Genomic DNA, 139,878 nt, shown 5'->3' with positions numbered 1-139,878 from the left:
CGATAAAGAGAGTGTGTGCGGGATCATAGTGCAGAGTGCTCAAGGATATCAACTCATGCTTTTTCACCAGTTCGCCTTGTTTTCCCCCCTTTTGAATATGACTCCTAAACATTACATGCAAAGCTCGCGCACTTCTCAGCGTTTCCTCGTTACGAACATTTCTAATGTCGAGGAGGTGGGACTTTTTAGAGAATCCTGCTTAGATTGTTAAGGCATTGTTTTGTTGCATAGCGAGCCCAAATGTTCATCTGAAGTTGAAATGACGTCCTACAAAGGCAGAAAAAAAAGGGGGAAAAAAGAGCAACAGCAGCACCACCGAGTAGTTGGTGACGTATGCATTCTGCAAACGTTGAATGCAAGTTTTCACGAGGGAGCAACGAGTAAACTTAATGGAGGAAAAGAAATAGTGGTTGCGAATTTCACATATAAAACGCCTGAAACACTGGCCCAGGGTCCCTGTTATTTCGCATCTATTTACCACGCAGATGCCTTCCAGGGAACACCAATCTTCCATGATTTATTTGTATGGCTGGCATCGCTTTTCGTTTATTTTGTTTCTTACGACGAATGGCTGGCGGCGGTTCTTGCGTACGAATGGCTCAACCGCGCCCAGATGCGCAAGTTGAGGGGGGAAAAAAGGCAAAACTCTTCGTTCTCTTCATTCGTTCCGCTTCGTGCATTATGCATTGCAGTTAAACCTCGCCAACCAGCTTAGAGCTTTATTTAGTTTACACAGTCGGTTCCTTGCTCGAGTCTCGTTTGGACCTCTAGATTGCTTAAACTGACAGTTAGATAGAAATAAATAGGTTGGCTCCATCACGAAGAGCCAGCTTCAGCAATGCAGGAGTTTTGTCATTGCTTATGTGAAGAGACATCTTCGCATGTATGAAATGAGAATGGACATGCATAAAGCTCTGTAATTTCGCATATTACACACCACACGTACATGCTATGTGTACACATATTTACACCGCGTATGCGGCACTCGACGTGCACATTATAACTGCATAGCGGGAACTCGCTCCAACTGGAATACTTCTGCCGTTTTCCGATGTACTTACAATGGGCAAATTGAACTTACGTCGATGCTTAAGCGTTGGCGATCTGTTGCTTCTTATGCCTGATAGACAAATACATTCATAGTGTAATGACATTCCTATTGCCGTTTGAAACACCATTGTATTTTTTGAGGCACCATCTAGGCGCCTTGAGAACCAGTTCAGCGTCAAATGTGTGTCTGGTAGAACAAATTCCTTCAATTCTTCAGGTTTTGCTACCAGCCATTGTACTTTGCAACGGCCTTCCAGAGAACATTTTTTTCAATGACTAATGGCGAACATTTCCATGAGGATTTATACGCATATTTCTTGTCTCAGAATTGCATAATGATGCTATTTTTGCTGCTAGCTATTTCATTTTGTTTTTGTTCCTGCCCCATTTTTCTGCTCCAGTGTTGGGTTGTTGGGCGGCATTTCATAAGAAACGCTCGTTAAGTTGTAGTTGGTGGACGACTTAACGCTTATAATCTGCACAAGAAGCATTGAGCCAGGCCGTATAGCATATAGGTACAGCATAATTTTTACCAATTCAAAGGCTTCTTTAATGAGCACTAGATTATCGGCAAACGAGCATTTCTTCATCTCACCGTGCGTCGGAGTGCTGCTACAGCAAGCGGCAATTGTTCCCGCGATTTTTGTGCTTAGCAGTATTTATTGAGCGCCACTGCCACTATAAGCCTTCACGGCGGATGGAATCTTTACCATTTACTGCTCATTTAGAGTGGTATACGTTGTTTCGCGAATGCAAAATAAATGTAATGTACTAATGACAGCTGAAACGCAAGAGACGATAGGACGGGTATACACAGGGTTTCGATCCCCTTGTTCCAGTGTGTGGTTAAAAAAGGGCGATTCAGGACCCGGGCGCGTACTCTGGGGGCAAGCCCATACATGGTGAACGACTGAGTAGCGAAGCAATAGTGAATCATCATGTGCGTATTACTCGTAACAGGTGTCCTCATTTCCATTTGGAAATGAGGACACCTGGTATTTCTGACCGACAAAGTAGTGGGAGTAAGTTCACCTCCGTTAGCGTTAAAAAAAAAAAAACTACATAAAACTTGCACAAATAAGGCTGACTCACAGTTATCTATAAGCACACCGACCTGTTAATAGAATGACGCATTCAACGGATTATTTGACTTACTTCATTGATTTAGCGATTCGGTATGTGACACTGGGTGTGTGTGCCCCTTCTTCGGCCAATCCTCCATAATGGATACGTGTCACTATGGCACGAGTGAAGCATCCGTAAATGTAGCTTATGTGTCGTACTAATCGGTGCATGTGCCTGTCATCACCATTCTTCCCTCAACCAGCGTCATACATCGCCTTCTTCATCGTGATATCGCTGTCTATACGCCTGTCGCTCTGTGCATCCGTCTGAATTGGGGGTTTTATATCCGCATGGCTTGCGAGCGATGCAGCGCATATACATGATAACTTTCATGACAATAAAGTTATGACCTTTGTGGTGCATAAACATAAACATCGAATGATGTTTCATGCTGCGTATGATTGACGTAAACACAATTGCGCGCACCGCCGTTAGTTGTGTGCAGGAGTTAAGTAACCGCGCTTCACTAAAGCTTCGCTTCGAATAGATTCCACAACGTGTTGGATATGCAGAATTTTTAATCGAAATAATTTTACACTTGAAAGACTGCTGTTGCGAAAGTGTGTGCCCACCGGACTGGTATCCTCGGTTGACGAGTTATGTTTGTTTGCCCTACGTTTTAGGGAACTGCTTGCGTTATTAATGGCTCTTAGTGATGTCTGGTGCACGTAGACGCGGTTATGGCAATTTTTGACGCTGTATGTACGCCCCACGCACGTTTTTTTTCTTTTTTTCGTAATAACTAAACTACGAAAGGGAAAAATAAGCACCTGCGGCCTATATTAATTGAAGAGGACGGCAACGAGGCGGCCTGCAGGAGCCCACCTACATGCCGCAAAATGCCCGGTATGAGTCAAAGAATGCTTCGCATTAAAAGTGACCACGTAATGTTTTCACCTACAGCTGTGTGCTAGCCTTGCTTACCGTCTGACGCCATGCTGCGTTTATACTAGCGGTCACGGTGTGCAAGTGGACGTCTGTTTTTGAGCCAAAGCGCAGGTGTTAGGTAGCATGTGCGCAGCATCGGATGACACTGGCATCCGGCGGAGAGCACGTGGTGTGGCGCTTCTCGGGTGATCGGCATTTTTCCATCGCAGCGCAGTTGCGTGATGCGTCATAGTTTGTGGACCCTTGAGGGCTCCTCGTAAAACATTACGGTTGGAGGGTGGGGAGGAAGGACCGAAAATCTAGTGAACAAAGAAGTAGTAAATACACAGAGACTGTATAGAACATTGCATTTGTTATGAAAGCACGACAAACAGGAAACAATGGGCACCACATAAGGATCGTGGCTAATATAAGGAAAGGAGAAAAACGCGAGAAAATGAAATAAAATTCGGAAGCGTGCGCACTGCATACGCAGACAAAAAACAAGTACACCACTGTTTTGTGTTAGCTGTAGGGCTGAGGGCTGCAGAATAATTCGTTAGCAGGTTCCATTCACCGGCCATGTTTGAAAGGAGGTAGTTGTCGCATCTATAGATGGCACCCGTTTGCCCACACATGACCGGGGATACAGCCGTGCACTAGTTTTTAAAGCCAATTACAGCGAAGCTGTTACGGGCTACTTTCCCAACTATCGCGTCCACGTGTAGAAAAAAAAAAAATCCCGAAGATAGTGCAATGCCGGGCCGACCCGCGGCGGATACACAGCTTCACTGGTGATCCTTCTTCACATAGTGGGAAGGCAGTGCTCTTTTTTTTTTTCTGCCGTCCCCAGTTTGGCGTGGCTGCTGGATCGGCCGCTACCCGGCCGATATATTTGTGAATACTAAAGTTATGTGTGCGCAGAATGTTATACCATACTGAACGACGTGGTGTCAGTAAACGCACCACTTTTCTACGTAGCAGAAAAGCAATATTCTATTGTAAAGGCGTTTATTAGTCACCGGCGTTCGTGACCGACCGTTAGTGCAGGGCACGGACTTTCAGCACGAGCAGCATTCACGAGCAAAAGCGCTGGAGAGGACGACCCACTATAACGTTCCAATCCGTCCCTACACTACTCTAAAGTGTCGACTCGCCGGATCATTAAATCATGCTGATATCTTAATAGAATAGCGCATTATATTCAACGGATTTCTTGATTTACTTAATTTTCTTTGGTTTAGGCATCTGGTATGTGCCATAGTGTGTGTGCCCATTATTGGCCAATCCTCCAGAACGGGTATGTGCCACTGTGATGTACAGAATTCTTAACTGTAAGTAGATATGTGTGCATCCACGTATCCTCGCCGTTCGATTCCCACGTCAAGCGCCATACATACATACCTTGTGAGAGGTGTAGTGCGCAAACATAAATATAGCATGAAATTAAAGTAGTGATCTTTGCGGTGAATAAACATAAGTATAGCATGACGTTGCACGTTGCATATAAAATGAAAGTAAAGACAATTTTACGCACCGCCGCTAGTTGTATAATGCGTAATTAACCGCTTCGCTAAAACTTCGCTTCACGTAGATTTCAGCCTGTGCGTTGGATCTGTAGATTTTCTTTTCACTCATTTAGAACTGGCAAAAGTGTTACTGGCACCTTCTAGAATGCTTACTTTATGAGTAAGCTCCCCGATCAAAAATTATATGAGCATCTTCGCTAAGCTTACCATGTAAAGGTTTCGATAATTTCTACCCTTCGAAGGCACAGAAAGAGCCTGTGAACCACCGCCTGCATGCGCGATCCCCTGCAAACGAAATGTTTATGTATGTATGTATGTATGTATGTATGTATGTATGTATGTATGTATGTATGTATGTATGTATGTATGTATGTATGTATGTATGTATGTATGTATGTATGTATGTATGTATGTATGTATGTATGTATGTATGTGAGAAACTTTTGTAAGATCGCTGTGTCAGCGATCTCAATTTGCTCGCGTACATCACGAAATGGCAATACAAAACTTGGAGGACGCTTAAGCTTCGCCTTCAAGAGTGGAACGCGATAGCGTTATCGCACTCCGTTCGCACCGACCACTCATTCGCTCGGCATGCTCTTGAGTCACACAAAGATGAAACGCGCGCCTGAGCAAGCGAAACGAACCAAAGAACTCGGTGTCTCGGAGGGAGAAATGATCTACGCGAGCCAAACGTCGTGATCGGCACGGACAGCCGGGCCGTGACGCGCCATGAAGGCGGACGCGATCATGGGGATGACGCCTCGATGGGATCGTCTTCTATCTCGCTTGGGAGCACCACGCAGACGCATGGCTCCTCGCCAGCAGCACGGCACACATCGCAGGGGACGCTTTCCCACCAGACGTGCTGCAGCGCAGCGATCACGTCAGAGGCGTCCCGCATCGGACGCCGCACCTAGGAATCGCGCTGTGAGCGGAAAGAGGAGCCGCGTCGCTTAAACACGAGGGTTCGAGTGACGCACGCTGGAAGTTGGAAGGGGAGAGAGCGAGAAAACTTATTAAACGCAAAGGTATTGGGACATCCTCGCACCGGTCCCCGCACGGCCCCAATGCGCTCAAACGAGACGAAGGGGAGAAGCGGGCGAGTGGCGCGCCACCTGTCGGGGCAGCGCCGTACATAGCGAGGAGGGGGGTCTTCTGTTTTTGCCGCAAGATGGCTCTGCGTGTGTGCCAAGCGCAGAAGAAATGATGCGGAAACGCACTTCGCTACGCGTTTAACTGTGACTTCTGTAATTTACATGCTCATAATTACCGATATACACCGCAGTATAACTTTCTACGGCACGTTTCTAAGGCAACACCGCATTCATTAGAGGCGCTTTTGTCCCGTTGAACCATCGAACTCATGGCTGAGTGGTAACGTCTCCGTCTCACACTCCGGAGACCCTGGTTCGATTCCAACCCAGCCCATCTTGCAAGTTGTTTTTATTTATGATTGGCCTTCCGCAATTTTTCGCTCACAGCCAACGCCACCGACGCCGACGACACACCGGCTTTCCTGCGACGAGCTCTTAACGCTGTCGCGTTAATATGTATAAGGGAATGCTCGCTGCAAGAACGGCTCCGCACGGTATGGAGGCAAACTCTCGTCGGCAACGTATGCATTGACCCGCAGCGCCGTCTTGCTGTGCAACCTGGCGTGTTCGGAGAACGCGCACTCCGCCTCATCTACATTTTCATGCGCTTGTCCCATTTCCTCTTGTGCAGTGCAACATAATGAATAAAGGGAAAATAAGACATCCACCCGTTCGTAGCAATTGCTACAAAGGAAACCCATACGGGTTCCTCGAAAGAATAGGCCTCATAGTTGAAGAAAAATTCGTCCTGGTCCGGGACTCGAACCCGGGACCACCGCCTTTCCGGGGCAGCCGCTCTACCATCTGAGCTAACCAGGCGGCTAACAGATGGCAGGGCGAAGCCGAATTTGTTGACAACACGAAGCAAAGACAAGTGTTTGACAACATAGGACAACATAGAAATCGTGTGCCTTTACTTGACCTCCTTGTCTTTTGTTGCTTCTCCATGGCTCTCTCTTTCCTGTGCCAAATCTCACTAGGCTAAAAACACTCACGTCGTCTCTTCTCGTCTTCGAGTGAGAATCTAGTCAAACTTGTGTATTCTTTCACGGTCTCCGCATACTATGTAAAGTTGCCTTGTCACATTATGGAGAGTTGCGCGTCCGCATAGGTATTGCTGTTCACGGAATACGGGGACATCAGAGATGTGTGCGGCAACAGCATTGCAACAGAGCTGGTAGCAACCTCCTGGTGCAGTTTATTATTGCGATAGCAATTAATTATATGGACACTCCAGGCGCATTTTTGCCGTCGGCATCGCCGTTGCCGTGATGTTCTGTATAAAGTCCAAGGGCAATAACAGCGTCGCCGCGCGTCGTATGTTGTACGTGCGAGTGAAAGCACGCAAGGGAAGCGGATGATCGCGGCTCAATCTGGCGCGCGCGAAGGAGAAAGGGGAAAGCAAACGTGCCGTCTTCCGTCGCGCGAAACGCCGTGGGGGTATGGGCGGCGTTGTGCTCCGGCAGCAACTGCGCATTTCGCAACCGCACGCAAGGGAAATTGACGATCCCGGCTCAATCTCGCGCGCCATACATAGAGGAAAGCGGAGAGGCAGCGTTAAAAGGGATCTGCAGACGGCTCATACTTTTGTGCGCGCTGTTTCCACGCTGCTCTTGCGCTGAAGCGATAGACGGCACGAAGGTCACTTCGCTCGCTGCTGCTGCCGCGCTTGCTCACACTGGCCAACTCCTAGCGTTTTGCAGCGAGTGTGCGCGCTCGTCGAGTGCGATGTGTTCATGTTTGCTTATGCGCGCTGGCACCACGCTCGTTAATCCTATTATTAAGCGAATGTTTACAAGTTTATAAAGCCGATAAAACTACTATCCCGGCTTAGTATAGCTGTCTACTAATTTGCTATCGCAATCGATGCTTCGCCTTTCGCGCAAAACTGCTACTTTTTGTTGCCGTGAGAATGTTTAAGTAGCGTTTGTTGTTTAATTGTGCAATTCTTCGGTGAACAGAGCCGTTGTAACCAGTGCGTTATAACCAGTGCTACAGTGCACCTGTACCGGTATCATAGGCGGATTTGTCGTTCGTGTGTTGTCTCCAGCGGCGTGGGCCTCGGGGTAGGATTACGTAGACCGCGACTGCCGTCCTCCTCTTCAGCTGCCGCCACAGGGAGCGAGGGTGGGACTTTTGAGCGAGGGACTTGCCGGCTGTAGAAGAGGAGGGCAGTCCTTCCCGAGCGCTCCACCACAGCACGTAAACCTTCTGATGTTCCGAAGTCGCGCGGGAGAACGTGCGGTGTACGGCGAAGAACGAGCCACACAAATCGGTTGCGCGAGAATACGCGCACTTTGCATAGGCGCCTTCGTATCAGCGGTGAAAGTCCGACCACCAACCACCTAAATGGGCGAACAAGCCAAAGGAAGCTGTTCGCTTTAAAACAAACTTTGCCCACCACTTCCGCGAGGGGTCGCACTAATGTTCATGCAGCAACGTGCAGTCCGGCGGCTGCTGTTGTATGGTGCGGCCGCGCGAGCCCAATATTGAAAGCGATCTGCGATGGAGACAGAGTCTAGGCGACTAAGCACACCAAGGGCCGATAGCCTCGTGTGCGCTGTGTTCTCGTCGCTTAGTTCGCGTTTATGCGGGAGGCAGCACGAAGGTCTATTCGCTCCCTCCTGCTGCCGCGCTTCCTCACTCAAGCGTTTTGACAGCGAGTTTCCGCGGTCATCCAGTGAGACGTTTTCGTGTTTGCTCGTGCACGCGTGACACCATGCTTGTTAATTTAGTTAGTAAGCGAACATTTACCTGTTTACACGGCTGACAAAATTACTGTCCTTACTTCGTATAGCTGTCTACTAATTTGCTATCGCAATCGATGCTTCGCCTTTCGGGCGAAACTGCGACTTTTAAGGCGAAAACCTTAGATGGCTCAGGTGTCGAAAAATTGACCGTCCGGTGTTATAGCACCAAAGTTCAAGCGCATGCGCCAGTATTTCATCAATAATAATAATAAAAAAGAGCTCGATTATTTCTGTTCGCGTCAAAAGCACACTCTTCTAAATAATCAGTGTGGCCACAAAAGTGTGCGTGCGGTTTTCTCGGTTTTGCTCTTTGCCGATCAATGTACACGTGTCTTATGACGTTTTGAGGAGTATAAGTACGCCCTCGAGAATTGAAAATAAATCTATTGTTGAAAGTTAGCGCTTTGTGTTTGTATGATTTGCCTTTCTGTGTCCCTCTCATTCTGACTGCGCTACAAGAAAGCAGAAGACACCATATATACAAGCCCATGCAGCTACCCTCGTCGATGAAAGTGTTCTTATTTGTCTTAATGGTGTTCATAGACTTGCCACGGTGGTTCTAACGGGCCATTAACCATGCAGAACTAGTGGCAATGTCTAGCGACCGAAAAAGAGAACAAGAAAAGAAAAACAAGTAACAAGAAGTAACAACGCATACGAATGAGAATGTCAAAGTAATTTAATGAATGCTTCATGAGCGCGCAGGCTTTCACCTTTATCCTGTTTAGCTTATGCTAAAGTGGCTGTTTTATTACACGGTAGTATAAAGCAATAGAAGGAAGCACACATTCGTGCAAAAATAGAAGGTATTTCTGTAAGGACATGTACTCAAAAGTAAGACAGGCAAATGCAAGTGTCAAGTAAGAACATCCAGTCCGGCCGAGATTCTTTACTCTGCATGGACAGCGCAGAACGTAAATTCCCGAAAGAACGACCGAGCTCTCGCGGTGTTTCATCGTGCCTGTCACGCATTCTATACTGTCGGCAAAGGCTGTGCAGGTCAAGTAACATAAACATGTCGTGTGGTGAGTAGTATATACACATTTTTAAAAGGCCTCGAAAACAAATTGTGTACGGTGTGATACCTAAGTCTTTCTTAAGCGTTATCCGAAGAATGTCTCGGAGGAGCACGGCATCCCTGCAGTCTACATAACAGTGAGTTATCGCGCATCATCGGCGCTTCGAAATTTCTGCGGTGCCTTGTGCGGCACGCAGACTATGTGACGCCAGTGCCTGTGTTTAGGCTGCCACGGCAGGCAGCGCTGTAGCGCACGAAGACGGCGTTGCGCGCATTGCAACGAAATTTTTTTAGATCTGTTAGTGATTACCGTTTACCTCAAATCGCTACTGAAGCATTATATGGCTCATGAAACAGAAAATCCGGCGGCGTGGGCGGAGATGGTACGAAAAGTCACGTGGTCACAGAGATGTGCTTGTGCCACTGCTCGCGCGTTCGTCGTCGTCTTCCACAGCTGGCTCCGATGCCGCTCATGCCAGCGTTCCCATATTGCCTCTCCCTCTGTGAAGGCGCTGACGGTACTGACCCCACTGCCAGTCGGTGCGGTGATTTCGGTGAGTTCTGTCGCGCGCTCCGATGAACGCACCTTCGACTTCGACGTCTCAGTCAGTGTAGCGGCGCCCGGTTGCTTTGCACGTCCACTGTGGTACGCGAACGACGTCGAGGCACGTGATGCAACAAATGATACAAGGCAACGTGAAAACAATACCGTTACGTTTGGTAAAACGAGTCGTCATCGGGAAGACGTCGCAATGCTTTCGCATTCATCCATAAAGGGATACCTAAGTGCTCTTCCCTTTTTTGTTTGGCGTATAACATATATAAGTTTCTTTTGTATATATATATATATATATATATATATATATATATATATATATATATATATATATATATATATATATATATATATATATATATATATATATATATATATATATATATATATATATATATATATATATATTGGTTGTCTTAATAACCACACGGTTCCTGGCCTGACTAGGTTTGTGTCATGGTTGAAGAAATCCTCATCATCGTCGTCATCACAATTACCAAATTTTTTGTGAGAAGATAGCACCATCATTACGGATGTAAGCGAGCAAGCTAGCGAGCAAGATGACGGCGTCTTCGCGAGAGCCTGTTGGTGTCGCCGTACATTTCAGAGCTGACGGAATCGCCTGAACTCCCCCCCCCCCTCCCCCCACCTCCCTCCTTTCTTTTAAAAAAGAAATATTTACGAGGAAGGACTTTGGTCGCTGCATTGTAGCTATTGGCAGAGAATTGATAAAATAGACATGTAAAATAAGAAGTCTTACCTGTTAAAATGAGCATAGTTCGACGAAATAAAATACGCGCTACTATTCGTTACAGTGTTTTAGTTCGTTCAATTCATTGGCGATCAACTACTATGATGTATGCCGTGCCGCATGCCCGTATACCGACTTGTGGGGCGAACGGATGCCCGCGTATAGGATTTAAAGGCGAAGGTGCCCTTCAACAATTTCTCCTCAACTGTGCGCCACGACCGCCGCCCCGAGAACCAGCCTCGTTGGGAACAGCGGCACGCTTCAAAATTCAAATTTAGTGCGCGGCAGCTTGCAGACTGAGTGGTTTGTTCTCCAGATGATTGTGCCGAGCACAATGTTCGCGTGAGCGCCATACACAACTGCACAAGGACACAGTGCCGCCGCCTGCTGGCGAATGTAATTAGGCAAATGGGAGTTCACAGCGCTTAATCGCCGCTACATGTACAAAGTCCCAGCATGTGAATAGAACGAGCCGTGTTGGGCAGCGCGTGTATGCAGGCACCGTACAGCTAGCTCTCTTATAGGGCGAACGCGTAGCGAAGATTTCCAGCGAGGCAGATTCTCGAGTCAAAGTGTTCGTTTTAACGGCACCATTTCCAGGGTTCTCAAAGTATAACTAGTGTACTTTGGTGGTGCAGTACTGAACGATGCACACTCAAAGGAAATTTGGATGGCACCTCGGATACACTATAAGCGTATACTTCCACTAGATACGCTCTCGTTATCTTTTGTTTGTCTAAATATAATGGGTCAATGTTTTCCACACATGGCGCAGAGAAGCTTCTCGAGAGATCCAACGGGGCGTCACGAAATAGCCCTCGGGAACTTGCGTAAACAAATTAGTAACCAGCAAACGAGTTTAGCATCGATAAGCCTGAACTAAAGTTGGTGCAGATTAACATACGGTTGCAGCTATAAGTGTCGCAGCACCCAAACGGTGTACTCGAATAGAGAAACTATGAGGTCTTATAAACGAGCTCATTTAGCCCATTAGGAGCAGCAATCGTTATGTTTCATTTTCCCCCCTTTCACGTCGTTTGGTATACCACTTGGTTCATAAATAAAGAGCGTCAATTACATTTCGCAGTGATGACACAGGTATCCGACTTTATCCTTCTAGCTTGGGCTCACATGGTGAAGGTGGATACACTGATAAGTTTGGGGTAAAAGGCACTGAAAGATTTCGTCGAAGCGAAGCCGTGGTGCGATGATTAACGAAAGGTAATTAATGAGACCACGTTCAGAGACTCGTGCCACACACTCGAGGGTCCAGCTGGCGTTTGGCACACATGTCGCTCGGTGGCGGTGTTTTTCCGTACGTACCGCATACAAGTCTGGCATAGCCTAACAATATATGTCTTCGGTCAGACCGGGAGGAGGCCACATGAAAGGCTATACTGCTTATAGAGCGCGTGTCAGAGACGTGCTACCTCAAATAGAGTTTCCTGCTTAGAAAGGTTCGGGTAAGGAAAAGCGGCGAGAAGGCATCGACAATGGCCGACACCTGCGGGCGTGTCGAGCCGAAGGGTTAAACTCAGGTCGACGCGGTATTCGGACGCCAAGTGGACAAGCTACAAATCTACTTGGCGCGGGCTTCAGGAAACGCTATGGGCGCGCGTCCGCACGTATAAAACCGCGAGATATTGTATACGGCCGGACGCCTCCGAGTGCTCGGGCGTCCTTCTTTTTTTCCCCGCACGCTCGGGAATATAGTTTTCATCGTTGCACCGGCGGGTCGTTATCCCGCAGGTCTACAGACGGCGCGCCGCGGCGCCGATGAGATTTAGTCACGGCTCGACGTATGTACGGCGGCCCATCGACGACGCATCCTCTCCGGGCTGGCACGCGCGAACAAGCAAAAGCGAAACTCGTGGCCCCCGGCGGCCGCTCGGGGACGTCGTCTCACGCATCCGGCAGGTGCTTCGACCCCCTTCGTACGTAACGCACGTACGTACATATACACCGCTCTGCTGGCAGAGCCCGCACGGGAGTGCGGAAACGGCTTCGTGCTCCGAACCCAGAGATGCGCGGGAGAGCCGACTCGTGTTCCCGCGCGTGCGCACGCTCATGGCACAGTACACGTTGTGAGGCAAGAGTGTAGATATACAGCCCCGTCCGCGTCCGAGCAAGAGACGAAGACGCAGGCGTCTCGATAATATAGCACGCTCTGCCTCGAACGCCACCTCCCCTTCTCCGGTCTTCCTTCCTCCCTTCCTTGTTCGAGCTGCTGCTTCTTACCTAAGATCGGCGGGGGGAAGCTGCTATGTATGGGTGCTGGTTGCGGAGGGCGCCGCTGTGCGATTTTGCTTTTTTTCGGAGAAAAAAGAAAACCAGTTTCCTTATCTTCACGGCAGGTTTGTTTGTGGGTCAACGGTATACATCTGGGAGGCTTCTCTGTGTCGTATTTCGGAGGTCCGTGCGGGAGCACCGGGACACCATTAATTCACACGTGTGTTTCTTTTTTTAAGTGTCGCGCAATAGAAGCGTCGCGCGTTGAGACAAGCGTGTAGACGCTGGTTTTGACAAAGAAAGAAAGAAAGAAAGAAAGAAAGAAAGAAAGAAAGAAAGAAAGAAAGAAAGAAAGAAAGAAAGAAAGAAAGGAAGAAATGAGAGAAATAAAGGGTTAGATTATTGAGATGTGTTGCGAGCGGTACGAAATACGGGCAGGCTGAAATGCGACCGAGCCTGTCTAAGTTGTTCGAAGTTTGGCAGCCTTCGTTGTCGGAAGTGCTAATGCGTGGTAACATGTCTGACGTTTACAGGAGTCATAAACAAAATTCGGGCTGATAACCCACCGTGGCCGTATGTTTAATTTGTCTGCACAGAAGATTGTGGGATTTATAGCTGATGCTTTTCGTGTTATATTTTTGTTTCTTATCTGTTATTTGTGTAGCTGAAGCTTGTCCCGTGTAAGGTTAGCGAGTCCCGATTTCTCCTTCATCTGTTTTTTTTTATTTATTGAGCCAGTAGGCATAGATAGGAGGTAGTTTAAAATTAACGAAATTTATTTATTTCCTGCCAACTGAAGATATCTTAACAGAAATATTTTTAAGGTTGCTTGTAATTTATACTTGTCACATGACGAAAGCAACGCCAACATTCAGTGCGACACAACCACTCTATTACAACATTCGCACTCTTACGATACCGTATTTCTCCAAGTCTTACACCTACCAAGTAAGGGAGGGCGCGTCTAGTCGAAATGTATTTGCATTAAGTGATTAACTCGATCCTTCTTTAATTACGAACGACAAAAAAGAAAAGGCTGCTAAGAAACGCAGTGTTCTTAATTTGACGTTAAGAGGAAGCTTTAGCTCGGGCCCAACTCCGACACTGCTTATTCAAATGCACGTAAAACGCAGAAACACTTTTTTGAGATACCCCTTGGACTGATTTTGATGAAATTTGTTACATTTGAGAGAGAAAGTTATATTCTGGTGACTGCTGGAAGCGGAATTTCGATTTATGGCCTGAATTTTGTTAAAAGACTTTTGAAAGATTCGAAACTTTGAAAAAAGAAAATAGAAGAACGATGTTTACAGCTCAATAGTTCTGCATCAAGAACAGATATCGTGGTTCTGTAAGCGGAATCCATTAGATCATTGAAAGCGGACAAATTTCATGTGTCAATTTATATCTTACGTGAATTCGTTACGCTGTGTACGAGGGTTCTGCAAAATCTGTATTTTCATATTACTAAAGATTTTGAGATTCTCGTGTAACATTTCAATTTTGTCTGCTTTAGATGTATTATTAGATGCAATTAACAGAATTAACATAATTAACAGATTGCGGAGTTACAGAGTTGTAAACTTGGTAGTTTCGTTTTCAGAACATTTCATTTCTTTTTTGTCAATTTTTAATAAAAGATTAAAGGCCTAAATTAAAGATTTGAAACTAACAGTCGCTAGATTTTAGGTTTTCTTTTAAATACAACAAACTTCGTCAAATTTGGTGCAGCGGTTGCCGAGAAATACGAATTCTTCTTTTACATGTATTTAGATAGGAGTACCCGAGCTAAAGGTTTCTCTTACGAGGGCATTATGAAACACGTAACCAATAAAACACGACGACGTACATGTTGACGACAATGCATGCGGCTAAGCGTGGAATGAGAAAACTGTACACGGCGAAACTAGGCACGTACAGAAAAGCAGCTGTACATAGACTAGGGGCCAGACAATGAAATCTTCCTTACCTCAGTAAGGAAGCCTTCATTGCAGTGAGGCTACCTTATGTCACTCTGAAAGGTTCCTTACTGAGGCGCCCTCGGTGAAGGCTTCCTTGGTGCTTCCTTGGTACTTCCTCAGCATAAGAAGCCAAACAATGAAATCTTCCTTACCTCACTAAGGAAGCCTTCATTGGGGTGAGGCTACCTTATGTCACTCTGAAAGCTTCCTTACTGAGGGGCCCTCGGTGAAGGCTTCCTTGGTGCTTCCTCGGCATAAGGTAGCTCCAAAGCTACCTTCATGCGTCCTTACGCCGCTCCTGGCCCTGAACGAGCGCTTCACCTCACTGCTTAACCACGTGGCATTCGCTTGCGCATGCGCACTGTCGTCCACCTGCGGAGAAGCGCGAGCACGGTACGTCTTGCCAGGCATGTTCGTTTCAGTCACGCGTGCGGCATGCAAGCATTGCTAGGCGTTGCTAGGCGTTGCAAGACGCCGGCGTGCCAGCGTTGCTGGAGCACATCAAGTTTTGCACTGTAATGCGCAACTTTTTTTTAACTTTAGTAAACGAAACTAGAAGAAAGCGTCCACGCTTCTCTATATTAGCTATTCAATTTAAAGATTGTGCGACGATACAACATTTTTAATGGAATAATGGTGTTCGCGGAAAGATTTGAAGAGATAATCTCGAACCCAGGCACGCGGCAACCGCTCCTTAGGTGAGGACGGGTGAAGGGAGCTTTCAGAGTACGCTTGCTTCCTCCATCGGTCCTTCGCTGTAAGGAGGCCTCACGTAAGGTTAGGAAGCGCTCGAAGGAAAGGAACGTTTCATTGTTTGGGCCTAGGAATCCGGTAGGGTCAGTACGCATTAATAACTATATGCACAGCGCCAAGCGCACGAAGACACGACAGAGCTTGTGTCGCACAGAGCACGTGACAACGATAAGAGCATATATGCTTGCTGCTGGGTTGTATTGTGCTGCTTGCACCTCGCTTTGTCGTCGCGCCATTAATTCATGGACGGGGCCCACTCGGCTGACGCTTGCCGTTATCGTAGACACCCGCCCACCTAGCAACATATTCACACAGTCCCTTCACGCGTTGGCGATTTCCTTTTCGTCGCAGGTACAGTTGTCCACTTCGGTGCCCTCGTTAATTTATGCGGCGACGGCGCATTGCCTGGAAACATGGCGTTGCTGTTGTCCCAGTGGGAAGCGGAACGCGCGCAAAATATAAATAAAAGGTTTTTTAAAAATCGGAAGAAAAAGAAATGGGAAGAACACGAAAAGTTGAGGACGGCCCTTAAAAGAAGAAGTGACTAACGGGTGATAATTTGTCGTTGCCATTGGCAACTACAAATTATCACTTGCTTAACGTCAAGCAATACACAGGACACAAATAGGAAACAATTGAAGCCGCACAGAAAGAAGACTTGATCGAGCTAACCGCCTTGGATCAAAAAAGGAAATTTAACAGCAGCGCGGGCATCCCCGTGACAGTGCCTAGGTGCATAGACTCCGACAGAAAGGATACAACGGGCACAGTCAAATATAGGCAAGGACAGTGAAGTGTACAGCGTTTATGAAGAAAGGAGAAGAAAATAAACTTTAATGAAAAGAATGGTCCGGCAGTTTTGGTTGTGGTGGCCTCAGGTGGCGGCTCGAAGTCCTTGGACTCGGGTGGCATCTTCCGCTTGCCAGACGGCCCAGAGCTTTTCTGAAAGCTTAATTTTTTATTAAGAAAGAGAAACGGCTGCTAAAGGCCAAAAAAGAAATTATTAATATAGTTTTCGTTTATTCACAAAATTAGCCTTGACGTCTTAATTTTCGAAGTCTCGCTGCCTTTTCTCTCTCCTCTTTGTGTAGCTGAGCACATCTGATTCCCAGTTCCCACAACAAGTGAGTACCGACACATGACGATTAACGCAGATCACTGCACTGGCACAAACGCCCGCACACGCATGTATACATACACATTCACGTGCGCGTAGGCGCGTGCGTGCGCGTTAAGGTCGCATTAAGTTTCATTATGACCGTTAGTTTCACTTATATTGACACCAAAGCGGAAAGGCGGTTCCACACTTCACATGTTTGCGGAGCCAAGAAAAAATGGCTGTGGCTTAGCTAAGGTTAAGCCCAGGATGCGAAGCACACTAGCCTTTATTTTAACGCGACAGCGTTAAGGAGCTCGTGTCGCAGAAAAGCCGGTGTCGTCGGCGTCGGCTCAGGCGTGCGGCGTTTGCTCAGGCGCACATTTCGTTGTCGCGCCGAACGCTGCGTTGCTCGACGCTCACCGCGTCCGATGCGGGGCGCGTAGTCGCTGCGCCGTAGCAAAGCCACCTAGAAACAGTCTCTGTAGCACGCCGCAACCTTCGCTTCTCATTCCAACGAGCAGCTCTGTCTCCAGGAGGCATCTCACCTCGTGAGTGTCTAGCAGAGGCAAGCGCAGCTAAAACGCCGCGAGCGACGGCGCGAGTTGGAGCCCCGTTTCTCCTCTGTCGTGACGTCACGGTGTCACGTGGTATTGAAGGCGACACAAGGAGGATATAGCCTTTGAGGCGACACCGCCGCGCCTGAGGAGCTGGGTTGAGCTCTAGTAATATGCCTCGCATAAAACGCAAGAACGTGATGGACCTACGTGACGGAATGCTAAAATTGTGTTGTTGAAATGCGAATGAGGCGCTGTGTGCGTGTGTACGGTGAGGTATATACGACACGCGTACATGTGAACGTTGCCACGTTGTGCTCACGTTGCCAAAATGTGCTTGTGCTGTTGTTGTTGACGAGGACGAATGAAACGCGAACAGTATGTCCCTCGCATTAATTTGACAATCTAGTTGTTTTCTGGTTCGCGCAAGTCCACATCGAAATCGACCGTCACGATTTGAGGCAGCCCCTCTCGTCTTTGTAACTATCGTGGCCGGCGATAGTAGTACCCGGAGAGTACTCGGGAAAGCGAAACGCGAGCAATGATTTTACTTTCTCTTTGGGGGTGTTGGGCCCAATTAATGTAAACTGTGGCAACGGCGAAGTCTTCGGAATACTACTACACCGTCGCCGCATGAGGCGTGTCCCACGCTGCTTGTGAGTCGGGACATCACGGCACTGGGTGCGGCAAGGTGAACTCGTGTGGACCGGCCGAAAGTCTCGTTGCCTGTCGTTTCTGTAGAATGGAACTTCCGCGCGTCTTTGCGATTCCTGCTTCGCGTGGCAGACCATCTCGAGGCCTTGCGTTTCGGAGAGCGCGATGATGTCGGATTTGAGGACGACTATATCGGCTTCGATGTCTGCAAGCGTGTGCGACCAGGCTCTGCAAGGTAAACTCCCCAGTCTTTATCCGAAGTGGTCCCCGCATCGAGAGCTTCGTTGAGGCGAGTGCTCAATTTTGGCTTTCGGAGTCTAGCCTTGTAAACTGCGATCGCCGACCTCGTTGAGCCCGTTCTTGTGTTTGAATGTTCGCCGTTAGTTAGGTAAACTTTCTGCAACTTGGTGGCGCGTGAGAATCCTACGTTGACGAGGCGCCGAGGGTGCTTCTTGTCGCAGTCGTATACGTCTTACGCGTCCGTAGCAGTTATGACTTACGTACGACTTACGCGTACGACACTTGTGCATGGCCATTGCGCTTGCTTGGACAAGCGGGAAGTTCGTTCTCGTGTAGGTAATGTTTTCTCGTTCGTGGATGGTCTCAGTAATGAACTTATCCTCTGTGGGTACCCCAATACATTGCATCTCCCGGTTGTGCGGGCGCTAGGGGCTTGGCTTTCGTCCTAGTTGGAAATGTTTTCGAACTGTAAAATCAAGCGGCACACGTCGTCTTAATGCTCCTTATTGATGTGCCTGAGCATTCAGACGTCCCAGTTCACGAGCCCGTCTGCCACATCTACGTTTGTATTTGTCATGTCCGGCTTGTCGATGGCCAATTGTGGATGATGAGTGGCAGAACGGCAAGGGCGATTGATTTCATTTTGCTGGACATCCTATGTTCGACGTTCGTGCTCACGGCATTCGTATTTGTGCCTATTAGCTTTTCGGGTGCATTTGCATTGATCACCGCCTCTGCGCGTTTCACACAGGAAACGTTGTCCAGCGCAGCGTCGGAGTTGGTGTAGAAGAGCCGCACTCCCTTGGGGCAGGGGTCTAATATGTCTTGACGAACCTACTCTAGGAGAGCTGTACGTCGTCTTCCGAGAGCTTATCGTCGTTATGCAGGTGAGTAGCGAGGAGAACATTTGGCCCTATTGTCGCACAGCCTGCACGCGCGGATGGAAGTTTTATGCTGATCGAGAGGTTCAAGGTTCTCAACGTGATCTGGATTTTGCTGCGCCTGTAGATTTAGGCGCTTCGCTTTGATTTACGCTTCGCTTTGCAACCGTGGATATATCCTGTGATTTTGTATAAACGAAATCTGCTCACATGTAGCGGACGCTTGACCGAATTTTGGGCCGGGACAAATAGAGCTTCTTACACATACAGTACTCATTTTCACGGGAACGCCATGATAATATCTCCGACAGGTGCCTCAAAAGCTGGATAATTAAGGGGCAGCGTCTCCACATATTTCGGAAAGAGAGGGTATAGCGACGAGGTGTGACACTGCGTTCGCTCAGATGGCGATATTCATATCATAAGCTAATAGACGGGGCAAACACTGTACGTTCGTATTGAAAGCGCGAGAATGTCTGCCGCCTGTGTCGGGAGGAAGATAAGTCTCAGAATATAGGCTGGTAAAATAATGACTGTGCTGTGCTTGACGGTACTGAATAATTATTGAGGTCAACTACCACTAAGAACACACACAAAGCCAAACGAACGAACAAGACCTGCTAAGTGTTCCTTGTGGTCAGGGTGACCGGATATGGGGTCAGTTCTTTCGCAATGTTGTTTCCTGAAGTTACTGTAAGAAATGAAACTTGAAGTACAGGAAGTAGAATAAAAATAAATAAAATAAAGATAAGATACTTTCGCCTTGGATAGAAGGAGGAGTCAGAGGAAGACTGGTGGGGTCAAAACAACCCTTAAGACAAAACAAAACACGATCAGCGCTCTATTTAGAGCGGTAGTGTAAGGAAAGAGGTGATACCAGCTATCTCCTACCGAGCTCGTCGTGCCTGCCACGCGCGTGTAGAGCTAGCCACCGCTTCTCCGATCTCCTTAGCCGCACTTACGTATTTATTTTTTTTTCAGACTTCCTTCTGTCTTTTTCAAGCACGAACAGGCTTGTTGTAGAACGAAAAAAAATAAGACAGACAGGAAGTGCAGTCTGTCTTTTGCTAAAGCGGAGTGATTTTGAGATCGGACACAGCTTTGATATAGTCAGCGGGGCCACTTCCGCTCGACAAGGCATGCGCAGCGCATCTGTTCCTCCGTGCAACGACGACGTGAAATCGCGGCTTCCTATGCAGAAACGTTCTTACGTTAACATCATGAAGACGGAGAGGCCAAACGCTTCCTATACCGAAACCAGGGCGAGGAAAAGTGGCTCTGTGTGCTCATCAGGACGTTCAGACTCGGCCGTTCACCAGACTATATACAGGGTGTTTCAGCGAACACTTTCAAACGGTTTTAAAAATTGTCTGTGGCAGATAGCGCAATTCTAGTCCGTGAGCTGGTCTACTTGAAGATGCAGACATTACTTCCACAGAGGAATCGAAATGCATAATCGACTAATTAACAAACATCTGGTTACCTTATGGCACATATTGCGATTTGCAAATTCTAGCGGGTGAGACTGCAAGGCACGTCCACTTGAAAATAATTGTGTGGATGACGCCATTTAGGAGACATGCGCCGTCAAACTTACGGTAAAAAATGCGCTGTCGTTCCACTTACTTTCTTAACAAGACGTCGTTTTATGCAGTGAAGCACAAAAGTAACTGGAACGCCAATGCATTTCTTTCCACAAAGTTCGGGAATTAATATCTCGAAACTGGTGCCATTCCGAGAGTTCGCTCCAAGTGGATCCGTGTTGCGAGCTCCACGGCTAGAATTTGTAAATTGCAATACGTGCCCAAAGGCAATAAGTTAAAATCCTAATTAGTATTTTGTGTTAATTATTCGATTATGTATTTCAATTCTTGTGCAAGTATTGTCCGCCTCTTCGAGTAGATTAACTCGAGGGCTGGAATTGTGCTATCGGCCAAAGGCAATTAAAAAAAAAATGTGAAAGCGTTTGCTTAAACCCGGTACATAGCGTTGGGAAACGCTTACCTGTGCATAAGGGCGTATGGGCATGACATTCCCACACCAGAACAGGAATTGGCCTCCCTGGTGCAGTATTCGGCCACAACCTCTCTAATGATATCTACAATTAACTCATGGCCCTCATTCCCCAGCAGCCGCGGAGCACCTGACCAACACGGCGGTCAGACCTGTGACGCAGCAGAGGGTGCTAAGAATCTCTGGGTCGCGACAGGCCGCCAATGGAACCTGACCCTGTCAACCTTTAGCATCCGAATTCTTTCGAGTGAGGCTAGCTTAGCAGGATTCTTTGAAGAAATATAAGACGTGTTTGGGATATTATCGGCCTTAGTGAGATTAGAAGAACTAGTGGGGCTTATACATTGCTAAATAACGGCCATGTCCTCTGCTATACAGGTCTCCCTGATAAGAAGCAATACGGGGTAGGATTCCTAATCCATAAGGACATAGCGGGCAACATTGACGAATTCTACATCATTAATGAGAGGGCAGCAGTAGCCGTAATCAAACTTAATAAGAGGTATAAATTAAAGGTAGCACAAGCCTATATGGTCCAACAAATCACGACGACGAAGAAGTAGATCAGTTTTATGAAGACATTGAATTAGCCATGAGAAAAGTGCAAACTCGGCATACAGTAGTAATGGGTGATTTCAGTGCAAAAATGGTGAAACAGCAGGCGGGTTAACAGGCAGTTCGAAACTACGGCGTCGATTCTAGAAATGCTAGAGGAGAGATGGTAGAATTAGCAGAAAGGAATAAACACCTTTTTCAGGAAAAGTAGCAACAGAAAGTGGATTCGGAAAGCCCTGATGGTGAAATAAGAAATGAAATTGACTTTGCACTTTCTGCTGATCTAAGCATAGTGCAGGATGTAGAAGTGATAGGTAGGGTAAAGTGCAGTAATCATAGGTTAGTGAGGGCTAGGATTCACCTCAATTTGAACAGAAAACGAGTAAAATTGCTCAAGAAGAAACAGGTCAACCAAGAGGCAGTAAGGGTAAAAGCAGACAAATTTAGGCTATTTTGCGAAAAAATATGCAGCCTTAGAACAGAGAGCTGATGGTGATGACATAGAGGTATAATGAATGAAACCGTAACGAGGATGGCTTCAGAGGCAGCAATTAAAGTGGGGGGCAAGGCACCAAGGCAACCAGTAGGCAAGCTCTCCCAAGTAACAAAGGGCCTAATAAAGAAACGACAAAGAATGAAAGTGTCCTACTCAAGAAATAAGGTAGAATTCGTGGCACTGTCAAAACTGATAAACAAAACGAAAATAAGTGATATTCGAAATTATAACGTGAGAAAGACTGAAGAAGCCGTAAAAAATGAACGCAGCCTGAACTCAGTGAGAACGAAACTTGGCATAGGACAAACCAAGATGTATGCACTGAAAGATAAGCAGGGTAATATCATCAGCGCTCTCGAATGTATAATAAAAGCAGCGGAAGGATTCTATACTGAACTGTATAGTACCCCGATGGCTCAAGAGTACTCCATTCGAAACAATAATGAACAGGGTACAGAAACTCCTCCTATAACTAGAGATGAGGTCAGAAGGCCCTTGCAAGACATGAAACGGGAAAAAGCGGCAAGCGAAGATGGAATAACAGTCGATTTAATCAAAGACGGAGGAGACATATTGCTAGAAAAACTGGCGGCTCTCTATACGAAGTGTCTATCTACTGCAATGGTCCCAAAAAACTGGAAGAATGCAAACATTATACTAATCCACAAGAAGGGAGACGTTAAAGAACTGAAAACTAATAGGCCCATTAGCTTACTTCGAGTATTATATAAAATATGTACCAAAGTAATATCCAATTTAATAAGGGCAACATTGGACTTTAGTCAACCAAGGAAACAGGCTGGCTTCAGGAAGGGATACTCTACAATGGATCACATCCATGTCATTAATTAGGTAATCGAGAAATCCGCAGACTGGAATTAGCCTCTCTATATGGCTTTCATAGATTACGAAAAAACATTTGATTCAGTAGAGATACCAGCAGTCATAGAGGCACTGCGTAATCAAGGAGTACAGACCGCTTACGTAAATACCCGGGAAAATATCTACAAAGATTCCACAGCCACCTTAATTCTACACAAAAAGAGTAGGGAGATATCTATAAAAAAAGGGGTCAGACAAGGAGACACAATCTCTCCAATGCTATTCACTGCGTGCTTGGAAGTATCCAAGCTGTTAAACTGGGAAGGTTTAGGAGTAAGGATCGACGGCAAATAATTCAGCATCCTTCGCTGTGCCGATGACACTGTTCTATTCAGCAACAATGCAGACGAGTTAAAACAAATGATTGAGGACCTTAACAGGGAGAGTGTAAGAGTGGGGTTGAAGATTAATATGAAGAAGACAAAAATAAGGATGAATAACCGGGCAAGGGAACAAGAGTTCAGGATCGGAAGTCAGCCTCTGGAGTCTGTGAAGTAGTACGTTTACAAAGGTCAACAAATCACGGGGGACCCTGACCATGAGATGGAAATCTACAGAAGAATAAAAAATTGGAGGACGCTTAAGCTTCGCCTTCAAGAGTGGGACGCGACAGCGTTCCCGTCGACCCGCCAAGGGGTATAAGACAATGCGCTACGGCACAGCAATCACTTACGATGCGCCCCGCATCGGACTTAGCGCCCACCTATCACGCGGTGAGCGTCGAGCAACGCAGCGTTCGGCGCGGCAACGAAACGTGCGCCTGAGCGAACGAAACGAACCAAAGAACTCGGTGTCTCGGAGGGGAAACGATCTACGCCAGCCAAACGTCGTGATCGGCACGGGCAGAGAGATAGATAGTAATCTAAACCGGGAGCACGGCGAAGCGTCGTCAGGGGAGAGGGAGTCCCGCGACGCGCCTGGCAGCGGTCCCAATGCTACCAATGCGCGCGCGGCGCGCCTCCTGTCGGGGCAGCGCCGTACATTGAGAGGAGGGGGTATTCTGTGTTTGCCGCAAGATGGCTCTGCGTGTGCGGAAAGCGCAGAAGAAATGCAGCGGAAACGCACTTCGCAACTCGTGTAATTGTGACTTCTGTACGTTACATGTTCATAATTACCGATATACACCGCAGTATAACTTTCCACGGCTCGTTTCGAAGGCAACACCGCATTCACTAGAGGCGCGTTTGCACCGCTTGGAAGCATCGAACTCGTGGCTGAGTGGTAGCGTCTCCGTCTCACACTCCGGAGACCCTGGTTCGATTCCCACCGGGCCAATCTTGGAAGTTGCTTTTTATTTATGGAGCGCCTGCCGTGATTTATCGCTCACGGTCAACGCCGCAAACGCCGACGCCGACACCCGACACCGACGCCGACGACACCGGCTTTTCTGCGACACGAGCTCCTTAACGCTATCGCGTTAAAATGGGTTAGATCACATACGGCAGGCATCGTGAGCTCCTGACTGGGAGATCACCGTTATCATTGAAATGGAAGGCACACAATCAGTGCATTTTACCGGTGCTGACATATGCGGCAGAGACTTGGAGTCTGACAAAGAAGCCTGAGAACAAGTTAAGGATCGCGCAAAGAGAGATGGAATGAAGAATGCTAGGCATAAATTTAAGAGACAGGAAGAGAGCGGTTTGGATCAGAGAGCAAAGGGGTATAGACGATATTCTAATTGATATTAGGAGAAAAAAAATGGTGGTGGGCAGGTCATGTAATGCGCTGATTAGATAACCGTTGGACCATTAGGGTGACAGAATGGGTACCAAGAGAAGGGAAGCGCAGTAGAGGACTGCAGAAGACTAGGTGATGCGACGAAATGAGGAAATTTGCGTGTGCTAGTTGGAATCAGTTGACGCAGGACAGGGGTAATTGGAGATCGCAGGGAGATACCTTCGTCCTGCAGTGGACATAATATAGGCTGATGACGATGATGAAGGGCCTGAAACTGCTGCGCCCCATTCTGTACCCGTTTCTTTTCACCTTAAATGAAAATAAAATAAAGATCTTCCGTTACTTTACAATGCTGACGACTACTCGAGCTTTTTACGTAATAAGCGAAGAACAATATAAAATACAGAACAGCGTCACATTTTCGGAAAATCAAGAACGTAGAAGGCAGTGAACGCCTGATAACAGTAAAGAGTAATCGAAAACAGTAAACCAAGTCTCAATATAGTCTGAGGCACACTAGAGCATGCAAATACCGAAAGCGAGGACTAGTTGCGCCACTCACTTTACTGTGTTCCGAACGGACCCACGAGGCCGCGATGTGGTCCGTGATCAGCAGGCTCTCAGCTTAGCATTTTGACGCTGTTGAGTCTTGGAGTTCCAGATATGTGACATGGTGATGGATATTTCGTGGCTCGCGCTGACTGCGGCCATTTCTCAAAATGCATTCGTCATTAGTAGTAACTTTCTTCAGCTCCACAAAGGGGACACTTGTCTAGATGTATGTTTAGCCGCGGCAGCAGTTAGAGGCATGAAACTGTGTTTGCTGTACACGTCCATTCTTTCCTTTACGCGTCACTGACGGCCGTCGTCATCATCTCCCCGTCGTCATCGTTATCGTGTCGTCGTCGTCTTCAAGCCACCTTCCCATCCCGAGGACAACCAGCGCTCAACCTTAGCGTGCCAACTGCAGCACCTTGACACACAGCCTAGCGGGCGGAGAAAAAAATTAGAGGACGCTTAAGCTTCGCCTTTAAAGAGTGGAACGCGACAGCATTCGAAGATCCCTGACTGCTTCTCGCACTTCCCGGCAACTACAGCTTATGCAACCGTAATATTTACCAGAAAACTCTTGCGGCGAATGCTATGCACGAAGGCAAGCTTTCTGGTAGAAACGCGGCCTCTTGCGTGGTCCCGTCGCGGAGGCAGTGCACCGCCAAGTCAATAAAATTACATAATTTTCAGGTTTCTGTTATTGTTTCGCACCTTAAATATATAAGTCTGAGAAAATTAAGATAAAAGGCATGCGCTGTCGGTGTTTTGTTTCATGGCAGTTGTTTGTGGGCATTCAGTCTCATAATTCTGAAGAACCACTTTGTCAACAATGTAAGACCAGGTATGAGTAACTTTAGCGAAAGACTGGTGTGGCAGTATAACCCGCATATACCGCTTGTCATATAGCAAGGCATGGCATACACATACATATAAAATATATACCGCAATTTTCGCTCACGGAGAACTCCGCCGACGCCGACGCCGATACCGGATTTCCTGCGACACGGGGCCCTTAACGCTATCGCGTTAAAACAGTGTTTAGTATTCGATTTCGCGTCAGGAAATTCACCACTAATCTTCAGGCGCATGTGTCCGGCGTCTGACATGACTGGCCACCACCTTTCTCGAACGTATAGAAGCGCATGCGGTCCCCGGAGCCCACATTGCTACGGACAAAGCTTGTCCAGCCACGTCGGGGTTTATCAAGCCTTGATGCAGGCGCGCATCTGCCATCGATCAAGATATCGTACCGTTTTCGTGGGGCCCTATCGGTCGGCGTCAGCGTATATTAGTAGGACCCTCAAACTGTCCAGCGCTGGTTCCTTCCTCAGAGGGCAGGAAAGAAAAGGTTCACCGACCACCGCCACTCAGGATCGAACTGATGCGCCAGCAATTTCAAAGCGAAGCTTTATATGTCTCACTTATTCGTACGTGAGCGCCGAAAACGCACCGCCGGAAAGCCAACTTACACATCTGCTTAGAACACTACAGTTTACATTCGCAGTACCGCGCCAGCGTCGACTGGCCGGCCGGCTAGTGCGTGATAACGGCGCGAAGCGACGAGCTGAGCAAGAGTAGCGCATGCGCACTAAGTTCGCTGGAAGTGCAAGTTGCGTTTGCTAGGCATGACGCCACCCCTGTCGCGATTAACTTAGCTTCTCTGCTTATCGGAGACAGCAAGTGCGCGTGAACACGGGCTCGTCTTAGGATCTGAAAAAAACAAAAAAAAAACAGACGAATTGTATAAATCTGCATTGCATTACGTGCGTCACGCAATGCATTCCTGGCCGTCACCATGGGTAGGCCGCGGGTGTAGCGCACGGCAGAAGAGGCTGCCGTACGCGAACGCAAGCGCGAGCGCGATCGTGCCCGTGAGGCCGATCCCGTGTATAGGCAACGGCATGAAGAAACCATGTGGGAGACGCTTGTGCATTAGAGATGCCTACATGTCTTGTGATAGTCAGCGTGTGCATCAGACCGAACACGTCTGGTCGTGACGCGGAAACGTTCCTGGCAGAAACGATGAAGACCTTAAAGTCACATAGTACGTCTATCCTCGTGTGCGGTAACTTTAACATCTATGTGGCGAAAGAGCACGGCAAATGGATCGAGAGTTTCATGCTAAGTTACTACTCGTTGAAACTGAAGACGCTACAGAGGCCCACGACGCAACACCGTTCCTGCATTGGTCTCACGTTTGCAAGCATGCAGGCTGCGTCACGTTACGATGGCAGAGCCTCTGACCGTATACAACAGTGATCACAAGGCAATACTGTGCAAGTGTACCGCTTTCCTTGAAAGTGTGAGTGTGTGAGCGTAATCAACGGCTACATGATCTAAAATAAAGGCTATGCAACTTAACGAAATGTGTCTTCGTTCAACTTCAACGTTCAAAAAATACAATCCTGAGCAAGCAGTCAGATCACATATGCATAGCATCAGGTCACTCAGAATATCTTGGGTTCGTTGCGTGGTCGTTTTCTTTGGACTTTGACTTTGATTAAGTTTGCATTGGGGGAAAGCTTCGCTTTCAACCATCTTTCTTTAAGAAAGGGGCTTTCATTTCTTGACGCCATTTACAGAGAGAGAGAGAGAGAGAGAGAGAGAGAGAGAGAGAGAGAGAGTCACTCACAAGAACAAACAGAAAACAAAAACAAAAACAGACAGACTGAACTTCAGCTGACATCTACGTAAAGCGATGCATTGTTGGTGTGATTGGCTAAAGAACTAGTTGTGTGTGTATGCACGGTGTCCCAGCTAAACGTAACGCAGGCTTTGAAAACGACTGAGTGTGCTAGTGGGCTAATACGAACTGAGGGGTGTTGAGAATTGTGCGGGCTAGTCTGCGGTATTTTTTTGTTGTTTTGCAAAGTCAATTAATTAGTATAAACTAATTTCCTAACTTTTTAAATATTGACTTCAGCAAGAAACTCCCAATATGAAAGTTGTAGATCAGATTTAAAAATAGCCGACTTAGGTGTTTGCAACTAATTATCATTGATGGAGCTTCTTGTACTTGCCCTTAAATAAAACCCGCGAAATACAAAAGCAACGTCATGATAGCGCCACTATTTCAGCGCTCCTAGACGACCGATCAGGAAACGGCGTTCGTTTGTCTCTGCAGCGCTGTCCAGGACAGGCTTGGTGTTTGCGCCTCTGACCTCATTCTTGGCGCTGTGCCAACCTTTATCGCCGAGCTTCATACACCCGCATCGTGAATCTTCAACGTGGGGTTACATACGCTCACGCGTAAAACTGCGCAAATGCTTGGCGGTGTGTGCTGATTGGGTGCCAGGCGGGCGCTACGTTCTCCGTAGTATACGATCGCACGGTTTGCGCTGGTCTCAGTAATTATTACCCGAGAGTAAATTTTTATGCATGAGCGTATATGGGGACACAAACAAACAAACAAGCAAACAAACAAACAAACAAACAAACAAACAAACAAACAAACAAACAAACAAACAAACAAACAAACAAACAAACAAACAAACAAACAAACAAACAAACAAATGGCGCTAGTCCTAGTAAGTGGCCTCCGCGATTTTTCAGCGCTTCGCGGCCAGCGGCTGGTGTCGTCCTATCTCGGAGGTCATGCTGACCAGCCGCACATTTTTGGAGTCGTGCGTCGCTTTCGGCGAGCGCTAATGGCGGCGTTGCGTTTCTTTTTTTTTTCAGTTTCCATATCAAAACAGTCTACTTTTGCAAGCCTTTGTGATGCATCCACTCGTATGTCAAAACGTAGAACTTTGCACAGAGGCTGCTCGATATCTGTAATTATCTGAAACAAGACTTCTCCGGCGCCCCAAAATTCCGTTGCATTTGGCCTTTAAGGTGTATTTTAGCAAATTGCGCTTCTTACAAAACTATTACTCTTACAGTGAGAGGAGGCTTCGGTAAGCCAGAGAAGTCGCAAGAGCGAAAGGCGAGTTGGCGACGACCCCCTGCAGTTCTTGTACCAGTTTGCCGGCACCTCACGGATTTTGACAGCGTTTACTCACGGTTAGGAATAACTGTTTATAGATAAGGAAAGACTATATGTACGCACTACATTTTAAAGGACCAAAATATCAACCACGATGGGGGCGAAATGCGAAAACACCCGTGTACTTAGATTTAGGTGCACGTTAAGGAACCCCAGGTGGTCGAAACTTCCGGAGTCCTCCACTACGGCGTGCCTCATAATTAGGAAAGTGGTTTTGGCACGTAAAACCCCATAATTAAAAAAAATATATCAACCCTAGTAAGTTTTGAGCAGCTTTCCTGAGGCAAAGGGGCGCAAATACGAGACAATTCGTTGAAGTTCGTGGCTCGAACTGACGCACCGGCGCTGATTTTTCGGCGGGAAATCCGAGAACGGGCGAATTTTCGGCTTTGATTTTCTCCATTAGCAATCATCGGCACAGCTGGCGCCGTGCGGAGCGGATGGCTTAAGCGCACGGCATAACTCGGCGCTCGGATGCTGTTGATGTGGTGATGTAGACAGTGCAACGCCTGCTTTCTCTCTGGCACATCATCGAAGAGAAACATGGCTTTTCCACATATGCAAAAAAAAAAAAGGTGCTCACGGTATGGTTGCAGGACCAGACAAAATTGAGCAGTACATCTTGCGGATAGTAATCAGCCCTTATCTGCAAGGGGAAGTAAAATTTCTAGAGAACACGTTTCCAGGCTAAAACTGATTATTGTTGCTCGTTAGTGCCGTCGGAATTAGTAGGAAATTCTCACACTTTATTCGAAGTTCTTAGGCATCTTCTCAAGGAAGCGTTACGCCCCAAGTATCCATACGTGCACGATATTGACACGTGTACTTATCTTTATCGGGCGACCACGTTTAGCCGCCTAACAAATGTTATCGCACAGCGCGGGACGCACCTGCATGTATCCGAACTTTCTGGAAAGTTATCGATGCTTCTATCCGCTGTCTGTTGTCGCCGAAACTTGTGTTATGTGATTTCATCGCTTGACGCGAATGGTGTAGAACATTTTAGAAGGCATGCGGGTCCCAACCATTAGTCTGGAACATTCGATTACTGTTGTATAAAAGCCGACGCGCTTGACCCGCTGATCAGATTTTCGACGATCGCCGACTGTGTTCGCCGCTATCGTTGTGCTATAAGTGTAGCCTGTTTTGTGGGCACAGGTTCGCCCAATAAAAGCTAGTTTTGTCTTTCACAGTACTGCTACTGTGTTCTTTCTTCATCGTCACTACCACGTGACAATATTTTGCTGCAAGTGCCTTGCCTCTCTTAGCAGCTACATGCTTGGACCTAAAGTATTTCCAGGAGCTCCGTTTACATTTGTAATGCAAAGTCCTTCTTCTAGATCAGCGTGTTATTCATTTCGCGCAGATAAGGTACTAGTCCGCGCCGTGTAGTCCTGCGTCCTTCATATATGCATCTCAGTTCCCAATGAAACGGACAGCACTCGCTGTAGTTTTCTTTTCGTGATGCAGAAAATTACTGGCCTTATGCACAACGAAAAATTGAAGCTGACAGTTATTGCGTTCTCATATGGGACGTTACCCTTGGAACCGCAATTCAAAACGTGGCGCGCTTTTCACTTGCACTTCCCCGTGTAGGCGCTAGATGGGGAGAGCTGCTTGCCCGTATGGGAACGCATGCGCCAAGGGAATACGTGGCCTTTGAGACTATCAAACGATGTGGAAACCCAGCTTTCGTAAAGGTCTCAGAGGCCACAAAAAAAAAGGCTATGATGGCCTTTTTTCTTTCTGCAACAGATGGCGACACACACTAAGGTCTTTCTCTGTGCTTTGCTTCTTCACAAAACGTGAATGGCAGGGCATTGATTGATCGCCAGTGCAGACATCTGAGGACCAATGGGGTTTACATAGTTTGTAATCAATCGGGAAGTGAGGGCTGCATTGGGTAAAAAGCGCAAGACTCGGCACTCTCGAGTAGATGCGTGCACCAAACACCTCCAATTATAAAGTAACCTTCCCTGTGATCGAGGGACCCAAGCGATGACCGGCCGAATGTGTGTGTGTATGTGTGTGCGCGTGTGTGATATATATATATATATATATATATATATATATATATATATATATATATATATATATATATATATATATATATATATATGTATATATATATATATATAGAGAGAGAGAGAGAGAGGATGGAGAGCCAGACCAAGTTCAGCAGAACATCTTGCGGGCTTAGTGGGTTCATTACTTAAATACTTATTCCGCGAGATGGGAAACAGACACCACAACGAGAAGAAATATAAAAAAAGCTTGGGCGCAATGCTTTCTTGCTTGCGCTCAAGCTTTCTTCATGTTCCTTCTCTTTGTGTTCTCCGTTTCCCATCTGCATTATTATTACGCACAGCGCTCGCGTTTCGTGTCTCTTCCGTGTCCGTGCTTTTAGTGCGCGCTGTAAGTAATAATAATGCAGATGTACCGACTCGCCCAGCTAGCTGCCGTACCACAGTTGTTTCCCATCTCGCGCAATACTTGTCAGTTCTTTGTCAGACAAAGCATGCGCAGAACGTCCCAAGCAGTCTGATAAGCAACTTGAGAAACCTCGAGGCCGTTGGAGTGCACCGAGCTGATGGTAGAGTACAGTGATTCGAATGTGCGTACGTGGTCTTCTGGTTTAATTACACATATCAACATGCAGTTGGTGGAAAACCTAGCCACCAAACAGTTCTGCATTATGAAAGGATAACTAGTGACCAACACCTCCTTCACTAATTCAATATATACGTTAAACTAAGCGTGCTCTCACTGGGCAGACTCTGAAACTGTTGCAACGAACATTGTTCAAAAGCCAAATTTACGGCTCAATGACGACGTTAGCAAGACGTGTATCACAGTATTTGAAGCGGTCACTTGATAGAACATTTAACAGGAATAACATTTCACTTATTACTCGATCATTTCAAGCGGGGGGACTTGGCGTCCCTTCGTCGACCTCAGCGTTCATGAGAGTGATTGCACACGCACACTGTGCTGTAGAACATTAGAGCCCGTATTCACAAAAAGCTCTTACGCTTGAATTCTTCGTAAGGGAAAATTCCTGTCAATCCTGACGCTGGATAGCGCAATCGGCCACAAGCTAGTCTCTGCAAAGAGCGTATCGGCGGGAATGCGCTGTGTCTTAATATTATTTATTTATAACGACTCTTACCCTTCGCGTTGCGACATTATCTGTTGTACTCGGGTTTTGGATATAACTGGATATCGTTACGTTATACAACGATATATCAGAAGCAGCGAAGCGCGCTTCTCCGCGCAGGCGCTGTTACGGCGGGAAACCTATTCTTGGAAGTATGTATCATATACGTGCAGACACTTGTGAAACGATGCCAGTATTTGCATTTAGAGGCTCTTGTCTGTCAAAACGAGTTGGTTTAACGACAGGCGAAGCCTTCGTCAAAAGAGCCGACGCCAGGGACCACACTGTTCAAAAGCTATGGACAGAGAGGGAAATAGGGAAACTGTCACGCTTTCAATGTCTAACTCTGGAATTTCTGCGGCGAGGCCTCAAGTGTCTCAGTTTGCAGGGTCTTTGCAATGTCTTGTAAGGGCGACAAATCTTTATCGCAATGTCTTTCCCCCGCCCCCTCTCCCTCGGAAATGCGTCATATTTAAAGAAAACTGTACTGACCATATATCAATCGGCTTTACACAAACCCATAATCTTGGTTTTGTATTCCTGATTTGTGCGGGGCGTATTATAGCGAATATTTATTTGCCTACCCTCCCGGGTATGGCGCGGGTGCTGCTGGGGCGGCCAGTATCTCGGCGGTCATGTTTGTATGTGTATATATACATATATACATATATATATATATATATATAGTTGAAGAAGAGGTTTATTCTGACGAAGGCCGGGCCACGGCCGAAACGTTAAGCCATTAATTTTCGTAAGTGTGCTCCTTCGTTTCTTCAACTACTTATTCACCGGACCTACAGAACTATTCCTTGTGTTATATATATATATATATATATATATATATATATATATATACAGTGAAAGCTCGTTAATTCGAACTTCAATAATTCGAATTTATGGATAATTCGAACTGTACGATTTGGTCCGGCCAAGCTCCACAGAAGTCTATGTATAAAAAAGTCCGTTAATTCGAACGCGAAAAGGTTCCCTCACGGATAATTCGAACTACGCTCGCCTGGCACACGGCCAGAGAAACGCGCTTACTGCCTACACACAAGACTGTATTGCCTCCGAAACGGAGAGAATGGCGAGAAAAGGCAAAATCGGAAAAAAATCTAACCGACGCGGGGTCAGCCAGAAAGCAGCGGCGGCTGCCGCCTCTCCTACGTAACCTCCGAGACTTGTTGCCCGTGGCGAATCTCGGAGGCTTTGCAAATCTTGTACAGCTGCTAATGTTGTGTGGAGATGGCACGGCAAGCGCCAAAACACAGCTAATCAAGTACGTCGCAGCTGCGCTTGCAATCAAGAACCAACGAATCAGGGCCTTCGCCACCTTCACATGTTCAGCGTCTTTGTCTCGGCAGTCTTCATCGGTTGTGCACCTCCGTTTTCAGCTTAGGAGGTATCGGCCGTCGTGATTCATTGTGCTAACGTTCGTTTCGGTGGACATCGGTGGTGTGGCACAGTCGGAACCAGAGCTTCGACTTGAAGGTGGCGTGTGCCCGCGGCACACGCCATCACTTTTTGACACGCCAAATTTCTGACATGCCCTACTGCTTCCAAATCGCAGTGTACTGTTGCTCTCCTTCACTTTCGTTAGTTCGAACTTTCGTTAATTCGAACTGAAGCGGCTTCACCTTGCGGTTCGAATTAACGAGCTTTTACTGTATATATATATATATATATATATATATATATATATATATATATATATATATATATATATATATATATATATATATATATATATATATATATATATATATATATACGAAGGTTATATGTGGGCGGAATGCAATCATCAGCGAATATAGTAAGCTTATATGATCCAACGAATCTATGGGTTTACATAATCCTTGTATTGTGACCGACAAATCAGTGCCATTACTCCGCACCTTTATTCAGCGTAACAACAAAATATTCCTACATAAAACTGAACATACAATGTCGACTCACAGGTATCTTAAAGCAAACCGGCCTGTTAATTGAATAGCGCATTATATTGAACGAATTAATTGATTTGTCGATTTTCCTTGACTTAGCCATTAGGTACGCACCGGTGGGTGTGTTCCCTTACTTGGCCAACCCTCTCCAGAATGGATACGTGCCAATGTGGCATAAGAGATACATAATTCCTAAATTTAGCTACATATGTGACGCACTTCTCCGTTCCCATACCTGCCATCGCCATTCTTCCCTCGACAGGCATCACATATCGCTCTCGTCCTCGTCACATCGCTGCGTACACATCTGACAGCAAACACCTGAATTGGTGTTTGCATTTCGGCATACCTTGTGAGCGGTGTAGTGCAGAAACATAAAAAAATTGCGTGAGATTTAACATTGTGACCTTTGTGGTGGATAAAAATAAACAGTGCATGAGATTCCACGTTCCATTGGTTAAAAAAAAGTTTCACGCATCGCCGTTATATTGTAAAGTATTTAATTAACCGCTTCACTAGACCTTCGCTACCCATACGTTCCAACACGTGCATTGTATCTGCATAGTTTCTTGCAAGAATATTTTTTTCCGTACTTGTCAGAAAACTCAGCGCACTTGTGAGCACATTTTTGGGCTTTCCCATTAAACACCTTTACTATAAGGAATGCAGCGGGACGTATGGCTTATAGCCGGCCATGAAAGTAAGCTAAGCGCCCCGAGAGCCTCTTTTCCCTCCGCCTCGTGCCCCGCCGTATCTAGTGTAAATTACCTCTCCACACACAGGAGAGGGTCCGGTGTCGGCGATGGCACGCAATTTCCCAGTTGGGCTCTGGTGCGAGCTCTGCAGCAGTTCGCTAATTGGCTCCCTCCCAGCCCTCTCCTCTGTTCGGGCCTGGCTTCGCTTTGCCTTTGGCCTTGCCCCGTTGTTTGCGAGCTGATTACGGCAGGTTGGTAAACGGCCCGCTGTATGCATAGCGGATGTCTGTGTGCGCACATGCTACGACCTCTGTTTATTATATTTCTTGTTCTTCCTCAGCCATGTTTCTTTCCGTCGCTGCTGTCTGTGCCCGGTGTTTGGCGGGCGCAAACTTGAAACTGGTGTTAAGTTTGCGGAAGCTGCGAAGGATCTTTAGTTATTGGCATCAACCATTCTTTGATTTTTTTCATTACTCCGCATTTGCTATTTTTCTTTTGATTATCTCTGTTGCGGAATTCTTACCACAAAATATTTGCAATCAATCAATCAATCAATCAATCAATCAATCAATCAATCAATCAATCAATCAATCAATCAATCAATCAATCAATCAATCAATCAATCAATCAATCAATCAATCAATCAATCAATCAATCGATTGATCGATCGATCGATCGACCTTCAGTTTATGCACCCAGGAACAATCGCGGGTCTAAGCACTGACGCACAGAGGAATTAAAAAAGGTAAACCTAGGACCAAAGGCTATGGGATGCGAAACATAATGAAAAGGGGGAACAGGGATCAACAGGTACATAATGAGCCATAATTCAGCAATAACAGAAACTTGAGAGACCGAGTACAGGCATGGAGAATTAATGACACAATGAGTAACTGTTCTTGAACACCACGATGGCTAGGAGTGTACGTTCGATGAGGGTACATATACGGAAGAGGAGAGAAACTATGAGAAGACAGGAGGGGAGTGCAACTAGAAAGAAGGTTCGTGCGATAAGTGCGAAGCTCGTAATATAAAGAAGACAACACGTTTTGAAAGAGATCAAGACGAAGAAAATGACGGTTGTAGACGCCTGAGAAATTCGCTGATAAGATTCTCGTCAACGAGTACCGTCCTAGAAGTTCTGGCAAAAGAGCGTGGCGGATGGACAGTGCTGCCAGCCGATGGTTTATACAGAGAGAAGAAATGGAAAGCAAAAAATATCAGCGACTGCTTGAACTTCTCCAGCACAGGAGCCCAGCACGTTCTCCACGTTTGCTGGAGCGCATACAAAAGCATCTCCATAAGTCCGCCGGCCGATAAGAGGCGCTCTTCACCAGTGACTCACTGTGAGACTTGTGATCCCGCTTACGCATAGAGGGACCTCATGAGGCAGGATGCTCTTGTTCGTTTATTAGGCTCGGCTCTCTTGGTTTTTCTTTGGGCACGCTCTTTCCGATTTCGAGCAGTTCTACGTTCCGCTGAGAACCAATGGGGAAATTTAGATCGTTTAGACTTGTACTGGGGGACATTGCCATGCATACCATTCAGGACGATCTCAGTGAACCGACTGCTCGTCGACATCTAAAACACTAGTCACGAATGACCAATCGACTGTAGAGAAGAGCTTGACTAGACCAATATATTCATAAGATTTGAAAGCAAAGCGGGGAAGTTTGGTGGAACCATGTGAAACGTTATCGCGTAAGTCTGACAAGGACGTGGGTATGTTAAGCGGACATGCCTAAAACATTCTCGCGACAGTACTAGGTTAAGTTATGCAGCTCAAGGTAGTTAACAGTTAGCATGTCTAACAATGAGCAGCATTTGTCCACTATGAAATTATCGTAGCGGGAATAGGTACAGGGTGTTTTACTTAACTTGAACCAAAGTTTAAAATGTGATCATGCCACGTAGCTGGGCAGAACCAGGATAATTATTTTTGCCTTCGCTTGGGTATACTCAGATTATTTTTTCAATTTCGCCTAATTAGATAGTTAGTCTTAATTAATGAATCGACTTCTCAATTATTACAATTAAACGAAAAGAGTAAATGCGAAAATTGTAGAGCAACGTGAGAAACTCCCAGTACTATTTTCTGTCACTCAGTACGTGCTATATATAAAAGTGTTTTTTCCGAGCGTGAAAGAAGCCCGCGAAGACACGCAAAGTGCCTCGAGCGGCCAGTCGCGCGGCAATTTTGCGCGTATTCGCGAGCTTCTTTCACGCTCGAAAAAACACGTTTATATAACAAAAACTCTGTTGGGAGTTTCTCACGTGGCTCTACATTTTTCTTTTAGACGATTTCCATCTGATTGTAGTAATTGAGAAATTAATGAATTATTTAAGACTAATTATCTCAATAGGCGGAATGCAAAAGAATAATCGGCGTATATCCAAGCGATGACAAACAACATTACCTCGATTTGTCCACCTACGTGGCATTTGCGTATCTTTAATGTTTTGCTCATGTTACGTGGGACACCCTGTGTAGTTGCTCCATATTGGATACCAGTTGTGTTAAAGTCACCAATAATAACTTGTTGCTGCTCTAAAGGCATGGTCAGAACATGTTCACTAGATGTTAGGACCTCATAAAGCATGACAGGAGTGAAGTTAGGTGTCACACAAGAAAGCTCCAAGGAATAATTTTTGCCAACGTGCCAGATGTATTCTAGCCATACCGATTCCTGTACAGTTTTTACTTCGAGGCGTCTAACAAACTTAAAGGAGCCGTCCACAGCAATAAGATTCCGTCCACACTTCCAATCAATCAATCAATCAATCAATCAATCAATCAATCAATCAATCAATCAATCAATCAATCAATCAATCAATCAATCAATCAATCAATCAATCAATCAATCAATCAATCAATCAATCAATCAATCAATCAATCAATCAATCAATCAATCAATCAATCAATCAATCAATCAAAAAGTGAGCTTTATACTCCTGTCTAAACTTTGAATATGGGGGGAGAGAGAGAGAGAAGGGAAGAAGGAAAGGCAGGGAGGTTAGCATATGTGGAGCACCATTGGAGCTCCAATGAAACGTTACTTGACCGACCGGTATCAATTTGTTTCATTTAATCAGTTCAGCTCGTCACTTCTCAAAGACCGACTTTCCGCAGGTGACATACTTGGTCCCTTAATATTTAACCTCGACATAAACAACCTGCCAAGCATTAATTTCTCATCTAACGTAGCCACGTACGCCGACAATACAAATGGTGTTTTATGCGCGAACGCTTTCCTGCAATTGCACCATTGGAGCACCATTGGAGCTCCAATGAAACGTTACTTGACCGACCGGTATCAATTTGCTTCATTTAATCAGTTCAGCTCGTCACTTCTCAAAGACCGACTTTCCGCAGGTGACATACTTGGTCCCTTAATATTTAACCTCGACATAAACAACCTGCCAAGCATTAATTTCTCATCTAACGTAGCCACGTACGCCGACAATACAAATGGTGTTTTATGCGCGAACGCTTTCCTGCAATACCTCGAGAAAAAATTTAATGAGTATTTAAATTTATTATCCAAGTGGCTCTATACATAAGCAAGCTACAATTAAATGTTGCTAAAACGAAGTACATAATACTCACACCGGCAAACAAGCAATTGCGTAGTAAAAGCTTTATTTCAAGAAGAATGCCCACGACACACACACACACACACACACACACACACACACACACACACACACACACACACACACACACACACACACACACACACACACACACACACACACACACACACACACACACACACACACACACGCACACACACACACACAAACACACACACACACACACACACACACACACACGCACACACGCACACACACACGCACGCAAACACACACACAAACACACACACAAACACACACACAAACACACACACAAACACACACACACATACACACACACAATTCGTGGAGGTCTGGTTCCAAGGAAACTTAGAGTAAGAGGTTGTATTTATAGGCTGAGTGATCTTGTCCCATTATGGCTAGAGAAAGCAATGTACTACCTCTGTGATCCAAGTTTTTTGCTGTGTTTACTTGAGGAACAACAACTGCAAGAAATGATGAAAATTGGTACTCTTACACAAACGCGTAATACAAATATTCCAAAGCTACCATGTTAAGTGGCGAGATCCCACGACATGCAACCTGTCGGACAAGCACCCATTGCTCCTAGCCAGACAGATATATCATCATAGATTACTTTTACATAAATATTACATGTGAAGCAATAGGCTTCACATCGTTAGCACACCCACTTCTCCATTACGTCACCCATTGCCCAAACAAACGAGAACACCACCATTCACCCGAACAAATCAAGGACGCCAGGACATACACTATCAATGGCCCCGACTATTAAATATTGTTGAGTATGAAATTAATTTTTATGCATCTCAATTTAAACATTATATAAACATCTTTTTTTAAAGTCATGACCTTTCCAACAAGTAAATATGCTCCCTGCACTGCAATTCTGGCAGAAAAGGAAGTGGTTTATGTATATGTATCGTTTTGCGCGAATTTAAATCATGTGAATGATTATTTTATCTGCAACGTGCATTAACAAACTATGTCACGAAATGTGCATACGATATACCTATACCTATATCAACCCGTACTTATATACCTACGCCTACATTATAATATTTACAAACGTACCTACATCAAAGTTAAAATGCATCTGTATGCCGAACGCCAACAGGAGCCAGAGCCCCTGTCAGACCACATGGCCTTGAGCTCTTACTCTTCCTTTTTTGTACAAGAAAGAAAAAAAAAAGGAATGAAAAAAAGATTGATCGTTGAAACTCCCAAAGCAGGACCTATCGAGGAGATAGCCGCGCGGCAGAGCTGCAAGAGCAGCTTCAACACAAGCTTCTCAAGCAGTCGGGGATGACGGACTACGTCAAGGACCTTGCTGAGGTCGCATTGCACCGCATCAACTTGCCTCCTTTGCGTGACGGGCGTGTAAACTTGCTTCTATCATAAAGCTGACAAGGCTGGTGGTCGTTGAGCGCCCAGATATAAATCCGTGCTGAGTAGAAACGCCATTTTTTTTACACTGAGCAGGATATACTGTGTGAATAACTAACTGGGAAATACTGGGAAATGGCAGAAAGAAGATAAATCGGCCGATAGTTCGCGACATCCGTTTTAGCGCCGGATTTAAAGACGAAAAAAAAGATGAGCGGTTTTCCAAGCGCGTGGAAAAGCGGAATTATTCATACAGTTAATAAATATAGATTATATGATTATATATGAATATATGATTATAGATTATATAGATTACACAGTAACAAAGATACCACTGTAGCTTTGATAATGGTGGATGGATAGCCCCATATAGATAATAATAATAATAATAATAATAATAATAATAATAATAATAATAATAATAATAATAATAATAATAATAATAATAATAATGCTGACGAAGTTCTTGTTCGTGTTCGTAATAGTCGGCATTAAAATGGGGAGTTTAGACATATTGACACGTGTACTTTTCTATCGGGTGACCGCGTTCTGTCGTCTAACAGATGTTATCGATCAGCGCAGGACGCACCTGCATGTATCGGAAGCTTCTCGAATGTTATCGATACTTCCACCCGCTGTCTGATTTCACCAAACCTTGTGTAATCTGGTTGCATGTATGCGCGACGCGAATTGTGTAGAACTTTCTGGAAGACACGCGGCCACCAGCGATTACTCTGGAACATTCGATGGCTCGTGTATAAAAGACGGCGCGCTTGACCGGCAGATAAGATTTTCTACGATCGCCGACCGCATTCGCGGCTACTGCTGTGCTTTGAATGTAACTTGCCTTGAGGGCACAAGTTCGGCCAATAAAAAGTTAGTTCCGTCATTCGCAGTTTTACCACTGTATTATTAACCATCACTACTACGTAACAATGTAAAAGGGAAAAAATATTGATTGCTTCCCAGGTAGCTTTCACGCTACATTGCGCTTTTATGATAGGGAAGTAGTATGGTTCGCCCCGTTTCTTAGCTACTTCTTAAATTCCTTTAAGAAGCAGGATGCCGTGGGTGTGAGCCGATAGCTTGGCCCTCTTCACCAGGCGATGCTGGTCCTCAGCGCTCGCACGATTACACCGTCGGCTCACTTCTATAAGTAAACTTTATTAAATTATGGGGTTTTACGTGCCAAAACCACTTTCTAATTATGAGGCACGCCGTAGTGGAGGACTCCGGAAATTTAGACCACCTGGGGTTCCTTAACGTGCACGTAAATCTAAGTACACGGGTGTTTTCGCATTTCGCCCCCATCGAAATGCGGCCGCCGTGGCCGGGATTCGATCCCGCGACCTCGTGCTCAGCAGCCCAACACCATAGCCACTGAGCAACCACGGCGGGTAAGTAAACTTTATTCCTCCTTCTTTTAAGAAGCAAGTGACATACTGTGCAAGCGAAAGTGTGCCCATTTACAGCATCGTTGCATGGTGGCTGCCTAAAAAAACGGAAAATTAGGGAAGCCGCGGCTAACGAGCACCATCTCGGTGTTCTCTGGCCTAAACTTGTGCCTTCTGTTGCTAAATACCAGCTTATATCCAAGAAACGCGCACTCAACGTCCACAGAAGTAAGCGGTGCATACATGTACAGCGGAACGTTAAGCGGCACTGAAAACTTCTGACGTACCCTTGAACAATAAGGTCCTGGTGCTCGTTTCCCAAACTGACTGAACGTTTCGGGAAACTCATTTGGCGACCAGTTCCTTTGATACGGCGGCGAGCCTCTTTTGCACTGCCGCAAGAGACAAACGTTTCGGGTCAGAGAGAGAGATAGGGATATAAGGAAGGCAGGGATGTTAACCAGTCCATAGTGTGGCTGGCTACACTACGCTGGGAGAAGGGAGAAGGGAAAGAGAGAGAGAAGCGAGAGAGAGAGGATATAGAGACATGCACAGACAGTCATTGAGTCAAAGCCGCTCGTGCAAACCAGACGTTCTCAGAAAGCACATAAGTGCCTTCACTGCCTTCTGAGCCTATGATCGGTGGGGACGGTGCTATAGTAGTGTCTGTTCACGCAGAGGACCATCATCTAGTTTCCTCATGTGTTGGGCAAAGATTGTCTTTGTGCATGAAACTGAGGACAGTGGCACAATAAGTGGTCAGCGTTCTCCTCGCATCCGGAAACATCACATGCGGGGCTATCATCCATTCCAATTAGTGCTGAGTAAGCTTTCGTGAAGGCCACTCCCAGGCACAACCGACACAGAAGGGACGCTTCGCGTCGCTGCAGTCCGGATGGAGGTCTGAGTTTCAGTGGATGGTTTAGTCTGTGCTGTCTGATGCGCCTTGTATGTGCGGTGTTCCACTCTGCTAAGGGGAGCATGCGTGCCAGAATGCAAAGTTGTCTCGCAGTGTCGCTCCTCGAGGGAGGAATGGGGACACAGCGGTCTTATTTGTTTGACGTCCGAGCTGCCTTGTCTGCGTCATCATTTCCAATGACACCGCAATGAGTTCGAGCCAGGGTTCTTTTCGAGCCAGGGTTTCCCTAGGACCTTCGAGCTTTTCATTCGCATCAGCCAAAAATGTTGAGTGGCCTCACAGATTTGCCAAGTTGCCTCCTCACCCAGTGCATTTTGAGCATTTCTCGCCGCCGTGGCCTCGTCTGTTGCAGTACCATTGGTCACTCTTCACGCCCGCCAAATCCCGCGGTAATATTAGATTACTCTTGACCCCGAGCGTGTGACTTCAGGCTCAGGGGGACGAAGCACTTCCAGCAACTGTTCCTTGTAAGCACGAACGAGAGAATGCGACTTTAGCAGCATAGTTACTCCCGCAGCGATGAGATTGTTTGCGTCATTGTACGCATTTCGGACTTCCTTGCAAACACGATGCAGCTCATGAGCCAGGCACGTGGCGTGTGGCATTTGTGGGTAGAAAACTTTCAGCAGTGAGACCGCCTTGTGCATATAAGGGGGCTGAATCGGTGTACAGCAGAAAAGCCTTGATGCCATCAATTCCATACGGCTTAAGCGACGTCAACGAAGAGATGACAAAGTATGCCATCGTCTCGCTTTTTGTTTTCTCGAAAGCCTAAATCAAGAGATTTCGTTTTCTCGCCTTCACCTAACTTCGCAACTATCAAATGTGCAAGCAATCATCTGGTGACGTCCGTGGCTTCATCCATAGCGTAGTGGTCCACAGAAAAGGAAAAGTATGAGTTCCCCCATTTCTTCGTTGATGTTTTTCTTTGTGTCTTCATACAAGGGCCGAGGGTTGTTCTTATGCGGAGTTCACTATGATGGCTCGTTTCGCTTGCATTACTTCGAGAATATTTTTTTTTGATGGTTTGCATTCGACATTAGCCAAAAGATGCTAGCAGAAACAGGTTCTGCGCACAAATCTGCACAGAAGGCGTTTTCTTTCTCGGCCACGAAGCTTTCGGACAAGATTGCTTAGATGTCGATGGCGGAGCGCGGCGAGTATTTCATTGGTGCCACACCATTTTCTCATGCTGCGCCACATCGCTCTTCTTTTTGCACGGTACCTGTACAAAGAACATTTATGCCACTATGATCTTGCATTTTGCTCATGGATTGTGGTTACACTCTTAAATATTGTACCCTTGGTTCAGAAGTCCTACATCTCTGACGGGCTTGCATTGACTCATCCTTCAGTCAACAAGTACACGTTTCAGCACGTTATTCAAGAAGGACGCTACTTGATGCGCTGACCAACAGAAGAGCGTATGTGTTTGAGAATCGACCCTCTTTCCTTGTTCACTGCGGTAGTCCAATTCTGCACATGTCAATTCCCAACACTATCAGAGTCCCGTGTTGACGACATACATATTCAAAGTTACCTTCCCCAAAGTGCATGAAAATGGCTTTCGGGTAGCAGCTCACTTGGACGTTAGCCCTCTGCGCGACGGATTACTTCAAGCGCAAAAAGAAGCGCAATATTTATCGAAGCTAGAAACATAGTATGAGACGTGAAACATGCTTGAATTGAATTATGGGGTTTTATGTATCGAAATGACGATTTGACTCTGGGGCACGCCGTAGTGAGGGACCATATATATATATATATATATATATATATATATATATGCAGACATGACGGCATAGTGGAGGCATTATTGCAAACGAAAGCGTAAAATTTGTTATACTAACAGTTTCGAGAGGGAAACTCTATTCGTCAGGCCAGTTTCAAAGTTTCTGTGCTATTTCGTCGCGGTAGCACGGTGTCTCCGCGGTGCCACGACTCTCGTCACCATCGAGCCCATTCGTAGGAGAGGGCAGCTCGCCCGCCCGGCCACTTTTTGTTCGCTTTTACACCGGAGGCCGTTGCGCAAATTTGAACACCGTTCACCTTGAACAAGATCTTGGGACCATGGCCTCCCATATCGCAGCTACAAAAGGCCACAAAAGCTCTGCTGCGATATTTGAAAGCTACTGGATTGAGTCAGCGTCTGTGACCCGGACTGAGTGACCGAACGATATCCCCAGTAGACCTACTCTTCTTCTTTTAATCTTTCCGTCCCCTTTTCCCTTTCCCCAGTATAGGGTAGCCAACCGGCCTCAGTCCTGGTTAACCTCCCTACCTTTCCTTTATCATTTGCTCTCTCTCTTTTTGAACATGTAAGTGTTTCGGCGCAATGTTTGCGTCTACATGAGCGTGTGCGGTGGGTGGCCGTAGCTGATGCAGATCCACATACATACATACATACATACATACATACATACATACATACATACATACATACATACATACATACATACATACATACATACATACATACATACATACATACATACATACATACATACATACATACATACATACATACGCACGCGTACATACATAAACGGGACAAGCCCTTGGTAGATTGTGAGAAAATAATTTAGCATGCATGCACTTCAACTACATCGCTCAATTTCAGCGCACAAAGAGCCGAGTACTGCAGTGGCTCCTCCCCTGCTTCCCGCATGGCTGAGAGGGCACGGTTGGCCATGCGGTCGGAATGATGAGGCTTTTTCAGGCCTGAGGGCAATTAGCTTAGAAAGCGATGGAGCTGCAGTAGCGTGGCCTGCTTGCCGCATAACAATTAAACATTAAAGGAAGCTAATAACCAAGCAACGAGTGATGAAAAGGAACGTGGCAGTCGTAACGTTGATATAGAAAGCACGGATTGCAGATAAAATACATGCTTAGGGATAAATACATTAGCGGGAAATTCATGCAAACGAGCTACGATTAGAGGTAAAACTAGAGAAAGCATGGATTAGTGTGCAAATAGACAGCGTGGATTAGAAGTAAAATGCGCCTACGTGATACAACAAGTTACTGATTTGGGCGAATGGAAATTGCAATTCCATGGCTGGCTTTCAGAGCATAATTTCACTGAAAACACTAAAAAAATAATAAAAAAGGACTGTGCTCTGTCCCCTTCTGCTATGACATGGTATCCAGCCTTGGTGCACCGACTAGAGCAAGCCGATCCTGGAGATAGTGCAACAGTAAACTGAACTTTACTTGGCCAAAGATTGACCAGGCAGATGCGCCAAACCCCAGGCCGTAGTTAAATAGGCATATAAAGGGTTCCTTTATTAAAGGAATTATGCTTTTGGTGACGTAGATTTGTTGCAGTGAGGCTATTTAGGTAAATTTCGCAGTGGGCTAGTTGGTTGGACATACTCAACACTGTTGCGCAGAGCGACGAAGGGAGAGGACTTGAGTGAGAAAACAACACACGACACCTGAGCGCAAACTATCAACTGGTTTATTTTTCCGAGAACGAAGCGTACATATAGCCTACGCGCATGCGCAGGGGTGCTCTTCCAGGTCTACCTACGCCCTCTGTTGTCAGTGATTATGCTAACCTCTTTATTGCGAAGTGAACTCGACGGCGTGCTGTCACATGAGCCCTGTGGGTCCATCTTGATGTATGCTTCCATGACTTGTCTTTTTCTTTTTGTTCCTAAATTTCAGCAGAATCGCCGTCTTGTGGAAGATAGCCTTGCTCTTGCATGAAGGGCAATGAGTGGCTAGGTGCCCTAGTGCGTGTATCAGGCTGGGGTTGCAGCGATGTTCGCGCAGGCTGTCAATTACGCACCTGCCTCTTTGGCCCACGTAATCAGCCTCACATGACAAAGGCATTCTGTAGACCACTCCTGTCGCGCAATATTTTGTCGTGGTTTTTAGTGCATGCATTCTGGCTGTTCCCTTCTCTGCTGGTCTCTTCGCTGCTCTGCGCAACAGTGTTAAGTAGGCTATTTAGGCATTATTTGTTTTATCACTTAGGGATTCTTTTGAAAACGACGCCAGCAGTCAGGATACCTCTAAGGGTAGTAGTGATGGCAGTGCTATCCTGCACGGCGGGACAGCAGCAACCAGCCACGGTCCGCGAGGGTACATGATTGTGACTCAGTGTTCGTATCGTCTCTTGTTGAAATAAACTTTTTCTAAGCACGCAGAAGCACGCAGAAAAGCTTCGCTTGAAGAACGTCTTTTCTTTAAATTCCTGATATTCTTTACCTTGTGTCGCATTTGACGTGTAATAGGTTAATCGTTGTGTGTGCACATTTCTTCCTATTTACTTTTTTTCTTCTTGTTCTTAAAATGAAACAAATATATTGGTTCTGTATTTATGTTCTGTCCACTGAAGGCACTACAAGCCTCGTCGAGCCGTTTCGTGGCTTTTACTGCGGGGAGCTCGACGTCGGCACACTTTGGATTGTGATGTCCAAATAAAGTGATTTGATTTCATTGATGGTTGCTGGAAAAACTAGGCGAGGGGGGAGGAAGGTGTCATGGAGAGAAGAATCGAAATAATGAGCCGAAAGAGAGGGAGAGAGATAGAAGTTGAATAGAAGTTCTACAGTAAAGAAGTTAACCAGAGGTATATTTCTCGTCGGCTACCCCGCATGGAGAGAAGGGCCAAGGGGATACAGAGGGAGAGACAAGCACGAAGGGCAGTGAACAGTGAAGCAAGTGCAGAGGAACCAACGAGCTATCAAATTACACTGCAGCAACAATGCAGGATTGTTTATTAAATTACTGTTTCGTTCTTGTGGAAACGACACGGAGCAAGCCACACAACAGACGTGTTTCGGTGCCCGCGCCCTTCGTGTACACGAAGTGCGCCAGCACCGAGACACATCCGTCATGACCATTAATCTTTCTCGAACCGACGTCGCGAGCGCGCTGCCGACAAAAGCGGGGCGTTTTAATTGAAGCCGGCGTGCGCGGAGGCGACCGGCGCCAGGCGTCGAGCTGGCCTTCGTTTTGGCTCACTGGCCTACGCGATGTTTTGCGAGAGCAACGATACACGCGCCATCAGCAAGGAGGGAAAGGCCTGATCGGCTCGCATAAGTTGTTCGTTAGCTCTACTGTAGCAAACAGGGGCACACGGCGGTGGTGAGCGTTGCCAGGCTCTGCGGCGACCTCGATACACTCGACGGATCACTGCTTTCGTAGTTTGGCTACAAAGGCTGGGTCTATTGATGGGCAGATACATATCGACGCGGGTCTTGTATGCGAACTGCTTCCGCGTGTTTCTGATCCGGCTGGGGCTGACATTTATTTGCTGTTACGTGACATTCGGCCCCGGTTGTGTGCACAGAGAGAAAGATTTGCCTGCGCGAGATTTAGTTGAGGCGAACGGGATGACGTGAAACGAGCGGGACGAATTTATCATCGGAGGTCATTCGCATAGCGACGTGCTGGATCGGAGAAGCTCATGCAAGAAAAAATAATAATAATAAAAAAACAGAAAAGTCAAAGAAAAAAAACAGCGCGTTGGTTTTGTTGGGGGATTTCTGAACGCAGTCCAAAAACATATTTAGAACCGACATAAAAGGGAGACCGGTATAAATAGGAGAGTCTGAGCGTTGTGCAGTAGGAACCATAACTTTGTACCGCCGAGGCTAAACACTATAAATCAAGCTTGAACTGCATTTGTGCAAGAGCTGATATGAATTCGTACGCCCTTCATAAGTACGTTGAATTGAACCGAATTCTATGGTTTTACGAGCCAAAACCGCGATTTGATTATGAAGCATGCCGTAGTGGGTGACTACGGATTAATTTTTACCACCAGGGTGATCTTTAACGTGCCCCCAATGCACCGCGACGGTTCGAGTCGGAGGAGGAGCGGCGGTACAGTGATGGTGAATGCCTGAGCCACCGGCACGAGAACGAGGCCGGTACTCGAAACAACACCCAGATGTCGGTCCGGATCCAGATAAAGATCCAGGTCCAGATCCAGATCCATAACAAGGGTCCAGGTCAAGGAAGACAAGAAACATACTGTACCTCAGTCGAGGCCCATTTCCCAGGCCCAAGCAAAATCCAGGGCCGACACTGCTCATCTACGGGCAGGAGAACAAGTAAGCTGGACACAATTCGTATCCCCCGCTTCCACGCCTGTAACGCCTAGCACAGAATATTTAGATATCATAGACGAAAACAGACTACTTAAGGCCAGTTTGGCCGAAACAGAACGAGGGTTGGCCCCCCTCGAACAGCCCCGAACGCACGCAGAAAAACAAGCCCCCGTAGAGACAATACTGAAAACGCAAGCGAGCAAGAAAACGGGTATGGCAACACAGCGGTCCAACATCACACAGCACATGCAACTAATACACATTAGTTGCTACCGCCTTCGTCCGTCAAATCGAATGACGCAGCTATCATGCTTTCATCGTGCGTTCCAGATCACCTCAGGATAACTGCTCAAGTTCTAGAGCGTGTCACTGTAATCACTTCTCACTTGTAAATTGTATGCTCTCCGATAGGAGGAGGCTGTCTTTCCTCGAGTACCTGTGCAAAATTCTAAATGCACGAGCACCCAGATTATACCCAAATTGCAAAGCTATCTAAAGCATACAAACAGTTCTGGCTAAGCATACAAAAGTTTCCGCCAACGACGTCCAACACTAAATAATCACCGTATGGCAACATAAACGAGGCAAATTAAAGACTATCATCGCTAACGTATACAGCCCACTGTAAGAACGGGCTGCTGATTTCATAGAAATCATCACAAACAAACACTAAGTTAATAGCAGGATTAAGGGAAAAAATAATAATTTTACGAGATTTCAATGCGCCCACCCCCCTTCCCAGACTGACTCAATTCCATTGACTTCCCCACAGTAGGAAACCTCTTGAGGGCAACGGAGAAGCAGAACTGAGAATTAATAACGCTTTTCCACCAGCTAACGCGGCTATGTAATAGCGTGGCAAGAGACACGTCCCCAGACCTCGCCTTTGCAAATGACCCCGATCACATTACATGGACAAATGTTGAAGAAAGTCTGGGAAGCGATCACTATATCATAGGCATATCCACCGATTCACCAAAAACCAGAAGGGTAACTGGCACAGCCACATTAACGGATTGGACAGCTACCGAGCTGAAGAAAAACGCATGCACCATATAGAAGTCGCCATGGAATGGGCACGAACTCGGCGGTATATGCACGAGAAAAGTACACGCACATTAAACACTAAACAGAAAAGCCAGCGGTTGACCGACATCTTCTACACTTATGGGAAGAGAGACGTTGCCTAACTAGGAGAAGGAAGAAACAGAGGCACAATGGGAAACTCAAAATCCGAATAGCAGAACTAACACAGCAGGCAAACGTGTATGAGAAAACATTAGACAATAAGAATCGGCTTCAATTCTTTGACTCGCTACAAGGCACCCCCCCGCAGAAAAAAAAAAGCTATCTTGAGAAGCATGATGGACCCCACAAACACCAGAATGATAGTGAGCACCATCCTGCAAAAAATAAGCAATAAGTTCTAGGGAACAGACGCGGATCTCATAGAACATCTCAGGAAGACTTATCTTGACATAGAACAGACATAACATACGGACGCTGCGTCTCGGATGTACAGGGGCACCAAAAACGACAAACTCGACAGCCTTATAACGGTGGCAGAGGTTTATGCAGCGGTAGTCATTCAATAAAAACACCGCCCTAGGTAGTGATCGAATCGCGAACGAGATGATTCACAACTTAAATTACTACACATTTGCTAAACTAAACTAACGGACTTCTTTAACGACAACGTATGGAACCTTGGTACAGTGCCACGGGAATGAAAGGAAGCTAGCACAATGCTTGTGCCTAAACTAGGAAAACTCAAAAATATTCTAAATAAACGACCTATGTCACCCACGTCGTGTATAGGAAAGCGTTTCGAGAAGGTATTCTAAACTCCGCTTAGTATAGTCATGTCGAAGATTCGGGATTCCTTCCACATTCCATGTTCTCTTTCGACCAGACATTTCAGCGCAAGACTTCTTCCTAGTCTAAATAGAGAAGGCAGTCAACCCAACAGACGGAGGCGAGGATAGTATAATCCTAACACTAGACATAAAAAAAAGCTTTTGATAACGTCTCCCATCTCACTATCCTAGAGGAACTTGGCTAAACTGGATGTGAAAAACGAACATACAGTTACAAAATATCTTTGTTGTCGTACAGAACGGCAGTGATAGGTATGAGGTTAACGAGATCCGCACGCACACCGCAAACCATCAAAAGAGCCCAACAAGGCGCCATCCTATCTCCACTTCTCTTGAGTATAAGAATGCAGAAATTAGCACTAGCTCTCGGGGAGGACCAAGACCTGGGACTCGCCATATACGCCGACGGCATCACGCTATAGGCACAAAGATGCTCATACGGGGAAAGACAGGACGCACTGCAGAGGGCGATTGAGAAAGTGGAACACTTTTCTCGAGAGGCAGGCATGAATTGCGCACCGGAAAAATAAGAATATATACGAGTGAAAGCCAAACGCTCGAGGAGAACGGAGCACTAGGATATAAACTTAATATTGTACGCGCAGCCGATGAGAGAGGTGCAAGAACTCAGAATACTAGGCATGTTGATAGAAGACAACGGCAGGTATATGGCACGCGCTGGACACATTAAGACAAACAACAACGAATATGACCCGAATGATTCACAGAGTCACAAAACAACGAACAGGCTTCAAACAAGCAGGGACGGTCAGACTCGTGCAAGTATTTGTCATAAGCAGGGTGACATATAGCCTCTGCTTTCAGAAACTAAATAAGAGCGAATCGACAAAAGTGAACTCCATCATCACGGCAGCCTATAAGGCTGCCCTGGGGCTGCCAAAAAACACGAGAACCGAGAGATTAGAGGCTTTTGTTATTTATAGCACATGTGAAGAACATGCCACGGCGGCGGTCGTGGCACAAAGAGAACGTCTGAATTCAACAGAACAAGGAAGGTCCCTGTTGCAAAAGTTGGGATATCCCCTGAGAGCGCAGTGCGGCGGGGAAAAGATAGGTTTGCTATGCAGACAAGCAATAGAGAAAATTCTAGTTTCACCAGTCCAGAAGTATATGAGTGCGGAACGCCACCAAAGCTGAAAAAAAAAAGCGCTATCAAAGGCTTTACGAAACAAATATGGAAGAAACCCAGACATATGCTACATGGACGCGTGTAGAGCGGCAACAGACAAATTCACAATAGTGGCCCTCAATCAGTACACAGCGATAAGGGCCTCCATTCGGATCCCTTGGACCTGCACGGAGGAGGCGGCAGCCATTGCGCTGATCCTTCGAGAAGCAGAGGGAAAAGAACAATCTGCATTGGTCATGACGGACTCCCACGCAGCGTGCTGTTCGTTCATGACGAGCACCTTCCCACGCACAATTCACAGAATGCTAGGCGCCCCCCTAGAAGGGCACCACGCGATAATGTGGCGTCTGGCGCACTCTGGACTCAAGGGAAACGAGAGGGCGAACCAGCTGCTTGACGAAAAAAAAAAAAAACATTCAAGCACCGGTTGGGCCTTTCGAGGAACTCCCGAACCACCCGCTCGACATCCGAGAGAACCAAAGAAAAGAGAGACAAAAATGTAGCCGGCCACACGCTGACCTTACGGGATGACACGCCAGGGACTGGCGCCGCATGCAGACAAACACATATCCACATCTCCAAATACTTAGTAAGATACACCATGCATTCTATGGGAGGTGCCTTTCCTTGGTGCGTGGAGCGGCCAACTCTTGCCCACGTAACGTGGACGTGTAAACTACGGCCCTCAAATTCCAATTCGCCTCTTACGCAAATGTCGAGTAACAGGCAGTGGGAGGTTTGGCTTTTCCGCGAAGATCTAGAGAGCAAGAGAGCTCTTCTCGGTCAAGCCCAGCGAACCGCAGAGACCAGTGGAGCCCTGGACCGAGGTATCCACCCTCCGCCCAACACTCCTAACATAACTAAAGTTTATGCTATTACTACTACTACTACTCGGCCCGTACTCACAAAAAGCTCATACGCATTAATTGTTAGTAAAAACAAAATTCAGCCACTCCTGGCACTGGGTGAATGGTCACATTTACGAATGCGACTGACCAATGGTAAAGGGAGCTTACAAATAAGAAGCTTTGTGAATTCGGCCCCTGACCTTGCGTCCTTTGCTTTCGACGTTGCGAAACCGATGAGCTAAAAGCCTAAGCTCATGTAGATGTATCAGCAGAGCGATGAAAACGACGTTGTTGTTGTATAAACACGTTCAGTAATTCAGAAAATAACTGTATGTCCCTCGCAATATGTCCCTGCATACGCAATGTTGCTGGGGAAGCTGACAAAGTGGGATGTGTTTACCAGTGGAGAATAATAAGGTATAATATAGGCAGGACGGGGACTTAGAAACAAAATGTAGACAATATTTTCCGTAGAAGATGCTCGTGGCTCCGTTCAACATGTCATATTCTAATTATCTGCGCTATCATCACTATTTTTTCACAGGAGCAGCTGCGGTCGAAGTCTTGCTTTGAACGCCTGACGCACGTGATGCGTATTATCTACACGCATTGCATCATAGAGTTTCATACAATAATTACCAGAGAAAACTCTGGCACTGCGATCGTTGAGCAACCATGGGAATGACGGGAAGTACATGGATTTGTCTGATCTTCGTACTTGTGCAGTCAGACGTTGTGCAGTCAGAAGTATAGGCCATCAGGGTGTGTTGCCGTGTACCTCTTGAAGTAGGCAACTCGCTGGCGCCGCCTCTCCTTGCCTCGTTCTGGATTCACGTGGCGTAGCTGTGGAGCTATGGTTAGCAGTTCGCGTTGTTTCAGGGGTAGTGGGCGTGTGTTCACAAGGGGCACAGCTTCTGGATGATGACCGATGCTATGGAGGGTGTGCGTACTTTGACATGTGCGCTGCAAACGCAGTTCTTTTGACGACGATGAATACTGACTAGTTTCGCCACCGTGTTATGACAACCAATGTCAAGGAGGAGCTTAGTGCTGGCACTAAACGGGATGCCGATGGCCAGCTTTGTCGCCTTCCGGATGAGCGCATCAAGGCGATTGATATTGTTACGTAGGAAGACGCAGACAAGCTATGTACAAATATATTTACAAGGAAAATACGCTGCGCTTGGCCAAGAGGCGACAGCCCGCGCAAGCTTCTAACCGTCGTCGTCGTCTTCACACTGCTGGCCTTTCGTGATCGCACATATTGTGCCGTAGCACTACCCCCGGCTGCAAAAGCGCCGTCCCGGAGCGACTAAAGATCGGACTCGGAAGCAGTGTAGTAGGCCTTGAGCCTACTGACGTGTACGACATCACTAGATGCCACAGGAGAGGACGAGGTTGAGCCCACAGGAGCAATTTCGTAAGTCACAGGCGTCACCTGGCGCAGCACGCGGTAGGGCCCTGTGTATCGCGAAAGAAGCTTCTCTGAAAGTCCGACGTGACGAGAGGGCGACCACAGGAGCACGAGCGCACCAGGTGAAAACTGCACGTCACGATGGCGGGCGTTGTACTGACACTGCTGAGTGGTCTGTGAGGCCGTAAGTCGAGCACGGGCAAGCTGGCGTGCATGGTCGGCGAGGGCGATGGCGGCGCGCGCATACTCGCTTGTTGAGACCGCAGCAGGAGGAAGTGCCGTGTCTAGGGGCAAGGTAGGTTCGCGACCGTACAGTAGATAAAAGGGAGAAAATCCGGCGGTGTCGTGCCGGGAAGAATTGTACGCAAATGTTACGTAAGGAAGGGCAATGTCCCAGTCGTGGTGGTCCTTGGAAACGTACTTGGCCAGCATATCGGTAAGAGTACGGTTTAACCGCTCTGTCAGGCCATTGGTTTGAGGATGGTATGAAGTAGTCAGTTTGTGTTGAATGGAACAGGAACGCACAATGTCAGCGACAACTTTCGAGAGGAAGTTTCGACCACGGTCAGTAAGCAGCTGTCGCGGGGCGCCATGAAGCAAGATAATGTCACGCAAGAGAAAGTCCGCGACGTCAGTGGCGCAGCTGGTAGGGAGAGCCCGAGTGATAGCGTATCGGGTGGCGTAATCAGTCGCGACGGTTACCCATTTGTTCCCAGAGGATGACGTGGGAAAGGGACCGAGCAGGTCTAATCCAACACGAAAGAACGGTTCCACAGGGACGGTGATCGGCTGGAGATGACCGGCAGGTAGCACCTGAGGTGTCTTCCGACGCTGGCAGGGATCACAGGCAGCAACATAGCGTCGAACGGAGCGAGCGAGACCAGGCCAATAGAAGCGGCGGCGGACGCGGTCGTACGTGCGGGTTACCCCAAGATGTCCTGCAGTGGGTGCGTCATGCATCTCAAAGAGCACAGTCTGTCGTAGATGTGGCACGACAAGAAGAAGATCAGGGCCATCAGGGAGGAAGCTCCTTCGGTACAGAATGCCGCCCTGGAGGACATATCGGCGAACGGATGCGTCGGTAGGTGTAGAGCGCAGACGCTCGATGAGTACTCGCAGCGATAGGTCTCGGTACTGCTCATCGGCGATGTTAGCAAAGGCAGACACAGAGAAAATGCCGTCGGCGGTACTACTGTCGGCGTCGTCAGGCTCGTCTACCGGGTAGCGAGACAGGCAGTCAGCGTCCTTGTGTAGTCGGCCAGATTTGTAGGTGACAGAGAACGAATATTCTTGGAGGCGTAAGGCCCAGCGACCAAGTCTTCCTGAAGGGTCTTTCAATGAGCATAACCAACAAAGCGCGTGATGGTCTGTGACAACGGAAAAGGAGCGGCCATATAAGTATGGGCGGAATTTCGCAACCGCCCAAACTAGGGCCAGACACTCACGCTCAGTGATGGAATAGTTGCGCTCCGCGGCTGAGAGGAGCCTGCTGGCGTAAGCGATAACACGGTCGTGGCCACGCTGGCGTTGTGCCAGTACAGCTCCAATTCCGTGACCGCTGGCGTCAGTACGGACTTCGGTAGGCGCAGAAGGATCGAAATGGGCCAGAACTGGAGGCGTTGTGAGAATGTCGATTAGATGAGAGAATGCAGAAGCCTCGTTATCGCCCCACTGGAAAGGAGCGTCGTTTTCAAAAGGTCGGTTAGTGGTCGTGCTATGGCGGCGAAATTCCTCACGAAACGGCGGAAGTACGAACAAAGGCCGATGAAGCTGCGCACATCCTTGACACACTTCGGAACAGGGAAGTGCGCAACAGCATGGATCTTGCCTGGGTCCGGTTGCACTCCGTTCGCGTCAACGAGATGTCCAAGGACGGTAATCTGGCGACGGCCGAATTGGCACTTCGATGCGTTGAGTTGCAGACGGGCTCGCCGAAAAACGTCCAGGACTGCTGAGAGGCGCTCGAGGTGCGTAGCGAACGTTGGGGAGAATACGATAACGTCGTCCAAGTAGCACAAGCACGTGGACCATTTGAAACCGTGAAGAAGGGAGTCCATCATGCGTTCAAAAGTGGCAGGGGCGTTACATAGGCCGAACGGCATCACCTTGAATTGATAAAGACCGTCGGGTGTTACAAAGGCAGTCTTCTCGCGGTCGAGATCGTCCACGGCAATCTGCCAATAGCCGGAGCGAAGGTCAATAGAGGAGAAATAGCGAGCACCGTGGAGGCAGTCAAGGGCGTCATCAATCCGAGGTAGGGGATACACGTCCTTTTTGGTAACCCTGTTAAGGTGCCGATAATCCACGCAAAAGCGCCATGAGCCATCCTTCTTTTTCACCAGCACAACCGGTGACGCCCAAGGACTACATGACGGTTCAATAATGTTCTTGGCAAGCATTTTGCGAACTTCTGCGTGAATAACTTGACGCTCAGCTGGGGACACTCGATGCGGGCGGCGATGAATAGGAGGGGCATCGCCGGCATTAATGCGATGTTTGACAGCTGTAGTTTGGGCCAAAGGACGATCGTTAAAGTCAAAAATATCGTGGTAGGAAAACAGAACGCGGTAGAGTTCACGAGCGTGCTCTGAGGGCAAGTCGGGGGCAATCATTTTCCGTAAGTCAGCGATGGTACAATTTGTCGACTGCGATGGTAGAGGAGTATCGGATGAAGTGTCGTCTACTGCAATGGATGCTACTGAATGATCCTCGAATGAACAAAGCTGGGCCAAAGACATCCCACGTGGCAGCACTTGTGTCGTCAAGCCAAAGTTGACCACTGGCAGGCAGACGCAATTCGCCGTAATAGATAAAACTGTATGGGGTACTGTGATCCCGTGTGTAAGGAGGACGTCTTGCATAGGAGCCGCGATGTAGTGACCGTCGGGGACTGGTGGGGATGACACTAGGTCAACGTAGGTCAATGCCGAAGGTGGCAAGCGAACGAAGTCGGCGGAACTTAGGCGACTGGGGTGGGGTTCAGCAGGATCCAGAACAGGCAGGTCAAGGCGGAGAGTACTGGCGGAACAGTCGATGAGAGCAGAATGTGCGGAGAGGAAGTCTAAGCCGAGGATGATGTCGTGGGGACAGTGGGCGATGACTGTGAATAGCACGATTGTTGAGCGATCGGCGAAGGAGACGCGGGCGGTACACATACCAATTACGGGGGCTGATCCGCCATCGGCGACACGGACAACAGGCGTCGTGGCGGGCGTGATAATTTTCTTGAGCCGGTTACGAAGGTCAGCGCTCATTACGGACAAATGCGCTCCAGTGTCTATGAGAGCAGACACAGAAACACCGTCGACTTGCACGTCAAGAAGGTTCAGATGAGTGGGCAAAGTCAGTAGAGGATTTGGCGGCGTAGGGAGCAATGCAGCGTCACCTCGAGGCGCTGCATCGTCTAGTTTTCCGGCTGGGAGCGGCGTCCGAAGGGAGTCGGCGAGTAGGAGCGACGGGGCTGGGGAGAGCGAGATTGTCGTCGTTGGGGCGAAGGCGAACGAGAATAGGGGCGGTTCGTTGCAGGAGAATCAGTGGCGGCATTATCGGAGCGTGCGGCAGAGGGACGAGAAGGGCCACCTGAGGGGCGAGAGTAGGCAGTATAAGTAGACCGGATCGGGGAACTCCAGCGACTACGACAGTACCGAGAAATGTGCCCGATTCGATGGCAGTGGAAACAAATAGGCTTGTCGTCAGCAGTGCGCCATTCAGATGGGTTGCGGAAACGTGGTGGGTAAGAAGATGCGGGACGGGGCGAAATCGAAGAAGCCGGGCGGGTATCAGGGCGATGGGCCGAGCAGATGGTGTGAAGACCCATGTTTTCAAACTCCTGGCGGACAACTGCCTGGATCAGTGAGACCATGACTGAAGAAGTGTTGGTGGGACTGGAGTCGAAGGCAGCCGGATAGGCGGCCTCGATCTCACGCCGGACGATCCTGGTAACATCGGCAGTGTTGTTGGGACGAGGAGCGTCGGCACAGGAAGATGTCGCTGGGGTGTTGGGCAGACGGGCAAACTTCGGGTCAATACGTCGGCTTTTGGCGAGTTCCAGGCGGCGGCACTCCTTTATAACAGCATCCACCGTGGCTACGTTGTTGCAAACGAGCAAGTTGAAGGCGTCATCGGCAATGCCTTTGAGGATGTGGGAAACCTTGTCTGACTCAGTCATGTGGGTGTCAACTTTGCGGCACAGAGCCAAGACGTCCTGAATGTACGTGACATAGGGCTCTGTGGACGTCTGCACACGGCCGGAAAGCGCCTTCTGCGCGGCAAGTTGTTGACCGTAGGGGTTGCCGAACAAGTCTCGAAGCTGTGTCTCAAGGGAATCCCAACTGGTGAGCTCATCTTCGTGCGTACGATACCAAACTCGAGGTGTGCCACCGAGGTAAAAGACTACGTTGGCGAGCATAATAGTAGGGTCCCACCGGTTATTGCGGCTGACGTGTTCATACAGGCTGATCCAGTCATCGACGTCTTCCCCATCGTGGCCCGAGAATACGCCAGGATCACGGGGAGCGGGGAGAGTGATGTAGGTCGGCGAAGTGGCAGCAGGTGTCGGAGCCGGCGGAGTCGGGTTGTCGTCACCGGGAGCCATGAAGGAAGGCTCGACGTACCGTCCACTGCGAAGCTCCGTGACGAGGTACAGGGAACGTCCACCTCCACCAGATATGTTACGTAGGAAGACGCAGACGAAAAGCTATGTACAAATATATTTACAAGGAAAATACGCTGCGCTTGGCCAAGAGGCGACAGCCCGCGCAAGCTTCTAACCGTCGTCGTCGTCTTCACACTGCTGGCCTTTCGTGATCGCACATATTGTGCCGTAGCAATATCTTGCTGACGGAGACTGGTATATGAAAGGTGATAGCGCAGGCGCGACATGATTACTGAGTTTCTTAGTTGAAGCATATCGGCCTCCTTCACTCCATTGGCTCGCTTGGAGACCTTACGCATCATGTGCAGCACCTGTTCTCCTTGCCTGAGGAGGTGCTGCATCGTTGCAGCGGGACCTCCATCTTTCTGGATATGGAGACCGAGTATGTTAATACATTTTGGTTGGGAAATTGGCACGCCTTCGTTTACAATTTGTATCGTGGGCGGTCTCCATCTTTTGTGATGGATCAGTGGCAACACAGATTTTTCCGGCGCACATCTAAGGCCAATAGTTTGAGCAGCCTCATGCACCCTGTTCATAGCCACTTGGAGAGTTTCTTGGATATGCCCTGGCGAACCCGTGTTGATCCAGATGGTGATATCATCTGCGTAGATAGCATATTTGATGTCGGGAATGTCTCGTAGCGCTCTATGGACTACGCATATGGCCAGATTAAAGAGTGTGGGCGAGATCACGGAACCCTGCAGGATACCTCTCTGCGGATGGCGATACTGTTGTGAGGTGATGTCGCCTACTGGTAGCGTGTACGTGCGACTCCGTAAGAAGTCCCTGATATAGTTATAAAGCTTGGTTCCGCAGCCAGTAGCTTCGAGCTCTTGCAGCATAGCACCGTGTTTAACATAGTCAAAAGCTTTCCTGAGGTCGAAGTGACGTAGAGGGTAGCTGTTGTAAGCATTGCGTTTGCTCGACTTTATTCCCTTTCTTATCATCCATCGTTCACGACCGACGGATCTCCGGTGATAACGTAGGGCGAAACGCCGCGGAGACATCTGAAGACGCGCTGAAAAGAATAGCAATAGGAATAACAATATCCGCACACTTCGGATGTTGAAATAAGGTGATTATTATTAGTATGGAATCGTTCTATTGTGGAATTACTTTGTGTTTTCTTATAGAGTGCTGCAGCGACACTGTCTATATCATTTTCGATTGAAAGCATCGAAGCTTCTATTGATGTATTTATCAAATTACCAGTTTTTCTTCTTTTCTTCAATTGCCTTCTAACTTAATGTATCCAAGCGCTTCAGTTACCCGTTTTCATTTAATTTCGCCATCTCAATTATAGCTTTCGTTGTTTTTTTCCACTCGTTGTATATACATCCGGATTTCGCCGTAGTTTTATAATGGCTCATCTGACAGCGCCAGTCGCTTGATAGCTGCGCAAATAATCTGCGCGCAACGCCTGCGCGCGTATATATACGCGCAAGAGGCGGGATGTGTGAAGAGTCTTCTGAGTCAGCGAATCGATTATACGCACCCGTTTATGACTGTAGTCGCTACGTGTAATCGGCTGCAATATAGCGGTCCCCATTCCCTCTGCATGCCGCATACGAATCGAATAAGCGCGCTCGTTATCTCGTTTCGTACGCGCCAGGGATCGTGATTGTTTTTAAACGTCGTAAAGACACGCAGGCCCAGCACTGGCCTTTTGCCGAAGCCAAACTCTCGTTCCTTCCGGGAACCGCCCCTGCCTCTCCCGTGCGCTTGCGCGCTCACATTTGTGACCTATAACGTTCTCTCCGCGGGGCCGCCCCCTGCTGGGGGAGGAGAAGGGGGGGGGGGGGGTCCAACGCGCACTGCTATTTGCAATATACAGGAGACGTGCGTCATTGCTCTGCGAGTATCTTTCAGGCCGTTCGATACGTTCGTCTGTGCACTTCTCCGTGGCCCTTTCTGCGTTGTTTGCTTTCTGGCGCGTCGTAGATCTTCCTTAAGTGCTCTTAATTTGTTATCGCTATACACGCAACGATAAAGCCCCGACTCTCTCTCTTTCTCTCAAACTTCCCTCTCCACCCGCGCGCACACACACAGCCACTGTTCCTTTCTGTCCAGTAGCGTTTCCCTATTGCCCTGCAGTTTTCCCGCGTACGATTGATGACCATAACTGATGACCGAAGCATCTATAAGCTTCTCTTACTCTGCTGCGGGAGAAAGGAAACGGCCTTCATTGTTCACATTTTTTTGCGTGCGCTTTGTTTCGGTTTCTTTCTTTCTGGTCCCGAATGTGGCTTTGAGCGAAGAAGAAGCCACGGGTGCGGTGGCCACGTTTCGCGTGCGGTATACTTTCGTGACTCGGTCCCCGTGGCCTTCTTACTTGTTCCTGGTCGCAACCGAAGGAAGAAAGATGGCGAAAGCACGTTGCGCCTCGCTTGACTCGCCCGCCCTGCCATGCGCGCTCACGATAGCTCCCTTTTGTCAACCTCAGGGATTACTCTTCTCCCACGGACGTCGTTGCGCCGCGCCAGATTAATAGGACGGCGGAAAATTAAATCCGCTCTCCCTTCTGGAGCTCTTCGGAAACCTTCTGGACGATCTCCCGCGCCGTCTGTTTACCGCAATGCATCAAGGGTGGCGCAACCTGCAGTTAGGGATGCGGTCCCCGCGACATTGCGTCATGCCGAGACGGGTGTAAGTGGTTCCGCGCGGACAGGCCGCGGTTGGGTTTGAAAGAGAAGCCAACGTATTCAATAGAAGCCCTCCTGATGACGAAAGTTCGCCCTTCCATGGAGAAACCTCTCAGCTGCTCGCGGTGAAGTGCAGAGGCTCAGTCACCATGCAGGCAGCCAACGTTGTCTGACAATGTCTACAGATGCATATGGCGATGCACGCACATGCAGGTTAACTTGGAATAATCGCGCGCAACTAAGAGAAGACAATGGAAATGACGGTAACTCATTCAGCACGCATGGCAAGTATATGTATACACTCGAACACTTCAGTGCAGCTTGCGAGGAGACAGTGCGTGAAATAACTCTAAATTGATTCGCACTGTGTTCAGTTGCAGCGCTCTGCGCTCGTGGTTTACGTCTGGCGGAAATCGATTTTCGACCGGCGCATCTACGGATGCTGTCTGCAGAAATACTGTGTGAGGGCAACATCCGCAGAGCAAACTATACGGTTCACAGATGCATTGATAGTTTAGCTGATTGGTAAGTGGGACGAAAACGGCAGCTTATGCGAACTACTACAGTTTTAGGGTCTTGTGAGCTTCGCTTTGTGTCTATTCTCCGCTGTCTACTCTGTTTTATCGCATGCCATGTTTTATCGTGCGTAGGTTTGCATTTCACCTGCCTCAATATGTGGCGGCCGCGGTCGGGATATGATCCCGCGCCCTCGCACTTAGCAATGCAACACCAAACCCACTACGCCACCACGGCGGGACGGCCCTGATGTGAGGCAACACTGGGTGTAGAACCGTGTCAAGAGACCGTGTGAGCGCGTACGTGAGACGCAAGTCACGAGAACGGCGCTTTTGTCTGCTGCGTTTCAGCTTTTGTTTCACCCACTTCTGTCCCCAGGGTCACGTTGAAGCGCTGTGTACACGTGCAACTTCTATGAACAGAGTGGCCCACTGCAGTTCCTTGCGAAGAAAAGTGACAAGAGAGTACGCAGTATGTGCGTGCTGCTCATGAATTTTTTTTCCCGTGCTTTAGTAATGCGTAACGTTTCCAGCCGGAGCAATCCTGGGCTAAACCTTTGCCAATGCTTTTCTTTATAGCGTGCAAACGCTCTGTTCACAATACCGACTCGGTCTTTCCTCAAACTGTTACCGAGGCCAAGCCCACGTACTTCCATGGGTTTGCGATATCCGCGAACAAGGTCTCTCTCTCTCTCTCTCTCTCTGCATTCGCTGACAGGTGAATATATTACGGGAATGTTTAGCGCGGAAATGATCTGATGCCGGTGCAGTGAAATGTACGTTCTGACGTTCTCCTCTGGCATAGTGGCCATGGGGCGTGGTCCAGAAATGCGGCCTTCGATGCTGGCCACTGGCTGGCCTCGTTTTACTCGTCCTTCGCTGCAAGTGGATTCGATGTGTAATGTCCGTCTAATTATTTGTGAATATAGATTAGCTTTCAACGTCGTATATCTTCCAAGGACGTCATGGAGGAGAGATCTATGTTGAGATTTAGGTCGACTTGGCCCAGGCAGCACAGCGTACGATTTCTTGTTCAGTGTCCGCGTTGAATTTTCTACGCTGCCCCAAGATATGACGTCCTGAGTGGCCTCAGGGCGTCATATGCTGGAGCTTTTAACCGCTGTTCCGGAGGAACTGTTCATCGCTGCGAGAAAGAACAACCGCACACATTGCTCTGTGCCCAAGGGCGTGATGGTGATGCGCCCGAATGTTTATTGAACCCGCGGGCAATACAGGTTGCCAAGAGTCATGCGCTTGAACTTGTTGAAGAGGTCTAAAAATTGGGACTAGGGCGCTTAACCGTAGTGCTTGCCGGCGTAGCCATATCCGAGACCGAGTCCGTAGCCGAGTCCGTAGCCGTGGCCGTAACCGTAGCCAAGACCGAGTCCGTAGCCACCGTAGCCTCCGTAGCCACCATAGCCGTGTCCGTAGCCGACGGCGACAGCGGGGGCGGCGACAGCGACGGGAGCAGCGACAGCGACGGGAGCAGCGGCAGCGACCTGCGAGACAATGTAGACAAGAACGTTTCAAATGTACGCTCACGTTGAATGAGCTCCCAAGAGAAGCATGAGTCCTGTAAGGGTGCAGCGTGTCGAATTAGACATATATGCTTAAGCTCTCCAGACTGTATGTTCCAGAACGACGCAAAAGTCGTCTGCTTGGAGTGACAGCTGTCATTGCTTTTTTGCCCCAACGCTATATGAGCAACTTTCTCCTCGTTTCATGACGTTTTCCGTGCGTGGAAGGTTCAGCGATTTGCAGGACGCTTTAATGACAAGCGTTGTTATAAGAAACTGTTTCAGTCTTTCCTTTTTTCTTATTGACGTGTGCAAGACGGTCTAAGTCTGAAAGTCTCACCTTAGCGAGACGTGGGGCGTAGACGTCGCTCCTGTAGGTCACAGCGCTGGTCACCTGGGCGGGCACGACAGCCTTGGCGTAAGCGGGGGCAGCGACAGCGACGGGAGCAGCGGCAACAGCCACAGGGGCGACGGCGTGGCCGTAGCCGTATCCGCCATAGCCGAGGCCGTATCCGCCATAGCCGCCGTGGCCGTAGCCACCATAGCCGAGGCCGTAGCCACCATAGCCGAGGCCGTAGCCACCGGCGTTGGCGGTGTAGGCGACAGCGAGGACGAGGACGGCGGTGAGCTACGAGAGAAAAGAGAATCCTTGCATCATTCGTTCATCGCCATCCACAAGACGGATCCTCGTTTGAACCGGAGAGGTGGTGTTTTGCCACTTATCGGGTCTTTCTAAGAAGAACTCGATATCGTCTGTTTCGCGACTGACACAGTCGCCAAACAGACGATATCGCGAGAGCGAAATGAGGCTGCGAATGATACTTAACGTTGGGATAGTGGTGTACCCTAAAGCCGGCCATGCACTTCGAAGCGGGACTGTTGTTACGTTAGGTTCTGGGTACGCTTATTCGTACGAGGATACATTTCCAGATTTATTTACCTCCTGTCGAATCTAGTCATCGTCGTTCCGCGTCATCGATTGCTGCGGCGCGCATTCTTTCTCCCCACGTGCCAGAAGAAAGGGGTCGCACTGCGCGTAACGGCTGCACCGTAGACGTCGCAAAAAAAATAAGGAAGAACTAAACCGAAACAAATGCGTTCTCGGAGGCGCCAAGCGAGAGCCGCGGCGGGAGTCAGTCGGCCCGCCCCGCGCAAAACGACCGATGCGTCCTGATTTCGAGGCTAATCTTGTTTCTCCACACAACGAACGCGTACACGGAGCGCAAACGAGTGCCCGGAATGGAAGAAAGAAGCGCAAACGAGACGAGGCGAAAGCGACTCCACAAACGGAAGCGTGGGCGTGCTCTCAAACAGGGAAGGCTGCAAGGCGGTAATTATATGACAACAACGGTGACGGCAGGCGTGCCACTTAGCGTCATCGAGGGCGTACGACAGCGGAAGCAGGGATGCGGAAAAGCTGATCTTCCAACGCAACGAGAGGAAGTAACAAAACTAAAGAGCGCGGGAAAAATAACGGGCCACTTCGCGGCGCGCCTGCTTAACGCCTTCGCTCTTTTTTTTTTGCCTCGTACAAATGACGTTCCCGCGGCGCATATCCTGCCGGCTCGATGTCCCGTCTCTCATCTGGCTTTCCGATTCCGAGAGGACCGTTCTTTACTCCTTCGAGGCGACTTTGCATTCGTGCTCAAGCGCGGTTCTTCACGAACAAGCGCGTCCGCAATATGCGGAGACAAAAGAACTACGGGGCTCTTCAGCGGCCGCTTGGAAGACGAACGGTCCACTGCGCGGTATAGAACCTCCAAGGGGGCTTGACGCTGGAGCGCGGCAGGAAACCGTCAGGCCGATACGTCGCTCCCACAGTTCCTCCTTATGGAGTATGGGTGCGCGGCCCGCTTTCACGGCGTAGACCCTCGAGAGAGCGGGTGCGCTGAGGCGCGATCGTTCGCGGCTTTACTTACGGCGTTCATGATGATGCTGCTGCTGATTGTCAGAAGACTGCGACTTCCCCAGTGACCGCCGGCCGCTTATATAGTGGCCCGAACAATGACGTCGAAGGCGAGAGAAAGGCAAGGGCGAGTTCCCGCTGGCCGGCAGCAGCAGGTGGAGAGGCCGGCGTGCCGCGCTGCGACCTAGGAGGCCTGCCCGCCGCTGTCCACGCTCCGCAGTGGCGCGGAAGCCCTCGCCGCTTGACCGCGGAATGCGTGCGAGAGCTGGGCGTGTGCTTGCCGCTCGCTCCCGTTGGGTTCCCGTTCATCAGATAGTGCGACGGCGCCGCTCGCTTTCGATGGCGCGACGGTGCGCACGGGCAGCGCCGGGCGGCTGTAGCCTACCCGCCAGCGTCGGATATATTGCCCGATTAGGTAACGCTTGTTCTTGACATGCTTGCCCGGCGCGTCGCGCGAGCGGCGGCCCTTGGGAAGGCCGCGGTGCCTTCCGCGGCGATACTTGTTTTTTTTTTCCAGGCCCGAAATGCAGTGCATATCACGGCTGTAGTATACTCGACACCCTTCGAGCTCCGCATTCGTTTCCTGGTGCAAGCTAGCTGGATTCTTTCCAAGTCCGACTGGACGGATGGCGTAGTAGCATAGTGTAGCACGACGACCTCCGCAGTGGTCGGGCGTTACCGCTGGCGAGACCTTGTGGAGGACGCGTCTGGATGCGCGAACTCGTGGCGACGATGGCGACGTGCACCAGCTCGACGTATACCTTGATGTATTCGGCTGAGTTTGTAAATGGGTACGAGCCACTGGGATTGATTGGTTGAACAAGTGCACTGGAGGCCGCAGCATGAAGCGGTGGTTGACGCAAGGCTCATCAAAGCTTTCGTCAGCTAGAAGAGAAGATCGCCTTTTATATAGAGTAGAGACTGCTTATATGGAACTCGATTGTTTTTAAACTATGGCCTGCTTGAAGCACTGTAAACTTGCCGATGAAAGTACGGAGTGCCCAAATTATTGCAGTGCGCATTCTACTCACACCCCTGAACTCGGGCACAGCGTCCGTACAACGCCTGACCCTTCCTGTTTTATCTTTCCTATCCATGGCAATCTCTTTCTACCAGCAGGTAATGCGTTCGGTGTTAAGAGTAAATTTAATTTTAAAAAAATTACCCCAGAAGTGTGGAACACAAGTCTGTGGAAACGAGAATAATAGAGTAGATCAGAAAGCAAACATAACAGTTTGCTATCAACTGTAGAGTTCGGACCTACGGTCGGTTGTTTCTCACATAAAGAGCTGATCGCCGACCAGCCGTTATGCATAGGCATTCACGCCTTGAACAGAGACAACCATCAATATTTTTTATATTTTTCCCCTGTAAAGCGTGTAGTACTATGCCTCCGTAAACTGCACTTCTTTGTACTTCCGTCACCACTCAAACTTTCAAGCGACACCTCGACCTCTTCTAGAACACGAGCACTCTTTCCGTAGGCACGCTATTAAATGATAAATTTATCTTGACAGTGTATATTTTTTGATGAGCTATCAGACAACGTCTCACAATTGCAGTTAGACTATGGGATACGCAGCTGTATAGGGCGGCGGATTAGTATTAAGCCACTGACGTTGTTAACATGTACCGAAATTTTTGCACAAGGGCGCTACCGCACGTCCCTCCAACGCTAATCGGAACACCGAGGCTGAGTATCAAACAGGGGACCTGGTGCTGAGCAGGCGAATGTCATATATCCACTGAGCGACCGCGAACGTGTTCAGGCTGAATCATGGATCCCATGACGAAATGAAGAATAGGTAGATCAGAAAAGGGAAAGAAAGAAAGAATAAAGACAGGAAGTAAAGAAAGCTATTTAGTATCGTCACCGGCTACAGGTCAGCAGAGATGCCCCGACGTTACATTAATGGGTGCGCATTTTACGTGAGCGCACATCCCTATCCCATTCGTGAGAAAACCTGAGGGCACATAAACACCTATTATGAGTTGCGAATGCGAAAGCATTAATGCTTCGTGCTGTCTAGCGCGGCGCTTTCCTTCGGCTTCGCGTGTTAGGGGGGCTTCGTCCCCTTGCCGCTTAAGACGCTTTGCTTGGCGATCCGCTTCCGCCTCACGCCTTCGAACGGCTTCGTGTTGCCTCCTAGTGCGTTGCGCCGCAGTTAGTTCCACACGCAGTGTATTGGGGAAGTTGACGAGGACGGTGGATTTCGCTGCATGCCTCTTCGCTCGTTTTGCTGCGTTCTTCCGCTCCCTTACTTCGTTAACGGCGCACTGGCTTGGATGGCCACGTTTCGCTACTGCCGAAGTTGCCTTCGCCGAAGATGTATATGCTTCAGACTTCATAGCGGTACGTGCTGCCCAAGCCAGCAAGCAGCAGCAGCCTGCGGTGCTGGCTCGGGCACCGTCCGTCGGCTTCCGAGAGCGAGAATGAAGATGACGAGGCGTTGCGGCGATACCTTCTCCCCTCACGCGACATATTTGGATTGGAAAAACTTTAATAAAAGTCCTGCAGGGCGCACGTCAGCGCGCAGTGGGCGTCTCCCACGCAGGGACCGACAGGGAGTTATCTGGCGGCCGCTGCGCGAGCCTGCTGGACGGCCCATTGCTGGTCTTGTAGGAGCGGGCTTCGTATGGTCTTCTCCCACTTGTCGGAGGTAGTGTCGGGCGGAGCGTTTCTGCACTCCCAGAGCACGTGTGCTAGTGTCGCCGGGACCCCGCACGAGGGGCACGCATCGTCTGGGTAGACGTCCGGGTAGATGATGTGTTAGGTGGCGGGGTTTGAATAGGTATCTGTCTGTAATAAGCGTAGCGTTAGCGCCTGCGGCCTGTTTAGTTTGGGGTGCGGGGGCGGAAAGAGACGTCGTCCCTAGTAAATGTGTTTGGTTATTTCACTGTAGGTTACTGGGGCGTCCCTGTTCGCCTCCAACTCATCGAGACGTGGTTGTCCGGGGGTGACGGCGCGGTCGGTGAGCGCGCGCGCAGCGTCGTGGGCTGTCTCGTTGAGGTTGGGCGGGGCGCCCGGGATCCGACCCAGGTGGGCGGGAAACCAGATGACGGTGTGGTGTTTGAGGGTGCTTGGATCAGCGCCGCGGAGGATGCGTAACGCCTTGACGGAGACGACTCCTCTCTCGAGCGCTTTGATGGCCGGTCTCGAGTCGCTGAATATTGTCGTTTGCTTATCGTCGAGCGTTGCCAGGGCTATGGCCACATGCTCCGCCACCTCGGGATCACGTGTGCCTACCGTCACGCGTACCGTCACGTGACATATCTGGCGTACTAATTCGGCAGCAGATGTAGCCTTTCGCCCGCTCTGCTCGGTCGAGGCGTGCTCGTGCTGTGGCGTCGCAGCTAATGGGAATATGTCAAGGCGTGGCGTCGAGGTGGGGCATCGGGACGTGGCGTCGCAACCATTGGGACTTTAGGTGTTGTTTCGCTGCTACAGATTACAGACGCCGACTTTTTCGCTCAATGGGCCAGTTGACGCCTTCGCAGCAATATACGTGGTACATGAAAAAAAAAAAAAGGAGTTTAGCAGCGGTCATGTTTCTCAACACTAGACTAATCTCGCCCAGTCCCGTCGTCGTCGTAACCATGACCATTATCTGTCTGTCAGCGCAGCAGAACTTTACTGGCTTTCTGCGTAAATGATGGTCGAGTCCAGGGTTCCATTTTAGGTGTTGTGAGCGCTATGTCGTCCAGTTTGCTTAGTTTAGTACGCAGAGGCTGTCTTTGCTTGTCGAAAGAAGGGGAAGTTGTAGAGGATGCGTTCTACCATCTTGTTGCGACCACAAAAGCTGCGCGAGGCACTGTCCATCATGCCATCACGAAGATAGTGTAGAACATTTGTGGACGCCACGTTCACCCGCAAGCTACACAGTAAAGTCGCCTCACAACGATATAAACCAGTCTGATGTCTCAGACCCAACGAAGGCTGAAAATAAACGGTAAGTGACAAATTGTGTTGTATTCCATGGTTCCAATACAAACAAGGATGAAGTTTGCAGTTCGCAGGAAGGCGATGCAAGTAGGCGATGCAAGGCAAGTAGGTGATGTTGGCGCTGTGCATCAGGCCTTGACAATGAGACGGGCAGATGCTGGACTTGTTGGTAGGCGGAGCGCGGCTGCTTCGTCGGCATTTTCGTTACCGACTGCTCCACGATGCTGCGGGAATCACTGAAATTTGACGATGTGCACATTTGCACTTTTACAACAGCACGATGGTAAGGTTCTCTTTCTTTCTCTTTTTTTTCGTAAAATAACTGCGACAGTGACTTCGATATTAGAGTTGTACTGAACACTTTCTTTCTTTAGGAGGGAGGAGAGAGTGGGAGGGGAGGGGCGTCTCCTTTACAGGCTGCCAGTATTGACGAACACATCTAGGTCTAATCACCCCGTAACACAGATCACACAAGCCCTAGCACTTCGTGCTTCTCTCAGCCTTCCTCAATATGGACCTACCGTCGCAAGAATCACGATTGCCCTGGACCATTCGGTGTCAACAGGCAGAACCTCCGTCGAAGCGCACAGAATTCAGATAGAATTCACATGTGGCACTTGTCCCGCGTTCAAGGCCACCACCGAGATTCTCTGTCAGCGCGACGACCGCGCGCTGCACTTGCCGGTATTGTGGCTAATTATTGTGCCTCAAGTATATCAGGCTTCACTCCCGTAACGCCACGACCTTTGTGGCGCCTGTGCCGAGCCTCCGTAATATCTTCGTGGTCCTGGCATTCGAAAGAAACTCAACTTGTTGTATGTAGCTTTCAAGCAAGTCATTTAGCCGGACCGGAATTATAGGCTCACAGAGCATACATCAGCAGCCAACTAGCTTGCGAGTCGTATTTTGCGATTCTAAGGCGGTCCTCCAAAGTTTGCAACGAGCCCTGCAACATGGCTGTCATGATTTTATTACATTTGTACGAATGCACGCTCGGTCACGTGATCTATCTGAACTTCCGTCTCTTCCCTTGTTTATTTCGCTACCCTATTTCCTTGACCGCCTGTAGGACAACCAACAGCACGGAATCTAATTAAAGGAACAATGGTATGACGTTATGGACTTTTCTTTCCTTTCCTTTTTTTATTTGAGAGGAAGTTTTATCTCTGGGCCTCTTGTCTAAATAGGTGAAAAAGGAGAAATTGTTTTTCTCGGCATCCTATGCACCAAATTTGATCAGGTTCGCTGCATGTAAAAGAAAAAGTTAAGATCAAGTGAGTGTTGGTTGCGAATTTTTGGTTTATATGTCGTGCATTTTTAAAAATAAAGATTGGTAACAATTATACATTTTCAGAGAACTAAACGATGGAGTTGACAGCTCTATAACTCGGCAATGAAAAATTATATCAGAGTTCTGTAAATGACACCTGATTGTACATTTAAAGCGGTCAAAATTGGTATATTATACATGCTTTCAAAAAGACCACCGAGTTGCGACTAGAACTTTTGCGAAACCCTTGTAAACAATTTAGCAGACTCACGTGAAATATAAATTGAGATATAAAATTTGTCTGCTTTTGATCCTCTACTGGGTGTAGTTCACAGAACTGTGATATCTGTTCTAGGTGCAGAGCTACGAGTTTGTATACTTCGTGCTTCTATTTTTTTTCAAACCTACCAATTTTTGAAACTTACATTAGAACAATTCAGGCTCTAAATCGAAATTTTGCTTCCAACAGTCGTTTGAACCTAACTTTCTTACTCAAATACAACAAAATTCAATAAATTCGGCCCAGAGGTTATCCCAGAATAGCGTTTCTACGACACTCATGTATTTGAATAGGCGGAATCAGAGTTGGTCCCGAGCAAAAGTTTCCTCTTAAGTTATTATTTTTGTTATTATTAACCGAGGGTCCCGTTAGAGTCTTTGACTTTGGGACCCTCATCCGTATATTGTTTTTTTACCAATTCATTGTTTTCAAAGAATAATAAACTGAAACTGAAAAAAGAAAAGAGTGACGGTCCTGATTCTCGAAACCATAGAAAAGAAATAATGGCAAGCTCTAAATGATTTACTATGATAGCTTTCTACGAATCAGTTTAGGTTTCGTTTCCCAGGAGTTGTACGCGTCTTGACGCCATTAAACAGAACGTGGTTCGGACATTCCGACCTTTTGGCACTCGCTCCTGCTCACACGGTGAACTGTTGTGCTATCACATGCAACGGGCGGCTCAGAGTCTGTGTGGAGCGGGTACTTCCTTGCGATGCAAACCCTCTTCCGCTACAGTATTGACTCTTGTGGCCCTCGATATGCATATACAGACGCCACCATTGTCATTGGCTTGTGAGGCGTGAAACTGCACACAAATTGTCTGCGCCGACGGCTGTCCACCCATCAATTTTCTTGAATGTACATCTAGATGTATACGCAACCTAGCAGATGGCGTGTTACATAGCGCCACTCGAGCCTTGACGGTGGATCTGAAACATCCATTAAAACCGATTGACTCGCGCAGTACGTGCTTTAAGCATGTGTTTGTGCTTCCTTGTGTGATTGTGTTTCCTACAGCTTTATGCGTGGCAAATTCTATGGCGAACAAGACAATAAATCTAAACTCCACGCCATTGAAGACAAGGAGCTAAACAAATAAAATAGATGGCGACTGACATTCGAGCAAGATCTTTTATGCGCAGATTCGGGACCTTTCAGCCGGCAAGTGATCTACGGGAGCGCAGTTCTGCAAGCGACCCCTGCAGGTAATCATTAAAAAGAAAAAAAAATAAGAAAGAAAGAGAGAGAGAGAGAGAGAGAGAGAGAGAGAGAGAGAGAGAGAGAGAGAGAGAGAGAGAGAGATACAAGAACTTCGTGCTTGAGCTGTACGTGTTAATCCTAGAATGGAATTTATTCAGTGAAGTCATGGCCTTATACATTCCCAAGTTGAGGCTATCGACATTGGCAGCGCAAGAAAACAAAATAAAATAATAGAAATAATGAAACGCAATATCAGCGCAGGAGATCTTTGCCGAGATGGACTGCTCGAAGAAGGTAGAGGGTGAACGGGCGGAAGGTAAAAAAAAAATTGAGTATGCACGAGAGTTTAAGAGAATACATGTATGGGTGCAAAATGGATGGCTAAGAGGACACGGCCATCGAAATTTTCGTTATTTCTGAGAAGCAGTTGTCCCAACTCGCCATAGTTCTTCATTTAGTTTTTTCGCTTTGACCCGAATTCTTACTTAAACACCGGTCGTCCATTTTTCACGCTATTCATGCCGATGAAGAGGTCGGGTGCCGAGCGAGGCCATACACTTACATAAACACCGATCTGCGAGGTCGGCAAAGAGACGGGCCGAATGAAATTAACAGACCGGGTCCCTCTAGCGAGGCACGTTCGTGTCAGCTTTTTTACCGTGTTACTTTTTCCTCCCAGCCCGTCCGGAGCTCCCCCATGCCCACTCAAAGATACATGTCGTCTCCTTAGCGCCCAAAAAGGCTGCGAGCGAGATTGGTCCGTCGCCGCCGATATCAAAAGCGCATACATGTTTTAGTGCGGCAAGATGTGGACAGTAGCTGCGTTCGAATTATTCGTACCCGTACGGTAACGTACAAGCCGCGTACTTCGCTCTAAACAGTCTTCTGTGTAAAAGCCGATGACACAAAAGTTCCGCGCGAATCGCTGGCCGAGGTCTTTCCTGCGTGATGACACGTAAATGCATTGCGCGTTAGAAGGATTGGCTTGCTGTTAAGCGGCAGTATCGTTGATATTATTCCCGTGCTCGTTTCTTCTGCGCTGTGGCGTCCGCTGTCTGACGAAAAGAGGTAGATTACACAAGAAAGAAAGAAAGAAAGAGATAGAGACAGAGATACAATAACAACGCTAAGTCGGTGTGAACGGAAGAGAGAAAAGGAAGCACACGAAAACAGAAACGAAAACAAAAGTAATTCAAAGGAATATATGAAAAAAAAGAACAGAATAAAAAAAAGGAAGAGACAGGGTGAGCGGAAAAGGCGACGCACTTAGAGAGAAGCAGAGCACGTTCTGTCACGGCGCGCGAAAGATGATAAGCGTTGAATGATTGATTCTCGAGTGTTTTATAAAAGAGCCCCAAGTCGTGCGGGCATTAGTCTTCTGTTCCGGCGTCGTTATGCTGCAGCCTTACGACTTCGTAATCGGGACCAAACTGAGCACGCAGTTGGGAGTTAGCAGTTATGCTTATATATATATATATATATATATATATATATATATATATATATATATATATATATATATATATATATATATATATATATATATATATATATATATATAATCACTGTATTTATCGGGAGTCGAAACTTACGACCTCTTTTCCCTTCGGAGAGTCGACTGCCCTTTTGAAATTGGGAGAAGTTACGAAAGTCGACGTTGGCCAGACCGTCTAACCTTTACTTCTGACATTGCCACCTCCTACAACCCTCCCCCTCCCCCTGCCCCCGATTTCCTCCCGCCCCTTTCCCACTCTTTCCTTTTATTTTTTATTTTTTACTTGAGCGTCATCCATAATTTATTTTTTATTCTTTGCAAGGGAAAGGAAACTGTTCGTGTCGTGTTGATTAGTTCGAACCGCGTCGTTGCAGAATAAATGGCCGAGAGCCTTCTTATAATTCCGCCTCTCGAGGGAACCATTTGTCTACAGTACGCAGCGAGGAAACAAATTGGATTGGATTGGAAAAACTTTTATTAAAGTCCTGCAGGACGCACGTCAGCGCGCAGTGGGCGTCTCCCACGCAGGGACCGACAGGGAATACCTGGCGGCCGCTGCGCGAGCCTGCTGGACGGCCCATTGCTGGTCTTGTAGGAGCGGGCTTCTTAGGGTCTTCTCCCACTTGTCGGAGGTAGAGTCGGGCGGAGCGTTTCTACACTCCCAGAGCACGTGTGCGAGTGTCGCCGTGACCCCGCACGAGGGGCACGCATCGTCTGGGTAGACGTCCGGGTAGATTATGTGTAAGGTGGCCGGGTTTGGATAGGTATCCGTCTGTAATAAGCGTAGCGTTAGCGCCTGCGGCCTGTTTAGTTTGGGGTGCGGGGGCGGAAAGAGTCGTCGTCCCAAGGAAAAGTGTTTGGTTATTTCATTGTATGTTATTGGGGCATCCCTGTTCGCCTCCAACTCATCGAGACGTAGTTGCCCGGGGGTGACGGCGCGGTCGGTAAGCGCGCGCGCAGCGTCGTGGGCTGTCTCGTTGAGGTTGGGCGGGGCGCCCGGTATCCGACCCAGGTGGGCGGGAAACCAGATGACGGTGTGGTGTTTGAGGGTGCTTGGATCAGCGCCGCGGAGGATGCGTAATGCCTTGACGGAGACGACTCCTCTCTCGAACGCTTTGATGGCTGGTCTCGAGTCGCTAAATATTGTGGTTCGCTTATCGTCGAGCATTGCCAGGGCTATGGCCACTTGCTCCGCCACCTCGGGATCACGTGTGCGTACCGTGGCGGCGTTTAAAGTTCGTTGCGAAGACGAGACCGCTACCGCGGCGAAGGCTCGGTTGCATCGGTAGGCGGCGGCGTCCACGAAAGCGACGTCATCCGCTTTCTTGTTTACTCGTTTGAGGAACGCGGTGGCCCGGGCTTGGCGCCTGCCTCGATTGTGTTCCGGATGGACGTTTCGCGGAATGGGCGCGATCGTGATCAGGTCGCGGAGCTCGCGGGGAACCGGCGTAAGCTCCGGTGGATCCTGGGTGTTCAGTGGGAAGTACCCGAGCTCGCGCAAGATGTGACGGCCGGTCTTCGTCATCGTCAGTCGTATCATCTGCGCTCTCTCCTGAGCCTCAGCGATCTCTTCGAGGGTATTGTGCACCCCGAGCTCGAGGAGTCGATACGTCGGCGTCGTGATCGGGAGCCCAAGGGCCCGCTTCACTACCTTTCGGATTAGTGTATTGAGCTTCTCACGCTCCGATTGTTTCCACTTATGCATTGCTGCGACGTAGGTGAAGTGACATAGGACGAACGCATGTACGAGACGCAGCAGATTGTCTTCTTTGAGGCCGTGGTGACGGTTGGCCACCCTGCGTACAAGTCGTATTGCGTTCTCCGTCTTTGTCGTCAGCTTGTGGACCGTTTGGATGTTGGATCCGCCTGCCTCGATAATCATTCCCAGTACTCGGATGGAGTCAACCCTGGGGATTGGGCGACCGTCTCTGGTGCGGACAGTGATGTTGCGCTCGGTGGGTGGTTTCCATCCGTTAGGCCTTTTGCCTCGTCGTTTTGGGCTGTACAACAACAACTCCGATTTGGCGGAGGAGCACTTGAGGCCCGTGTGGTCGAGGTAGGATTCGGCAGTTTCGACTGCCTCCTGCAGAGCGGATTCGATAAAGCCATCCGACCCCGCGGAGCACCAAATGGTGATGTCGTCCGCGTATACCGTATGGTTGAGGCCTTGTATCTTCGACAGGCGTTCGGAGAGCCCAATCATCACCAGGTTGAACAGCGTCGGCGAGAGGACGGAGCCCTGGGGGGTGCCACGCTGTCCGAGCTCGACTTCTTCCGACGTGAGGTCTCCGACACGGAGCACGGCCTTGCGACGGGTTAGGAAGGAGCGGACGAACTCGTAGAACCGGCGCCCGAGCCCTAAGGCCGTGATCGCCTTTAGTATTGCCGAGTGCTGGATGTTATCGAAAGCCTTCTCCAGGTCAAGGCCAAGTATGGCGCGGGTGCCCCAAGTAGCCCCGGCGTCTAGGATTTGGTGTTTCAGGAGAAGCATCGTATCCTGAGTCGAGAGCCCGGGTCTGAAGCCGATCATGTGGTGTGTGTAACAGTCCTGGTCTTCGAGATACCGGCCGACTCTGTTGAGTACGACATGCTCGGCCACCTTACCCACGCACGACGTTAGCGAGATGGGGCGAAGGTTATCGACGCCAGGCGCCTTGCCCGGTTTCGGAATGAGGATCGTCTGGGCTAGTTTCCAGGCATCAGGTAACTCGCCCCGCCCCCACACGTCATTGATGGCGTCCGTGAGGTACACGACCGAGGGGTCGTCTAAGTTCCGCAGGAGCTTGTTGGTTATGCCATCGGGGCCTGGGGCGGAACGGCCGTTTAGTTCATGGAGAGCCCGGCGTATCTCTTCGACGGAAAAATCGGCGTCTAGGAGACTGTTGTCGGTACCGGTGTAATCGGGATATAGGGTCGGCGGGCCTTTGGGTATCGGCAGGTACTTATGCACAAGCGTCTTGACGATGTCATCCGGCGAAGCGGTGCCTTTGGCCTGGTGAAGGACTTTGGTGAGCGAGTGGCGCTGGTTTGTGCGGGTGTTGGTGTCGTCGAGCAGGTGTTTGAGGAGGTTCCACGTCTTCCCGTTGCGGACCTGTCCGTCGACGGAGTTACACACCTCGTCCCATTGCTGTTTGGATAGGGTGCTGCAGTGTTCCATTATGGTCTGGTTCAGTTGTGCAATGCGTTTGCGGAGCCTGCGGTTGAGACGCTGGCTCTTCCATCGTGTCATTAGAGACTGTTTGGCTTCGAGCAAGTGGGCGAGGCGGCTGTCCATCTGCTCGATTGGCATATTCGTGCTAAATGTTTTCGTGGCCTTAACGACGTCGGCCTTGAGCTGAGCCGTCCACGTCGCGAGGTTCGGGGCAGTGTCTGGAGGGAGTCGTGAGGCGCGAGTCTTGCGAAAGAAGTCCCAGTCGACCCACGTGTACGACTTGGGCTTCCTGACGATGCTGGGTAAGTGCACGGCCAGTATGAGATGGTCGCTGCCAAGATCCTCCGCAAGATTGGACCAGCGGGCATCGGCTGTGTTCTTCACGAAGCAGAGATCTGGAGTGGTGTCTCTGTGCGTGGATGTGCCGATACGGGTAGGGAACGCCTTGTCTGTCACTAGGGTGAGATCGAGCTCGTTCGCATGCTGCCACAGCGCGGTGCCCTTGGGGGTGTCATATACGTAACCCCAGGTGCGATGCGCAGCGTTGAAGTCGCCAGCAATGACGAGCGGGTTTGAGCCAGCAAGACGTATGGCTCTCTGGAAGAGGCGTCGGAAACGGTGACTCGTTTGTCTGGGGCTGCTGTACACGTTGAGTATGTACACACTTTGTCGGGACGCGTCGCTTGGGAGAATCTCCGTCATGACGTTGTCAACCTCGGACGTGCCGAGGTCATGCGCGAGGCAGGTGAACTTTTTAGAGACCAACGTGGCAGTACCACGTCCTCCCGCGTGGCCTGGTAACCAGGCCACGAGGAAACAAATGAAATAATAATTTACGTAAACCCGGAGAGAGAGAGAGAGAGCTTACAAGAAATAAAAATGAGAAGGCAGGAGTGTTAACCAAGCTGAGTCCGCTTGGCTACCCTTCACTGGGGGAAATGGGACTAAAAGATGAGTGGAAGGACACAAGCAAAGTTCGCAGTATGGCATACAACCGCACAAGCGTTTGTCCTTAGGTTAATCACAAGCGGTCACGTAGGCTGGTTTGAGCTTAAGAAACGCTTAAGAAACGTGGCTTTGTGCATCCCCGACGCATGAGGCTACAAACCCAGAACATTCTCTTGTGCGAAAGGCCCACCTTCTAATTTCGCCAAAGGGATGCGAAGCGCAAGCTTTGTTATCTTCGTACGATAGGCAGTCGTAGATAGATAGATAGATAGATAGATAGATAGATAGATAGATAGATAGATAGATAGATAGATAGATAGATAGACAGACAGACAGACAGACAGACAGACAGACAGACAGACAGACAGACAGACAGACAGACAGACAGACAGACAGACAGACAGACAGACAGACAGACAGACAGACGGACGGACGGACGGACGGACATACAGAGACAGACAGACAGACGGACGGACGGACGGACGGACGGACGGACGGACGGACGGACGGACGGACAGACAGACAGACAGACAGACAGACAGACAGACAGACAGACAGACAGACACGAACACGCGAAAAATCGTGCTACTCAATGGCTGACGGCCAGCCTGTGTACCAGTGCCAAGTTATTTTGATAAGCGAGCACAAAAACACTTGCAGAAATGTGATCAGAAATTCGATGCGGCGTATAGCAAATGAAGTGCATTGGTTTGCGAGCCGGCTTCACCGTCGTGCTTTTAACGCGTGACTTCGAGTGTTTGCGAGTCTTTCAGCTTAGTTAGATAAGGGATTTTAATGTTGCAAGTGGCTCCCAGATGTGTTTAGAAATGATGCACCACCAACCAACGTATCTTTAACTTGTGTTCGTATGAATTTCCTGTGAATTTCTTCCTATGTGTCAGCTGAGACAAGCTGCTCCCATAATGTTAGGCAATACATTAATTCGCTGGTAATGCTTTCTTTTCCATGCCTGTTTTTGTGTTCTTGCGTTGAATCACTTGGATCTAAGAATATTGGTTACAATATAGAGAAGAAAGAAAGAAATACTTTCTTTTTAGCCTACGCAACAAGGGCGCCGCGAACAATGCCAGTGAAGGAGTTAAATTACGGGTCTCTAGGGGAAATGTGCACACGTCATAAGCGAAACTCGTGGTGGAAGCACTGAAATTATCAGTATGCTTGATTAAGTCTCCTAGTATAGTGCACGTCTTACTTTCCCTCTTCAAAGTGCGACAGGAATAATCTATCGTCAGGTTTTCAAGGAGTACTTACGAAAAAAATATTGATCTGATTTTTTTCTGCTTTATTAAGTAGTTAATGACCCAGTGATGACGGCAAGAAAGCTCATTTACTTCAAAGCGCGACAGGTAATTATTTGAAGTCTTGTTTGTAGCGATCAGGCCGACTTTCGGTTTCAGGGAGCAACGAGATGGGCCAGACAAGGAATGTAAACACAGCTGGGCGCGTGATCGAACCTCTGACGCATGCTCTGACGCGCGATCTTCGTGTTGCTAGTTCGTGTGCTACGCCTGCACGTGCTTTGCGATGTCTTCGCCATCATCGTCGTCGTGGTTTTAGTCGTCCAGCGGCGCCGACTTCCCGGGGGTCGACGCCGCGTTAGACGTGGCCAACCACTTTCAATTCGACCCACTGGAAAGCAGCGACTCGGATATTGCCGCCGGAGACAACGAGGACGAAGCTCGAGACCCTCGCATCGGCCACGTTCAATGGTCAGTGCCGCGCAGCCAAGCTGATAGTGCGGGAAATCCGCAGGCCCGACAAAGACTGCCGCTTAATTCTGCAGTTGCAGCGACCCGGAGAGCGTCCCACTATACAAGCAGCAACTGAGAAGAGCACATGCAAGCGGCGTGGCAGCCAACGAAAATTCGTGACCTAGTGTTTTCTCGGTTCTTTATGGATGGATGGATGGCGGCTACACCCTTTGTAACGAGCGGCGGCTGGCGCCACCTAGCCTTTTGCTCCCCCTCCTATTCTTTTTCTTTATATCCCTTTCTCCTTAAACTAGTGTTCACTCCCTCCTCTCCCAAAATAAATATCTAAAGTAGTATAGAAAACATTAACTCCCCGATTTATGGTATTATCTCTCCCTTGACTTCCTCCACCTATCCTCTAGCCTCCCCTTCGTTACTGCCACACTTTTCTCGTCTATTTGCCCTCGTTCTCCGGGAAAACCTTCCATATCTGTCACTGTTCCGTCAGCCAGAGTCGGGCGAAGGTCTGTGCATCTCAGCACTATATGCTCTGTGGTCTCAATTGCGGCTCCGCATGCTGTGCATAAAAGGTCCACGTCTTCAAATTTAGCCCTGTATGTGTTCGTTCTAAAAACCCCGTCTTAGCTTCGAATAATAGTGAGCTGCCCCGCGAGTTATCAAATAAGAGCTCTCTCTTTATCTCCTGTTTTTGTGTCCTATACATAGCTAGTGCTGGCTTTCCGAGCATTCTTTCTTCCCATCTTTTTCTTTCCGTCTCCTTCACCTCCTTTCCCACACTAGAACCACGTTGAAACCATTCCCTCGGCTGTAGGCATCTAATCCTCAGCTCCCTAGTTCTGAGTGTCCATTTTGTGTTCAAACTTTTCCTGTATAAATATTTGTACACTTTTCCCGCCACATTTCTTCCCCCAGTGCTGCGAGTCTCTGTTCATATTTTAGCTTACTTATTGCCTCTCTACCTTCGAATGACGTCCATCCTATGTCCCCCTGCACTTCCTCATTTGGCGTGTTCCCGTGCTCTCCTAAGGCCAACCTGCCTACACTTCTCAGTCTTGTTTCCATGCATGCCTGAACTTCCGATTTCATGCGCAGTACTGAATTTCCGAATGTGAGGCCAGGTACCATAACACCTTTCCATACCCCTCTAACCACCTCGTACCTATTATAGTTCCATATTGCCTTGTGTTTCATTACAGCTGAGTTCCTTTTCACTTTTTCACTCATAATTTTTTCAACTTCTTCCAAGTACTTTTTGCCCTCGTTCAGCCATATGCCTAAATACTTCTATTTTTGAACGTAATCAATCTTAGTGCCTTGTATTTCCGATGGTTCCCCCCTTTCTTCATTGTATACTATTATCCCAGACTTCTCTTTACTAAATTGCAGTCCCAATTTTTATCCCTCCTCTCCACATATCATATCCTCATTAGTTCCTGTAGCCCTACTCGGGTGTCAGAAAGCAGTACAATATCATCTGCATACATCAGTCAGGCTAGTACTTGTGCTACCTTCTGTCCTTCCAGCATATAGCTTATGTCGGTTCCTATTGTGCTCTGTTCTAGCCTCTTTTCCACTTGGCTCATGTATATCATAAAAAGCAGGGGCGACAAGGACAGCCCTGCCTGAGACCACTTCTTATTTTAGCTGGCTTTCTAGTTTCCCTCTCGCATGTTAACTCTACCTCATTATCTGTATAAACTTGCTGTAGGAATCCAACCAACTTTCTATCTAGACCATATTCCTTCAACTGGCTCCATAACTTTTCTCGGTTTACATCATCATATGCTCCTCTAACGTTTAAAAAAGCTATCCATAGCGGTTTCTGCCTGGCTGCCGCTATCTCTATGCACTGTGTTATAACAAATAAATTACCATCCTTCCTTGATGTCGATGTCGCGAGGTGCCGCGTCTTGCGGTTGGCTGCGCGCACGTACCTTAAAATTGATTTTAAATATGTTGTAAGCTATATTCGGCGTTCATATTTCGCAGACGACGTGTGTGTGTGTGTGCCCACATACGTCGATCTCACGCGTTATCTCCACTTCGAAATCTTATTAGTACTCCTTTAACGAACGTGATACCGCACGATGTTTACAAGGATGGATGGGCATCGCCCTTTTTAAATTCCGTATTCGTCGAAGTTCGCGGAATAGAATATGTTGCCGCGGGCGCTATTACGAAGGTCCCTCGAGCAAGCGCTGCGGCGGCTCGTGGAAATGTGTTCCTTGTTTGCTTAAAAACGAATTCTACAGAGTTTTCGCGCCACTGCATTCGATCCACAAGAACTTTATTTTTGTTGCAAGCAAGGTGTATATGTTTTTATGCTGCGAATCAAAACCACTTCCATCGCTTTGTGCCCTGCGGCAAGTTATAACTAACTGAGGGAGGCGGCTGTATACCTGGCCTGCCCGGAACCTCTGCCAAAGGCTTTTCCCATTTCTGTACGAGCTTCGATTCCGCTGGTCAGGCGCGAACAACACTCAGAAATGACATCGTGACGAAAATACCGCGGTATCGTCCGTTCCACTTGGCTGTGTCTCGCAGTTCCATCTAACAAAAGGCCGACTGAATCGATGTCCGCGTGCATACTTAGCGAGTGTGCCCCCCTGCGTGTTGACCACGTTTTACCGCCCGAAGGCGCAGACGCGAGTTCTTGCTATAGCTTTGGCACTGTCGACAAACATTATCGCGAGATCGTTGCACGTTGAGCGTTCTTTCCTTTTTTTTATTGTGCTTTCTTCTCAAGCCACAATGTCTGCGTATGTGCGCAAGCCATCGTGTCGGATAATGCAAGGCCGAGGGAAAGCCCCGGTAGAGGCCTCGGGCTGCTGCTGTTGCTGCGGCATGGGCACGACCGACGCAACCTTTAGGGCCGCCGATGAAAGGGAGTGCACGCGCGGAGAGAGTTCGGAGCGATTTGCTTGGGGAGAAAAGGTTATTGCGTTCCTTTCACGACGCCCACCGATCGTGCGTCCCACTTGGCCGGAAGGCGCGCGTCGAGACGCCGAGCCCAAGCTGCAGCCGAAACCTGCACGTCGCCGTCGGTTGCTTGACTTCAAGTTCAAAACCGTGGGAGGGAGCGGGGAGACAATGGGAGGCAGGCATGCACTATCGTCGTCCCAGTTTGTTCGCCCGTCTGTTGGCTTCGTCAATATGCGCGCGCGCCTTGCTGGTAAACTCGCGGATGCATTAGGATCGTGCACTTCGTGCAAACACGACACCGAGTGCGCCGAGGGTCCCTCTCTTCCTCTCCGAAACACGCTCGTTTACCCGCTCCAGCGGACGGTGGCCCGCGGCACGGAACGGCGGCTGCTGCTGCTTCTCACGCATTGCGCGTGCACTGTGTGTACGTTTACACACGCGCGAGTTCCGCCTGTTGACGATGGCGGGGCTCGCACGTATACTCGCGCGAGCCGATTATTTGAGCAGCACACGCACACACACATTCGTGATTGTGTTGTCCTCGTGGTGCGAGGCAAGGCAGTGTGTCGCACACACAAAGAAGAAAGAAACGAAGAAAACCGTCAGTTGCGTGTCAGTAATGTGTTTAATGGAGCCCACGATGTTGGTGGTGGCGTATCGAACAAGATGGAGGCGACTATGCGTAGTACAGTACACTCAATAGGGAAACTCTGTTCAGATGACGAATCCCCTGTTTGCAATTTTGCTGTACAATCTGAATCAGAGCAAATTAACGTTTCTTTTTCATGCTTTAGTCTATCCTGGTCAGTCTATCAGGCTAACGTAGATTCGAATGGCGAAATAAGATGCATCAGTTCAGAATTTAAATCAGAATAAAAATTCTCCCTTGCACTATACTGCTTTAGCGGCATTCAATAGAGCGCGCTCAGGCATATACTATACAACGAACTATCTCTTTCCTTATTTTTCTTCCGCATTCCCCGCGCAGTCTTCAGTACTTCATTCAAAACAACCCTAACTATGAATGCCGTGTTCATCTGGATGATTTCTGCTTCCCTTGGCCGCCGTACGTGACTCCGAGACCGGCCTGTCCAGTGGCGCCGGACTTAGCAGCGGCTCCACCGGCTCCTCCCGCTAGCGCGGTATACAGACCGCCGACAGCGTGACCGGGATGTCCATGGTATCCGGGAGCCGCAGCTACCGGCCCGCCATACCCGTGACCAGCTGCTGCTCCTGGACCAGCGACTAGCGATGGCCCCGCGAATCCGGCCACCTGACCGCCGTAGCCACCCCCGTGGCCGAGGGCGTGCAGGGGAATGCCAGCTTGACCGGAACCCTGGCCGAGAGGGTACTGGCCGACCGGTCCGCCGGCGAACTGGACGACGTGTCCACCTTGTCCTGCGAGACCAGCGGGCAGCCCAGCCGCATGACCCCCGGCTGCGCCAAGGTACGCGCCACCGCCACTGCCAGGATATGCTCCGGCGTGAAGGGCTGCAGACGGAGGCACGGCGTAGACGGCGGGGCCACCGCCAGCGTGCCCTCCTGGTCCAGCTGCCGCACTACCGAAGGCTGTACCGGGAGAGCCCGCGTGTCCCCCGCCGTAACCCTGGCCGATCAGTCCGTACGCCTGAGGTCCAGCCACATGCGCACCCGCCGCACCTCCTTGATCTCCGCCGTATCCCGCCGCACCTCCTTGAGCTCCACCGTATCCCGCCGCGCCTCCTTGAGCTCCACCGTATCCCGCCGCGCCTCCTTGAGCTCCACCGTATCCCGCCGCACCTCCGGGAGCTCCGCCGTATCCCACCACACCTCCGGCAGCTCCGCCGTATCCCACCACACCTCCGAGAGCTCCGCCGTATCCCGCCGCACCTCCGTGAGCTCCACCGTAGCCCGCCGCACCTCCGTGAGCTCCTCCGTATCCCCCCAGAGGCACCGGACCGACAGCTCCCGCTGGACCTGGGTGTCCCGCCGGGTAGGCTGCTGCAGGTCCTCCGGCGCCGTATCCTGGTGCTCCGGCGCCGTATCCTGGTGCTCCGGCGCCGTATCCTGGTGCTCCGGCGCCGTATCCTGGCGCTCCGGCGCCATAGGAAGGTCCACCAATGGCTACCAGCTGTTGGTGACCGCCGCCTGCGGCACCAGCGTACGCTTGAGGCAGGAGAGCTCTAGGGTATCCACCGGCTCCTGCTGCTGGTCCTCCGGCGCCTGCCGGGTTGTAGCCATAGCCAGGAGCGAAGCCGTAACCGGCCCCGCCGCCGGCGGGAGGGGCGCCGGCGTTCAAGTGCACGCCGGGCGCACCGTGGGCGCCTGCGCCAGGGTAGCCAGACGGCCCCGGGCCGCCCGCTTGCGCGGTGGCTGCTCCAGCACTGGAGGCGAACACTGCAGCGGGCACCTTGACCGGTTGGCCATGGTTTGGTGAAGACCCGAGTCCTTGAGCTAGTTTGTAGACTGGCGTGCCGGATGCTGAAGATCCACCAGAACTGCTTTGGGAAGCATCTCCCGCTCGGACGTGTGGTCCGAGAGACGCGATGAGGATGACGCTCAGGAACTGCGACATCGAATGGGATAGCCACGTGTGAGGAGACGTAGGCGTGAACCCACTTGTCAGGTGTGCAGCTACATGCTAGGCATGAAGGTTTTTGATGACCACTAAAATAAAGTTGCGCATTTTACAACAGTGCCTAGCCGCTAAAGGGTACTCAATATTTGCTGCTGCTAGTTTCTTTCTCTTCTCTAAGCGCGCAGTAAAAAAAAAAGGGGGTGGGGGTGGCGGGAGTGTCCGCAAGAGTACGCGTAGTTATCGTGTGTGAGAGGTGAGGTGGGAATTAGAAGACAGGGTGATGTCGACAGGCTGATAGAGAGGTTTAAGTCCAGCAGGTAATGTTATGATTGGCAATGTAAACCTACATTTGCGCACCGGTATGCGACATGTGAAATTTTTCGCGCTACCGCACGTGTGCGGCGGGCAGGCGGTGCGGCGTGCGGCTCGAGCGTAACTCGGCCTTAAAGCACACGTGCACACTGGCTGATCTCGCAGGTCACGTGTGCACAGGAGGAGAGCTGCTGCGGAACAGTTTTCCTTTCTTTTGTTTCTTTTTATTACGCTATCTGCTAAATATACCACGCAAGCGTTCACATATTTTGACATTCGCTAGGCGAGAATGCACAGTTCCGTCTGCACTCACGGAACCCGTTATTTTGTTTTGATCCCTGCCTTTGCCAGCGAATATATTTGTGTTTAAACAACCATGTTATAAATCTAGAATTTTGTTATCGACACGGAAGCAGGAAACTGTATTTAAAGGCAAGTGATGCTGGCCTTGCCTCTTTCCAGATTCTATAAATGCATCTCTCTTGCATCTGTGTAGAATAGCAAACCAGGGGCCTTGTAAAGTAAAGCTATTCCATTTTTATGCGAAGCATATTACGAGGGCTCAACCCAGCTCCTCAGGCGCGGCGGTGACCATGAAATCACGTGACACCGTGACGTCACGACAGAGGAGAAGTGGCTTTGGCTCAACTCTTGCAAGACGGGCTGGGTGGGAATCGAACCAGGGTCTCCGGAGTGTGGGACGGAGACGCTACCACTGAGCCACGAGTACAACGCTTCAAAGCGGTACAAAAGCGCCTCTAGTGAATGCGGTGTTGCCTTAGAAACGCGCTGTTTCTAAGGCGTGCGTCTCTTGCTCAGGCGCACATTTCGTTGCCGCGCCGAACGCTGCTTTGCTCGACGCTCACCGCGTCCAATGCGGGGCGCGTAGTCGCTGCCCTGTAGCCCATTGTCTTACACCCCTTGGCGGGTCGACGGGAACGCTGTCGCGTTCCACTCTTGAAGGCGAAGAAGTAATGCATGAGTTGTTTCTTCGTCTAGCCGAACCAAATATAGCCAAGCAACAGCAGTTCACCAGGCTAAACAGTGGTTCAACAACTAAAATAAAGGCTAGTATGCTTCGCATCCTGGGCTTAACCTTACCTAAGCCACAGCCATTTTTTTTTTCCATTTCAATCTCCTGGCGTCACATTTACGTGACCGCCAACGTAGGCATCGGGCGGTGAGTCGCAGCGTTGTTTTAACCAACCTGGCAAACGCTCTCCTCGTTTATAGGAGATCACTTTTGTTTGATCTCAAAGCGAATGTCACTTCCTGCTTTGACAGGTTTTGCTCATCTAATTGGCTGGCAAGAGGCGAGGGGCCCATTTAAGCTGAGAGGGTATCGGCGGGGCCGAGCTAGCGCAGTGAAAGTAGATAACCGGATCAGAGGAGCGGTTCCGGCGTCTGCAATTTGCTCCGCTTGCCCTTGCTTGTATTTTGCTGTGGTTGGTCGAAAATCGCGGCGGCGCGCAACGGAAGGTTAAAGAATGGCGCTGAAAGGGATCATCAGCGAAGGAGTGTTGGCAGAGCGATGTCGCAAACGTGCCAAAAGGGCCTGACAACGTTATACTGCCACGTAAAAATGTTTCTTATATACACTAATAAGTTTATGCGCCCCGGAAGCTCCGAGTAGCCCATGTCCGAGTGATCGCTAGGCAGACGGCTCCTATTCCTTTTGGAATGGGCAGTCTCCGGTTATTCCGAAAAAAAAATCAGTTTTGTTCGGCATATTAATGGCATCTTTAATGCCTACACGTGGTGACGTGGTGGTGACGTGGTGGTGACGTGGTGGTGACGACGTGGTGAGTTTTCGTAGTGTTGCGATGTCGTGTTACAGACAGGCGCAATGGGTGCAGTCCGCGAACGTTTCACCAATAGTCCAGGGCTAGCGGCAAGAAAGGTGTAGAATGGGAAATGATTATTTTTCTTTTGTTTGGCCTAATCATGCACAATCAGTGTGTGCACGTCATATCAGATGGGGAGTTCTCGCAGTTTTCGTGACGTCGCGTGATAGATAGGCGAATTGGGGGTGGCCCGAAAAGTTTTTGACCAATCGCGGAAGGATGATTGCACGAATGGAATAGAAATAGTTTGGAATAGTTTTACGGTATAGTTTCCCAGATGTACGTCTGGCTGATGTCTCTGACTTTGAATCGGTATTTGTCGCTCTGTCTCTAAACGCTGCGAGAGGGATATGTGTGCGGTGCTTTAGGTACTCTCACTGGACGGTATATCTCCTGCGGCGAATATGTACATATGAATTTGAAGCATAGAAACGCTTTTCTCAAGAAATACTGAACCAATCTTGATAAAGAACAGTCCGCGAGAAAAAGTCAAACAATGGAGGTTGTCGGTAGCAGACTTTTGGTTTAGGCCATTATACTTTCTTACAAAATTAATGAAAAGACGTAAATGGAAGGTAAATGGTGGATGAATTAAGTTACAGCTTTGTAATTTCTTGCTGAAATTATACGTATCAATTATGTTGAAAGAAACTCATTGAGCATTCGATGAGAATGAAGTTTTAAAACAATGTATACAGTAATGGGTACTTGAATTAATTTATATACGCGAGTCCTGCAACTGTCATTTACAAGATAGCGGCAGCACTTATAGCATATAGAGCAATTCAATATTCCTCCGTTTGTACACTCCAATTATTAGCGTTTGCATAATCGCCGTGCTTGTTATTTTTGTTTTTATTTTATTAAGGAGTTACAGTCTCTGAACTTGATGCGTAACTGTTTTTTTAGAAGGTTCAAATTTGCAAACATTTGCGCAATTTCTGAAGGCCTAAGTAAATATTTACTTGAAAGACGTATTAAAGCATGGCATTTCCATTGAAATCTAAAGAAGAGTAAATAAAATCTGTTCGGCCGTTGTCTAAACAGAACATTACCGCGTTTAACGGGTGTTTGAACAGAGCTTGTAGTGACTAAAGCTGTGAGTCTATGTCTTTGCGTTTGAAACAGAAGAAGCACTGCGCAGTTAGCTCAGTGCCGGGATAGCTGAGATGATAGTGGCCAGGCACAGGCCAACAAATGGGTGTCTTGTTTCGCGAATTCAGCGAAGGCTAAGGCGCTAGCTTCCGAACATGGAAGAGCAAGCATAAGTGGAAGGGCATGTAGTAAAGTCTTAACAGCGTCGATTGTGTAAATAGCGTTGTCGTACTACAACTTCATAGGAAAATCGTTGCAACTACAAAAAAAAAAATAGCAATCCGTATTGCGAGTAGCTGTTCACGTCGCTATTAACACTGGAACTATACCGGAATGTACATGGGTCGAAGACGCTTTATCTTCATTACGTATGCGTTAGAAAGAGAGCAAGATGAGCAAGCTCACTCACCCATCGAACACGTTACTCGAACACTACACGTGCAATTTTGACATGCCATGAAACACCGTTAAAAAGTTACAAGGTTTCACGAAGTATACAAAAGCGGACGTGTTCGGCGTCGGTAATACCCAGAAAAACAACAGGGTTGTATAGCGCAATAAATTTCCGAATAAAAAAGTAATTACCTACACAATAAAGGAAGCACATCGATCCTTAAATGACGCTTTCACTCCTGACACAATCATCCACCAGCTCCTGCGCCCCCGAAAATTAAGCGCTCTCCAAATACTCCATATGGCTGCCACATAAAGTGTGCCAGAGCACTCGGAACGAAAAAAAAAGCAACATAAACGAAATCTGCCACTTCAAATATGTTTGGATTTCGTCATAGGCGCATGATCGATTCCACATTGTCGATGACGCAAGAGGAGCGAAATGAAGCAGGCGAGCGCGGGTGAAAAACAAAGCCCGCCAGTGCCTAGAAGTCGCGCTGCGCCAGGACTGCTCCACCAGCGGCGCGGAGTGACGCAAGAGCTGCTCCGTACAACGCAGCGGCGACGCATACGCTAGCGGGACTCACAGCTATCATGGCGCCCTGGGTGGCTGTGGCTGTGGCGGCGGCGAGGGCAGTGACGGTAGCAGCAGCGGTGCGGGGCTTCCGGTGCAGGGCGCTCTCGCGCACTGGCTTCCCTTGGGCTGACCACCCGTCCTTTAAGTATAAGCGCCGATCGGGGCCAGCCGGCCGCCCGCGGGCGATGGAACCGCCCCGGCGCTGCTACTGCGGGGACGACCTGCTTCTTTGTTCACAGGACGGAGACCACGACGACGACGACCAGCGTAGCCACCGCCGTCGCAGCCCCGCACGTGGTCATCCCCGCGCCGCCTGCATGTGTTGCGCCGTTCGTCGCCGCCGCATTTCTTTTTTTTTTTCCAACAGCGACCCATCGCGAGCTGGCTTTCTCACAGCCTTCCTGCCAAACGGCGTTGCACCGTTGATTCATAACCACCGCTGCGTGGGTGCGCGTGGGCATACTTTCGGTTTAGGCCCTTTGTCAAACGGCTTTTCGTTATTCAAAAGTTTCGCGAAGCTCGGTTAGCGAACGAGAGCGTCCCACCCGCCTCCCGCGACGACCCTTCTCTCAGGGTCCCCACCCTTCCGTTCGATCGAAAGGCGTCAGTTATTTCTCCGCGCAGAAGGTCGCGCGAAGGACGTCGGCCGCGCGGTGCCGTTGCACGCGCGAGCTGACCGCACGCTCACGCGCGCGCGATCAGCGCGCGGCGGCGCCTTGCACGAGCGAGCGAGAACGCGCTTTGCCGCCGAGCGTTTGTCGAGGCCTTCCCGTGTCGCGGCGAGAGAGTGGCGTCGGCGCCGGGCGGAGCCGCGCCGGCCCAAACGAGCCCGACTAGCGGAATCGGAACGCGCGCCGGCCACTCCTCGGCTTTTATAACCACCACCACCACCACCACGAGGACCAGCACCGCCGCTTAACCAGGCCGCCGCTTCGTTACCCCTTCTTCCTCGCGCCGGCCGCGCGGCGACACAGTTCTCGCAGTGCACGGACACGTATGCATCGCGCTCGCTGCGCCCGCGGCACTTTCTTCGTGCAATCAGGTGACGACCTTGCGCGGTGGTTGTGCGTGGCAGACCGCTCGGCTATTGCGTCCCGTGGTCGCCATCTGTACGCGACCGGGGTGTGGACGCACGGGGGCGTTTCCCGGCGCCAACTGGTCGACTGCTTGGAAAAGAAGCATAGTGTTGAACTATATCGATACTGGGAACAGCAGATCAGGAAGGAAGCGTTTTATGATAACTCAAGAGGCAGTGCCATACGCTTTGAAGCCCTACGCTTTGAAGCTAGGTCAGGATGTCTTAGAACGCGCAGCTATAGAAAGAAATTTAACGAAAAAGAAGACACATGTACTGTGTAATCTTTAGAAACAATAGAACACCTCATATTAGAATGTGATGGTATCCATCGCTATGTCGATGCGGGCACAGTCACGCTTCCTGAGGCCCTAGGGTTTAGAGATGACAATAGTCATGTAAATAAATATGCGGTGGAAAGTAGCAAAAACCGTTTGGAAGATTGGTGGCTCAAAAGCAGAGAGGTGACATACGGTTAAAGGTGTAGGAAGGTGTATTTAGGGAAAATGGCGAATTTTAATAACTTCCAACACAGTTAAACAAAAATAAAAAGCGTACATAAAAGGCAACTGCCATCACCCCGTTTCAAAGGGGACGCTCCTACCTTCCATCCATCCATTCATCCATGTTCGACCCCTTGCTTTGCACTCCTTTCATTCCTCACAGGTGAAGGACCGAAGCGCGGCTTTCGGAGAATCGCACCTTACGAGAGTTAGTTGAATTGGAAAGGCTTCTTAACTTCGCGTTTAAAGCCGTTGTTGCTTTAAGGCATTTTCGTAGACGGGAAAAGGGCTAAGGGGCGTGCCCCAACGCTGGCTGAATGCCGATAGACAGAATCCTGCACTTTGAAGACCTTGTGGTGCGCGGGAAGTGAAAGGTAATTAGCTGTCAATAGCTCAAGTGGATTGCTCAGGGTGCTGGGTTATGAGTCATACGACCTTGTATTATGTTTTACTGTATGTGCGCTGCGGAGATTGATGTTTATAGTTAGCTTTGTTAGCTGTACTACTTCATTTTCAGAGTCTCTCTCTCTCCATATATATATATATATATATATATATATATATATATATATATATGGAGAGACATCTGTTAAGCCTCAACAGTTTAAGACCAACGCAGCACAGAAGAATAGCGCCGATACCGTGTCCGCTGGCGTCAGTATGTAGAAGAGTGGGTGCGGTGTTGTCGAAATGACAAAGCAGAGGTTCGGACTTGAGGGCACGCTTGGGGGCGTCAAAAGCAGTTTGGCATTCGTCCGACCATACGTAGGGAGCTCCAGAAGGAAAGAGTTGATGGAGTGGCGCCGCAAAGGTGGAAAAGTTACGTATGAAGCGCTGGAAATACGAAGCTAGGCCAAGGAAGCTACGCAAGTCTTTGACGCGTTGAGGCCTGGGAAAGTGAAGGACAGTGGTAATCTTGTCGGGGTCAGGTCGAAGGCCGGCCTTGCTGACAAGGTGTCCGAGCACTTTAATGATTCTGCTGGCGAAGTGGCACTTTTTTGTATACGCCGGAGAGAAAGTCCCACCCCAGTATAAGCATGTGAGCACAGGAAGTCGACACTGCGAACTGGATACGGTGGCGTATCCCGTCGATCGAAACTCTAACGGTTCATTGCGCCGATGGCCGAATCACAGCATTATTTGCACCACGAAGAAGAGCTCCACTGTAAGGTGAAGTAACTTTGCGTAGACGAGAGCACAGGCCAGCGTGAATAATAGAAATAGCAGCTCCCGTATCAATCAATGCTAGGACTGGTACACCTTCTACACACACAAATAAAGTATTGACCGGGCACGCTGGAGGAATTGTACTCCGTGCGAGCCATGCAGCTTCCCCCCTCCCCCCCCCCCCCAAACTGCACCATCTAGTTTTCCGATCGGTAGTCAGGAGTGCGCGTGGCTGGTAGCAGGGGTGATGTCGAGCGTCGGAGAGGGGAGGGCGAGCGGCGGCGCCCTGGACGGTAGTTGCGAGGCGCTTCGGGAGGTGGAGAAAGCGAGCGTGGGGAGAGCCGGCGCTGGTAAGGACTCGGCGGAAGCAACGGGTCTCTCTCATAAATATCGTAGCCACGGCGTTCTTCCTGTTGTCGTCTTCGGCAAAAAAGCGATATGTGCCCGCGAATACCACAATAATAACAAATGGGGCGGGGCATAGGCCGGGTAGTGTAAGATGCTGTGGCAGGTGGACGGGGTGGTAGAGTCGCCAGATGGTTGGGGGCAGTAGCAGGAGCAGGGGGCGCTGTCCGAACGAACGCTGGTTGCATAGCCGCAGCCTGAGCATACGAGGTGGATGGCGAAGGAGGGCCACAGCTCGCAGCGCAGGTCATGGAGGACAGCTCCTCTTTGATGACATCGTGCAGGCCAGGGACCGAAGGCAGAGGCTGGAGACCGGGAGGACTGAGCAGACACACGCTTGTAGCTCTTCGCGTATGAGAGTCCTAATCAGCATACGCAGGTCAGTATCCGACGAAGGAGGCGCGTCACCGGTGACAGGTTGTAAACGGATGGCCTGCAGTGCGTCCAGGTGTTGGCAAGCCGCGATCACATCGTTAACGCTATTGGGATTCTTGATCGCCAGTCCCAGTGTATCCCTTTCCCACTGTAGTGTAGTGCAGTGTAGTGATCCCTTTCCCCAGGGTAGGGTAGCCCACCTGGCTCAGTCCTAGTTAACCTCCCTACCTTTCCTTCAACGCACTGGCGATCTCTTGATCGCCAGTGCGTTGAACGCGACGTGGGCAAGGCCCTTTAGGATATGACGAACGCGGTCAGACTCCGTCATGGTGGCGTCAACACGGCGACAAAGGGCGAGGACGTCCTCGATATGAGAGGTGTATGTTTCTCCGGGAAGTTGCGTGCGTCCATCAAGCTTTTTCTTAGCGATCTCAGAGTGCACTTCGGGAGCGCCAAAAATCTGCCGAAGCTGGTGTTTGAATGCCGCCCAGTCGGGCAAGGTGCTCTCGTGGTTTAGAAACCAAGTCCTGGCAACGTCATTGAGGTATAATGCGACGTTGCGAAGCTTATACATATCATCCCACCGGTTGCAGTCACTCACGCGGTCATAATTGTCCAGCCAGTCATCAACGTCGTCCCTCCGAAGGCCAGCAAACATGGTGGGATCGCGCTGCCGCGTGCTGATGGTCCATGAAGGAACGGCCGGTGGGGCAGAGACGGTGACGCCGGAGGCTCCTGGAGGATCTTCTTGGGGCATCCTGGCGGAAAGGTGGAGCAAGCGGCGGCCTGAACGAAGCTCCAGGGAAACTCGAAGGCGTAGAGGACCAAGGGATCGAAAGCAGCCTCCACCACTCCAACGGTTTATTTCGCAGGTCGCGCGCTGGAGACGATGACGCTGGCCATGATGATGAATATACACAGATGAAGAAGATGAAGGGGCAATATAATCCTCACAATATATATATATATATATATATATATATATATATATATATATATATATATATATATATATATATATATATATATATATATATATATATATATATATATATATATATATATATAGAATGATCATATAATGTCGTCAGATAATGAAGCCTAGCATAGAGGTAATTAGTTGTCGTTTGTGAAATGTCAAGAACAATGAAGGAAAGATGAATGAAATTGACGAAAAGAGATAACGGTCTTATTGCTTGGGAGCGCTGCCATAGGCAATGGCATAATTTACACAAATAAATGCCTTTCTCTCATTTGCATCTCTCTCTCTCTCCCTCTCTCTCTACGCAAATAAAGAAGGAAGGAAAGAAAGAAAGAATGCGAAGAAATCCGAAAGTGATTAGCCTCAGGTCTGCAAACATAGAACTGACGAGCGCGCGATCAACCGGAACTCCTAAGCGAAAGTGAAGTCTAGGGGCCTCGCAGAATACGAATACTGAACGTAAACAGCGTGTCGCCTATTTACCTACCTAGTGCGTTTATTTGCCGCACGTCACGAGAAAGTTAATCTATCGCTATGCAAGAGACAGAGAGAAATTGCCCGACAACTCTTCACTCGATCCGCACGGCTACGTGTGAGCGACCTAGAAAGCTTTGAATGATTTCCGTTGCAATCGCATAGAAAATTAAGAAAGAAAGACACCGCGTCCCATTTCGCCATATAGGTTGCTGTGTGTTTTCATAAAGACGGTTACACTTGTTTTACTCGGCGCATCTTCTTTCAGCCTCATCCTAAAGGTTATAGACAAGCTTTTTTTTTGCTCCCACCAGGCATATTACAGCAGCCATGAGGGAATGTTACTTGATGAGGGAAGGTGGGCGGAATGTGTCAGTTGCATTTTTTTTTAAAACGTAAGCGCACTCTCGCGTATGCGACGGAGCGTGGCATTCCGCACTTTTCGAAGTTCTGATCTATCTCTCGCGTGACAACCTAACGAGAGCGTTCCTTCCATCAATCTTGCTAAGTTATTTTGAACAGAAATTGCGTGTCCTTCTCGAAAGTGGTGCAGCACGCAAACACAGGTTTATAGCCGTGCCGCTAAACTGATAACGCAGGTATACAGAAGCGGTGAAAAAGGGAGCGAGTTGAAACTCACTTTAATCAAGCATCCACTCAGACAACGACACGCTTGAAACACGGCTTTCTAGATCGTTTCCTCTTCTTCTTCTTCTTTTTTTGGCTGGAAAAGGTTACTCCCGCTCTTACAGCAGCACCAGAGTGTAGACGGGGCGATTAATCAGGCAGGATAGGAAAGTCTCTTTGTTTGACATTCGTTTTTCTGCGAGCAGGTGAAGAAATTTGGGTTTAAAATGGCGTTGGTTCCGGCGGCCCCATTTGGCTTTTGCAATTACCCAAAAGAACAATGGAAGAGGAAAAAAGAAAACTCCGCAGACGTATGCAAATGCGAGCGACAGACTGTGAAGTTGTATAAGCGAGTTCTCGCACCAATCGGAACTCCTGGAGGTCTGGCTTGCCATTCTGGGTTGATTTCGTTGGAACCAAACGAGTCTTGTGCAACTCACTCGCAATGCTCGAGGTCAGTTGACTATTTTCGGTATATCCGGTGTGGTCGTTCGTTATACCTGAGATTTTGTGCACACTTTAAGACACTCCTCGAAATCTATTTCAGTTTTTGCAAAAGCTTCACCATATCTCACGCAAGTACTTCGCTATAGCCGAAGTATTTTCATACGTTTTGCTATACCCGACTTTAGCATTTCTGTATGCTCTCCGTTATACCCGACACCTGCTACTGTATCGTGAGCCGGCTCCGCAATGTTCAATGCTACACTACATGGGGTGCGACACAACAACGACGTAGACACGAGTAATAAGGCGAAGGAACGACAACGGCACGGGCAGACCACACGTGTCGGATCTGGAACCGAATGTTGAACCGGAACAAATGGATTTCTCAGATTCGTAGGCAGCGTTGCTTCTAAGCTGATATTTCAGGAGACAGAAACATACTATTGATAATGACGAATCAGAGTGCGAATTCTCCGGCCTGCGCTTTACAGACGCTTTTTTCCGTGCTCCCGTATAGGCGTCGCAATGTTTGATCGCGGGGCGACGCGTGTATTGCTAACCTCAACCGGCCTCCGCTGCCTCTGTTTACAAAGGACGCGCACAATCAATGTGCGGCGCAGCAAGCCGCTGTTTCGGTGTTTGTCGCTGCCAGTAGACTGCGTGAATGGCGCGAATCTTTGGCCAAAACTTCACAAAGCATGTGAATGTCGTATATCCATCCTTTCTAGCTTATTAGGCCTTGCCCAAATTGTGCGAGCACTGACGTACGGTGCGCGTTCTGGAAGGCATAACTAAACGAAAAAAATTGTACGCACAGAGTACGTATTTTCGACCGCTCTGTTAAATGAGGATTACTGTCATGCGTTAATCGTTTGTTTCTTTATTTACTGCCCATGGCAGGGAAGCCAAATGTAATGGGGTTAGTTCAGTAGCTTCTTTATGTTCGATGCCATTACATTACTTATTTTCTACGTATTCACACGTGAATGTATCAATAGCTTTAGATTTCTTCATACGGCACTCCAAGCTTGAAACATCCACGTTTTCAAGTTTTATAATATCTCGCAGAAAAGACGTAACATCATTCGTTACTCGTTTACGTTGTGACTCGGGACGAAACGCGTTCAGCTTCGATCAGTTATACGTAACATGTGTAAACCATTGATTATTCGGCATACTCTCTTAACTAGTGCACTCATATCTAACACATGACTGCGAGTCTCAGCCAGTTTCAGTGAATTAGGCTGGGCTTTAGCGGCAACCAGAAAGATAACAATAACAAGCGCGAGCGCATGTACTGAATCGCTGTGCTATCTGGCCATCATGTTTTTGTGGGAACATTGCCTTTGATGAAAAATAGTCACGAAATAGTTCTTCCGCAGCAAAACCCAGGTTGGAGTTTGACGACGAGTCGTCATTTTGTTCCAGTGTCAGGTGCAAAGAAACAAGGACGAAGAAAAAATGGGAGGGTAGTATAGCTACAAGCAAAAGCAGTAATAACAAAATACCATTACCGAGTGGTACATTTTCTTTCCATGCTTCTCCACTGTGAACCCGAAGCACAGCAAGCTGATCAACTCTTAGTAGAAATACTTGTGTGAGAATGCCGCATTTGTCAATTCACTAACTATGGGAAGCAGCTTTACTCTGGTGCGCACGCGCACATCATATTTCGCAGATTAAAGAAAAAAAAAATATGTGGGGTTTATAGCGTCCTCAAACCACAAATTGTGTTATTGGGTACGTGGTAGTGCTGGGTCTAAGGATTCATTTCGACCACCTGGTGTTCTCTAACATTTGCCTAACTCTAAGTAGATGTGCATTTTTGCATTACACCCTTCTCGGAACGCGCCCGTCGCAATCCGCAGTTGAAGCTTCGCACTGGTCTTGAGGCAACAAATGTCTATGCTGAACATCTTGAAGGGGCAGCGCAATATGACGAAGACAGGAACACACGGGACAGCGCTGTCCTGTGTGTTCTTGCCTTCTGCCTTCGTCATATCGCGCTGCCCCTTCAACATGTTCAACCAGTACCAACTCGCCCAAATGTCAATCCTTCTGCAAAGGTCTAGGCGCGGTTTAATTCTCCATGTTTTTACAGTGAGTGAACTAGCCAGGGAGAGGGGCCTGCAGCATGAGTAGGGCACGGAACAAAGTCGAAGAAGAACGTTGCGTCAACAACAACGACAACGACAAAAGAAAAAAGGTATGCAGAAACGTCGACGGTAATTGTCAATGTAAGCGAATAGCTGAATGCATTTAGAAAGCTATTCGCTTTAATCAAGGAATGATCGGCTTGAATTCGTACATTTCAATACAGTGAGGATAGTTAGTTAGCGCTTGTTGTATCATTGAGTAAATGCGTAGAAAACAGAACCGTTCACTCATTCATCTGTAGCGATGCTGGGGATTTCCCCTGCAGCCGTCACAGTGGGAGAAGGTAGCTCGAGAAGATAAGTGCTATTCTTCCCAAGCGTTCTGTAAATGCATCAAAACTTTGAGATTTGAGTCGGTATATCTTAAATAAACGCTGGACGCAAATTCAACTCTGCAAAACGCAACTTTGCAACACATGCTGTGTCTCTATGCTGTGAGCTAAGAATCTCACACCCGCCGTGGTTGCTCAGTGGCTATGGTGTTGGGCTGCTGAGCACGAGGTCGCGGGATCGAATCCCGGCCACGGCGGCCGCATTTCGATGGGGGCGAAATGCGAAAACACCCGTGTGCTTAGATTTAGGTGCACGTTAAAGAACCCCAGGTGGTCAAAATTTCCGGAGTCCTCCACTACGGCGTGCCTCATAATCAGAAAGTGGTTTTGGCACGTAAAACCCCAAATATTATTATTATTAAGAATCTCACCTAAGTTAAAAAAAAATGCAGAAAGAAGGAACAGAAAAGGCTGTTACTTCAGGCAATGTTACGACGGCATGCATTCAACAGAGCCGAGCTATCCTTCTCTGAAGAAAAGGTATGCTGTTAGGCTAGACTTCGCTTTGTGTGTGCGTCTATGTTTCTGTTCATGTCTTGTCTTCCTATAGCGCAGTTTAAGATTTTTCTTATACTTCCCATTGCTTATCTTCGCAACCTCCGCAATAGCCTTGGTTGTTTACAGAAATCTGATGAAACGTTTCTTTACCATTACAAATACCACCTGTTCCCAAACTCATAGTTCACAAATAAGTTCGTGAGAACGAGGTCGTATGGAATTTTTTTTTAATGCGATATATTTACTGTTGGCGTTCGGTGACTAACTTGCCCCCCAACTTGGTTGCTACAGAGCACGTGCAGTGGGTATCGACGCATTTGTATCGGTGGTCAACCACCAACCACAGGCCACGTAAGCGGGCGCAATATCCAAATCGATTCGCTATAAAAAGGGAAAAAAAGCGAAGATAATGATGTCTGGATGCGTGCCGACGCCTGTTTCTTCGCTAACAGGTTGTGCTTTATTTGTTTACGAGCCCTGTTGGTTATTTTTCTTGCCAGACAAAGTTTGCTTCACAGTTTTTCCACCCGCGAATTCGTCACGCTATGTAGCATGCCGCAACATTGAGCGTCTGCCGCAAGATAGATAAGAGCATGACACAATAAAAAAGCTTGAAAAATAACCGCGGCTGTCTGCTTGAAATTGGACGAAAAAAAAAGATGTTTGTTTGTTAATAGCAACTTTTCGCGCATGTATAGCGAGGGCCATAACATCCATCACAAGGAAGCTCGACACGAAAAGTTTAGAGCATCGAGACGGAGCGCAAATATAGAAGCAGGTTTTATTCATCGACCAGGAGGTGAAAACGGCGAAGTGTTAGTTTTGTTCTAAACGTACCGTTCTTTAGCAGAACTGAGTTATTATAGTTTGGCCACATATCCATCAGTTCGCCTGCGTTAGAGCTGCGCAAGCCTTGGTAACTTTCTAACCAAAACTTGTTATATATAGGCCAGGATGTATCCTTTAATATATAGGTGGAGTAAGTCTGACGACGACGAAGTTACTCAGTGCTAGAACGCACCTGTGCCAGCTAGCCAGTTTTTCGTCAAATTTTCGTCAGTCTCTGCAGCGCTTTCCGCGTCCTGGCTTGAGGTGATGGACGCGGAACGTTTCGCAGGCTCGTGCAGCCAGAAGTCTGCAACTGCAAGCTCTTCTATGAGTCAAGGCACCTGGTCAACCACCAGTGAACGCCCCAGAAAGACTCTTACTCCTGTGGCCATGGATGCAGAGCCTATTGCCGGCCCGTCTGGCCAGATCACTACATTGACAAGCTCCTCAAGGAAACGAGGCACCTGGTCCAGCACCAGTGAAGACACAGAGGTCTACTCAATCACAGGTGACGACTCATCCGATGACAGCTTCGTGTCGGTGAGGAGCCGAAGGGCTAAAAGGAGGCTTATCAAGGCGTCGTCACCAGCGAGTACGTCAACCATGCAGGCAGGCAGTGAACGCTGGCCGCACACCATCCTCTTCATGCCAGTGGATTCTTCCTTCAACCTTCGAGTATTGAACAGGCAAGCTCTCTCTGTTTTTCTTGAGGGAAAGGCGCCAAACGAAATCAAGGAAGTCCGGCTGAACACACGAAAGAATGTTCTAGCTGTCGACACAGCCCGTGGAACCACGCTGGAGACGCTACGACAGATCACAGAATTGGGGAACATAAAAGTACGACCGATCATACCTATGGATGGGGCCTGCACTGCAGGCGTGATCTACGACGTTGACTTGGCTATTTCGAACTCGGACCTGCCAATTCTAATCAAACCGGCATACGAAGGAGTGGTCATCACGCACGTATGCCGACTCGGCAACAGCCGTTGTGTGAAGATTGTGTTCAAGGGGGATTCCATCCCTTCACACGTAAAGGTCGGTCACTTCCGACATGTCGTACGGCGGTTTGTCCCAAAGCCGCTTCAATGCCACAAGTGCTTCAAGATCGGGCATGTTAAGGGCGCCTGCGCAAACTCCCCAATGTGCCCCCGGTGCGCGGAGTCACACACTGTAGATGTCTGCCGTGCAACAAACTTTAGGTGTGGCAACTGTAAAGGCACCCATGAAGCGACGTCTAAAGAATGCCCAAGACTCAAAAAAGAGTTCGAAGTTCTGAAGCAAATGGTCAGGGATAACTCAACCCATAGAGAAGCCTCAGAAAAGATCCGGCGTCGACGTCGTCATCGACGAAAACGCTCAAGACAGGGTGGAGTTCGTGCGCCGCTTGTGCCAACGCCATCATCCTCAAATAGAATGCCCGAGAGCACAAGGAGACCTCAGACGGGAAACGCTGCCCCCGTGGAAGAGTGGCCGACGCTTGCAAGCTATCAGTCTTCTAAGAAGCCTCCACGCTTGACGCTCCCATCGAAGCCCGCTTCTGTTGGTGAGGCTTCAACAGTCGACTGCCAAATGATCCCGGTGCTGCGATCTATTGTGAATGTCATCAGGGCCATGCTGACAAGCATTGACACTCCATCTGCTCGAAGTGGGCTACAAGTGCTCGACGCGCTGAGCCCCGTCCTAGCAAGCCTTGAGTGAAGCCATGACGGACAATCACCAGTCATTTCGTAAGGAGGTCAGAGAAGCGTCGATCCTTCAGTGGAACGCGAGAGGTCTAAGATCTCGCATCGCCGATTTTCGTCAATTTGTTCTCACTAACCGATTTCCAATCATTGTCATCTGTGAACCAAGATTATCCCATCCAATAAGACTATCCGGCTACGAGACAACATTCTCATCAAGCGACATCAAAAGCAGCAAGGTCGTCGTGTTTATTCGCCGTGAACTTACTTACGTCGTCCAACCGGTGCAACCTCATGACGACAATCAGTATGTGCGCATGACTGTTAAAAATAGGAATGTCACCTTTGCACTCTTGGGGGTGTATCTGTCTCCATCAAGCCGATTTGACACCAAAAGGCTAGAAGACATCTTAAAAACACAACCTGGTCCATGGATTATCACCGGGGACTTCAATGCACACCATACCATTTGGGGAAGCTCTAAGGTTAACGCGACGGGAAGACGACTAGCTTCCTTAGCTTCCAACAACGGTCTCTACCTGCTGAATGACGCGAGTCCAACATTTCTGCGGGGAATAACGTACAGCAGCTGCCTCGATTTGACTTTCGTCTCCCACCGCCTCGCCACACATGTTAAGTGGTTTTTGGACATTGAAACGCACGGAAGTGACCACATCCCCACTTACCTCAAGATCACGGGAATGTCTAACACGTATACGTCCACCACGATACGAAGAATAGATTGGACTGTCTTTAAATCCCACATTGAGGACGCTTGTCACAAAGGCCTCTCTTGTGGACTTCAACAAGCTATCAAGGAAACGGCACAGACAGCCACGCGCACACTCACGTGTTCTCCAAGGTATTCAGAATTCGACCTGGAATTGGAGCGGCTTCGTGCGATTCGCCGTCGTGCCGAAAGAAGATATCGACGCACTAAGTCAATTCAGGATCTAAGAACAGCCAGGCGAATGCAAAAGAAGATACAACGCCGCATGGACAAACTAGAGGCTCAGCGGCGGTCGAAATTTTGTGCGTCGCTAGATCCCCGCAAACCGCTATCTCAAATATGGAGAACTGTGCGTGGTCTACGTTCTGTTCCGGAACAGCGTTTCCCGTTTAAGGCCCTAGCACTATTCCAGCGCCGACAAGACATTGATGTGGCGGAAGACTTCTGTGCTATGGTTGCGGGCCAGCCAACTCGTACAGGTTCGCTTACATTGAACCGTATTCCAGATTCACGAGATTCACGCATGGATCTGCTTTTCACGACGCAAGAGCTTGACGCGGCGCTCGCCCTATGTAATCGGTCATCGTCGCCTGGTCCGGATGGCATATCTTACCGCATGCTATGTCACCTTGGTGAACGGGCACGAAGAACACTCCTTAATATCTATAATGAGTCGTGGCAGGAGGGCAACGTTCCCCAAGATTGGAAGATCAGCCGCCTGGTGCCGCTTCTTAAGCCTGGCAAGTCTCCCTTAGAGATTACTTCATACCGACCAATTGCGCTGGCAAGTTGCGTTGGGAAGGTAATGGAGCGAATGATCCTCGCCAGACTTGAGTGGTACCTTGAACACTACGAAATCTACCCGGACGCCATGGCTGGTTTTCGACGTCACCGATGTTCTATCGACAACGTTATCGATCTGGTAACCTATGTTCAACACCAAAAGACGTGTAAGAGGTTATCTGTCGCAATGTTCCTAGACATAAAGGGAGCCTACGACAACGTTCTTCATGACGCCATACTTGAAGCATTGGAATCGGTGGGCCTAGGCGGTCCATTATATCGTTGGGCTCGCAGTTATTTACATAGGCGGTCTCTCTTTCTTAACACTGAAGCTGGCCCAACCTCGCAATACTATACGCACCATGGAGTTCCACAAGGCGGTGTCTTGAGTCCCACACTTTTCAACCTTGTACTCATTGGTCTCGTGGAACGACTTCCGAGCACAGTTAAAATATCAATGTATGCCGATGACATCTGCGTCTGGGCATCTGGTGTGACACGGCCGCAAGTACGCGCCAGGCTTCAAAAAGCTGCCACGTCAACATCGGCATACTTAAATGAACAAGGCCTCAAGATCTCGCCAGAAAAATGCGCATTGGTCGCGTTTAGCCGAAAGCCAATGAGATCATACGATGTCTCTATCGACGGTCAAAGCATACCTTATGTCAGGACGCACCGATTCTTAGGCGTAATAATTGATCGTGACCTCTGCTGGAGTCCTCATGTGGCCTACCTAAAAAAGCGCCTGACAGATATCTCTAATGTGTTTAAGTTTCTTGGAGGAAATGTCTGGGGTACTTCAGTAAATGCAATGATGCAGCTGTACAGGACGCTCTTTCTTGGGTACTTGCGATACAGCTTGCCTGTGCTGACCAACACCTGCAGAAGTAATATCCGCACACTCGAAAGCGTCCAGGCCCAGGCACTTAGAGTGTGTCTTGGATTGCCGCGGTGTTCGTCAACGGCTGAAACAATTGCCATTGCACACGATTTCCCAGCCAAGACCCATATAGTCATGGAAGCGCTCAGAGCACACGTAAGACACCTTGCTCGAGCCCCTGCCCATCATCTAGCCTCACTGCCAGAGGATCGACCACGTGCTTCCTTTTGCGAAACAGTCCTGCCTTATCGTGCATACCTTCCATCAGGTTATACAGCTCCAGCGAAAGTTCCGTTTCCACCATGGTGCTTGGCTCGAGCAAATGTTCGACTAATGGTACCAGGAATACGAACAAAGGCCCAACTCTCGTCTCCAGCACTCAAGCAGCTTTCACTGCTCTTGCTGTATGAGACTTACAACGAGCATCATCATCTTTATACTGACGCTTCAACCACGGTGAATGGGTCTGCAGGATCGGTGATCTTTCCTGCAAAACCTTCCACAATTAAGATTCGACTATCTCACCAGACTACATCGACTGCCGCGGAGCTTGCTGCTATTCGTTGTGCACTTCGTGTAATTTCTGAAGAACTACCCAGGAAATGGAGCGTGTTCACTGACTCCAAGGCTGCTCTTCATTGTTTGGTTTCTGCCCTACGCCGAGGACCCCACGAACAACTAGTTATGGAAATCAGACTGCTGCTTCACCACCTCGTCGAGCAAGGACACGACATCACGTTGCAGTGGATTCCAAGCCACTGTGGCATAATGGGCAATGAACTTGCCGACGCAGCAGCACGATCTGCACACGAGGAGGGCTTACAAGACTCCATTCCATTCTCAAGAACAGACGCTGCAACGAAAATTCGTGTGCTTGCAAATGAAGCCATCAAAACTTTATGGAACACACCCAGCTTAAAGCATACACGTCTACACCGACTGGACCCATCCCTTCGACTTCGACCCCCGCCTGGACTCTCTCGACTCGAAACAGCCGTACTTTGCCGACTGTGGCTTGGTGTCGCCTATACAAGATCCTTCGCCTTCCGAGTCGGTATGGATGACAGCGCGGCTTGCAGACACTGCGGCGGCGAAGAGACTATCGAACACGTGCTTTGCCACTGTCCTCGATACAGCGCGCACCGGCTGTCACTAGCGACCGCGTTGGCGCGCCTTGACGACAGGCCACTTTCAGAACAGTCAGTTTTGGAATGCCGACGTGACCTGTCGTCGCAGCAAAAGTCGGTGAAGGCTCTGTTGACTTTTCTACGTGACAGTGGCCTATTAGAAAGACTCTAATGACCCCATTTCGTCCCTTCTCATATTTTTTTTTCTCATGCTTTCATTTTTGTCACGCTCTTCTTTCCGTCTTTATTTCCCCTTTCCCTTCCCCTAGTGCAGGGTAGCAAACCGGACGTTTTAAGTCTGGTTAACCTCCCTGCCTTCCTTTCATTTGCATCTCTCTCTCTCTCTCTCAATATATAGGTCATTCGACGCCAACTTTTCGAACAGTGGTGCTCGAGAAACATAATTTCTCTCAAATAATTACGAAAATATTACAGGTATATAAGCATTACAAGAACAGTATTTTCCCAAACTATTTTGAACGAAAAACGATTTCTGGCCATGTGAACGCCATTTGAATTTCACTAAATGATGGAAAACCAGGTACAAAAAAGAAATTCGCCCAAGATCGACCGTCTTGGGCATTATTTCAGAATTTTGGGTTTTGCGTTGTCTGATCATTGTTCTTTCATTACAAAACAGTTTCACAAAATAACTTCATATTTTTGACTCCTTAGCACAGAGGTGAAAATGCGCAAATTTTAGCGTTATTGCGAAATTTTTCACGAAAGAAGATGAGAGGAGGAAACCTCAAATTACTTTTATAGAACTGTCACTAAAGCTCACTGTCCTCTCAAATTTTATTTTCGCCCATGTGTTGCTCCGAGGCTCCGAAATAAAAGCCTGGATTTGGCAAAAACGCTATTTTGGCCTGTTTAGACGTTAGTAATACACTAAGGTGGTCCGTAAAAAAGTAAGTAGAAGAGCGGATATCATTGAGAACGATAACAACTTTCACGAGGGAAATTTTAACCAACGTAATTTGCGTTTTCATAGAGAAAAAATAAAACTTTGAATTTGAGTCCCACCATTGCATTACTTTGGTTCCTGCTTCCACTTCACCTGATAACATGTTGGCAGGAAATACAAGCCAGGGTGATGCACATGGTGGTCTGTGTTGTTAGGAATGAAAGCCGATATCCCCAGAACTTCGTAAGAATTTGAATCTTGAAGGTATGCGTGCTTAAGGTAGATCGAGACTGCGCCCTGCCATGCTACTGGAGATGCTGGACGTGAAGCGTAGGGCGGGCCACAAATCACTTTCATGAGCGTGAGCTGGAAGCACCACTTGAACGAAAAGCGTTCAGCCACCGTGAAACCAGTGGAAACATACCGATTATTTGGTGAGTATTTTTGATAGGGAGCTTTATTGAGCATAATTCACTAGTTCTGTGATGCCTATATTATTCTTCTTGCTACTTCGGGCCAAATAGACAGTAGTCGGCAAGGTTTTTATTGGGGCACGAACCACAAGTCCTTTGTGATGTCACACCACAGGAAACCATTTTCACAGAATAATTTTTTATAAAAGTAGTCTGAGAAAATTAAAGTAATTTGTGGCCTGCTCTGCCACTTAGGCGGCCGCATATGTATGCTTCCAGTGGCGTGTAAGTGCGCTATGTCGATCTACCTTAAGGCACTTTTGTCAATGGATTCCTAGGCAGCGCTCTATGGGCGAGGCTGTCCGCCATATCTCATTGCCTGTGATACCTGTGTGCGAGGGCACATATTGGAAACGTATCATGAAGCCTTTGATATGGAGATTGTGCACCGAGCGTAGGGAGCTAAGATACTCTTCAGAAAAGCGGTGATGTGCCACTTCAGTTCTTCGTGGAGCTCACCTCACAAGCCATGTGTGATCAAGGGTCTCAAAAGAAACCAAGCCACTTTACTGCTCCGCGTTCGCACGGGCTCTGCTCGTACCCCTGCGTGGATGTACAAGACTGGCCTGGTGTTGTCTCCATTATGTTCAACGTCTGGTGTGTGCGGGGACATAGAACATTACTTTATGTGTGTACGGCATATAACGCGGAAAGGAGTGCGTTATTCGGGTCCCTCAAGAAGACAGGAGTTCCTCACAGTTCTCTTCAGGAAATTGTTTTCCCGCGCGGGAACTAGTTGTGTAGGAAGGAGGTTTCTCGCCTTCTTTTAAATTACCTGCAGGACACAGATTTGGCCTCCGCATGGTAACCTTAGGAGTGACTATTTGTAATTGTGAGGTCTGTGTCTGATTTATGTGATTTGTTTATATTAAGTGTGGCTACGGTGAAGCGATTGCCGGCTGCAACTGTAAGGCTAATCCCACCAGTAGTCTGCAAGCACTCAACGCAACAACTCAACTGTAAGCATATACCTTCAAGATTCAAACTCTTACGAAGTTCCGATGATATCGGTTTTCATTCCTAACCATCCACGCCGTCATATATATATATATATATATATATATATATATGTGTGTGTGTGTGTGTGTGTGTGTGTGTGTGTGTGTGTGTGTGTGTGTGTGTGTGTGTGTATTCACACTGGCGCATTCTCGAGAACGAAATAGTGCGCGACATACGCAAGAAAGATATAGGCATGCATCATGCGATTCGATGCAACATTCGGTCTCACACTTTTATGTCGCAAATATGACGCAATTATTGCATTGAAGGTGTCTCTGGTCTGAACCTATATGTACCAGAGAACGAGCGGGGCGGCACATGTCTGCGACTAGCAGGCCACAGTACACCGAAATATGCGTATCACATTGCATTCGTGGAAGCACAAAGTTACGCATCTAGTAAGTTGTGGTTGAAATATCTGAAGTAGTTGTTCCACCGAAAAGTCTTGAATATCAGAGGCGACTGCTCTGCGATATGCGCGGAGTGAGACTTAGATACACAGTCCCCTCCATATGCCTAAGCGCACACTACACAGTCAGAATCACAACCCAAGAATACAAAATTATACCACACCATTACAATATAAAGCGCCCTTTCGATCCGGATTACTCGTTTACAAAGACGCTCTCTCCTATGTCTACTTGGCTATGACTTTTATGCGTTCACTGGACGCATGCTACGAAACGTGTGTTTGAGTAGGGTTTGCCGTTGAGCTAGTTGGTACATTGTGTTAAGAACAAGAGCAGCGCAGGAAACGGGACAAGAGAGATAGAGACAACGCGTTGTTCTTGCCTCTCTTTCTAGTCCCATTTTCTTTGACGCTGTTTTCTTTCGTATAACGTCTGTTTAGGCACCGTTGTTCGCTTAATTCAGACTGCGCAGGAATAACCGTCCTTCTCATTTCTACTTTCGTTCACATTGTTGGGGCTTTTAGATGCGTACCAACTCATAATCTGGAATACGTGCTTTTTATTCACGAATTTTGTTGGCCTCCTGTGAAAAATTTAGCTGTCTGCTCCTCTACGTGCTACGCTTTCATGTTGCTTCTTTGCCCGTCCATGAAGGGCCACCGCAGTCATTAGGTTCAGAACGCAACTCTTACTTTATAAATACATTTCATAGAAGATAGCTTGCACAATTACCGAGTATTCTACAAGAAGCATTTTGACTACAGCCATGAGAGTATACGATAGGGATGTATTTTAAAATAAGCTGTTTTTTCACTTGGTGGTGGACGAAGCGTGTGACTACACTGGCATGAAGTGCGCGGGTTTCCAGCTCTAAAAGAACGGGGACAAGTTTGTGAGATAACGCACCTCACAGAATTAATACATCGACGAGCTAAGTTGAGTAAAGATGAATGCATGGACGTCCGGAGGGGGGGGGGATATTATGGGTTTCTGTGCAAATTGACATTCCACAGAATTAAATAGCACTCATCCTGACGTCAACTCAACAAACTCCAGAAGAAACGGAAGGAAATCAACGTTGCCAACTACCAACTTAACGGAACTATGAGCTCTAACTAAAGGAAGCGAAAGAAAGACACGTGCAGACAACGAAACGGCATATTTCATCCTGCCGAGCCCAGACAGGCCCTCCAGGGACTGGTCCTCCGAGGCGCAGACGAGTAGACCTATAAATAATGGTTCACATCAGACAAAAGCCGATCTATACGAGCCTTCTTGATTTTATAGGGACAAATGAGCTCTATGAATTCATTTAATACCTAACCCCTGAGTCCATGTGTACATTATTTCCATGTGTACATGTGTACATTATTGTACACATGTGTACAATGTGTACATGTGTACAATTATCCATGTGTACATTATTTTCTCTTTATTATTTTCTTTTCTTTTTATTCATGCAGTTTCTAATATAGAAGCTTCACATATCACTAATATCAGACGTTTCCAGGTATAGGGAGTTTACCAAGTGAAAGGACTATCTACAACGTGACAATATCTTCACGTAAAAAAAAGAAAGAAAAAGAAGGCAAACTGTCATCGGAACAAAGTTATGAAGCACGGGAAGAAACGAGAGGAAAATTATATAAGACCACGTGAAAAATAGAACCACGAACAGGTCACAAAACCTTACGAGAATAGGAAAAGCACACATATACTGTTACTAACAGAGATTTGATTAAACCCCTTCCACGAGAAAATCCCGCAAAGCTTTGAGACCTTATCTCTGTTTATCGGAACACAAGCAAGGTTCAAACACTGCTTTCTCACAAAAAGCGCGCCTATATTTAACGCCTTTAGACGATTGCGAAGGATTTCTCTTTGTTTGTCATGTTGCAGGTGTTCACTGAGACAGCGCTTCACAGAAGCTTTCGTGGTGTAGGAGCACGCGTTCAGTCTGCGGTTCATCTTGAAGTTTACAAATGTGCGATGCAAAGTGTTAAAGGTATATAATAAATACGACTTGTTGTTACTCTTCCGTGGTTGTACTGTTTGACAGATTACGCTTTCCATTCGCCCATGGTGCATTTTTGTCGGTGCACTGATTATGTGCGCCAATTTTTTACTGCACTTTATTGTTAACTGTTGTGTAATCCTCGCTTTGTAAGCTTTTAGTGTATAAACTGTGTTACTTTTGGCTTGAAAAGAATGCTGCCCGAAGAGTCGAAGTTTTCTATGGGTTACGCAGACGTCTAGTCAAGTCATTGCGTAGGATTTTTGCCTACGTCCCTTTACATTCGTGTGCTGCTCAATAAGAAAATTGATTTGATTTCACTAGGCTTCTTTCGCTCACCAAACCACGTTGCCCGCCATAGTTTGCACAGCAGGCTGAGGAGGACACGATCGAGGCCTCCCTTCAAGGCCTCAGGACGTCTTCCAGTCACATTCAGCAGGCGTTGTCATGCCATGCGGTAAGAATCAGCAGCAATGCAGCAATGCAGAGTTTAGTGCAGCAATGCAGCAATGCAGCAATGCAGCATGCAGCAATGCAGCAATGCAGCAATGCAGCAATGGGCAGCAATGCAGAGTTTAGTGAATGGGTCGCATGAATTCATTCGCAGGCACACAGCCAGCAATAATTAGATTTCTTGGATGTCTCGCAGGCAAGTGCATAAATGCAGCGTGGTGCTTTCTCAGCACAATCTTAACAGCTTACCGAGCAGTATCCGATTGGTAAATTGTCACGCGCCGGCAATCGATGGAAGCTCGGAAGCAACCGTTCTGGTCGACTGCAACGTCTGCAAATGGGATTAGCAAGTTTGCTGGCCCACAGAACTTTCCACGACTGAGAAGGACGTGGTAATTTGCCCTACGTATATGCAGCAGACACTCCCGCGAAGATAGCAAACAACGGGCTTAGTTTACACGGCCTATTATTCGCAATGATTCCTGACTTTGGGACCGGAATTGAGCCTTGGCCAAGTGTAGACATACACAGGAGTAGGATATCGCGTCAGAATGCCTTTACCTAGGCATTTTGGGACGAAGAGCTGCTCCTATAGGTTGATTCGGTACGAGCAGGGACGCACCTGTAGGCGATAATCTGTACGTCACAAACAAAGAAAACACGTTGGACGGGCTGGCCCGCAGCCTCACCCGGCCCGCCACTGCAGACGCCGTCGACTACTAGCGCGCATAGAATTCCATCATGTTTATCGTCCACGAGATTTAGAATACGCTTGCGTACGCGAGCCGCTTGGGGCTAAGCGGGCGCAAACCAGACCTTGGGTTTCTGGGTACACAAATATTTTCGTCCCATAATAAAAACCTATTTTTTTCGTCTTTAAATGTCGGTCAGAGGGGGTCGCTTGCTAAAACCGCATGTAACGAAAACGTGTTGTAGCATTATCGCATATCACTTTGCAACCGTACTAGCCTCACGCCTTATTTCCGTGTCGTCCTGCAGAGGAAATAGGCCATTAATCGATGACGCATGTGTCGCGCCACGCGTGACGCAGCCGGAGCGAAATGTATACCCTCTCGCACGGTGTTCAGAGAGGAGTACAGCTGGCCAGTACGTTTGCTCATCCGAGCAGAAATGATTGCGTTTGGGATAGCTCACTACGCCATAGTACGTGCAATTTATCAAGCTTGATCTGGTGCTCATCAGGAGTCGTAAGGCCTACAAGTCTGCAATTTGTTCCAGAAATTCTACGAGTACGGCGGGCACGAGCAGCTCAGGGCAGTCTCGGGCGCCATCGTGCATAGTCGGGATCATTTTTTACTCTCAGTGCAGTAACACCACCCTTTGCAGAAAAAAACGCGCCCACTACGAATAGGGAGCGTGCACGATTGCTAAATTAGACCGTAAGACCCCCACAAGCTGATGCTTAAATTAGACATGTAAGCTTTTGAATGCGTAAGTGTAATTTGTGTATTTTCTTACGTCATTTCAGTACCCTAGTGGTCATACGCCCTCTGCCGCACGTGCAAGACGTTTCACGGACCACACTGCGGTTGTGTTTTGAATGCAGCCGACCAGATTTTTTTCTTTATTTTCGTGTTGACGGTGTGTGTGTGGTGGGAGAGGGGGATGGGTAGCGTGCATCAGGAAACAAGACCACTCTAGTTAATAAGGACAGGCAAGGTTGCGAAATTGAAATTTTCGAAAAGTTCAATATAGAACCCGTGGGACAAGGCCTAGGTCCAAATTTTACTAACTGATCTATCGGGCGATTGATCGTTCAACGGAGACAGAGCTCATGACACAGAGCAAGCATGGAAGGAAGGAAAGAAAGAGAAAAACAGGAGGCATATAGGAAGGTTAACCAGAATAACGTCCGGTTGGCTACCGTACACCGGGGGAATGGGAAAGGAGAAAACAAAGATGACAGGGAGGGAGAGAAGGGAAGAAAGGAAGGAAGGAAATTAGCGGTGAGTTCGCTGACGCGTGTAGTCTAATAGTAATTGCACTAATAGTCACAGACGTTCACACAAGCCCGTCGTCCTCAAGGAGCACAATAGTGCCTTCACCGCTTTATGGGTTGACGAGCGATGGGGACGGTGTTGCAGCAGCACCTCAGAGCAAGCATGGCTCGTGAAAAACGCCGTGACCCGCCGTGGTTGCTTAGTGGCTATGGTGTTGGGCTGCTAAGCACGAGGGCGTGGGATCGAATCCTAGCCACGGTGGCCGCATTTCTATGGGGGCGAAAACACCCGTGTACTTGGAATTAGGTGCACCTTCAAGAACCCCAAGTGGTTCAAATTTCTGGAGTGCTTTATTACGGCGTGCTCCATACTCATACCGTCGTTTTAGCACGTAAAACTTCATAATTTAAACTTTTTTTTAGGAACGCCGTTGCTAAGAACTCGCGATGACAACACTGTCTGCCGTTGTTTAACGCGCAGCTATAAATCAAAATACGCGGATGCTTTTTATTTCGCTTCTATCGCAATGCAGCCGTTGCGGGTGAAATTGAACCTGCGACCTCGCGCACAAGTTAAAATTTGCCCTGGAGGGAATCATCAGCCTCAGACGAGCCATTGATGCACATTGATGGATGGTATCACATAAGCACGAATTGGGCGCGGACGCTACCCAGACCCAGGTGCCTGACCACGGAACATCACGGGAAACAGAGGAAGGGAAGCGTGTGCACTCGAGGCTCGTACTGGAAGAGCCCGATGATAAGTAACAAATATTGAAGAAAATCTAGTCTTCCATAAGAAATCTCATGACAAGCTGTGCAATTACAAACCTCAGTAGATGGTGCCCTTTTGGATAAAGTACGTTATCTCTAAATATATCGTCGCGTGGGCATGCACGTAACGGAAATTACACTGAAAAGAAGAGGTTCGTTTCTACGTTCTGCAGTAATTCTAATAAAACCGAGACGCGCGTCTGGTTGACCTCCCTACCTTCCCTGATTTTTTGTTCTCCTTCTCCTCGACTATACTTGAAAAACAACTACGCGCGACTCTATTCTAGGTTTTCTGGCATTGTAAAGTGCCTTCAGTTTTCCCTCCTGTTTGGGTAGGTTCATTTGAGAGCCGGGCATGAAAAGTCAGAACTGCCGAAGCGAAGCTAATGCTTATGCCACAGGATCATGGGCGAATATGTTGACCCAATTTGATTCGGCTTTTCTTCACACGCCCGCGCCGTTGTTCCACAGACCACTGCTTGTACATCATTCCGTCCGGCTTACCACGGTGTGACTAAACAGCTCTCTTGCGTTCATTTGTAATGTAACAGTTCGACATTAAATGAGCACTTGAAGTGAAGAGGACCGAAACCGAAGAACTAGTTTTGTCCTCTTCCACTGTCACGATTTGACATTGTGAATGATGTGGAACCAAATGGCCCATTTTTTTATGTTACTCAGTCTTTTATGTCGCCAATGTTTTCGAGTAGCATTTCCTCATCGTAATGACCGGTAGCCGTGCGTATGTGTAGTTTGTAGGTGCACACAGGCGGTCGGATAACTTCTCTGCGGATGCTCTTGGTTTAGTGTAACACCGCACATACAAGGTGGCTCTGTTCGTTTTTGTTGTTTGTACAAGTGCGTTGTTGTCTCTCTATGACTAGAGGCATGTTTTATCCTGTATAAGAAGTGTCTTGTAAATGCAGTACCAAGTCGCAGCCGGTGCACTAATGTTTCAAATTTTCTATTTTTTCTTAGATTTTCCGGAACTGATAGGCTCATACATGGGTATATAAAGTATAACTCCGCGTTCTTAGATTGCTGATTAAACCAGGTAGTTTTGCTGAGACGACAGGATATCTGTCTCAGGAGCAGACGGCCTTCACTACGCAAAACTGGAATATTGATTGTGTCTGTGTTATTGTGCGCCCGATTCGCAGCTGCATCGGCTGCAGTATTAGCGGGAATATTGCAGTGCCCAAGTAGCTACTGAAATGCAATTACGTGATTCATTGCGCTAGCTTGCTTTAGTATGTTCTTTGAGCACCTCAGAGAACAGCAAACTGTTCAAAGAATTATTATTATTGCTTTGTATTGATGTGAGAGCGGCTTGCGAATCGCTAAAAATAACCCATTTTTGCGCATTCTTTTCTGATGTTATGAAATGCAAAGCACACAGGATTGCAAACAGTTCTGCCGCGGTGGAAGATGTTTCTCGGGATAATTTAAATGTTTGCTCTAGCGCGAAATGTGCAATGAGGAATGCTGAAGTCGAGGAATTTTTATGACGTCTGCGTACACGTGGATGTACTGAGGATATAATGAGTAAATTTGAAAGAGTGCCTGCTGATGTGTGGCTACCATGAACATGTATCTCTTAGATATAACCCCGTGGACTGATAATTCTGTTTTAGGACTTTTTAACCTCCAAGGAGGGTACCTAACATCCACTTTGCATAATTCAAATCTTGGTAATGGTTTATGTTCTTGAACAACATCATGAATATTGTTTTTGTTTCGTTCGCTAAGCGCGAGGTTTAATGGATGCTTCCCGTGTTGGGTTAAGATGCGATAAATATGTCGGCATGTTTCAACCGTTCGTATGACTGGAAATAGTGGGTGAAGAACTTCAGCAATTACGAGAGAACTCGAGGTAGCCTGCGGAGCCCCAAGAAACACTCGCAGCCCCCTTCCCAGTAAGGGTTGAAGACGTTCCTCAGATGTCTACGATAAACCACGGAGAATAGGAGCTGAATAAGCCATTTTTTTGTTTTATGAGTGCGTTATGAACTTGTAATAGTGAAGAGACTGATCCCCCCCACGTTGTACCTGCGAGTCGCCGAAGTACGTTTATTACAGTATTGGTCCGTTTTCGATTGCGTGAATGTGTGATGCCCAATGTCAGCTGGCGGTTAATAATAACTCCAACAAATTTATGCTCTTTCGCGAACATTAAAGTTTGCCCATTAAGCGTAAGTTGGAAACTATTCAGCTGTCGTCTAGTGAAAGGAAGAACGGCTGTGTTTGCGTATGAGAGACTCATGCGTTTCTTTTAAAAGGGTGTCGATACTATCGAGAACCTCTTGCATCGTTGTTGGAACGTCTTGCATATGAGATCCAAAGGCCCATATTCAGATGTCATCTGTGTACAGAGAGTTCTGTAGGCCAGACGGCAGTTTTTGTGGTAAGGCTGCCATTACACAGTTGAACAAAAACAGACTGAGAACACTGCTCTGCGGAACGCCTTGCGCGTTGATGTGATAATCACTTTCTCCTTTAATTGTTTCCATAAATATTTTTCTTTCGTTCAAGAAATTCGATGTCCCTCGCAGTGTTCGACCGTGTACGCCAAGCTCTAACATACCAGCAACGACATGGATGTGAGTTACAGTGTCGAATGCTCTTTGAATGTCTAAGAATACTGCTATTGTCCCGTTTCCACGCATTCGTTCGTGTTTGACGCATGTGACAATGTCTAATATGGCATCCGTTGTACACCGATTTTGTCGAAAACCGGTACCGTAGTTGGAAAACACATTTTTGTGTTCACATCACCATTGCAATCAACGGTCTGCCATCTTCTCCATTAGTTTGCAAACACAGCTTGTGAGACTGACAGGTCGGTAGTAGCCAAGACAAAGGGGAGTCTTTCTTGGTTTCAGTACCCGAGCTAAGTTCCGTGAATATGGAAGAGTCTTATCCAGATATCATTAAATATCTCCAGAAGAATGATTCCGCCCGCGGACCGAGGTTCTTTGACATCACATACGTAACACCGTCTGCGCCTGCGGTTGTCTTTGTACGTCATAACATAAGAGCAGATTTCAATTCATCTAACCTAAACTCACAGTCAAGTAGAGAGTGTTGGGACATAAAGCGCGCACTAACCTTCTGTTCTGCTAGTGTTGTGGAACTTGTAAATTGTAGGCAAGTAAACGGAATGCCTGGTGTGGATACAAGTTGACAGAATTTGTCAGCAACAAGTGTTTTCTGAGTGTTTTGAGCTGCAACAAGGGCTCGGAAAGGATGGCTCTGGGTAACTGGCCCACTAAAAGATGGGACAACTGACCATATTCTGGGAACTGGAGCAAAAGGAGACAACGACGCGCAGTATTCTCGCCATCTTCTCGTACCTAATTTTTGTAAGCGTCTGCGAGAAGTTCACTGGACTTTCTGTGCCATTTTGTAGTAATCCAGTTTTCCGCTGCGGTGGTAAGCACATTCTGCGCGTATTTGAATTGCTCTTAGACAATGATATTATCCGTCAACTGCAGCGTATTCGTTTGGAACAATGACTTGCTTTGAGTAGATCTTGTAAGGCTGAGAGAATATACTTGAAAAACTTTCAAAGTTCGGATTTTCACCCAATGAGTTACTTAAATAGTGACGAAAACTTTGCCAATTAGCATATTTTGAGTAGCGCCGGGTCCCTTCACTCCGTATGAGACGATGTTTTACCAGAACCGGAAAATGATCACTATCGTACGTTTCTATGTCCGTTTACCATTCAACGCCATCAAGAAGGTCTTGTGGGCAAAGTGTAACATCGATACAGCTTGATTAACGAAACCCCGGATAGAACATTGGATAGCTGTCATTTAACACGATCAAATTATATTTTCTGCACCGGGACTATTATGTTCACAGCGCCAGATGACGTTATGTGCGTTGAATTTCCCACAAACCAGCACATGTGAGTTTGCGATACCGAACACATTCTCCAAGATGTCTGCAGATATTTTGCTAGAACATTGTAGATAATGACTGATCACTCTGACCCTTGTATTTCTAAAAGATATCTTGCATGCTACGAACTCCGGTATATCTAAATCGTTCAACTGTATTAAATAGGACGGCAGGTTTTTTCTCACGCATAGCATCGCTCTGCTATTTCCAGCAATGCGTGATGATTTACATATAACATAGTTTGAAAAGCGAAAGTCATCTCGTACGCCTGCCTCCTGTATACACAAAACAGGAAAGGTATGTTGAGCAAGTAGTTTGTGAAAATCAGCTGACTTATTACGAAGGCTATTAGCATTTCACTGAAATACCGGGTGTCCAAAATTAAGCTTTATGGTTTTCTCAAAATTAGGCACTGGGAGGCACGCGAAGACCGTCTGTGCAAATTAGTTATCTGCCCAGGGGGACACAAAATGAGATGATAATTATCGCTTCCAGCAGCCCAATTAACTAAAATTGAATAATTACCGGCCACGGCTGCCGAATTTCGATGGGGGCGGAATGCGGAAACAACCGTCTACTTAGATTTAGGTGCACGTTAAAGAACCCCAGGTGGGCGAAATTTCCGGAGTCCTCCACTACGGCGTGCCTCATAATCAGAAAGTGGTTTTGGCACGTAAAAACCTGTAATTTAAAAGTGAATAATTAACTTTTTGTTGACTGCAGTAAGTGGGCACGTTTGTATTGAAAAGTTAGAGGCAGTTGTGTTTCTACGCAGTGTCTGTTGGAAAAATTCTTCTAGCTTGTCTGTGCTCCGAGATATCCGACTCCAAAATCTAATTGTCATCCGCATGATTACGCGTGGAAGAGAGTTAGGATCGGTGCAAAGCTCCTCGCTGATGTGACGCGGCTGTTGCGTGCGGAGTTTAGTCTGACCACAGGGCGGAGGCATAGGCAAAGATGATAACTGCTCCCCTTCCGCTGTCGGCTGGCGAAATCAAGATATGACAGCGTGGTGTACCATGCGGTTGTTGCTCTTGATTTCAATCAAACTTACGATACTTGGAAATTAGCAGTCACTTTATTTGCGTAGTCCAAGATGGGACCATGCCCCCTCGTCTAGCCACCCTTACGCACTCGCACTCCCCTCCCGCTTCTCCGCTCGCGCCATTATCTCGGCATGGCAGCTGCCGCCATCGTTACAGGCTACGCGTTCGCGTGTTACAAGAGTGGTTTCGGGTTCTTCATTTTTTTTTATGTCTACGAGTTTTTATGTCTTCTGTCTACGAGCCACTTCACTCGTAGACAGTAGTTGTCTTGCCGATGAAAATGAAGTAAACCTGACAGAGAAAGTTCCATCTCTATTTACGCGGAATGACTGCACATTTTCCTTTGCCGCGGAACCAATTTCTAACACAACGTGGTTTAGATTCACTTGTCAGAAGTTACGGCCTTCATTTGAAGACATGAAAACAAGTAGCATTATCTCAGGTCGCTTCTTTTTATACACTATAGTGTGTATACCAAGAAGAACGGCGTATCATAACAGTCTATGTCTTCATCTTCACTTAGCTCATAGGTGGATGTCCTGTCTTCTACAACCCGTGATTTTTTGGCTTCACTTTCCCATGTCTCAGCCATATTCACTGATGGTGCGCTAGAACGTAGTGCAGCGTTGAAAACTAGCGTCACCGGCTTAATGACGTTAGGCGCGTGTTGTGGCACTTCCGAGTGCGGCACCGATTCTGCGGCACTCATGCGCCTAGGAGCGCGCTGTCTGACACATGGCTCGTGCCGGTGTTCTTTGCTGCCTACCGCCGTGGTAGGCGTAGATGCGCAGCAGAGTGCAGCAAAACCACGCGACATTGTGCGTGATCTTTAGCACATTGGTATCCCATAGGATGTCTGTTCTTTCTGGAAAACAGCACGAACTCTCAAAGCAGCACTGATTCTTCGAAGAAAACAGAAAATAATATCTCACTGAAGAAGCAGCGGCCGCTCGGTTACTTAGCTGGGAGGACGCCCGATGTTTTTGAGGTGGTATTGGAGAATCGTGCGATACCTCACGGCTTTCGCTTTCTTTTGTGGCCTAATTGATTACTCGTGAAGTACTTGTGGAAATGCCTAGGAACGCTAGAAATCTATTTTCTACTGTCTATACCTCGGACAATCCGGAAAGTGATACATGTGTAATATTCTTGGCTCTTTGTTTTTCTGATTGCAAATGACTACCCAGCGTTTGGTAACGGAATGCTAAACAGCTGAAAGGTTTCACTTCACATATTACTGCCTTTCATTCATGCAGTAATTTGACGTTTTGGAGAAGCTGGTGACATACTTTACTTGTTGCCAGTCTATCAAATCTATTAATAAGTGAATATGTCAATCATGTTGCGTTTCTGAAAGTTGCGGGCTTGGAATATAATTCAGACCGACAGCAACCTGGACCACATTTTAAAAGCACTGACATTGAACGCCATCAGGCTCTTCATATTAAGTTTGCGAACAGTTCCTGCTCTTATATATCTTCCCCTTTTTTTCCCGTACATGGTGGTCACCCGCACATTTCCTTTGGTTAATCGGCCGGTTTTTTCCCTCGTATTTCTATCTCTCTCGCCTTCTCGCCTAAGCTCGTATGTTATGTTTTTCTCCAAACGGCAGAGCTCAGCCCCCCTCCCCCTTCCCCCTTTTTTCTTTGTAAGCGCTCTAATTAGCTAAATATCGCTGAAGATGATCGTCATTAGCAGCCACACCACGTTGGCGTGTTCCCAAAGTGGATTTCGTTGTCTTAGTAATACGGGCTGCGATAACAAAGCGAGCAAAATTAAAAATGGCCGTACAAGCACCTCGGTGCCACCGCTAACAGCGACAGCGGTTCTCCAGCGTAGCCATTGCAACGTACGTGCTTGTACGGCTACTTGCTGTCCCTTGTATCTGTGATTATACCTTGTTGACATAGTAACCAGATGCATAGCTTCAGCTTAGGTTGTGAAACAGCTTGCTTCGTTAAATGTGGCACTGGGGTTACGTTTCGGAGGCCCTCTGTAGTTTATTTACTTAAGTGCTTTGCGCCATGCAGCGAGGCCTGGATTCTCTGATACAGGCCCAGTGGCCCATGTTCTAATAAAGCGCTTGCGCCACAACCGCGGAGGTGGTTCTATGCTTTTTGGTATACTCGCAGAGCCTCAAACTGTACACGCACCTTCGTTATCGTTTTACATCGCTTTTTTGGTAGGATTAAGTTGGAGTCGCCTTTAGTGCCTTTTTGATGAGAATTGATAAAACGCATCCAATTTAGAATCACTTTTTCTATACGTCGATGTGCTTATAGTACGACTCATAGAAGCCAGCTTCGAGCTAAGGGCGTTAGTGGTATTAAATCAATACGCGTGCACTAGTGTTCTTTATTGCTACGTTTAAATGCTTTGCGAGGGGTGTTAATTTATGAAACACTTAGACAACCTCCAAGCACCTACATGAAGCAGCTTTGGAGGTTGTGGGAAGTAGGTAGTTTTGTGATGTGGCGGAGGGACACCAAGCGAGCATAAATACGATAGTCAACAAACCCGGAAGGGGCTCAGATCTACCGTTCTTGAGTTCGTTGGAAGGAACGCTGCATGATAACCCGAAGCTTCATTTCGACTAACAATGGACTGTTCCCAGAAATGAGGGTTAGTCTCCGTCAGATCATATCATAAGCGAATAACACGAAGTTTGAATAAAACAAATTTCTACACATTTCATTATAGCCATATTTATGAAGTGTTTCGGCCGGCACCTTACATGAGAGCCTGTACACGTGCTGTTCACTTTAAAAATATATTTTTTGAAGTTTTACGTGCCAAAACCACGATCTGATTATGAGAGACGCCGTTGTCGGGGGCTCTGGGAATTCGGACCACCGGGTTCTTTAACGCGCACCTAAGTCTAAGTACACGGGTGTTTTCGCATTGCGCCTCCATCGAAATGCTACCGCTGCGGCCGGGATTCGATCGCTGTTCACATTTGGAGATAGCGGGCCTTTCTCTGGCAGAAACACTGCACATTGGAACAGCAACAACATATAGCGTAAGTAAGCCGCACACATTCCCCCTTCGTTAGATTAACGGCCTGTAATATACGGTCGTATACGGTAGTTCTGGTAGTTTAATCAGATACACTGAGATGCATTTTACTGAGAAACTAATCGCGCGTTTGAACACCATTCCGCCTTTTTCGGTTTCAAGGTGCAGCTACTGCATAGGTAATGTAACGTTGGTATGCTATAACGTAGGAGCTTATAACACGAAGGGTGCAAGTAAATGATAATTCACTGGGAAATAACAACAACAGCGCCAGACATCTTTACATGGCACGCTTGAGACGCCCAGGCGCAGGAGCGTGCTAATGAGCTCCTCTGTCGAATTCTGCATTTTACGGCTACTACTTCGCTAAGCCTGCGCTGTCCTTACATGGCGCTCTTCTCTGTTCAAAGTGGGTCGGGGACACCAGCCCGAGGTCAGGGAACGTTGAAGACGTGTTCGTTTTTGCCTACGTCTAAGGTATGGAAAAAAAGATGAGGTTCTCACGAGTCACTTACACATATATTACTTACGCATGCGAAGCGGCTTATGGCGCGCCATCGTTCATCGGACAGTTCATTACATTCTGGTACCTTCTTTCCAACAGCACGCGGATCAGCCTGGTAGGAACTATATATGTTCAACGGACACTGGCTGAACGAATGACGTGCTCATGGTAATGTAGAGAGAGCTCTTGCTGCGAGGATTGTTAACATTGCATTGTATTTATTAAAAAAAAAAACTTATTTAGCTAGCTGCTTCAGACACGGAAAATACATATTAGCGTGAACTAAAAAAGAAAACTGTCCAAGATATTTATTTCATGTTCGTGTTACGAGTACACGTTGCTATGGACTGCTCACACTATAGCTGTTGAAAATATGTGTCGGGTCCTTGCATTCAAAGAAGGGTCAAATGCGAGTGAATGATTTACAAAGGGACCCGTGAAAATATGTTCGCACAGTGCCAAGATGTATGTAGCAGGTGGACCGACAGATAGACAAGCGAAGAAAGGAGAGCATCATGAAGGCTAAGTTGAGAGGTCGACACGAAGCGTAGGACTGATCATTTATTCAGTTTTGCGGGAATGGAAGGGCGAAGTTCGAGGTGCTGCGTAAAAGTTCAGGAGGATGATGCAGAACAAAATAAAAATTAAAAAAAAAACTTACCATAGCTAGAGCCCGTGCGATGTTGCACAAAACGTGAAGCATACTTCATTAGCCAATCGAATAAATGATTAACTGAACCGTGGCCTTTAAACAGGTTGCAGAAACTTGCTGGCCTGAACCGTGTTGCTTTTTTCAACCAGTGAACTAGAGAGAGAGAGAGAGAGAGAGAGAGAGAGAGAGAGAGGTCTAGACCTAAACAATCGGTAACGAAGTAACCACGTATTCCACAAAAGGCGTGTGCTCAGGGCAAGCTTTAACTAAATGTGTGCTCTTTAAATAAATATGCCCTTCTCGCACCCTTACTGTTACTGAAAATTTCAAGGATAGATTTATTCATTAGCAGAACACCCATAGTGCCCGCTTTCATTAATCTGAACAGGGAATTCAACATCATGAGCAAATTCATCATTATGAACCTTACTCAGTTATGAGCAAGTTTAACATTATGAGCATGTAAAAAGCCACACGGGTTTATTACTCAGTGGTTTACACCAAGTCATTGTTCGAGCCCGTCATATGGTGCAGTAGGCTATGGAGTCATCCTGCTACTTCATGTATGTGGCATTCGCAGTAGTGAAGTGGAAAGGCAGAGCTGTTTCTCATGTTTCCGACGCTGCCTTTCGGTTTTTAACGCTGCCTTCGTTCAAATTGCTTAAGATTTGTGCTGCCTTATAGATCAGCTGCCAAGCGGCAGCGAATCATAGCGCGTGAGCCAATCGTAATTCTTCGGGCGCATGTTCTTTCTGGTGTAGCAGCGGCACCGGTGCAATGTTTCGCGCAGCAAGTATTACACTGTTTCATGCAGTACCATTTGGGCTAAACATCCACAGGTACATAGTGCGGATCAGTCTACTACAGATAATAACACGGCCTTTGTTGCTTGGATGGCGCGCCCCGGTCGCCAAGTGGGGACACACAATTATTTTGTCCTCCTCTCTCCGCTTCCTGCCTTTCAGATTTTACTGCTGTTTGACCTTGGTGCTGGTTTATAGACGTGATAAAACTGAAGAGCGTGGTGTCAGCCTATTATAGCAGCTGGAGATAGCAGTGAAAGGTCTAGGTGGTGTATTAATTGATATAGACGCGTCAGAGTAGTCATTTCCGACTGTTAGTCTGTAGGTGCACAGTTCTAATCCCGGCTTTATTTTCTTCGCCTAATGTTCTTAAAAGGTATCGGAAAGCACTTCGGGATTGCTTAATTCGGTGGAAATCCTAAATACTAGGGCAGGGACAGAATAAAATATATGGCTGTAAAAAGAAAACATAGAGCTCATTTCGACAAAATAGACATTGCGGAAAAGTGTAGAATTAAAAAAAAGTCGCCCATTCATGTGGGCATATTAGTTCGCTCTAGGACCCTTTTTTGTGGATGTTAAGGAAAGAGTTTTAGGCGTAAAAACACCCTTAAGGGTGCAATTTTTCTTAGGCGTGTTTTGTATTCATTAGTTCTTCTCAATAAAGTTGTCGATCGCTAGTGACCGTTCGCCCAACCTGGCGTGCTCCTCTCTTGTGATCGCGCCCCTTCAGTGCTGCAGTCAAAATGAAAATCCGGGTATATTAATAATTGTGAATGTTTCGTCGAAAAATATATATTATACTTACCTCTACTCAAGAGGCACAACTACCGGCACTCACTACTAGGTTAACACCACCTGTAGCAACACCATCATGACGTATCTAATATACTTGAAATATTTGCTGAAACAGGCATTGCATGACGGTGAGAGAATAAGACTGTCTCTTAAGGTTTGTCCAGTATGATACGTCTCCTGAAATTTAGTGAAAGACGCAAGGGTCTCTGGAAATAGTGGAATGCAACGCGTTGCTTGGACTTGTTTTATTGATCCGTGGAGGTCTTTCGCGAGGCATACCCGTCACGATGTCTGACGTTCAGCGACTCCGCGAAGTGCCACAATGTCATGGACATTGAGACGGCCATGGTACTCTCCGAGGGGTGTCATCATCCTCAGGCCTGCCGGACGCAACACTGCCGTTGGCAACTGTGGCGTTGCTCACTGCCCTCGTGGAATTTACCGTTGCAAGAGTGCAGACTATTAATTGTTTCTTTTGTCCCGCGCGTTTGACTGCAGAGCAAGCTCATCGCCTCTTAGACGGCGCGCCGATTCATCACACATGGCCGTTGCGTCGTACACTCGTCGGCGACGTGCTGATGTGGACAGCCCTCCTGGTGAACGCTAATGAAAGCCGAGGACTTTGTTTTTCATCGCCGTCATTGTTCGGAGCGACCCAAGCCATGGAAAAGCCATTACTATTTCTCGGACGGCGTTGCAATCAGGACGGGAGGGACAGCGGTGCCATACAGCCGTGCCAGAAACCACGGGGTTAGCGCCATCTCACTGTTCATTTCTTTTAGTTAACGTTCTGGTGTACACGCCGTCACGCTTTAATCATTTGTCAGCACAGCGGCTCCGGGCTTTAGATGACCGCTAACGGTTGTCCGTTCTGCGGCAATAGCGCAAGACCATCGCCTCTCCGAGTGAAGTCTATATCATGTGGCTCCGTTCGTTGAGCACTTCGATTGGACGAAGCAGCCTTTGCTCTTTATTCGACCTAAGACCCCAAGGATCCTACGTCCTCGGCCCCGTTTTCACGCGTTCGCGTGTACGCCTCTCTCTCAAAATAAATGGTCGTCTATCTTTTATTTGAAGTGTAGGCTTATACTTCTTTATACTACATCAGTGCAAATTCATGTTGAGCTTCATCAGTGCAAATTCATGGTGAGTTGAGAAAGTGGTAAAAGTGATTAATATTCGTTGAGGTTGTCTATAATCTACGCTATTCTCAAACAGTAGGGAAACAATGACATGACAGAGTGCAGGGAGTGCCATGGACAAAAACGAAAGAGAAGCGATGGCACGAACGCGGAACTCGCAGCTCAGGACCTATTTTAGGCAGTAATGCATTTTTATGCGACCTGCCAAATAACAGTAGCATGTGGAAACGTGCTACTGTTATAGCGAAAAACACAAAGGTGCGCAAGCTCACTGAAAGGGTGCGCGACTACTGCAGTAGACATTGAAAAATTGGGCCGAATCCAGTGAAGCCATATCCAAAATGTCAATTTCTTTTCTGATAAAGGCGCGGAGGCATTACTTGTGCAAGCTCAGTTTTTCGTTATGAATTATGGTAATATGAAAATATTTTCTTCACATGCTTTTGACTATGATGATGAGTCACACCGACCACAGTGTGTTCTGAAGTCCTTGCCGTCGCCACACACACACAAACACGCACATACGCGCACACACGCACGCGCACACGTACGCAGACACACACACACAGACACGCACGTGCGCACGTAATCATGCCCCGTCGTCGTCACGCTCTTGCAGTCCTCGTCCTTTTGTCATTGTCATACCGTCTTCATCGCGCCGCCATAGTCATGATGTTTGACAACGCGAACTTGGACAAATGACGGCGAAAGAGTCGACAAACGGAGAGAAGTGCATACCTCCGTGTGTTGCCTCTTTCGTCGTCCATTGTCCAAGTTCGTACCGTCAAACATCTTGGATCAACACCATCTATCCCGGTCGCGTACCTTGCCGTAGTCGTTGTAATTCCATCGTCATCATGTTTCTTCGTCATGCCATCGTCGTCATACAGTCGTCATGCCTTCGCGGTCATTCATTCATGGTGAGGCCTTCGGGGTCGTTGCATATCATAGTCATTCCAGCTTCGTCATCTGATTATTGTCATCTGATTATTGTCGATGTCGACGATGTCGCCATCGTCGACATCGAATTGTCATCATGACGTTGTGGTCACGCCGTCGTCCTCATACCATCGTCATCATTCCAGAATCGTCATACCATTGTCTTCACTGCGTTTTCGTCATACAGTCGTCGTCGTACCACCAGGGTCGTTTAAATGTCGTCATTTTGTTGTATTAAATTAACACTTCCTTGAAATGAATACTTCGAAGTGTCGTTATGCCCTCGTACTCATTCCAATGTCATGATCGCATTGTCGCATTCCATGTCATGATCGCATTGACAACATCGCATCCCGATGTTGTCGCACCGTCGTCATTTCATCATCGTCATTACTTCGTTGTCATTCATCATTTCTTTGTCGTCGAGCGTGGGATACACATGTTCTATCTAGCGCCCCAAGTTTATGTTGAGCGAGGCGATTACCGGTGAAGGCTTGTCTAACTTGGTAGTGTATATACAGTGACCCACTTGACTTGAGCCGTACTTCGATTGCTGTTTTCATATAGGAGGTTGTGGCCAAATACTGCACCAGGGTGGCCAATCCTGCTCTGGTGAGGGAGTGCGTTACCGGTTCTGGTCACCGGGATCAGGCTACACTCCAGGCCTGATTGTGCAATTTTTTTTTAATCCGGTGGAAAATTGCCGGCACCGGGATTCGAACCACGGACCTCTTGCACGCAAGGCGGGTGTTCTACCTCTACGCCACCGCTGCACCTCTTACTTTAGAGATATGCAAATGCAACGTAGCTGGACAGAGCCAAGGTAATGTTTTTTGCCATCGCTTGGAGATGCTCAGATTATTTTTGTGCATTCCGTATAGCCACATAATTAGTCCTAATTAATAAATCCACTTCTCAAATATTATAATTAGAAGAAAAGCGTCAGTGAGAAAATTGTAGAGCAACACGAAAAACTCCTGATACAGCTTTCTGTTGCTTAATACATGCTACATAAAAGTGTTTTCCGAGAATGGAAGAATACCCAAAACATTGGCGCGTGCGACTTGCCGATAGATGCACTGTGCATATTCGCGGGCTTCTCTCATGCTTGGAAAAACACTTTTATGTCGCGCGTATTGAGCAACAGAAAGCGGTATCGGGAGTTTTTCGTGTTCCTCTGTAATTTTCTCTTTGACACTTTTCATCTAGTTCTAATATTTGAGAAGTTGGATAATTAATTAAGGCTAATTGTTTAATTCGATGGAATGCAAACAATAATTTGACAATATCCAAGTGACGGCAAACAAGATTACCTTGGTTCTGTCGAGCTACGTGGCACTCGCATATTTTTAATGGTGGACTCAAGTTAGGTGGGACACTCGGTATATACTACACTTCCAAATTGCCGTAAATGAGAACAACGTTTTTCGCAAACACCAATGAAGGCTTTTCTCTAACCGATTTCCTCAGCGCGTAGGATATGGAATTTTTCTTGGCGAGGAATATATATTCGCTTCAGTATGATCTCCATTAGGCGCCCGCCGAGTAAGAACTTTCGTTCTTCTTCCTATGAAGCACGATTCTTCTTTATTTTCAGGTTTTTTTATCGACATTGATGCTCCGTTTTCACTGACAGTGAAGAGGTTTTAAAACAACGTCGCGGCTTCACGACGCGCTTTTGGTGATCACGTGTGGCGCGTGCTCTCTATTCCTGAACGGCACAGGTGACTGCTGAGAAAGGAAAGCGTCTATGACATGATGCAACAAGGTGGGACTTTGATTCCTTGGTTTGAGAAAACACTAAGCATATCGCCGACAAATGTATTGGAAAAGCTGGCAGCGTGTTCGACAGCTGTTATTACAGGGAGCTCCCGTATTGTTCTCGGTAGCGAAGACGTGGACGAGTTGCGTGAGTCGATGATTAATATAAGCGTTAGCCCTTACACACCGCATCCACTGCGCACGTGGTTGTTGCACATCAGCTCTGTGAGTAGAATCATTACTTCCTTCCCCCTCCCCCCCACCCCAACACAACACAGATAGAGGGCCGTGTATAGTTTCATCCTGGTTTTCTCCGCTGGTTTGTGACCTTTCTGTCCGTGTTAACTGTGAACTTCTTTCTTCCTTCTCCTCTTTCAATCCCCTCCCCCCCTTCCTTAGTGCAGGGTAGCCTACCGGACTCAGCCTGGTTAGCCTCCCTGCCTTTCCCTTATGCCTTCTCTCTCTCTTTCTTCTGTCCGTGGTTCCTATTTCTGATTGATTCGTGGGGTTCAACGTCTTACAGCGACACTGTGGGTATATGACAGACGCCGTAGTGGAGGGCTTCGGATTAATTTTATCCACCTGAGTTTTGCTAACGTGTACCTGAATCTAAGTACACGAACGTTTTTTTTTATTGCATTTCTTCCCCCCTCCCCCCACCCCCGCCCAATAATGCGGCCGGGAATCGAAACCAAGGACCTCGTTCTTAGTAGCGGAACGCCATACCCGGTGCAACACCGTGGCGGCTGTGTTTCCTATTTTGCTATAGTGGATATCAAAGCAAACAGCTCGCATGCAGTGCTTGCTAAAGCGAACCTTTCTTTATCTACTTTCTTGTGTTTGGCGTAGCTGCTGCTGCTGTCTGCTGACGGCTGGGTGTTGTTGTTTGCTGCTAAGTCGGTCGGTATCTCAGCGATTATATTTGTACATGTATGCACGAATGCAAGTGTCAGCAAAAGTGCCAATAAACCCTGCACACTGACAAAGTAGTGAGACTAAGTACGCATCCGTTCAGCGTAATAAGAAAAAAATTCCTGCAATGAGAGAGAGAGAGAGAAAGGCAAAAGGCAAGACAGGGAGGTTAACCAGACATTAGCTTCTATTGGCAACCCTTTACCGGGAGCGGGGGGGAGGGGGGTGCTGAAGGGATGCGATAGGTGAGAGAGAGAAAAATCAAAGAATAAAAAAAAACAGACAATGCAAAGCTTTTTCTATGGGCACTGTCACGCAGTCTGCGAAGGCGTTCCTAGTGCTACATAGTGTCAATGTCCCATCCTTGGTCACATGCACAGTGTACAGTCACAAGTCACAATTTGTCATAAAGTCCGGTGTCTTTTAAATAACGCAGCAATGCCTTCATAGCGACTCGCGCTGAACCCATCTCACGATCAATGTCGAGGTTAATTGGATTAACGCTGAAGCGATGTCGCGACACACCGTGCTGCCACCGACAAAACGCGTCATGTGTGAGGCGTGTAAGCAGCCGGGCTCCTCTTTCACTCGCAGCTGCCTCTGAACACGCTACGCCATCTATCGGCGACACCGTGGAGTCCACGCGTGTGCTGAATGTATAGTCAGACAGTACTGTCTGAGTATATGTGACACTGGTTCAAGTCCGCCCCGTACCGGGTATGCTCCCCCCGCTATGCCAAGGACCACCAAGTAACCATAGTGGGCGGAAAAACGTTTAGAGACGTATACAGAAACAACCAGGAAAGTGTGCGAAGCATCGTAAGAATGCTAATCGCGTTAAAATAAGTTCCTACATCAATCCTGAAGACTTGAACGTTTTATGCCGGCTCATCGTCACCTCTAAGGCACACGAACCTCTTAACGGAATAGCTATTCATATTCAGAATCTTCATTTTCTTTGAATCATCCATTCGGCAAGGGCTACTAGGTGTGCCCATTCTTGGTCAATCTTCCAAAATGGGCATGTGCCGCTGGGATAGAGAGAGAGAGAGAGAGAGAGAGAGAGAGAGAGAGAGAGAGAGAGAGAGAGAGAGAGAGAGAGAGAGATGTACAGGATCCTTATAAGTAGGTAGATTTGTGTCGTACATCTGTATGTGCAACGGTTATCGCCATATACCCATCGAGATGCGTTATACATCGCCTTCGTCTTCGTCACATCGCTGCCTAGACGCCTCACACTGTGCATCCCCCAGCCGTTTGGTCTTTGCATTTAGGCATACCTTGTAAGCGGTGAAATGCATAAGAATACAAACTGCATGAGATAGAAGTTGTGGTCTTGGAGTTGGATAAACATAAACGTTGCAAGCGCACAGAATGAAAATGAACGCAATGTATGCATCGCCGCTCATTGCATAGCATTTGTTTTACTGCTTCGCCAAACTTCGTTTCACACACATTCCAACGTGTGCTGTCTGCATAATTCTTTCTCTGTGTGCGTTACTGGATCGCGCTAGCAGAGAGACTTGCAGGCTGTGATGACGAAAGTCGTCGAAATCACCAGCCGCTGTCGGTTGTGGTGTTCCAACCTTCTGCTGAAAATGCGCGCTGCGAATAGGCTTTCGCATGTACAGGTGGGACCTCCAAGCGGTCGTCGTCGCCTTGCTGATGTTGGAAGTGGGCCCGCGTTTCCCTGGCTCTTGCACGAGGTTATAGAACATGACCTTGCGGTGGCGTGCGGTGTAATTTATCCACCGTAGGTGCGGCTTTTCACAGACGTATCGAGTCACTGTTACAGGGCGTGCCCGTGATGTTGTTAGACTGGATGCCACCGTTTTTTTCGCGGCATTTCTCGCGCGTGGCTTCAACGAAGCTCATGATATAGCTGGGAACCCTCCGAGCTGTGGAACTTTCCTTGTCTGGTTCTAAGGTTCGGTGGTTCAATTCCAAATATTTGGTGTATCCTATCATTTCACCTTCTCTCATCTCTATGCGGTGTCCCGATAACGTGACGCGTAAGGCGCACTGAGAAGTCATGCCCCAATGTCCACATATGGCAGGACGCCTGTATACTATAGCTATGCAGTAACTGGAGGCCGGAATTACCGTAAATGCATTTACATATCGCCTTAGCAACGGCTTTTTACTTTATTTTCTTTTACTATGTTTCTCAATGCTTCATCACTTACTGTCTCAGATAAAAAAAAAGGAAAAACGTGAATTGAGTATTTGTTCAACCAAATATGGCAGTGAAGGGGCCAAACGCTTCCACAGCCCATAACGATGGGCTAATCATGGCGCCAATGCTCTTCTGGCGCCATGATTATTGTTGTCTTATATGAAGACACACATACACACCGAGATGGAAAATAGGTGTGAATAGATGCGAACGAATTCAAGACGCAGACAGCGGAAAGTTTCCGTAGGTAAAGCTAGGTCTTTACGACAAAGCTCACTTTAAGCTTGCGCACTGAAAAGGATGACATATTGCTAAAAGTCAGTGCGATAAATCATTAAATGTGTTTTCAGGAAGCATGACTGTGTAAGCAGATGCCAGTGATTTTTTCTCCAAATGACTTCTTTCTCTATTTCCCCCTTAGTCTCGAAAGTTTCTCTAAGGAAAATTTTCAGTAATTTTCTGCGCAATATATGACCTCTGCTCTAACGTTAGCGACCTAGCTTATCCAGTGCAAGAATGCGTTGCTCGTTACCTCTGTAGATTGCTGAGCCCGAACATCATCCCCGGCGTTCTAGACACACTGTTTCAGTCGCCTTATTTACTTTCCCACTGAGTTCTCTATCTTCCTTTGCCGCGTCGGTCGTGTGAGCTCAACAGTTCAGTGAAAATGGTGCAGATTTGGCAAAAGTCTGCGGGACGTAGAGGCAGTTGATGGACGAAAGAGACAAGTATTGTGAGCCATGAATAAACAAACGTAAAATAATTTATTCTTCCTATAAAGATAGAGGGGAGAGCGAAATGGGCCCTGGTTGGTGAAAGGATGGCGACCCGCCGGTGAAGTTGCATCTGGACACTCATGCCCCACCGCCCAGGAGCTCAGGTGTGCTGTTGGATGAGATGAAAAGAGAGACCACACAGTTAGCCATTGTGCTTACAAATGCTCAGTGTACTGTTACTATAGGTTAGTTCCGTTGTTACTTTATATATTTAAGTATGGCATTCCAAGTACTGGAGGAATTGTGGCAGCGATACTTAATCCAGCAGATTTCGCAGTACCTCATCCTTATGGCGGTCTTAATTGCACAGCGAGTCTTTGTCTTAATCATTACAGAGTAAAACGCCTGTGCACCGCTCAAACAAAACTAAACGCTGGGCATGCGTAGAAGCTGGCATCTTCGAAGTAAGCGCCTTTATCTGCGTATGTCTAAAAAGGTTTCCTTCCAGTGAACTAGAAGCGTTTGCTTTTTGCATTCCTAGTGACCACGTACCTGAGACGAGGGGATGATTTGACCTTAGTACTTTCCACCGTAGCCGTAGCCGCCATAGCCGCCATAGGCGCCATAGCCGTGGCCGCCATAGCCGTATCCGTGTCCGAGACCGTATCCGACGCCAACAGCGACGGGGGCGGCGGCGACAGCGACGGGGGCGACAGCAACCTTGGCAACAGCGGGAGCAGCGACGACGGCGGCACCGTGTCCGTAGCCGAGACCTCCGTAGCCATAGCCGCCATAGCCGTAGCCTCCGTAGCCGAGGCCGAGACCGTATCCTCCGTGTCCGTAGCCGTATCCGTGTCCGACGGCGACGGCGGGAGCAGCGACGGCGCGGGTCACAGCAACAGCGGGGCCGAAGTGGTCGCTGCGGTAGGTGTAGGAGCGGGCGGCGTGGCCGACGGCGGCCACCTTAGCCACGGGGGCAGCGACGGCAACCTTGGCGACGGCGGGGGCAGCGACAACGGCGGGGGCAGCAACGACAGCGTGGCCGAGGCCATAGCCTCCATAGCCACCGTGGCCGTAGCCGTGGCCGTAGCCGAGGCCGTAGCCACCATAGCCGCCGTAGCCGAGGCCGTAGCCGCCGGCGTTGGCGGAGTAGGCAAGAGCCAGAACAAGGAGGGCGGCGAACTGCGTGAAGAAAGACGGAGTGTAAGGAGAAGGTGGCATGCTCACGCTAGGGAAGCCTATAAGCTAGCTCGTGTCGGTAGTCTATAGTTCAGCTGCACTCGCTCAAAGAATATCACTCATCTACAGATAAAGCTTTTGTTGAACTTAACACCTTCTGTAAGCTCAGAAACTACACTTCCTCAAGCTATACTCTTCCAACTGCGCGCGGCATATAAGGGGTTCCTTCCTCTCTGTTCTGCCGTTGTCTCGTAGCAATTTAGTCCGGTGGTTCTGCCGAGGCACCTGTCACAAGGGGCGCGGACAGCCCTACGGCGTGCGATGGAACTGTCCGGTACGTTTCCTCGAAGAGTTGGTCCTATCCAGTCACAGACGGTGCTGCGTAGCCGAGGTAGTGCGTGAATACTCACAGCGTTCATGGTGTGTGTGGTCTCGGTGGAGCTGATGTCCAGACTGACTCTCCTCTGCTCCTGGTCAGGCTTTTATACCTCGGGCCCGAGTGGCCGCTTCTCGTTTCACCTTCCGCGCTCTTGCCGCCACCGGGGACGCGAGGAGGAGGTGGGGCCGGCCGCGTGCGTCGACGCAACACGCTTTCCGTTTATCGGGCCGCTATCGGATGCCGGGGCGTGTGTGGAATGGGCGGCGAATCTGGTTCAGGGAGAAGGCGGAGGTCCTCGGACAATGCGGCGCCCCTTTCGCCGCCGCTCGGCCCTCGCCGGACGCTGCGGCGGCCAGCGGCGTGCCGTCGGGCGCCGCAGCCGCGCCAGCGTAAGCGCCCTTCCTCCCTCCCCGAAAGCTCGCTCACAAACACACACACTCTCTCTCTCTCCGAGCAGAGTGCGCGCTGCGCTGACAGGCTCTGTAGACTTTGGCCTCCAAGGCGCCGCTTTTCCGCGGGGTGACGGCCGTAGTAGGACGTGTCCCTCCGGTCACCTCTCCTTGATCCGTCCTTTGCCTGCACCGTTAGCCACGAAAATCTGACGTCTGGCGCATATCTCCGTTTTATCGTGGCGGCAGTCTTAAGCTTCCGCTTAGGTAGCTTGGCTACTCTACTTGGTAACAGCGGCAGGGCGATTTAATTCCCTCCTTCCCGGAGGAATGGAGAAAAGTCAGATCGAACGCCTCGTGAATAACAGGAACGTTGCGTTTACAGACCGTCAAATTCCTCAGTCCACGCACCGTGCACTGTGCAGAGAGAGAGAGAGAGAGATAGAAAGAGCATACGTGGGCGGATTTCCACCAAGGCTGCTGTTTCACTGTTGGGAGCTTGCCTGATTTGCTTACCATTCAGACTAATGCATTCACAGAGAAATAATAGCCAGAATATCATAGTCTTGCCTGTTGTACCGGCGCGCTGTTTTAGTTGACGTATAGAAATGAACGACTGCTGGCTAGCACCAAACTCGAGCGAGCAGACACTGAAGTGCGCGCGCACACACACACGAAAGACACAGATCGACGGACACGCACACCTGAACGCAGCGCTGCGACACTTAGTTAGGAGTGTCTTCTTTATGAACGTCGCATTTTTATGAGCTATTCGAAAAAAAAAAAGCGGAAGAGCTTCCTGTAGGTGCACACGAGAAAATGAACGACGGGGCAATGCGGGTCTCGGTTATTTCATGCACGTAAAATAATGGCATCCCGCGACGCATTCTTATTTTTCGAATAGATAGGCCGGCGTCTCATCACCATCTGAGATCGTAGAAGGGAAACTCGCTGCCTCAGGGTGAAAGGCGACACAGCGCCTTTCATTGCCTTTGCGACGGGCTGCTGATGTCGCACGTGGCGGATATTGATTCGTGTGTTAGATAGCTCAAGTCGGGAACCAACCGCATGTACTCCAATACCTGCACAAGACCATCAGCTCGGCGCCCTTTATATGTCGCTGGATGCGCGCTGCGTATTACCGCTCTTGCTCTCCGTATACACCCGATGTTAGCAAGGGCGACGTCGCGTAACCCTGCATCTACCAACTCTCGTTCCATCTAGCGCGGCGTTCCCGTGAAAGATGGTGCTGCGCTTCAGCGTGGCGTGCGGGCGCGCCAATTTGTCTTGCGCGATGACCGCACCAGTCTCGTCGTCCGCGTCGTTCCGCTCCTGGCCTCGGGCTTCCTCTCGCTCTGTCGCTGCTGTGCGGTGAAGACGCGCTGCACATCCTTCCAACTCTCGCTATTTTCTCGCGCAGCGCTGACGCTCGGCTGGCGACCATGAGCTGCCGGAACAAACGATCGCGCAGGCACTGGCTCCCCCCCTCCCCCCCCCCCCGCCAGACGCATACACATTTTTTTTTCATTCATGTACTACCACTTCCAGACGTTAGAAAAGACCGAACGGCGATGAATAAAGCGCAGCGTCCTGTCTTTATTTCTATTTCTTGCAGTCCATTTTAACTCCACTACCACGTTACTCACGAAGACGTCTGCTTTCTCCACTGTCATGTGTGTGATAGCTTCTTACGAGACAGACGCCTTGTATCGAAAGAAGATGGTGGGGAACATGGCGAAGGGCAACGGATATCCTTTTATTGCATCGGCTCACTTCATGACGTAAGGTAAGTAAATACTGACAGAAGTATATTGTTTTTTGCCGCTTGATTCGACGGAAAAATCAAGAAAGGAATGCTTACACAACACCCAGAATGGAGCTCTCTCTCTCACTCACTCTCTCTTTATTTTTGTAAGCTAGATAAATGGATGTTAGGAGTAGACAGCTCTAACATTGGTGGTAGACCAACGACCTCTGCTGGCCCAGCTAAGCTCAGTGAATGGGCGGTCGTGGACGTGTATGACAGATTTCTTCGCAGCTTTAGCGCCCACTCGCAACGGCGTAATACCACAGAGCTTATTCGTTACAATCAAAGCACAGCGGAATGACGTAACTAGGAGCGGTTGTCAGTTTTAGAGTGTAGGTTACTTCTTTATCTATCGTTTGTATCTCTACACTGTGTGAAATTGTAAGATATGACAAGCAACACCAGTACGCCCTTTCCCATGTATGTATGTATGTATGTATGTATGTATGTATGTATGTATGTATGTATGTATGTATGTATGTATGTATGTATGTATGTATGTATGTATGTATGTATGTATGTATGTATGTATGTATGTATGTATGTATGTATGTATGTATGTATGTATGTATGTATGTATGTATGTATGTATGTATGTATGTATGTATGTATGTATGTATGTATGTATGTATGTATGTATGTATGTATGTATGTATGTATGTATGTATGTATGTATGTATGTATGTATGTATGTATGTATGTATGTATGTATGTATGTATGTATGTATGTATGTATGTATGCGCCTCTGTGTGTTGGTGAGAGTGAGAGTATATGTGTGTGTGCGTAAGTGTGTGTGTCAGATCAATCAATGCATCACCCTGCGTCTTACGGAGCCTGCAGAGTCGGAAAGTACTTCAGGACACATTGTGGCAATTTTTTTTCGTGGTGAGCACACCGAGGAGATTGAAAGAGAAAGTGCGAGGGCTTATGAATGCACACACCTACTTAAATGCTGCATAAAGAATGGTAACGTAACAGGATGCTCTCCAAGCTACGCGTCTCCTGTATAGGAGGCTAATACCATAAGAAAAATATTGGCTGCAAAATCATCAGAAAAATTGCACCATAGTGTTGCACGAGCATTGGTACAGTTTCTTCAGGAATCAGGAATCTCTAGAAGTTACTAAATCTCATGTGTTGTACGTTTAATCTTGGTAAAACGAACATGATTGCGATGACTTAGTTAACGGATTTCTGATATGTGAAAAGTTTTTGGTGCTATTTGGTGTACATAGACGATGAGGGCCTTGTTCCAGTGTACGCGAGTGGCGTGTTTGAGGTGTGAAACACACGAGACTTTTCTTTCCATATCGCAGGTGTTTGTGTGCTTGTTTGTTTGCAGTGTTTGTTTGGAATGAGGCACTCCTGGGGGATCTCGCTTGCACATTTACACGGAGATTGGCGTTTTGTAAACTTTGAAACCAATCTCATTGTATTTTTTCTTGTAGTATGCTATCTGAAAACGTCATACTCTGAACGTATAGGAAAAAAAAAGAAACAAGAAGCAAAAGCCGCGAGTAGAGAGAGAGAGAGAGAAGTATGCATAGAAAGGGAGGGAGATTAACCAAATATAGTTCCGGTTGGCTACCCTGCATGGGGGGAAGGGCTAAGGGTGATAAATATAGAAAGAGAGAGGAAAGGGGAGATATAAAGAGAAAGGAGCATGAACAAACTGCGTACACTATAGAGCGGTAGGGGGCGGGGGCATTCTTAAAGTCTGCCGGGAAGCCCCGTAGACCGCAGGAACCTTAATAACGCCAGTAAGACCTTCAGCGCGGATGTTCTTTGGGAGCACAGACCTAAAGTTTTCAGGTCTGATAGTGGACGATTGTACAACTGGTCCAGTACTCTGCACGTCACTTGTCATTGGGCACTGTATCGCGAGCAGACACAGATAATAAGTGCGAGCGTCTCATTGCTGTTGAATGTGTCGCACGTGGGGCTGATGGCCATTCCAATAAGGAAAGAATATGAGTTCGTAAATGCAACGCCTATCTACAGACAGTACAGCATGGTCTATTCACGTCGTGGTAATCACGGCGGTAGGTGCATCCGTATGTCCGGAGACAACGAACGCAAACGACACATGGTGAAAACGTTCGTGTCCCACAGGAGCAAAGTGCATTCACGGGACATCAACCGCAGCCCAGCCGCAGCGCCTGTTCGCGAAAGCGGAATCAAGACACGCTGACCACTTTCATGTGCATATCGGGCGGCTTCATCGGCGTGGTCATTCCCGCTGATGTTACAATGTCCTGGAAGCCATTGAAATATTATGTTGAGTCCCTTGTTATGGCTGCAATGATGTATGTGTCGAATTTCTGAGGCCAGTTGTTCATTGGGTCCGTGGCGCATTGGGCTTTGTATGCATTGAAGGGCTGCCTTCGCGTCGCTAAAAACTGTCTATTGTTGCGGTGGTTCCTGATTAATGAAATCAAGTGCAGCACGAAGTGCCGCAGGCTCTGCACCCGTCGATGTGGTCACACATGAAGTGTTTAATTTGATTCAGATTTTGCCGGGAGGAAGATGGGAGCAGCAGAGCTGTTGAGTTTTGCCGAACTATCTGTGTAGACATGCTGCCGGAATCTGTGCACGTTGTGAATGTGTTCCAAAGTTGCTTGTTTCAAAGCTTGCAACGGCGCTCCAGCTTTGTTTCTGATGCCTGGAATTGTCAATTGCAGTTGCGGCCGGTGCAGACACCACAATGGGTCTGCTAATTGTGTAGCAGGCGTAAATTGTGATGGCAAGTAGGACTGATGTATTGCAATACTTTTAGCAAAAGTTGAATGTGGTCTTTTTACTGGCAAGCAAGCAAGCAAGCTGCTATGGGTGGGCAGCGCAACCCGGACGAAGGACGAGAGGAAGTACACAATACAAGCGCAGGTATTGTGCTTGTATTGTGTACTTCCTCTCGTCCTTCGTCCGGTTTGCGCTGCCCACCCATAGGAACATGTTCAATCACCAACTTGCCCAACTTGCCGTGTTAATTAAGCAAGCAAGATGGTGTGAGGTCCGAATCAGGTGTCGGATGTGTGCTCTCAGGACATCTGTATCAATGTAGACTTTCAAAGGAGCGTCTATGGGAATGGCCACTGTCGCCATCGATGACGTAGTTTTTGGGAGACCGACACAAGTTCTAAGTGCTCGTGCTTGCACACTGTGGAGCTTGTGGATATTTGTAGTGCAAGTATTTCCTAGTACAGGTAAGCTGTATACCGCACGAACCCCAAAACAGTGCTTTATATAGTTGCAACATTGATGGTACTGTGCGCGCCAGGACTTCCCGCCGAGAAACGCAAGAACGTTCACAATGGCGGCCAAACGCTTTGTCATGTACGAGATGTGAGGGCTCCAAGGCTCCAAGTCTCTATCAATGATGACGCCAAAAAATCGGTGCGTTCGTCTGTATCGTACAGTTTGGTCATTAATTCGCAAAGCATACGAGGCCATCGCTTTGCGAGTAAAAGCAACGAGTGCACATTTCTCAGGTGAAAGCTCCAGGCCTTGCCTTCTTAGGTATGTTTTCACGGCCGTTGAAGCCTTCTGAAGTCGTGCGCGGATTTCTACACGTGTCACTCCTGAAGCCCATATGCAAATGTAGCCTGCATATACGGAGAGCTAAAATGTTTGCCGTAACGAATCGGAGAGACCAACGAGCACCAGGTTGAATAGGGTAGGGCTGAGAACACTCCGCCTTGCGGTACACCACGACTGGTATAGCTAGATGGCGTTGGTCCGTCTTCAGTCAAAATAAAGAAAGATCTTCCGTTCAAATAACTACGTATCCAGCGAAAGGCGTTTGCACCAATCCCTACTGCTTCTAAGACGTCCAGAATTGCATGATGGTCTACATTATCGTACGCACCTTTAACATCAAGGAATAAGGCCGCAGTGATCCGTTTCAGATGTTTGTGGTGTTGTACGTATGTTACAAGGTCACTAAGGCTATCTATCGACGAGCATCCGTGTCGAAAACCAGCCATTACCTCTGGATAGACGTTGTAAGATTCCAAGTATTATTCTAGCCTTATAAGGATCATTCTCTCCATTACCTTTCCGACACAGCTGGCCAGTGCTATTGGACGGTAAGATGACAATTCCAATGGAGATTTGCGAGGCTTGAGGAGTGGAATAAGGCGACTAGATTTTCACGTAGTAGGGACCAGGCCATCACGCTATTATGTATTGCATAGGCCAAGAAGTGCATCTCTGTCCTCTTGACCAAGGTTTGCAAGCGCAGAGTATGTGATGTGATCGTTCCTGGTGACGAAGATCGCCTGCACCCAGCAAGTGCGGCCTCCAGTTCTTCGATAGAGAAAGGAGCGTCAATACGAGGATCTCGGAAGCAAGAGGGGACAATAGGAATAGGTGCGCAAAGTGAATAGGTGAACGCCGCACCTGCGATCCTTGCGCAGTAAACTTCGGCTACGTCGACTTCTCGGCGTCCTTGATGGAGGGCTAGAGATTTAAGTGGAGCATGCGGTTGCGGAGCTGTTCGAAGTTCGCGCGTAGAAATTCAAATACCGAAGTATATTGCCGTAAGAGAGGAGAAGTTTAATCGCATTGGCCGAGTGTGAAGGCGAGGAAGGGTACAAGTGAAAAATACATTCTCTGGAATTTTCCCGACAATATCGTATTTATGGGATTACTCAAGCTGAAGGGTGAACAATATTTGATCGCGACCAGCACGTTTTCTGAGCAAACTTATTTCGAGTAAAAGAAAAAGAAACAAGGAAGGGCGTTGGTTCGGTGGGTGCTCTTGCTTAGCTCCCAATATTTTTATTTCTTCTTGTGCGTAGCGTGGCTGTCACTGTTAACAGATAGGAATAAGAAAGACGGAAAGACGTCGTCTCATGTCTTTGGAAGCTTAAATGCAGCCGGGCGGCTCGCATAGATTTCTTGCATTTTTTTCTTTTCTGTTTTCAATCGGCAATTGTTCTTTCTTTATTCTGCTGGCTCGCCGTTATCTTTTTTCCAGCGCACTGCCTCAGTGGCCCGAACGAACTGTTACCGAGTTATCCTTGGCGCGAGGCGCGTGGCAATATGCAAGTGCGCCAGACCGACCGACCGGCCGGTACGTAGTGGGTCCCGCTGGGCGGCATTGGGCAAGCACGCAGCACCGGAGGCCATGGAAAAAGCTGCGGCGATGCCCGAGAGACAACGACCGTAACAAGTGAGTAATGGAACGGAAACTGCCCAGAACCCTACCGCCCGCCGATCGACTCTGTGCTTCTTTTCATTTCCTTCAATTCTATTTTTCTTTGTTGCGTTTGTTTTGCTTCCTCATATCTCTGGTTTGCCGCATACCACACGTCTAGATTGCACACTGCGCATACACGTCCCGTATACGCTTGCGCGCTGCATCCATTTAGTCCACGCCGTCACCGCTTTCGGGCGGGTTCTCAACCGATTGCGCTGCCCGCTGTACGCAACTGCGTAAGTGTGTCCCCGTGCTCGCGGCCAGCTGCGGTAATCTGGCTCTACAGCTCGCATCGGTATATCGAAGCACGCTACGGGAAGAGGTTAGCGAGTGGAAAGGCAGAGAGCGGGTGATGTCAGGGCGAGCGATCACGGCTCACCTTGGCGGCCTCGGGGTGCGTCACAATTGGTCGTGCGCGGCCACCTCGCCCGTGCCAGCTGACCGGCCAGCGAGCCAGCTTCCCCGGCCGGCCGCTTCGTTCGTGCGTGCTTCTTCCGAGCGAGCGTGCGTGTGCGTGGTGCACCATCCTCACCGAGGCGTGTAATATCCTTCCTTTGTGTTGCTGTCTCGGCCTAGTGGCTTTTCGGCCCCGATGCGTTTGAGAACGCATTCCGGCAAGGTCGTCTCCGCCGCGGTGGGAGGGAGCGCGCGGAAGACTTTTTCGCAGCGCGCGCGCGCGCTTGGCTCTGCGACGATGGATCCCGCGCGGGCGTCCGGGCTCGTTTTCACGCTCTCTCTTTGAGCGAGCGCGTGCGCGCGCGGTACGATTATGATCCTCGGTGCCAAGT

The 139,878-nt window shown here is 48.2% G+C and overlaps 4 protein-coding genes and 1 long non-coding RNA gene across 8 annotated transcripts in view; 2 read left to right on the top strand and 3 right to left on the bottom strand.

Moving 5' to 3' along the window:
* Positions 1–18,983: 18,983 nt before the first annotated feature.
* Positions 18,984–108,593, top strand: LOC139054635 (uncharacterized). The gene is made up of 3 exons (XR_011511379.1): positions 18,984–19,120; positions 96,857–96,961; positions 108,463–108,593. It is a non-coding gene; the product is annotated as an uncharacterized lncRNA (long non-coding RNA).
* LOC135902436 (cuticle protein 65-like) lies at positions 62,728–65,149 on the bottom strand. The gene is made up of 3 exons (XM_065432496.2): positions 64,991–65,149; positions 63,412–63,699; positions 62,728–63,053 (listed from the first exon to the last, which is right to left on the bottom strand). The coding sequence occupies exons 1-3, from the start codon at positions 64,997–64,999 to the stop codon at positions 62,850–62,852; spliced, it is 501 nt and encodes a 166-aa protein (XP_065288568.2). The 5' UTR covers positions 65,000–65,149; the 3' UTR covers positions 62,728–62,849.
* On the bottom strand, positions 82,529–89,201 carry LOC135902437 (uncharacterized). Its single transcript, XM_065432497.2, has 2 exons — positions 88,711–89,201; positions 82,529–84,467 (listed from the first exon to the last, which is right to left on the bottom strand). Exons 1-2 carry the CDS (start codon positions 88,717–88,719, stop codon positions 82,956–82,958), a joined length of 1,521 nt encoding a protein of 506 aa, XP_065288569.2. The 5' UTR covers positions 88,720–89,201; the 3' UTR covers positions 82,529–82,955.
* A 21,571-nt stretch (positions 108,594–130,164) lies between the features above and the next one.
* Positions 130,165–131,883, bottom strand: LOC135902438 (cuticle protein 64-like). The gene is made up of 3 exons (XM_065432498.2): positions 131,725–131,883; positions 130,688–131,317; positions 130,165–130,304 (listed from the first exon to the last, which is right to left on the bottom strand). Exons 1-2 carry the CDS (start codon positions 131,731–131,733, stop codon positions 130,712–130,714), a joined length of 615 nt encoding a protein of 204 aa, XP_065288570.2. The 5' UTR covers positions 131,734–131,883; the 3' UTR covers positions 130,165–130,304; positions 130,688–130,711.
* Positions 131,884–133,707: 1,824 nt separating this feature from the next.
* LOC135900324 (kin of IRRE-like protein 3) overlaps positions 133,708–139,878 on the top strand; it is a 636,778-nt gene continuing 630,607 nt past the window's right edge. For 2 of the 4 annotated variants that reach the window (XM_070531962.1, XM_070531959.1), the window contains exon 1: positions 138,763–139,063. The gene's annotated coding sequence lies outside the window, so the exon portion shown is untranslated. Of the gene's footprint in view, positions 133,869–138,525; positions 138,640–138,762; positions 139,064–139,878 lie in introns of those variants that run through there. The other 2 variants (XM_070531960.1, XM_070531961.1) reach the window with 2 other exon arrangements.

This window comes from Dermacentor albipictus, chromosome 1 (genome assembly GCF_038994185.2).
Source record: "Dermacentor albipictus isolate Rhodes 1998 colony chromosome 1, USDA_Dalb.pri_finalv2, whole genome shotgun sequence".
Taxonomy (NCBI): Eukaryota; Metazoa; Arthropoda; class Arachnida; order Ixodida; family Ixodidae; genus Dermacentor; species Dermacentor albipictus.
The sequence above is the reverse complement of the archived record's forward strand: the minus strand, read 5'-3'. Positions and strand labels throughout refer to the sequence as shown.

Excerpts from the sequence above, each read along its gene's own strand:
- LOC135902436 (XM_065432496.2), bottom strand. Across the intron at positions 63,054-63,411 it reads ACGCCCCACGTCTCGCTAAG|GTCGCTGCCGCTGCTCCCGT; the intron begins GTGAGACTTTCA and ends ATTGTCTCGCAG.